The sequence below is a fragment of the Tamandua tetradactyla genome, chromosome 20, assembly GCF_023851605.1.
Source record: "Tamandua tetradactyla isolate mTamTet1 chromosome 20, mTamTet1.pri, whole genome shotgun sequence".
NCBI lineage: Eukaryota > Metazoa > Chordata > Mammalia > Pilosa > Myrmecophagidae > Tamandua > Tamandua tetradactyla.
Window position 1 is genome coordinate 31,085,824 of NC_135346.1, and position 141,688 is coordinate 31,227,511.

The window sequence follows — 141,688 nt, forward strand, 5'->3', positions numbered from 1 at the left end:
TCTCTTCCTTTCCAACTCTCCTTTTTCTTTCTCATCTCTTTGTCCCCTTTCTCTTCCTTTCCTCCATTGCATTCTTCCATCTCAGTTCTCTCTATCTTTCCCTTTCCTTTTCACTTCCATTTTTACTTCCATCCCCCTTCCTTTCTGTCTCCCCATCTCTGCAGCCCATTCCCCCTGGTGGCTGGGATCCTGTACACATTGCTAGGGGATCCTGACAGTGAGAGATGGCAGGAGACGAGGGGGAGGGAAGGAGAGGGAGAAGAGGAAGAGGCCTCTTTGACAGCTCCCCCATCTATACACTTGCACGCCGGTACCCCTCAAATCCTTCGCAGGCACAGCTCAGGGGTGTGGGGCCTTCTGCATGCCGTCACTGCACCCACCCACCCTAGGGGTAACTGCCTCTCTGCCAAAGCTTGACTGCTAATCCCGTGACCCCCAGTGCCCACGGGGTGGGAGCTGTGGCCGGCAGTGGTGGGCAGCGAGGAGTCAGCCGTGTCTCCGTGGCGCTGAGAGAATGAGCAGATGACTGCATCAGGGGGATTGTTCTTGCCAGACTCCCCCCTCCTCAGGGCCACGTGGGCACACAGCCAACACGTGTGTCCCATGTGGAACACGCATGCGGTACTCAAGTGCAAGCCTGCATGCCACAGGCTGGTGGCCAGGGGTGGGAGGCCTGGGGACCACTGAGCATGGTCCTGACATGCAAGGACAGAGATCGGTGCACAGATACACACTAGACTCCATGTAGATGGGATAAAGGGGACCAGGACCGAGTTCTTGGGCCATGGCAGGGGTGGGCCGGTGATCAGAGCCCCCAGGGCTGTTGCAACAGCAGTCTCACACCCACCTTACACAGCCTGAATATTACTCACATGCACAGGCCCAAGTAAGAGTCTTGGGGTCCTCTAGGGTCTGGGCAGACACCCAGAAAATGTGCAATCCAAAGGGTCCCTGCACGGCCTATCCCACTAAGCACAGCAGGCATGACATGGGGGAGGGGGAGAGGGTAGAATTGGTGGAAAATGGGCCAAGAGAGAAATGATCCTACAGAGGGTCTGGGTGGAAAATGACTTGATTAATTAATTCCAGTAAGTAACACCAGGTCTGTACTCCCAAGGGGAATTGGCAGGGGGTGGGGGGGGGGAGTTGGGGGTCGGGAGCAGCACAGTCCTTGGAGACGCCCCACCCAGGAGGGAGAAGCAGGGCCTCAGGACACAGACAATGGCTGCTGGAGGCCAAGGGCTGCAGGGCACGACATGCAATGACAGAACCCAAGTTCAAGTCCTGTCACTGGCCGGGGAGCTTATGGCAGGTCTTTCCTCCTTGGATCCTCTGCTTCCTCCTGAGAAACACGGGGACACAATGTTTGTCCATTGACTCCAACGTCATGAAAACTAGTTATTCCCTCTGCAGGGGCAGAGGCAGGCCCTGTGCTAAGCACCGTACACAGTGCACTACCTAAACCTCACAACAAACATCCATTGAGATAGGCACAATTATTGCCCATTTTGCAGAGATATGACGTGACCAAGGCCATCCAGCCGGGGCTCAGAGCAGGGCTGGGTAATGTCAGCACCTCTGCCCTGTGGTGTTTGGCCTCCAGGAGGGCTGTGAGGGACCTGAGGGCACCCACATCCTTTACCAACTGGGGGAGAGTTGGGAAAGCTGCTCTCCCACAGTCGCCCAAGTCAGGCAGAGTCAGGATGGCTGTCTGGACCTAACTCTCAGAACAGTGTTGCTTCCCTACCATACTCTGCCCTACTTCTAGGGATAGCACTGCCAGGCCCGCTCGCCCCTGTCCCAAGCTAGCCAGCAGCACCAAGCAAAAGTAGAAATCAGTGCCAAGGTCTAGGATGGGGCTCAGAGCCCTGCCCCTCCAAACAAGTCTGGGGGTCTCTCCTGGCTACTGGGGGATTGGCCATCAGAGCCCAGGATTCCATGGGCAGGGTCCAGCCACCTCCCCACTCTCAGGCCTGCCTAGTAGGCAGGCTGGAGACTGCTAAGCTCCGGACTGGGTTCCAAGATAAAGCTTGTGTGGGACTCCTGGGCTATTTGCTGGGTTCTGGGTGAGGAAGGACTCTGAGCTGGGCCAGCTCTGGGCTGGGTTTGAGACTGGACTGAGACCTGGACTAAGCCTCCTTCTCAGGACACCAGGAACAGATGCCAGATCTCATCTCCAGCTGGACTCTTGCTTTGGGGCAAGGTTGGCTGCAGGCAGTAAGCCACAGTGCCTAGAAGTGAGTGAGCAGAAGGGGTCTTCCATGGACCTACCCTTGTGGCCCCAAGGGGGAGTCCCAGCAAAAGCAGCTGGAGGCTGGGCCAGGGTTCTCCGGGCAGAGCAGACTGAGAAGGCACAGAAGAGGCTGCCACACAACTGAGGCAGGCCTGGAGCTGCACGGAAGCCCTGGCCCCATGCCACTCGGGAAGACCCAGCCCTCATGGCAGGGACAAGCATGGAGCAGAGATGGAGTAGCCTGAATAATAGGCAGACTGTGGACAGCCTGTCCGCTGGGGCACACCAGGCACTGGACATCATCTCAATAGGCGACTTCTTCACAGCCTCCCTCATGAGCAAGTGGAAATGCTTGGGGGACATCGGGGAGTCCTCAGCTAATTCTGGTCCCTGCCCCACCGCAGCCTGGGAATCCACATTGGAGGCAGGCAAAAGTTCCAGCGGGGGGCAGTGATAAGAGGTAAAGATCAGGGCCAGGGGGAAAGGACGGTCACTTTCTCCTCAGCCACCTCTGCAGTGGGGGTGCAGCTCAGTCATCAATATGCGCACCCCTCCCCCCCCATTACCGCACCCACCCCACCCCACCATCCCGCTCATCCACAAGCTGACGAGTCCTAACAGGCCTCCTTTGCCAGCGACAAAAATAACTATTTTCAAAATTCACAGCAGGGCTTTCGCCTACACATGCTGCGCCGACTGGAACCTGAAGGGAGATATGCAGAACGCATTGTGCGGAGCGGAGGCACGCGCTGCCGCGAGCAGCCTTCCAGCCCCCTCGGCCCCCTCCCCACACGTAGCATGCCCCCTCGCATGCACACGCACATATGTGCATTTGCACGCATGCACTTGTGTGCAAACACACAGCATTTACACCGGGATGCCCAGAACGGCCTAGAGGGAAAGGCTGTTGAACCATCCATTGTACACAAGGGAAACGCTGAGGTCCAGAGAGGGTCAGGGAGTTGCCTGAAGTCACATAGTGGGTCTGGAGCAGGCCTAGACCACACCTGTGTGTCCTGCCTCCTGGCCAGGCTGACCCACCTCCGCTCCTATTAACACGGCCGAATGGTGAGCTCATAGCTGTCCCCAGGATGCACATGCACACACCCGTGTGCTCGCACACAGACAGCACCCCTTGCTTCCACCTTCCACACTTTAATCAAGTCCACAGGCTCATCCACAACTAGGACCTCAGCCAGTCCTCAACAGCCTCGTGAGGTCGGCAGAGCCAGGGCTAGCCTCCCGTTTGCAGGTGGGGAAATTAAGGCCTAAGGTCAAAGGACAGCCCAGCTGTCGTGATGGTTCTGGGGCTCTTTCCATGGCGGTTTCCACCAGCCTTAGTCCTGCAGTGGCTAATAGCTGATCGATTCCTCTGGGTTCGGGGTGGGGGCAGGGAGGAAGGCTTTCTACCACACTCCCCAGTGCCAGTCTGGCTCCAGGATTGGCCTCGGCCACCTGGGAACCCAGGAAGGTCAACCCTGACCCCTGCATCTGCATCCTCAGTACGCAGGGGATCCCCTCAGAAAGCAGCTAAATGGTCCACTCCTTGACTCACTCAACCCTGTGTCCCCAGCACCCAACTCCCAGGCCTGGGGTTGCTAGCACCAGGGAGATGGTGGGATCAGTTGCACCATGTTCACCACCATAGAGTCCCAGTTATTACAGTTCATTTGGCAGAAGAGGAAACTGAGGTCCAGAGAGCTCCTGCAGGTCACCCAAGGTCCCCGAGCTAGGTTCCCCATCCTGGTCAACAGAGAGGCTCTTAGCCTTCCATTTCCCTGGGCAGATGGGGACTTGACCACAGGTCCCTCCCTAGGGAGGGGCAGGGCCAGGCTTGGGTGGGGAAGTACAGCTTAAGGGGACAGAGACACCCACCCTCTCCCCCCATCAGATCCGGTGGGACATTAGCCTGGTGTTGAGTTTGCGGAAAAAGGATCGCAGCTTGCAAATCTTGCATTTTCTCTTGAGGCGACCCCGGGAGAAGCCCCGAGCCCTGCCTTCGTCCTCCTCCTCTTCCTCTTCTTCCTCATCACTGGCCCAGGGCCCCCAGGCACCCCCATTAAAGTCAGGATGGGCCCGGGGATTCTCCGCCGGGTAGCGCACGGGGATGGCTGTGCGGTTATAGTCTGCCAGGCGGGCCAGCAGGGCGCGGACCACGTCGGGCCGCTGGCCAGCCAGGTCCTCCCGCTCGTAGGGGTCAGCACTGATGTTGAAGAGCCACACGGCCTGGCGGACGCTGGCCATCCGCTCCAGGTTCCACCAGCTGCCGGGGAAGGCCGCCAGCATCTGAGGTGGGATCCAGTCTCCGTAGCCGGGGTCTCCGGTCAGCAGCTTCCACTCGCCCACGCGGATGGCGGCCTGTACGGCCGTGTTCCAGATGCCGAAGCCGCCCTCCAGGGAGCCGTGCTGCGCGTGGTTGTAGAGCGGGTCAATGTTGTGCAGGATCTCGGTGCGCGGCGAGGCCCGGCCCTCGCTGATGGCCGGCCACACGTCATAGCCGTCGAGCCCATCGGCCGCCAAGGCGGTGCCCCCTGCCAGACCCACCAGGGTCGGGTACCAGTCTGTGATGTGCACCAGCGCCCGGCTCGTCCGTCGCTTGCGCTTGAGCAGGGGGCTGTGGACGAAGCCCAGGCCCCGCACACCACCCTCCCAGTAAGTGCCTTTGCGTCCTCGGAGCGGCCAGTTGCTGCCCCCTGAGAAAGTCTGGCCACCGTTATCACTGGAGAAGATGATGACACTGTTGTCATAGAAACCATGGCGCTTGAGGGCCCAGGTGATGTTGCGCACAGCCTCATCCATGCAGGTGACCATGGCTGCATACTTTCGCCGGGCCACGTTGCCCATCGTGCGGTAGCGGTACAGGTACTCACGAGGGGACTGCAGGGGCGTATGCACCGCCTGGAAGGCCACATAGAGAAAGAGGGGCCTCCGGGGGTCGTGGCTGGCCAGGATGTGGCTGGCGCGCTGGGCATAGAGCATCGTGGAGTATTGGCCGCTGAGCCCCCAGGCCACGTTCTCGCCTTCGTGCAGGTCGAAGCCGCACACGCCCGGGCCGTCACAGGTGTCGTAGGTGTAGTAGTCCACATTGCCCGTGAGCGAGCCCAGGAAGGTGTCGAAGCCCCGGCGGGTAGGCAGGCACTCCTTCCGGTAGAAACCCAAGTGCCACTTGCCCACCATGTGGGTGGCATAACCTGCCTCCTGCAGCTTCTGGGGCAGCGTCACCTGGTCCAGGGGGAGGCAGTTGGGCTGCCGTGGGCGGATGATGGAGTGCTGGAGTCCTGTGTGGATCTGGTACCTAGTAGGGCAGAGGTGAAGGCAGAGAAGGCACATGTGAGCTACGGACCGCTGCTCTGGCCACCCCTCCACCTCCCAATACCCACCCTGAGATGGGTTCTGCTCTGTCCTAGTGCTACCAGCAAAAAAGAGCAACAGTAGCTGCCATGTATTATCTAATGTGCTAAGCACTCTGCAAGCACTATCTCACTAGGTCCTCAAAATTAATTGAAGTATATATTTTCATTTTGCAGACAAGGAGAGTGAACCTCAGAATGGTTAAGCCACTTGCCCGGGGTCACACAGCTAGGAAGCTGGGGAGCTAAAAGTTGAACCCAAGTTAACGATAACAACAGCTAACACCAAGCCCTTGCTGTGTGCTAGGCATCATACAACCACCTTGCATGAATTATCTCACTAAACCTTACCACAGCTTGGGAGGTGTAGATCATTATTCCCATTTCCCTGATAAGGAAACAGGCTTGGAAAGTTAAATGACTCACACAGCACATAGCTGGAGTTGGGATTTGTATCCCGACCTGACTTCAGACCTCAAATTCCTCAACACTACACCACTAACTTGTTAGGGGGCCTAGAACAAGTCCTGCTCTCCTAGGCAAACTCCTACTCACTCTTCAAGGCCCATCCCAAAACACCCGCTGTAAATTCTCCCAGAGCTTTCCCAAGGAATGAGTGGCTTTTGTTTCTAGGTTCCCTCAGCATTTAGTATACACCATTGTTGTGCAACATGGCCATAGATTATACACAGTTATTTACACTCTTGGGCCCAGTGATATGTAATGGGGCTGTCCCTCACTCAACCCTGTATTCCCAGCACCCAACTGATGTTCAAAGGGCATTCAATTACTTATAGAATGAATGAATAGTGATATTCAGAGAGTTGTTGAGCCAGAAGGAACCCAAGTCATCTTCTAGTTTACTCTCCTCAACCTACAAAGAAACTGAGGTCAAAGGAAGGGAAGCACCTTGCCCAAGGTCACTCAGTGGTCAGGGGCAGAGCCTGGCTTGGAGCATAAATCCAAGCAAGAGTCTAAGCAAAGACCTTCCCCAGCAAGCACAGACCGTTCTCGTCCCCCGTGGGGGCCTCAGCTGGCTCACCTGTGGAAGTGAATCCATTAGAAAGGGATATCTTCTCACCTTTCCAGTTCCCAAATTTTATGAGACCAGCTCCCAAGTGCCTGCCTGTGAGCTCACCCACCTTGATGGCTCACACAGACCAATAGCCTGAGGCAGTAATAAATGGTGAGCAGAGTCCTGCATCCCTCATTTGTTTTCATTCATACCCCATTGGGCCTCTGTGGTCAAGGCTCCCATATGATCTGCTTGGGGTGTCTTACCTTTCCTCAAGTCTTAAAAGTCTCCGAGTAAATAAGAAGCCTGGAATTTCACACGTGTGTTTAGAATCCCACACCTTTCTTCACACCCCCAGGCATCCAAGTTAAACCTGAATGCCTGACGCCTTTAACTGGGGCACTGGGATGGGTTTCTCTGTTTTGGTTTCCTTATCTTAAATCTATGATTATTATTAGCTATTATTAGTGACTGTTGCCATTTTTATCACTATATGCCATATACACATTATCTTATTTAATCCTCATAAAAATCCTACAAGGGAAGGCTATTATTATCTCATGATAATGAAACTGGGGCTCCCCAAAATGCAGCAACTGACCCCAGGTCAAAATTGTTTCAAGCAATGGAGCTGAGACCGGAATTCAGAGTTACCCAACTCACACTCAAAACCTGTGAATGATACAGCCTCTCCGAGCCTCAGTTAAACTAATAAACACTTGGACTTGACATAAGAAGTAGCCAAGGTTCCCGAGTCCTTGCCGAGCCACTCTGTGCAGGGCCAGGGTACCAGGGAACACTGACTTGTAAAGTGAGGTGGGCCAGCCAAGAGTCACAATGGTCAGTCCGCAGATGAGTAACATGAGAAACTTTGGCTCTCCCCAGCTTCACCAAACACCGCTGGATGTGCTAACAACCCTTATTGGGAAAAGTCAGCATCAGTCAGATGGAGCCAGCTGCAGGGGGCAGAGGGCACAATGCTGGCTGCCCCATCACACTCAGCTAACTTCACAGATCAGGGGGCTGGAGCGCTGCCCTGCTGGCTGCTGCTCATTCCACTGCTTAAACCCAAAGTCACCTCTTGGGAGAGAAACGCTAGCTTATGTACAACTCTCAGGAATGCAGATTCCTCCTCTCTCTTCTGGAAATTAGTCAGTGTCTGGTCTTCAACACCACCGCCTGCCCTCCCCCCCACCCCCATCCCTCTCTCTTGCTCTTTCTTCTGTTCTCTCTCTCTCTTCCTGGATCTAAATGCTGAGTGCCAGATTGAAGAAAGGAACAGCACCATTTGCCCACTCCAGGACTGATGCCAAGCACCTGGCCTCTCAACCCCCTCTCCCAGAGACTCCGAAGTGGGCACATGCCCCACCCAAGCTGGGTACTCCCTGACTCCATGCCTCGGTTTCTCCCGTCCAGAAAGCTGGGAGAATAAGGCTCTGGTTTCTGAGATCATACTAGCTATTAAGTAGAACTTGGCAGAAAGCATGCCTTGGACCCCACCCAAGGAGGATTAATTTCAGTCCTGCCGAAGGATTTACTCCTAAGTGGCCAGAGTTTGCCTTCCACACCCCTACCTCCTGCTTCCCTGCTCTTTTAATCCTGTTATGCTGCCGCCTCGCCTGTGGACAACTCCTTACAAAGAAAGCAGCACGTCTCCTTAGGACTCCCAGCCAACTTGGGAGGACTGCACAGATGAAAAAACAGAGGCTCAGAGCAGTGAGGTAACCAGCCCAAAGCTACACAGGCCGTGACATCCTGGGTGTGTGTGTGTGTTTCTTCATCACCTATCAATTCTCTGGTTTCCTTCCAATGACTCCTCAATTTGGAGACCCTACTCCCTCCAGTGACATAGTGGCCATCATTTATTGACAGCCATGCAGGCTACATGTGACTCATCACATCCTCACCACTCCCTTTCCAGACAAAAAATGTTCTTCACCCCACTTTATAGGTAAGTAAACTGAGGCTTAGAGAAGCTAAATGGCTTGCTCAGGGCCTCAGGGTTTATAAACAGGAGTAGCATTCAAAACCAAGTGCAGGACCTCAGAGGCTGCCATGTTCCTCTAACAAAGCGATGGTCAAATATCTCAGCCACATTGTGTGGCGTGTATGTGTCCTGGAACAGCAGAGTCACAAGTCCTCAAAAATGAGCCAAGCTATTCAGTGTACAGGAGGACAACTGAGGCCCAGAGAGGGCAAAGGACTCACTAATGATCACTCAGCCAGTCAATATGCACTCAGCCCTGATTTCCCAGGTTCCAACAACCAGGTTGAAGGCCCCGGGGAAATGGGTAGGACTGCGTTTACTTGGGCCATGCCTACCTGCCAGTGAGAAGCTGGCTCCGGGAAGGTGTGCAGATGGGCTGGATGTAGTAGTTCTCCAACTTGACACCCTCGGCGGCCAGCCGGTCCAGTGTAGGGGTCTCGATATCTGAGCCGTGGTAGCCCACGTCGTGGTAGCCCTGATCGTCGGTGAGGATGAAGATGATGTGCGGTGGTTGGGATGGAGCCGCGGACGGCTGCTCGCCGGCTACCCCAGGCCCGTCGGCCACCAAGCCCGGCTTGGCCCAGTCCCAGGACAGGTAGCCGAAGCTTAGCAAGCTGACCAGAGAGAAGCCGGTGAGGGCGTGCATCGCCACGCTGGCCCGCGCGTCACGGCGCACGGGGATACCCGGGCCTCACCGCGCGCCCAGGGCGCACCGCACCGCCCGCCTGCCGCCGGCCTGCAAACCTAGCCACGGCAAGGGCGCTCAGCAACCCTGCGGGCGAGCCAGGGGCTGCTCCCGGACTGGCCGTCGGACCGAGGGGGCTGACCCGCGCGGGCGCTGCGGGGCGCTCTGGGGAAGTCAGGCCCGCGCCAAGCTGCCTCCTGCCGCCTGGGCGCCCGTCCTGCGCGGTCCTCGCTCCCGCTCCCCCAGCTCAACCTCGCCAGCCTGAGACGCGGCTTGGCAGTTTCCAAAGAGTGCTCTCCACCATCCTCTGACTCTCGTTTTCCTTTTAGCCCCGATTTCTTCTGCCTCCTAATTTCTCTCGCCTCTGCTTTCCCTATCTCCTCCCCCCGCTCTGCTCCCCCTCCGTCCCCCACCCCGCGACCTTCCAGCCCCCAGCCCGCCCGGCCTCTCGCCCCGCCCGAAGTCCTCAGAACAGTCAGGCTCCCAGCAGGAAGGTGGACAGGATCCCAGCGGGGAAGGGGAGGGAGGCACGGGCTGGGCGGGCCTGGGGGGACACCGCGGGAGAGAATGCAAGAAAGTTGTAACATCTGCCGGGCCGAGGCCCCAGGTGGAGGGCGGGGCGCGGAGTGGCGGCTCCTCCTCCAGGCGGGCGGGAAGCCCAGGCCCCGCGGCTCCAGCCACCCCCCACTTCGCCCCGGCTGGGACTGGGGAAAGGAGGGAGAGGGCTGTGGCAATTCAATGAACAGCTCCTTGAGGGCCCTGTCAGAGATTCCTCGACCTTGGAGTCATCACGTCTCTGAGCGCCAGCCCTGGAAGTGACTCATGTAATTTTCTAGTCCCAACATAGCATTCTACAAACGGAGAAACTGAGGCCCTGAGGTGGGTGGGAACGAGTGCAAGTCACAGAGCGAGTTAGTGGCTGTTTAATATATCTCGTATCCAAAGAGCCAGCCCACAGGAGGCACTCGATTACTATCTGTTACATGAAGAAATGGATGACCCGGTCTCAGAGGTCACCCAGGCCAACTCCCACCCAAGGGAACTCTAGTCCAGAGAAGGCAATCTTAGGGGCCTCCCAGGCCAGGCAGTTATCACAAATGAGTAAAGCGGGGGCCAGTTATATTGCCTTTAGGGGGGCGCAGGGCCTTGTTTCCAACTGACCATTGCCATGCCAGAATATGGACCAGTGTTTCCAGATCTTCTGATTTTTCAAGAATCCCCAAAATCAGGTTATTATGAGAAATAGTCCATTTTTTAACTTTTAGTGAGTAATTTTAAATAAAGTGCAAACATTGTGCAGGCCAAATCAAGCTGATCTGAGAAATGTTTTAGGCTACTGGATGCCAGTGTGCAATCTCTACTCTGCATCGTTGTTCTCCAAAATTTACTAGATTACATTTTTAAACAGGAAAAAATGGGTTTAAGAAAAATCAATTAGGCTTCTTTACAAACTAGGACTTCTTCGTATGTTTGACGTTAACACTGCTGATCTCCAGGAGTGGGGTCAGTAATGCTTTCTCAATTTTCTGTGGCCAAGAACCCCTGTTTCACAGAACTTCTGAAAGAGCCAGTGTTTGGGAAGCTCCATCATGCTGCCAGGTGTGTCTTCTCCCTTAACCTCTTCCTCCTGCCAGTGTTCCATCCTGATCTCTTCCCTCTGGCTTAAAACCACTGTGTGGGGAAATGAACCAGCCCTCCAAAATAGCAGCTCGCATGAAACTGCATTTTGAAATGAGGGCTGCGTGGGGCAGGCCACTCCTGTTTGCTCAAAGTCCCATATTTAGAGTGACCGGATTTATCAGAAGGGAAAACTGAGCCTGTTGTTCTGGCAGAAGAAATGTTGAGGAAGGACAGGAAAAGTGTAGCCTCCTGGGGGGGAGGTTGCGAAAATGGTGCTTCCGGAGGCTTTAGCTTCAGGCTGTCCTGGGGGTCAAAGCGGGGCAAGTCTCCGGATCTGCCGGACTGGGGCTTTGCAGTCTTCGCATTGTCCCAGACCCTGGTCCGGAGGCAATGGGTGGGGCTGCCTTCCCCCAGCTCCAGGTCAGCAAGGGTGGGGGTCAAGAGGCCAAGTCACCGGAGAAATGGCCCGAAGACTGGGGTAGGGATCCAGCATGGAAAGAAAAAAGACCCATGGAGGCAGGACCTTAGGCTGCAGATCTCCATGGGGCTGTCGGAGGGACAAGATAACGCAGTATTTCTGAGTTGTCAAGACTTTGGGCTCTGGTGTCAGACTGCTTGAGTTCAAATCCTGCCACTTATTTGTGATCCAGCCTCAGCAAGGTATTTCACTTCTCTCAGCCTCAATTTCTTCACCGGTAAAGTGGAATGATACCGTAACTGTGATACAATATTGTGCCCAGCATACAGTGAGCACTCATGAATGGGAACTGTTTTTACGCCTATTCTCTGTGGTTCTGAGAGGAAGATCTAATATCTCTGGATGAAAGTTGCTGGAAGACAAATTTTAGGACAATTTAATGGATTACTTTTGTGGGAAGTCTGTCCACTTGCTCGATGAAAGGATGGAGTGACGAAGAGGAGTCGGTGGACCTTTCAGGTCCAGTGTTTGTTCCCCAATATTCACATTTCTTTTAAGAGCCTTTTTAATCCTAAAACCATGCCCACAGTGGTCTCAGGATACCATTCCCCTTCTAACAGTTTCGGGAAATAAACATTAACCCCAGTTCTTCCTTTGATGCCATTGCCCAACTGGGCCAGGCTGAAACATTTAAAGGTTCCAGGATGGCAAAGAGGGAATAAATACAAAAAGAAATGGGAATCCAGGTCATATAGCTTTCAAGGGGTGGCTCACTCATCTTCCCTTGTGGCCTCTACCTTCTTCCCTGCAATGTCCATTGGCCCTATCCCCAGCTGGGTAGACTCTCAACAACTTCGGGATGTCTCAAGTTCAGGCCCAAGCAAGGCTCCGAGAAACAGAGTTTCTGGTTAGGCTAAATGAGCCTTTGCAATTTCTGTCTTGAGACTCACCTATTTTCAAGATGTTGACTTCAGGGATGGCCACCCCTTAAAAGGGAGACCTGTCACCATCCACAGAGGTGTGCTCTTACCCCACAATCCACCAAGGACATCCACATTAAAGCACTAACATTTGCACGTGAAGTCCAGACCAGGTGTGGCAAGTTTTATTACTTCCTAACGGTCAAAGTTTTCCATCGATGAATTTAGATTTCAAAAAGTACTGAGTGTGTGGTGTTTGAATATATCGCACTAAAATTGCATTTTGAAAAAAGGACTGAGCTCCCCATTACTGAAACTATGCAAGAAGGGGATTAAAGTATCCAGCTATCCAGGAGGTAATAGGAAAAAATCTTGAACTGAAAGGGAAGAAGAACTAAAGGACTTTGAAGGTTCCTTCCAACTCAGAAACATCATCATTCTAATTATTTATCCCCAGAAAGCTTTTTAAGACCTGGAGATATAAAAGTAAAAAACTGGGTGAGTGTGTTTTGTGGCTTTGTCTTTCAAACCTATGCTTGTACGTGTATGTGCATATGAGTGAGTAAGTAAGTATGTATGTTTGGCAATCTTTGAACTAAAATTACCTTAGTACACATGTTATTTCCTTCTGACTTATTGCCCTTGGCAAAGAGCATTTGCACAGACCATGCATGCTGCCATCCTCTCTCTGGAGGACAATTTGTCTAACCTGGACCAAATCAAGGACCTAAAAGACATAAGGCCTCTGAACAGTCAAAAAAGTCATAAAGTTCAAGTGAGTGACTCAGAAGAGAGCGCTTCAGGAATTCCTCACTCAAAACCTATTGACTCTTACTTCACGCACAGTTCTTACAAGGCTTGTGGCTTGGTTTCCCAACGCAAGTATATTAGAAGCAGCTCAGAGGAAATTCATAAAAGGTGGCTTGAGACAATCCCTGTTTTATAGTAATACGGTTTCACAGTGAAAACACAAGGGAGAAACAAAAGAATAAACATAAAAATCAGCCTGGTGAATTCCAAAAGCCTGGGATTTCGGGGCCATTTAGTGCAGAAGTGAAGAGTTTTATCCTCCTGAGCAGAGGACCTAAGGGTGTCACCAAATCACAGCCTGACCCGGAAGCGGCTGATGGGTGCGCTCACCTCTAGAGTCTAAATCCTGCCGAGGTTTCTCTTGTTAAGAGAGCAAAGAAAGGCATCCTCTATTGTTAAAGCTTTCCATCCAGTGTTCAACAGGAAAACTCCCCACCACCCACGCCCAGAGAACCTCTTTTGTTACTCAGATGTGTCCTGTCTCTTCAAGCCACCTCGCCAGGTGAACTCACTGCCCTCCCCTCTATGTGGGACCTGACTCCCAGGGGTGTAAATCTCCTTGGCAACATGGGACAGGACTCCAGGGGATGAGTTGGGCCCTGGCATCATGAGGTTGAGAAAGATTTCATGACCCATGGGGGAAGATAATGTTTCAATGACCGAGAACTTTCAGCTAGTGTGAGTTGTCATTCTGGAAGTTACTGTTATATAGTATATAGATATCCCTTTTCAGTTTTTGATTTATTGGAGTAGCTAGTGGGAATGACCTGAAACTGCTAAACTGTTATCCAATAGCCTTGATTCTTGAAGATGATTGAATAACTATAGAGCTTTTAAGGTGTGTCTGTGTAATTGTGAAAACTTCGTGACTGACACTCCAGGGTATGGACAGATGAGTAAGAAAAAAAAAAAAGACAAAAATGAAATAAACAATAGGGAGGAGTGGAGGGTATGGAAGATTTGAGGTGTTCTTTTTTACTTTCGGTTTTATCTTTATTTTCTTTCGAAGTAATGAAAATGTTCAAAAATCAATTGTGAAATGTCCTAACAATGTCTACAGTGATGAATACACATCTATGTGATGATATTCTGAGCCATTGACTATATACGATGTATGAACTATATTGTGTGAAGATTTCTCAATATAAATATGTTTAAAAAGGAATAAAAGAGGGACTATCACTACTAATACTGCACATATCAAAAGTAGAGAATATCATGAATACCTCCATACCAACCATATTCAACCTCTTTGATAAAATATACACATTCTTTGAAAGATAAAAACTACCAAAGCTCATTCAGAATGAAATAACTAACCTCTATGACACCATTATCTATTAAAAAGATCATTGAACCCGTCATTGAAATCCTTCCACCAGGGAAGACTAGACTGTTCTAGATGAAACCTACCAAACACCTCAGGAAGAAGTAGTATTGTATCTATCCAAATTAGAATGTAGTGGAAGAGGTAATATTTTTCGATACATTTTAGGAAGCAAACTTTACCATGCTAAAAAAACAAAAAACAAACAGACAATAAAAAAAAAAAAAAAACAGGAAAAGATAGAACAAGAAAATAAACAAATAAAAAATCCTTCACAAACACAGGTACAAAGTCCTTCAAAAAATGTTCACAAATAGGTATCTGTTTGAGTCCCTGTTTTCGATTTTGGGGGGGATATACCTAGGATGGGTATTGATAGGTCATATAGTAGCTCTGTCAGAAAAAGCTTCCCAGAGAAAGTATTGTTTAAGTTTGACTTTGAGGTTAAGTAGGAGTCAGCTGGGACAAGTAGGGAAGGATGGAGGAAATAAAGTTCCAAGGAAAAGTAGCTTGAAAAGTCTGGAGGTGCAGGACTGGACTATTTGAGGAACTGAAAGTTCACTGTGGCTGGAGCAGAGTGCATAGAAAACCATGAGAAAAGGGAACCCAATTTAACATTTTGAGAATTAAATACAGTGGCTGCTTTCTACAGTGGCTGCACCATTTTACATTCTCAGTACAATGCTTTTGAAATTCATCCATGTTGTTCCTTATATCAGTTGTTCTTTCCTTTATATTGTAGAGTAAAATTGTGTAGGTATACTGCAGTTTGTTTATCCATCTTCCTACTGATAGAGACCTGGACTTTTACCAGTTTTTTAGTCATTATAATAAGGCTAGAATGAACCATCTTCTACAAGTCTTTTTGTCAACATATGTTTTTATTTCTCTAGGGGAGGGGCTGGGGAGGGGAATGGGACTTAATGGGTAAAGTACTTCTGTTTGGGATGGTGAAAGTTCTCGAAATGGAAGGTGGTGATGGCAGCACAACATTGTAAAAGTAATTCATGCAAATTAATTAATCATTTATGCAAATAAATTGTACTCTTAAAATAGTTCAAAAAAAAATGTCCACAAACCACGTCTGACAATATATAAAAAGGATAATAAATGGCCAAGTGGTTAAAAAAAATCAGTTGTGATGATGAATGCACAGCTAGATGTGATGGTACTTTAAGCCACCAATTGTACACTTTGGATGATTACATGGTATGTGAATACATACCTCAATAAAACAAAAACTAAAAAAAAAAAACAAGAAGGGAAGTTCTCGTGGAAGCTTGGCTTCGGTTGTGGGGTATCTTGCCCACAGATGCAGGCTGATGGACACGCTGGCATTTGCAGTGGGTTCCAGGGGTGATGGACCCTGCAACTGCTGTGAGCTGGGGGTCCACTTCACAACCCAAGAAGCGTGCGTTCCCCGGGGGCAGGCCCTGTCGTGTCCACCTCTGCCCTTGTCCAGCCTCCGGGTAGCTGCATTGCGCTGCCTATGCTTCAAGCCCCACCAATCACCTGTGGCTGGAGAGGGCAGGTGGAGAAAGGCTCTGAGCGGGAGCACAGACTTCTAGTTCTGGCACCTTTTCCAATAACCAGGCCTTTATCTTGCTAATGAGCAGGACTTCTACTTGGATCAAATTCTCCACGTGAGAAAATTTCACAGGTTCCCTTGGTCACTTAGCCTAGTGACCATTGGCTCTCACTCTGCCACACTCTCTCCTAATGCACCATTAACTATAATTAGTTAATGGTTAATGGAAAGGTCAGCAGTGTTTAAGAAAGGCAACTGGGTGCGGTCTGGAGAAAGGATCAGAGGGACCCTTATTAAGGGTCTATGTAGGAAATCCAGCTAGAAAGACCAGATAAATTTTTCTTCCCAAAGGGTAGGTTGAGGATGTGGCCCCATTCTTGCTGGATATTATCTGAGAAAAATGGTTCTGGGAAGAAAGGGGTTTCCCCCTGGATGCTGGGGCACCCCCTTAAGCATTTCCGGGGGAGACACAGATCCCCCTATGATCCTTGCTTCCAGCCTCTCGGTGGTCCCACTCTCTGTCCCTTGTCTTGGTTGTCACAATCTCCATATCAGGCATCCCAGCTTAGAGTGGCGAGAGCCTGGACACCGGTACCCCCTTGCCTTTAACCCTTTGTGGGGCCCCAGCCCTGGGCATTTCAATGGCTCCTTTCTCTGGCACTCAATGAAACATTCTTCCGAGCAGATTATTGAAAGCAGAGCTCCCGGTGCACAATGGGCGCTCTGTGCTCACAGCCGCGGCTCAATCTGTTTGCCCAGGCCGACTGCGGCCTCGCCTCCCCGCACACTCCCACCCTCTGCCCAGCCGACCCCGGCACTACCCAGAGGTCAGCTCAAAGGGAGGCCGTATGAAAGGACTTGTTCTCGGGTTCTCAGAAGTTCCCGCCAGCCTGGGGCGGAATCAGCGGAACAGATCCCAGGCCGGCTTCCAGCCCATCCATCTAGGGCTCTGCCGCTGCCTGCTTTGATGTCTGGAGGCTTCCATCCTCACTGGTTGGCTGAGATTTCTGTCTCTTACACACACTCACACATGTGCGTGCAAACACACACCTCCCCACCCCAGATAGGACTTCCAAAGAAAGAGGTAAAGACCCAGGAAATCAGAGAGTGGGGTAGCTGAGAGGTAGACAAATGGAGGGGCACCCAAAAGTAAGGATGGCAAACTGCCCTGCGCACATCCACCCACCAAAAGCCCCAAGTGCCCCCACAGGTCCAGGGAAAGCAAAAGAGTGTTCTGCCCACCAGAATGGCCATTATCAACAAAACAGAAAATGACAAGTGCTGGAGAGGATGTGGAGAAAGAGGCACACTTATCCACTGTTGGTGGGAATGTCAAATGGTGCAACCACTGTGGAAGCAGTTTGGCGGTTCCTCAAAAAGCTGAATATAGAATTGCCATATGACCCAGCAATACCATTGCTAGGTATCTACTCAGAGGACTTAAAGGCAAAGACACAAACGGACATTTGCACACCAATGTTTATAGCAGCATTATTTACAATTGCAAAGAGATGGAAACAGCCAAAATGTCCATCAACAGACGAGTGGCTAAACAAACTGTGGTATATACATACGATGGAATATTATGCAGCTCTAAGACAGAATAAACTTATGAAGCATGTAATAACATGGATGGACCTAGAGAACATTATGCTGAGTGAGACTAGCCAAAAACTAAAGGACAAATACTGTATGGTCTCACTGATATGAACCAACATTAGTGAATAAACTTGGAATATGTCATTGGTAACAGAGACCATCAGGAGATAGAAATAGGGTAAGAGAATGGGTAATTGGAGCTGAAGGGATACAGACTGTGCAACAGGACTGGATACAAAAACTCAGAAATGGACAGCACAATACTACCTAATTGTAATGTAATTATGTTAAAACATTGAATGAAGCTGCATGTGAGGTATAGTTTTTTTTTCTCTATTATTGTTTTATTTCTTTTTCTGCTGTCTTTTTATTTCTTTTTCTAAATCGATGCAAATGTACTAAGAAATGATGAATATGCAACTATGTGATGATATTAAGAATTACTGATTGTATATGTAGAATGCAATGATTTCTAAATGTTTTGTTAGTTAATTTTTTTTAATTAATAATAAAAAAAAAAAAGAGCGTTCTGGCTAAATGTGAGACCTCCGAAGCCAGATTGCCTGGGCTCCAGCCTGACTCCGCCTCTTGCTAGCTGTAGCTATATGACTCAGTGATGTGAGTTCATATCTCTGTGCATCAGTTTTCTCATTTGTAAAACAGGAATAAAAAAGAACCCATCATGAAGTTGTGAGAATTACAAAAGGCAAGACATGCGAAGCTCTTAGCATAGTGCTGGCTACCTGATAAGCTCTCCCATGGAATGACAGCAATTGTCATTTTTACTATACTATTGTCATTATACTTAAATTCTATTCCTACAAGTATATAGGCTCAGGGACGAAAATCTGCATCCCCTTGATTAAGTCATTCTTCTTGTCCAAAACTCTCAATGGCTACCAGCTGCCTGTAGTAACAAGCCCAAGCTCTTTGGCATGGCACTCAAGGACAGAGCTCTACCTTCTTCTTTTCATGTTAACAGTCTCTGGGACTATGCAAAGTAGATGGGTCCCGTCATGCTGTTCTTATCATCATCATTATCTGCTGTGGCTTTTAGCACAAGCAATAAGGAGAGATTGCTTGGGGGAAAACCTGAACCAATACCAAATTGAAATCTGGAGGTAATAATAATAATAATATTATAGCTTGCATTTATTGAGCATCTATTATGTGCCAGTTACCAAACTTGACTATTTATATACATTATCTTACAACCGCATAGTCCTATGAAGTAGGTAAAATTATTATCATCCACATCTTACAGATGGAGAAATCGAGATACATATAAAGGGTCAGATATTTGCCCAAGGTCACGCAGCTAGAAAGTGTCAGAGCCGGAATTTGAACCTGAGTCTCGAATCCAATGCCCACTGTATTAACTGCCCCACCATTGACTGTCCTGTTTGAGATGTCCAACCTTTCCACGGGGTCTTCACTTGCACTTTCCCCTCTCCACCTGAGTGGTTAGAGGCCAACTCTCCCCATGCATTGGAGTGCCTCGGCAGCCCCAGGGGTCCTGCCAGTCCAAGTGGACCAGGGGATGGCATGCATGCACTCTGTGGGGCTCCCCCCATGGCGCCGATGTCCTGGGTGGGGCTGCCTCCTCCCTGTCCTTCACATTCCCTCCCTGACGCCCCACACTGCCTGCTCCAGTAGCTCCTGGGTGTACCAGAGCTCTTCGAGATGGAGGCCTCCCCCTGGCTCTCTGTCTTCTCAGACCCGGTAGTCACCTGCCAGCCCTGCCGAACTGTGAAACAAGAGTCAGTCTCCCAGGGCAGCAATCTTGCTGGCTTTTCTTCTAAGGGACAGCACAACCCAGCCCCCGCTGCCTCTTGGCCTTGGGTAAATGGCCCGAAGCCAGGGATGCTCACTAATGACAGGGATGAGGCGTGCCTCTGTTTCCATAGCAACTGCAGTGCTCCACTTAGTCAATCACTTTTGAAGCTCCTGCTGGTGTGAAAGTTATTTTGCATAGAAGTGTTTAACCCTTATCTAGGAACTCTGCTCTGGATCTTCAGATCCTTCCAAGTGTCTTATGAAGTTGATTTTCTTTCCCTCCTTTTGTAGAAGTCCTTTGATTCTTTAAAGCCCAGCTTAAACCCCACCTCTTCCAAGAGGCCTTCGGAGATTCCCTTTCCCTCCCCCTCCCTACTGGAGTCAATCTGTTACCCCCACCTCCCCCGGACATGTTTATGGTTCTATTAGATCACAGTCTGCCTGTTTCACAGTTATTTATGTGTCTGCTTCTGAGCCCCTAGTGAGTGATCAGCCCATAGTAGGTGCTAAACACACATTTGCTTGAATTTATTTGAATTTCACTTTTAGGGTTTTAAAAAATTACTATTATTAACAGTACAGACCATTACTAATAATCCTTTACCCTTGTAAAATTATTTACAATTTATATATAGCTTCATGCTTGAGGGCACTGCTTTAAACCTCAGCTCCACCCTTCCTAGCTATGTGACAATGTGCGAGCCTTGTAGCCTCTCACAACTTGCTTCTCTTCAGCAAAACGGATTGCTGTAAATATTAAAATAAATGTGGAAAGATTCCTTAGCACAGGGCCAGATGCCTAGTGATGCCTCAATAAATGTTAGCTTGCATTATAACTCACAGTCTCATCTGGACCTCACAAAATCTTTGCAATGGAAAGAAGGACAAGATTTTGTTAGTGTGGTCACTGTCATCCATGATTGACAAAGAGGCTGAGGCTCAGAGAGGGGCAGACTTATCCAAACACTCAGATTTTAGTCAAATTCTGTGGTGGGCACCTGCTGTCCTTGTAGCCATTTGCTCTTTCTGGGTGACTGAGCCTAGATTTTCTTTGCAGAGCTCCCCCTCCCCACATGAGCAGGCTCAGATAACCAGACCATCAGCTGTCCCTGGTCACAGTGATCAGCTCTGGAGTGGGCAGGTCATCCAAGTCTATCCAGCTTGATTTTGAAACGTTTGTTTGAATTTTTGAAAAAATAGGATCTGTCTTTTCTGCTGGACTTAGAGCAAGAAGGTTATAAGCCTGTGCCTGCCTGTGACTAATGCTAAAGGAGAGGAAAGCTCAGTGCAGGGGTGGAGATAGATTCTTAATAGGATCACTGGTGCACCTCAATCCTTTCCAGTCATACCTAGAGCTAGAACCTCCTCTGAACTTTAAATATATAAACCAATGCATTCTTTCTTTCTTATACCAGTCTCTGTTGGTGTCTGTCACTTACGATGCAAAACCACCAAAACTGCAAATGTGCTGACTCCTCCATACAGAAGTGAAGGGTTTCTATTTTTTCATTCCCTTGACAAATACCCCAAGAAGACAAGCTCCGTCTGTCCTCTTGGAGTTTATAGTCCATTGTGGTTCCACTTGAAATAAGAAGAGACGGAGTTTCCGAGAGGAACACTCCCCAGAATGCTTGTCCTTTAAGTGACTAACAGTGTCAAGGACCTGAATGGAGCTGGGCAGGAGCCAAGGCGGGCACCAGCGGTTGTTCGATCCTTGGCAGGCGGGACTGGTCTAGGAACTAGCGAGTTTCTGCTCATCCAGGTGATGGCAGCAGGGTCCTGGATGAGCCCAGAGATTGGGCCTGGAGGTAGAGGCTCTGCCCGTTGGAGCAGACAACTCCAGGCAATGAAGAGTTTCCTTAGAGCATGGCCCTGAGGTCTGGTTGGGGGTGCTTACTCCTGTGTTCCTGGCTTACTGAGGGATGCTCCCTGTGTGCTGGAACTCTGATTGTTAAAGATTATCCTGGAAGGTTTCTTCTCACAAGAGCTTTCAATGAATTTATCCAGGGGAAAGACTTCATTTTCTATTCTAATCTAAGGCTAGCTATTTTCCCTTCCTACGGTGACTCATCCTCAGGAGAGCCCAGCCCCTCTGGACCAAGCCCTTCACGGAGGTTCTGATGGACAGAAGATGGATTTGCTCTCAGCTTCTTTGTCTCTGCGTCAGCAATACTGAGGGTCTGGCACGCAATAGGTGCTGGATAAGTTTTTCATGGATGAACTCTCTGGCAGGTTTTAATACGAGGTGAGGCACCCACCCTGAGGCAGATGTACCATGGAACCAATAAGCTTCAGGAACGCTCGCTTTCACGGGCCTGTCCCTAAGCCTTATGTTTCTGTGAAATTTGCTTGAGTCATTTAAACCACCATCATCAAGATCACTGGCTCGCCACTCTGACTTCCTTACCACCGTGTCTTCCCACCGGCCACTTGGCTTTAGAATGGCAGCGCCATTTCTGGGGTCTGGCTAAGGAGAAGTTGAATGGGGAATTCATTTAGTGTTGGTTTGGTGGACCTGCAGAGTCCATGTATAGTTAACTGTCTCGGGATAGAAATGTCTTTCCAGACTCTCTTGCAGCCCCTTGAGCCGACTTCCCAGGCATAATAACACGAGGACACGGGTCCAGGGCTGCACGGCAATGTGAGTGGGTCCTCTATTACCTGGCAACAGAGCTGGGGAGGGGGGCAGGTGTCGGAGAGAAGAGGCAGTTTGAAATCTAGGGAGCCAGAAGCCACCCATGGAAAATTCTTCCAACTAGCAGATCTGTAAAATTGTAAGCAGAGGATTCCGTGCCCAGAGATGCTTAGACAAAACAGAACACTCTCTATAATAAAGTATGCACAATTATGAATGCACCACAGCTTCTTTTTTCTTTCTGATGGGAACCATGTGAGATAGAATTTATCGGATTGACTGGATCTGTAGACCACAAACCTGGAGCAGAACTACACACAGTGAGTGACCCCTTGTGTGAATTCACATGTTGATGTATCCCTACAATCAAAAATTAAGAAGAAATACTCAATCAACCATGCAAGGGGGAAGACTGGGTTATCGTTCTGTAAATGATCACAAAATCATTCTCCCGTGAAGAAGTGATCAGAGAATATACCTAAGTACCTAAGACAGGAGCTGTGGCCTGCCCTTATCCTCCAAATACTCCCTTGCTCCCACCCTCTCCCACTCCACCCCCACTCCACTGGCCTTTCTTACATTGTCTGCAAGCTACGGCTCCCCTGCGCCCAGCCCCAGGACCCTCATCTCGGCACCTAGGTCAGCTCTTCAGATACTATTTTCAAAAAACAGCCGGCTGGTCTCTGATTCCATGGATGCAGATGTCCAGTTTAAGATTCTGGAGACTGAAGGGATCAGAGTGGCCTGGACCTTACATCCAAAACTACCCTTCCTCATCACTTTCCATTCATCTCCTCTACCCAGAGAATGAAATTAAAGTTATTTCTGCTCCAAACATGCAGGAATGTTGCCTTCATGTTTGGCCATGGACAAGCTGTCTCAATTACCTTCCAAATTTGCCTCTGTGAAAGGCCATCTAAACATTGGCAATTCTGCTGAGTTTTTCTTTCCACCTCTTCCTCCTCCTCCCCCTGGGCCTGGCCTCCAGCCTCCCTTCCATTTCCTGTGCTCCACAGCGTCCTCAGGGGAACCCCAGCCCTCTTCTCCCCCTACCACCAACGTCCTGCCTGCCTTCACCACCACCTTCTGCCTGACTCTCTCTATTCAAATGACCAGCAGAGGGTCAAGTTTTGGTTAAGGTTCTGGGGCTCCTGGCCTCTGGACTTGGGGAGAGCACAGGGAACTAAAGAGTGATTCTACTGCAGAGTGCAGGCTGGGATTTGATGGCTGGCATTGTGGAAGGGTCTATTAGAGCACCTTCAAACCCCAGCTTGAGCCAGAAACATTCTGAGCTCAGCACTGGAAGAGGGTATTAGTTAGGACTCCTTGGGTTGCAAGTGGCAGAAATCCAACTTACCAGCTTAGTCAAGAAGGGGGAAATTCCCCAACTCATGAAACCACAAGGAAAGAGAATGCATAGCACACTGGACTTCAGGGATGACTTGAACTCTTTCCATCTTTTCCCTTTACCTCTCTATGGCTACCATTTTTGTTCTTCCAGGCAAGTAGTGATACCGATCAAAGGCAGTGGGTTCTCTGCCTGTTGCGTTCAATGACCAATTTCTGAGACACCAGAGCTTCAAAGAGGGGAAGAGTTTATTGCTAGGCGCAATGCAGGAGATCAGATGGCCTATCCACCTAAAAATCTTTCTCGGCAAAGTGCAGTAACTCTAATGGTTATAAAGTATCAAAAGATGGCGGGTTTTAGGATAATGAGTACAATGTGATTAGAGGTGATCTGATTATTGAGCATGTGCAGAGTGATTACCAGCTTAGTCACAGAATGTGAGAGAATGGCAGCTTTAATATGATGAGGGTGTGGTTTTCAGTTTTGTAATGAGGTGTAGGTCACTTATAGGTTAAAGTTGAAACTACAGCACATATCAGACATGCCCATTTTGGCTAGATCCAACTTCCTTTATCAAGATGGCCCTTGGAGTTGGGGAGGGTTAGCTCTGGACTGACTCAAGGCCCTTCATTAATCAATATTAGGAGCTGTCTTTAGTGATCAGAAGACTCTAAATTTGAAAAACCAGATAAAATGAGTACTAGTGGGGGTCAATCACACAGTTTTTACAATCATAAGGGCAAAAGATAAAGGCTATACAACCATTATCAGAGATCAAGGCAGCTGGATTAAAATTCAGAGATTGCAGATATCTCCCTCTGTTTACTCTACTGTACAAGAAAGCAAAGAAGGAATATCTCTACAATGCTTCAGTAATCATAATCATCCCCTAAATCCTAACTTCCTGGTTACAACTCCTCTCTCTGATTTGATAATTCTCTCAATCTTGAGACATATCTGGGTTCTAACTTCTTCATGCTTGAAAAGAGGTGTCAACATTACAGGGTAGGGGCGTGAAACTGGTTATTGTTCTTGGAGAGATGGGATTCAAGGTTTATCTGTCACAGGAACAATCTGGAGGGTTTAAGTCTCTGAAAAATAAACTTAAGAAGTAAAACTTTTTTTGTTTTGTTTTTGTTTTCCTTTTTGTTCTTTTTTATTTTCTGTTATTTTAATAAGTAAAACTTTTCATAGAGTCTTAAATAGAGCCCACAGTATTCTTTTTTTTTTTTCAGGAACATGTTGGTTGGGGCACTGTTGGCTGAAACGTGCATTAGAGTAACCTCCAGAATAACCTCTCAACTCTATTCGATATTTCTTAGCCATGGAAACTTTATTTTGTTTTTATCTTTTCCCCCTTTTATTCAACCAATCCCAATTCCAGGGCCAGGCCCAGCCCTGGGAATCATATGCCACTTCGCAGGGAAGATAGTGAATTTATTTGCAGAGTTTGGCTTAAAAGAGAAAGACCATTTCTGAGCAACAAAAGAGGTTTTCTGGAGGTGACTCTTAGGCATTAATTATAAGTAGGCTTAGCTCATCATTACAGAAATAAGTTTCATAAGGGCTGGTCTCAAGATCAAGGGCTTGACTTATTAAATTGGAAACCTCTGTTGCTTAAGAGATGAGCAGGAATTCCCCAGGTAGGGAAGTTTAACAGTTCCATGTTTTTTCTAGGCCCTCAAGGGATTGCAAATGCTTTTTCATATTCTGCCCGAAATACTCTGAAATGCATCAGAGTATTACATTAACCTGTACAGAATATCAAGATTTTATTCTCTAATCTAAATTCCATATCAAATAAACCTGAATTAGGTCATTTTAATAAAATTACCAGACAGGTTAAATCAGATAGGGTGCTACCAAAAATTTAAATCTCTTCCTTTGGCTTCACAGAGATGTAAAGCCTTAAAATACAGACAATTTCATCTCTTACCCTGTATTCTGATTTACCTTAGTCCTAATCAGCTTCATTCACATCCCTAATCAAAGTCTTATCTCTTTTTCAGCTCTATAACAGTTGATGTATGTACAGAATAATTTTGACTTTCAGAGCTGGAAAACTTGAACTCTGAGTCTCAGGTGTCACACAGATACCCGAAGTTCCAGGGAACTACTAGAGTATACACAAAGAGCAAGGCAGCTCAGAATTTAGAAATAGCAGTTAGAGCTCAGGAATAAATGTGACTGCCATGAGACCTTATAATCGAGGCCTGCATTTTTTAACTGAAGCTATTTTCAGAAATGAAAACATTTGACGGTTGACATATATTGAGGATATCAACCACAAACCATAACAAATTTTGTCCTGTTTCACCTTTACATGTTTACCAAGGTTATGTTAATTAACAGGTAAAACATCATTTATATACTTGCCTTGCTTCTCTCCTAAAGTCCCTTTTTGTGGAAGATGGAGTTCTGACTTGCAACTGACCACATATGCTTTTAGAATACCGTTAGAGCAAAGTAGTATAACGGACCAGTAAATTTGGTTCTTTCCATGATCTGTAATCTTTTTCTAAGAATGACTAACAACATCATTCTGTTGTCTAACATCAGGCAGATCAATATCAGGATACAATAGCACATTGTCAAGTCTTTAGGAATTTTATACAATCTCTAAATACATGAATAACATTTCATCCATACAAATTTGACTTAACAGAAGGATAGGAAATCTCTTTTTAATTATTGTAATACTTCCCAAACACTTTCTATGTAATATGCTAAACTCTTTTGGCACCTCACTTTTATGAGGTGAAAGAATAAATTCTTTGTAACAGTTTTCCTTTCAAAGTGAGAAGACTTGTCTTCTGAAATAAAGGATGATAAAGTCAATATAAATATTGACAAGAATATTATTCTGATATGATAAAATCTGGTAGAATTTTTGTCTTCTAGACAGAGTACTCAGATGGTTAATAAAAACTTTCTATAACCTTCCATTAAGAGCAGACCAATAGTGATGATAAATGCACAGTTAAATCATGATATTGTGAACCATTGATTGTACACTTTGGATGATTACATGGTATGTGAACATATAATATATATTAATAAAAATATTTTAAAATAAAAAGCAGACCAGCAATCCACATTATTTTAACAGAGAGAAAAGTAAACTCCTGTTCATACGAATACATGGTTGACACAAAAGCTCTTCTTAAAAAGATTATAAACAGGACTCTAAAATTTTTGGTCAGCATTGACTATGACAGACAGAATTTGCTTTCACAAACCTTCTACAACTTTCCATATTCATTCAAATCTTGTCTTACAATGTTAAAACTAACCATTTTACTTTAGGACAATCCATACTCTTTTAGACAAACTTATGAAATTTCAGTCAGCATTGACTATGATAAACAAAATTCACTTTCACAAACTTTCCACAACAACAAACAAAATTAGCTTTCATCAGAAAATATGATCATCTTATCATGGAGAATAATAAAAACACTATCACTACCCATCCACCTATAGTCTTTATTTATCCAGACTGCATGCAGCTAGAAATAAATTTGATAAGAAATTTGCAAACCCCTTTGAACATGCATACTACCTTCCAATAACAGTATTCATGAAGAGGAGAAGAGACAGAGATACTATAAAATAATGGAAGAAGAAAAAACTTTGTACTTGGGTTTGGAATGCAGCCAGGCATTTATATACTTTTTACTCACAACACACATATGATTACTTCACAGTATTCCTAAGATTCCTCAGTATAATCCATTACTATCTTCAAAGATCAGAAGAGCCCAAGTTTGAAATATAATCACTTCCCCAATAATTAAACATTTATATCCAGAAAAAACCTCAACTTTTTCTCAACATTATTCCCAAGTACTCAATAATACCAGAAATATAGTAGTTCACAAAATTAAATTATGGCTTCTAAAAAAAAAAACAGAAAAATGGGCTCAGCACTACACCTATTCAAATGCTACCTTCTTAATCAAAGGTCTTACAAGTATCATCTCTTCCAGGAGGTCTCCCGTAGGTCACTCTTTATCTATCTGCCTTTTTCTTTTCAGAATTCCTCCAGTGTTTTTACTCCTCAATTAAAAGAATCTGCAGGTACTTTAAATATTACTGTCTTATACTGTGCCCTGGTACAAGTATATTCTGAATAAAATATAAACTCCTTAAAGCCAAGAATTATGTCTTCTCATTCATGAGAGCACTTACTAACCTGATTATGTAACATATCATAAAACATATACTGACTGACATTAACAAAGCCACTACAAATCCAAATTCCTTCACAAACTTGGGTAACAAATGACAATGTAACTAAAAAGCCAAATTCTTTGAAATCCATGTAGTTAGGGCTACAAAAATCTCATTCATGTTTCTCACTTAACTCAACTGACTCCCAAGACAAGATATATTTGAAGCATCAGCATATCCTCATTGTTATTATATTTTATATAAATGTCATCTTGAGCAGGTACACTGCTCAGTTTATGCAACCTGTCTAGTTAGGCTACTTTTTAAGAGGAATTTTAAGAATGTATTTATAAACTAGCTTTTTTAAATCAGTAAGCTTGTATAAATTTAGGGAGAACACACTGAAGTAGAATAAAATTGTGTTTGACTCAAAAACTCATCATAAAAATAGAAAAAGGACTAAACTTTGCCTCTGTAATTTTTGCAGTTGCATTTGCTTTTTCATTCCTTCTATTGGATGCTTAAAAAAATCCCCAAATTGTGAATAACCTCAAGAGTTCATTGACTATCAAGTTCTGGAAAATATAGTACAATTGTTTAATTTGTCCCAAATATAAATCCAGGAAAATATCTCTATAGCTCTCTAGGACATCTCCCTTTACTTATAGAAATTTGGCAATTAGATCTTATTCGATTACTCCTATCCCAAGGTTATTTATATTTTAATAATGATTTGTTTACTAAGGTTACTATTGCAAAGGCATTATTGGAAAAAAATAATTTAAATTGATTCTTTCAGAACAAACATGGCCTATTCCACAGCACTTATTCTATGCCTATCATTTCTAATCTGCAAGCCCAGTAGAAAGAATTCTAAACCAAGCCCACACCTCCCCATTTTTCCACACCCAGCCCTTCCCCCATAGCTGCTTTAGCTGGTTAGGCCCTGAGGGCAAGGGCAGGTTGGAAAGATTGGGGCCTGCTCTACTGAACTTGGTTTTAAAAGTTTTAAATGAGGGCAGCGTGATTTGAGAGTTCCTATGCCACTTGTATTTCCAATTATTAGATCCAGTTCACGTAAAGTTGGGACCTGGACAATTTGAAAAGGACTTTGTCTTTTCCCCAAAGTTGCTCTCTGGCAGCCCTTTGCTGCTTTAGGAAAATTCCAGGGGCAGTTTCTTTCTGATTTCCAGGTTTGTTTACAGTGATTATAAGGCTTTGAACCCTGGTGCCTAGAGGTTTTTTTTTTCCTTTTCTTCTGCTACTCCAAGTATACTAATTCATATGTGTATGTGTGTGTGTGTGTGTGTGTGCTTATTTATCTTTAAGCAATTCTAATAGAGTTCTTTAATAATTTTTTTAAATTTGCTATTACCATTACATTAAGCAAGTAGACACAAATAGAAAGTTAGTCACCACAAAAAAAACCAGAAAGACAGAAATATACTTTTGAGAGGGACAAATAAAGGATTAAATACACATCATCTCATCCTATTTCTGCCCTCTTTTGCAGAATGACTCTAACTGTAATCCTGTGTCCTTTTCTATAGAACCATTTTCAGGCCATTTCTTTCCTGAGTCTAACTCATACTAAGGCTAGACTGTGTTACAGAAATAAACTATTTTTGTTGTTTTTCTTATAGGCTCATAGCTAAAATCTTTGCAAATTTTCAAAATACAGCACAAAGGGCTATACTCAGAAATACTATTAGAATTAGTATTTCCCATTTTAAAGGATTTCCGCAATCAGTAACCAATTGAAAACACCTGAAGAACACAAATGCAGTAACATACCAACTAACAATTTTTAATAGACACTTATCAGTTACTATATATTTAAGTAACACACCAATTAACAGTTAGATCGAACATACTGATTAACAATTAAACAGGCATTAATCACTATACCTAAGTAACATACCAATTTATAAACAGGCATCATACACTTACTTAATTTTATGAAATACCAATTAGTGGTTGGAGTACTGATTTTTTAGGAGCATACTCAATAGACAAATTCCAGTCAGGACCTGGAACCCTGTGTAGAATGGTATCTAAAAAGCAGAAAGGTGCCGAGGTCAAAGCAAAGGGGGATCATTTCTGGAGGCAGGACTGGACCTCAAAGCCAGGTCCAGGGACTCGAACCACCACGCTAACTTCCTGATCACTTCTACCTTGATGACCCGCTTACCCAGTCAGATGCTCACACTTGGTACTGGAAACAGTTTCTCTCTTCGAAACTTTTCAAGGCACCAAGGGTCTGGAGTGCTGACAGAGGAGAGAAAAGCCCAGTTGCCCAGCCTCTAGACTGAAAATAATCCAGCAGCCACAAAAGGCTCGATGACCGCATTTACCTGTCCTGCTGAGGCTCCAGAACTTTGGGCAGTCGGACTCCTTAAGAATCTTTGTCCCCTCTGGGGGTCGCCAAATCGATACTGATTTAAAAACGTGGGTTCTCTGCCTATTGCCTGCTCAAATGACCAATTCCTGAGACACTGGGGTTTCAAAGAGGGAAAGAGTTTGTTGCTAGGCGCAATGCAGGAGATCAGATGGCCTATCGATCTAAAAGTCTGTCTCCCAAACTGCAGTAACTCTGAAGGTTTTAAAGAATCAAAAGATGGGCACATTTTAAGATAATGAGCACAATGGCTCCAGATGATGTGATTAGAGGTGATCTGATTATTGAGCATGTGCAGAGTGATTACAAGCTTAGTCACAGAATGTAAGAGAATGGTGGCCTTAATATGATGGGGGTGTGATTTTCAGTATTATAATGAGGTGTAGGTCACTTATAGATTAAAGTTCAAGCCACAGCACATGTCAGGCATGCCCATTTTGGCTAGATCCAGCTTCCTTTATCAAGATGGCCCTTGGAGTTGGGGAGGGTTAGCTCTGGACTGACTCAAGGCCCTTCATTAATCAATATTAGGAGCTGTCTTTAGTGATCAGAAGACTCTAAATTTGAAAAACCAGATAAAATGAGTACTAGTGGGGGTCAATCACACAGTTTTTACAATCACAGGGACAGAAGATAAAGGCTATACAACATTATCAGAGATCAAGGCAGCTGGATTAAAATTCAGAGATTGCAGATATCTCCCTCTGTTTACTCTACTGTACAAGAAAGCAAAGAAGGAATATCTCTACAATGCTTCAGTAATCATACATGGATGAAAGTGCATTTTATGCATTTATCCTGTCTCCTACTTTTTTTTTCTTTAATATCTTTTGGATATTTTTCAATGTCACTGAATATCATGCTAGCATTTTAATATCTCTGAGAGATTAATTTTGAATGAAAGATTCCAGAAGGCTCCTATGATGAAGTGGCATTTGAGCAGGGCCTTGAAGAATCAGGGGGCAGAGATGTTGGTCAAGGCATTCTCAGCAAAGAGTTCAGTGTGGACAAAAGTCAGGTTGGTGATAGGCTACTCTGCCCATTAGAAACTGGCCATCAATAGATAAGGGAATCGAGGCCTGGAGAGGGCAGGTAATTTTACCAAAGTGACACAGTGAGTTTGGTGTCAGGAGTGGAGGTTGAAACCAGGACTCTAAAACCCCAGTCCAGAGCTTTGGCTGCTGCAAAGCCCAGTCTGGATTACCCTGGGTAGCTGAGGCCCTGCATCACCTGGTTCCCATCCGCTTTCATTACCTTAATCACGGATGCCAGCCATCATGGACCACCCCTACCACCCCCCATCTGCTTCATGCACAGACAGGGAAATTGGGGCCCACTGAGGGGAAGGGCTTTCCAAGGCCACTGAGGTAGATGAATCCCTAGCATGGAGAGAGCCCACACGGCATGTCAGGCCCAGAACTTGGGCCTGGCTTGCATTCCTCCGTGAAACCCTCTCCTCCTCTGCTGAGACCTGTGCCTGTGCGGCCCCTGAATCGCCGCGGCCTGCTTGCCTGCTGTGGGTCAGCAGCTCTCTGCTAGGCTGAGAGCACGCAGCTCAGCCACAAGGCCCTTTCTCACCTTGGTGAGCCTGGCACATCCTCCAACAAGGCTGGACGCAAGAGATTCAACCAGAAGAGCGGCCTTGGGTCACAGCCTGAGAGCCTGGGAGCTGACCCGTGGGGGCCGCAGGGAGTCGGATGACTCAGAGAAGCCCTAACTGCCTCTGTGCTGCCCAGAGGCTGGGCACTGACCCCGCGTGCTCTCCGTGACGGAGCACGGGACAGAAGGCGCTAGCAACAGCCTGGCCTGGGAGCGGGGGCGAGGGGCCGTGAGAAGGTTCTGACACCCTCTCCACCCCTCTGTGGGCAAGTTACTCCAGGCAGCAGAGGGTGGGTGAAGGGTACAGGCTTCGCCATGAGACAAACCCCATGTGTTAGGAGGAATTATGTACTCCAGAAAAAAAAAAAACTGTTCCTGATCTTAACTCCATTTCTGTGCTGTGAACCCCTTGTAAATAGGTATCTCTGAAGATGTGATTTTTAGTTAAGGAATGGCCAACCGTATTGGGATGGGTCTTAATCCTGTCACTAGAGGCCTTATAGAAGAGAAAGCCACCGTGAAGAGCGGGAGCCGGAAGTCAGCAGGAACCCAGAAGAGAAAGGAGAGGACATCGGGCACGGCTGTGTCAGGAGAGTCCTGGAACCTCAGGTCCTGGAGAGCCAAGGAACCTCAAGGATCGTCTGCCTGCCAGAGAGCTACCGACCCCAGGAGGAAGCCAGGCTTCCAGCCTCTGAAACCGTGACACACTGAATTCCCATTGTTTCAGCCAACCCATTGTGTGGGGTTTGTCACAGCAGCGGGGGAACGAGGACACCCAGATTGGAGTTTGAGTCCCAACTGGCCTCTCCTCAGTGTGACTTTGGGCAAATTACTTAGCTCCCTGGGCCTCTGAGGGTGGGAACACCAGCGCCCAGGGCTGCTACAGCACCTAATGAGGTAATAAATGGAATGTACTTAGCACAGCCAGGGCACCGAGGAAGCTCTCAAAAATTGGTAGCTATAATTAAGATAACCATAACTACTATTCAGCGTCTCTTCTGACATTCTCCTTTCATTCATTCAACCATTCACCCATTCACTCATCTTACAAATATTTATTGAGAGCCTACTAGAGGGGGCAGTGCTTGAAACAAGCAGACATGGTCTCTGCCGTGATGGAACTGAAAACCTATTGGGGAAAGTGAGACAAATGGGCAAGCGGATAATAAGTAAGATTTTAGATGTGGTTGAGAGTAAAGGGAGGGGCGCTTTGGATGGAATGGCCAGGGGTGGCCCCTCTTAGGAGGTGATGTTTACACTGAGATATGAACCCTGAGAAGAAGCCAATTTATGAAGGAGGAGAAGGAAGAGGTTTCAGGTGAGGGGAGGAGCAGGTGTGAAGCCCCATGCGGGGGCTTTGCCTGTGGAAGGAGTAGAAAGGAGGTGGGTGGGACTGCAGCTACCTAGTAACCCCAGTTAGACGGGGCGGCACAGGGGATGAGGGCAGGAAGTGGCAGGGCCTTCTAGGCCATACAGAAAGGTGTCCATTTCCTTCTCAGCGCACGTCCATGCCTCTGGAGGCTGGGATCACAGGGCAGCACCTCCGAATGCCCGAAGCAGAACCAAGCTAGGAAGGGCTTGGTGATTTTCCAAGGCGGCAACTTATGCCCCGTCTGGGCTGCTCCAACCCTCAGCCCTCCCTGCGCCAGCAGGGCCCTTGGCAGAGAGCCCCTGCCCAGAGCAGGGAGACCACAGCAAAGCAACCCTGTACCGGGCTATTTCTGGAGGATGGCCTGGCCCTCCAGCTGCATTCCAGGAGCAGATCTGCCTGAATGGTTAGACCTAAGGAATGCAGAGCCCACCTCTACCCCAGGCACAAGAAACCTTTTCTCCCCCAGGCTCCTGTGGGGTTTTCTGGGGCCTGGGGGTCACCCCATCTCTGCTGTTTATGATTAAAGCCTTTGCCAAGAAGAGAAAACACAGCTGCCCACCTTAAGCCCAGCACAACACCTGTCAAGAGGGACAAGACCAGGGGAGGGGAGAGGGTGCCCAGGCCCCCTCTCTCTGCCAGTGAAGTTCAGTCTAGATTCTTCATGTTGTTCATGCTAACATTCAAGGAACTTACCTTTACCTTGATTATCCTAAGCAGGGATGACAGCTTGCCATAGCTGTGTGATCTCGAGCTAATCACTAAACCTCTCTGAGCCTAGTTACCTCATCTCTAAAATGGAGTAGAAATGGGAATAACTCATAGAGTTGTTGGGAGAATTCAATGTGTTAAGATATGTAAAATACTTAGAACAATGCTAGGCACAGATAGATGATAGAGAGATACAGATGTAGATACAGATACAGATATAGATACAGATACAAGCATTAAACTATTAGTATTATCCCTACTTATTGAAATCCTGCCTAATATACCTTGCAGCCTTGCTCATTTATTATCATTTCCATGCAGCCCTCCATGTTTCCCCAAATGGAAGCCCTCTTCCCATGGCAAGTTGGATAGTGCCTCCATGCTCCTTAGATTCTGATCTCCCAGGGCAGAATCTGTCTCTGTTATCAGGATTTCCCCACCCCCCACCACAGCACAAGCACCAGACATGGTGGGACCAACGAAGAGTGGTTGGATTGGACTGACTCAGGCCAGTGTGGGGAGATGCACCTTGGGCAGCTGTGGGGTTCATGTGGGGATGAAAGGACTCAGAGTTACAGCCTTGCCTCTGTTGGGTCTCATCAAACCCTTACTCCCGCTGGTCACCCCAGGAGATAGGGTAGAAGAATTGGATACCAGGAGTCAGGAGATCCAGGCCCTTGACTTCTGTCTTCCCCATTGGGGTCACAGAAGATGGGAGGAGAGGGAAAGTCGGACAGCTCTGGCCTAGGCATCAGGAGACCTGACTCTGCCACCAATGCCAAATAAAGCCTTGGGCACTCCTAGTTTAGTTTTCTAAGCCTCATTCTTCTCCATGATAAGATGAAGAAAAGCATCCACCCACCAGGTGCTTGTGAGTCAAATAAAGCAGTGCATATGAAGGGACTTTGCAGCCTGGAAACCCACGTACGAATGGGAAGGCTTACTCTTAGACCCTCACTGCTCCCTCCTGTCGCTCGCCTGAGTTGGGCAAAGAGTAACCGGAAGGGTAGTTTTTCCACATGACCCTGTCACTTAGACACGCCACATGTCTGTTCCCTCAGCCCTCCCAACTTCTCCTTTCCTCTAGTTCTTTCTGTGAATTCATCCCCTCTGAAAGCCCTTGGTTTGGTGACTTGTCTCCCCAAGTCTCAGTTATCTTCTCTGTAAAATAGTAAGTGTGGTTGTTGTGAGGATGAAATCTAGAGAAAATGCAGTTAAACCACTCAACACCATGACTGATACCTGGGAGACATGAACAGAAAATTAATACTGATTTGATACATAAAGCACTAGGGAAATAGCACCCAGGACACAGAGACAGGCAGCATCCCCTTACCCATGGGCCTTCACTCATGCATTCATCCCGCAGCCTTTCACTCAGCCCCTTCAAAGCCTGGCTCCAGAGCAGGTGGCATGGTTTGCTTGGAGACCCCTCTGGCTTGGCTTGCTCTGTGGCTTGGGGAGTGGCCTCTCCTGGGTCTTTGGTCTTCTCATCTGCACAACCAGGGCTTTGGGCTGGACCATCTCAGAGAGGCCCCACCAGCTTTCTTGCTGCAGATTCTAATCTGGGTGGTCCTTTGGGCACCTCTGACCCTGTCCAGGGACAGATGGAGACCAGGATGGGCACAGTGGCAGGATGGAAGCCAGGATTCCTGCATCTGATTCTTGCTCTGCCATGGAGATGGGCTTGGGCAGTGTCTCCCCTCTTTGGGGCTATTTCCTCCTTCAGTACGGAAGAGGCTGGCCTGGAGGAAATCCTTTCGGTTTCCTTTTCTACATTTCCACAACCAATCCCACCTTGGAGTAGCCCAGCACTATCCTCGCCACTTGCCTTAGTGCCTGCCGCATCCTCCATCTGGAGCGCTGTCCCCACGCCCATGCGGTTTCTTTACTGCATTCCTGTCTTCAACCTTCAGCAAAGCCCTCCCCTTCCACCCCACCTAATGCCCCATGCAGATATGCAGTCTAACAATCCCTTTGTTTTACCCTAAAACATTTATCACTACTTGATATCATATTACACATTTATTTATAACTTAACATTTTGCCAGGCTCCCACTCTGCAATATAAGCCCTGCATGAAGAAGGAAGGAAGGAAGGAGGAAAAGAAGAGAGGAAGGAAGGGAAACCTTATATCTAAGAATTTAGCCTAAGATCACCCAAAACGCCTCTCCTTTCTCACCATTTCTATTGCTACTCTTTTTGGCTTATGTTGGTCTGTTCAGCACTGTGTATCACCAGCCTTGTGCCCAGCCCAGGGGACGTGGAGGTGAACCCGATGACCCAGATCTTACATCTTCTGGAAAAGAGTCATTAAATAAATTAACATTTAACCCAAAGAGTAGATGAGGATGGTAGCTCAGTGAAGGCGAAGGACAGGGTGCTGTATGAGAGTCAGGCAGAAGACAGACTGGCACCGAGAGGAGTTGTGGGAAGTGGAGAGGGGCCTCGAGTGTCTGTCAGGGAACTGGGGAGGTGGCTGGGGTGGTGCTGGTGGAGCTGGCTCCCCCGTGTGGACCTGCTTCCCTGCAAACCATTTGCTCTATTTCCCTGCTTCAGAACCCCCAGCCAAGCCAGTGTCCTCTGTCCACTCTCCTGGACACTGGTCCATGGAACAGCCCCTTCCCCCCCCCCTTGCCCCTTTGATATACTTTGGGGTCAAGCTCTGGGAGACCCCCCCCCCCCCCGAACCCTGCTCTGCTCCACCTTCCAGACTGGCCTCTTTGCTCTCAAGCCTACCTCTGGGATGCGTCTCTGACTCCTTCCGCTCTTTTCTCTCATGACTGATGTGCTTTCCTGAGGCTGGGACACAACCCAGGCTTCTTCCCCGAGTCAGCACTCGCCGATGACATTGGAGGACACCAAGGTGGCATTTACAGGCTCCATTCAGTAGGATGAAAGTGCTCCCCCCGCGCCAGGCCCTATGCACACACATCGCCTCGCTGCATTCTCAGGGCGACCTTGTCTCAGTGCCATGTTACAGGTGAGGGCGTTTAACACCTGCCTTACTCCAGTGGCTGAGTCGGGGCCCCAGCTGGGAGAGCCAAGCCATCACCCTTCTGTGCAACCTCTCCAGGCCAGCCTCACCCGAAAGGACAGAGCCCTCAGCCCACGCGGTCCAAACGCCGATGGCGGGTTGTCCCAGGCCACGGAGGGAAGCCAGGGCCTGTTCCTTTCCAGGGATTCCAGCTGTTTTCCCTACTGAGGAGGTTGGGAGGGGATCAGGAACATAGAACTTTCCAAGCATAGATCAGGATTCTGCTCTCTGGACGTTTTCTTAAAGAATCATAATTACAATAGCGAGCATTGACACAGTCCTTTACTATGCGCCAGGCACCGTTCTCAGCAATTACTCATGCCTTAACTGGCTTAATCCTCACAATAACTGTTATTCCCATTTTACAGATGAGGAAACTGAGGCATGGAATGATTATGTTCACCCAGCCACTAAGAAACTGAGCTGGAAAAGAACCCAGGCAGGTTTCAAAGTCAGGCCCCTGCACACCGATGAAGCATTTCTCAGGCAGGCACAAAAGCGGCCCCTACCCAAAGAATGCCCCCGGCTCACCCCCACCCCAAATTTTGGAGCACACAAGGGCAACGAAACCAATCTTTGCATCCACACACACCCCGCCCTGGTCCCTGACCTTCTGAAGGTCTGTCCTGCAGACAAGGGGCCATTTCCACAGAGATGGATCCGGATTCCTTTTAGAAGAAAAATACCATTTTCTTTTCCACTCAATAAGCCCATGTTTCTCTCCCCTGCCTCCTGCCCCAGTGTTTATTTCGGCAAGGAAACGGCCTTTGAAGGTCCTCACTTCTTGAAAGCCATGAGGGAGTGGGAGGCACTGAAAACATTTAAAAGCATGTCCATGTTTTGGTTGGAGCATGGAATCTTTTCAGGATTAATAACAGTTTTTGGAATCCATGGACCCCACTGCCCTTTCAAGGTGAAAAATAAGCCCTTGAATGTCACAGCTTTTGGGGCGTTGGGCGAGATCCTACCCGAGGGCGGGGCGCACAGCCAAGGTTCTCCCTTGGGCAGAACTAGGCAGGGTCTGAGAGGAGCATCCCAAGTGCTGGCCCAAGGGGAAGTTTTCATAGATCTACAGTGAAATGAGAGTGAGAATAATGTCATATTTCCCCAAGGCTCTGTTCACTCAGGTTAAAGGACCGTCATTCATTTGCATGCGTGTTTAATATCTTTAAGGAAATCATTGCTATATTAAATAATAGCTTTTTAAAAATATCTTTAGCAAGAGAATAGTGTTGGCAATCTTATCTCAGTCTCCCAGTTTGGTTCGTGTTTTTTTTTTTTTTTTTAAGCAGGCAGAAAATTTGTTGAGAACACGTTAGAGGACATGCAGAGAGTCTTGCAAGACAGAGATGAGGGTAGGCGAGAGGCCCCCCCAGCATGGGGACCATCTGCTTTTATTGCTTTGCCTCACTTCCCTCCCCCTTCCTTGCTCAGGGTCTTTCCTCCCACCCTCCCTTCTCTCCAGGGCAGTGCCTGGGGGTAGATAGAGCATTTGAGTGGGAGGGTTGGCTCCCCCCTCCCCAACCCCCCACCCCACCCCACCCCCGATGACTCACTCAACGGGGGGTCATTTGGCTTCAGATGGGGCAGCCACTGCCAGGTATTTCCCATAAGTGGGCAAAGAGTCTGTCCCAAACACGGGCTCTCCTGACCTTGATGAACTATCCTTGCTTAAGGGCTCCTTCATGATTTGGTTTGGTTTTTTTGTCCTTTCCCCTTTCTCCCTGTTCTGCCAGCCCCAAAGTCCTCCTTCAAGCGTTCTTGCCCCTTCACCTTAAGGGGTGCTGAGGAATGAGAGTCTGTCTTCTGTAGCTGCTTCTGGCATGTCAGGGGGTGCAGGCCCTGCCCGATGGGGCACAGAACTTTCTGGCTATCTCATTTAAGCCGAGAGGGGAGGAATCCAGAGGAGCAGTTGGAACCATTGAAAGTCTTCGCATCAGCATGTGTTTGGTGAGAAAGGTTTCCAGTCTGGAAGAAATAAACTTGGTGAGAAGTTTAAAAATGCAGCGGCCACCTGCCATGCCGGAGACCTGGTTCGATTCCCAGTGCCTATCCATGAAAAAAAAAAAAAAAATGCAAGGGCCAATTAATAACAAAGGGAAGATGGAAAAGAGCTGGCCTAGGAGAGATATTAGTCAAGAGAGACCGGGGAAGAGGGAGGGGAATGATTATCCTTCTGGTCTAAGAGTGAATTTGAGCTAGGAGGCTAGTTCCCATTTAACTGCAGAATAAGGGCACATGTGCTGAGTTAAGGGGTGCAAGAATGCGGTTTAGGAAAGGCTTAACTGGTTGAGCTGCAGCTTTGGCTGCTGTGTTGGCCTAGCTATTCCTTCAAGAGATGATAATGTTGTTCTTCTGATGGCCTGGGCAATGAATTCCTGCTATTTTTTTGTTGGTACGAGAGTCTCGGCATCATTTATTTATAGGTTGCTATATGGAGTAATGCCAACTTTCAGAGTTGGCGAACTTAAATTCTGAACTTAAAATTCTACGGAACCACTATGTCATACAAAGAGCATAGCATCTCAGAACTTAGAAATAACAGTTAGAGCTTAGGAGTAAATGTAATTGCTGTAGAATTTACACTTTAAGCTTTAATTTTTATAATCCCAGTTTGGTTTGGGTTCTGGTTTTTAATTTTTTGAAATGTGACTGGTCTGTGAAATCCCAGGTCTGAGATCACAGCTGAGGAAGAAAACAGAAATAGAGCCACGTTATCATGAGTCCAAGGAGTAGCAGGGGCCTCATAAGAGAGCGCCAAAGTCCGAGGAGGGTGGAGGTGAGTGGGGCAGCAACCGGGAAGGATTTCTCAGAGGAGGGGGCACTCCCCCAAACCATGAAGAGTAGGCGCCATCTCACACCCAGGGCCAAGGGAGAGCTCAAGGGAGAAGAAAGGAGATGAGCAAAGTTGCAGAGAGGGCAAAAGAACTGTTCCTAAATGGACACCTACTTGTCCAAGAGCTTCCGTAGAAACTGATCTCATCTACTCTCTGAGCACCCACAAGGAAAGTACTCCAAGTATCCCCTTTTGACAGACAAGGAAACAGAGGCATGCAAGGTTCAAGGGTATGCCCAAGGTCACACTGAGAGCAGAGGCAGAGCTGGGATTCTCACTCAGGTCACCCTCAAGACTGGCTGCATAATCTGTGGGCCCAGGACAAAATGAAAATGTGGGGGTCCTTGTTCATAAATTATTAAGAACTTCCAAAGGGTAGCACTAAACCAAGTATGAGACCCTTTGAAGTGTGGGGTCCTGCCACCTGGCCCTAAAGTCTAGCCCTTTCCTTTATTTATTCACTACTGCTTTCCATTACATAGTAGGGTGAAGCTGAACAGAGAAAGCAGAACTTAAAATGATCTATTTAGTGTAATCTATACTACATGCTTATTCAGTCTAGTATAATGTATAATATACCAAATGTTCATCATCAATTGCTATATTTGGGAAGTGAGGCCATAGGTGAGCCTTTTCTACTTTTCTGTATAACTAATTTTTAATGTAAGTATAAATTGCTTTAAAATGAACATGAAGGGGTGTTTTGGTTTGCTTTGCTTTGCTTTAGTGGTTTTACCTATAGGATAGGGGAGAGTTATGGGGTTTCCTGACCCTTCTCCTGGCTTCTCTTTCAGAGCCACTCGTTTCTTCTTTCTGTGTCATCCCCTCTAACTCTGGACTCTTATGCCCTTCCAGTGGGGCTCAGCTTTGCCCTGGCCTGTGGCTAACTGTCAGGACTAGGACATGCAGTGATAAACCAGAACATGTGGTTCAGGAATGAGATCATTGGCCTGGGACACGGAGAAACCATCTAGTCTCTGCTTTGTCACAAGTGCACTGAGTGGCCTTAGACAAATCCCTTTGCATCTCTGGGCCTAGAAGGTGAATGTTTCTGCTGCGGCAGAGGTCTTTCATGCTGAAAGCTCTGCTGCTAAACTACTGCCATGATCAAGCACTAATTCCACCCTTCCACGATCCTTTCTAGAGTTTCCTTCTGTTCCTCAAAGAGCAGAAAAGTTTCAGCAAAGGAGGACAGCTTTGGGAGAGGCAGTGTATACAGCAGAAAGGCATGGGTCCTGACCTCAGGAATCCTAAATCAGATTCCAGGTAAAGAGTATCTGCCCTCTTGGGACCTCTGTCCTCCCTGCTCTAAACCCTCTATGGATTCCAGCTTCCCCCAGAATAAACCTCACACTTCTTCCCATCACCCTATGTGATCCATCTCGCTGGCCTCATCTGCTCTCATCCCTGCCTCTTGTTGACTCCCCTCTCGCCGAGCTGGACTCCTTCCCTTCCTTCCAAATTCATTCCCCTTTGGCCTTTACACTGTCTCTTCTCTCTGCCTGGACCGCTCCTCTCCCAAAGCATCACATGACTTCCTCCTCCTTGAATTTTGAGCCCCAGCTGCAATGTTACTTCCTCAGAGAGGTTTCCTTACTCCACCCCACTGCCCTCCTCTGACCCATGAGCCCATGTCAGTGCCTTCCCAGCCCTCAGCAGCATCATGTCCCGTGTATTTGCTCACAGGTTGATGGTCTGCATGCCTCCTCCCTTTCCCCACCCCACTACAGTTAGTACCACGCCAGCAGGGGCCTTTCTGTCTAGCTCCCCATTGTGTTCTTAGGACTTAGGCATTCAAAAAAATCTTTGACAAACTAATGAATGAATGAATGAATGAATGGGCCTCCATTTGCCCATCAGTATAAAGAGAGGTAAGTATAGCTCAGTAGTTCTGGTCACAGATGCCTTTTAAAATATGAAATTTAAAGATCTCTTCTCCCCAAGAAAACACAGATACACAACAGTTTCCATCCACTTAGGAGAGGAGGTCCCAACCCTTCCATGCTTACCCCAGAATCCTGGGTCTTGCCCTGAGGGTCATGATCTGGGGACAGAAAACAATGAGGATCAACTAGCTTTTTCGTTGATTGCAAAAGGTGCTCAGGATCTGGGGTCCTGAATTCTTCTTGTGGGGCTTGTTATTTGGAGCTGAAAATGCCCCCTTGGCTCCCCCTCCCTATTCTTGCCCTCAACACAGCAGACCCTTCGGCCACTCGGGGTCTGTGATCCTTGCTCCTGGGCCGGCCTCCCCGTGTTCCTTCTGGCCTTCTCCTCTCCTGTTCCTGCTGCCAGGAACTTAGGACAGCAGATTCGGTCCCCAGGCAAATGGCCTCCCTTCACGCCAGCACGGTCCCCCATCCATAAAACCTTTCAACTTCATAAACTCGTAACTGCAGAAATCTGTCCAAACACTCCGGGGCGGCTGTAACTATTAGTGTTGGCTTGCAGACCTGAGCCGAGCTGCCAGGGCTTTAATGAGGAAATACTTAACAGTCCCAGCCCCGGGAAACCGGCGGGGGGGTGGGGTGGGGGGAGCCCCTGACCGGTGCCCAGGAGCCATGAGCTGGCTCTGTTGGGCATCTGTGGACAAGACAGCCTATGGAGCGTTTTCTCAGAAAGTGAAATGGGCTTAATCCTGTTAACCTTTGGGCCAAGAGGGGTCAGAGACGGTGGGACAGCTGTCAAGAGTGAGAGCTCAGCCGGAGCTTAACTTTTGTGTTGAGACCTACGCAGCCAGACAGACAAAAAAGGCGCTTTCTCCCTCCCCGCCTGTCTTTTCCATGATTAATGAGGATAGAATGGTTTAGATGCTTTTGAGGGCCAGAGAAGAGAAGTGGTCCTTTTTTGCCTTCCTCCCCAGGCGCCTGTCTGGAGGATGGTGGGCAGGGAAGGGTCAGTCATGTGGGAGGGGCTGCTGCTCCGGCACCTAGGACCGGCCCGGGAGCCCACATCACTGAACACCCAGGCTCCTGGCACCGGGAAGCTGAGCTGCGGGAGACCTCAGGAGGAGGGGCTGTCACAGACTCACTCAGGCCAACTGCAGAGAAGCCAGGGACCGAGGTATCGTTGTGGGTGACAGTGCAATGTATTTCCCCTTCTCAGGCCGCATGAAACAGTTCTTGGGGGAGAGGGAGAGAGAATGTATTTTAGAAGTGGGTGTGAAAATTTGGGTTGGCTCATGAGATGTCCTCCATGGGAATGGGGCAGCCCAATGGCTTTGGACCTCCTGGAAACTTAGTCTAAAAGAGATCCTCCTAGGTCTAGTAGTCAAAAAAAAGGACCCATGGCTGTGCAGGTGGAGGAAATTGCTCCCCAACCCACCCCCTGCCATAGGGCCCTCTTTCCCTACAGTCTGATGAGATGCTGGATGGGAGCCACCCTTTGCACCTGTGGCTAGGTGGGCACATCGAAGGGCTGAGACATACAGGCACCAAGTGACAACAGCACATCTGGCCTCCCTGCATGGTCCAGCCCATTGCCAGATCTTTGCACCCCAATTTTTTTTTCCAGAACTTCGTTCTGGAACCAAGGAAAGTTTGTACACTCCAGTAACATGGGGAAATGAAGTCTACTCGCAGAAGCTGGGATATGGGGATGTTCCCAGCGGGATGCTGGATTTCTTTTCCCTTTATCACAGAAATAGCTCTCAGGGTTCTGTCTGGCCCAAAGTTCTGGTCTCTGCTGAGACTCCAAGACCCCCATGGGTGTCCAGAAGGAAATCATTAAGGTAACATCTGAAAAATGACCCCAGGAACTGTGCTTGCAGCCCTGGCGGGAAGGAAAAGAGTGAGTTAGGTGCCTGCCTATGGGAAAGAAGGAGAAATAGACTCGGAAGAGAGCTGAATTAGTATTGTAAAACAGATTTTCCCTTGGAGACCATCTGCAAACATACTGGTTTTGCAGCTGGGAAAACTATGGCTCAGAGAAAGGAGAAGACCAAATGTGCCCAGGCCCCTCCACACAGCACTACACGATTCCCTGTGCTTGGGACCCCTGATCTTGGCCTCCCCTTTCTCTTCTCCCATCTCTGCAGGTGACCCAGCAGGCCTTCCCTCAGCAGAGAGTCTCAGAGCTTCGTCATAGCTAAGTGGAAAGCAGCAGATGCAAGGACAGGAGTCAGGAAAGCTGGTTTCAGTCCCAGCTCTCCACTTGAGCCCTGTGACTCGGGGAGTGGGGGGTCCTTTTATAAATATCCCTAGTATTTGAAGAACCCATTATGTTTGGCAAGGCTCTTTCACATCTGTTATATCATTCTATTCTTAATCTCTTGGGGCCTCAGTTTCCCCACATTAATATGAGGGAATTGAACCAACAGATGGCTTCAATCCTTTCTCCCACACATGCTAATATTTTGTGAGAGTCTATCTTTCCAAGTATCTCACTTATTATGTTGTACAGTTTTAGGATTTATGATGCTAAGATTCTGTGTTCTGGGATTCTAGAATTCTGGGCTTCTAAAATTCAGTGGTCTTTAGTTCTGAGCATACTTTTTTCATGATTGCATAGCCAGTGTTCCCCAAATTTGGGCCATTCTTGTACCACCTTCTCCACGTATGCCATGTCTGCATACCACCTGTATTATTATTCCTTGGGTTTTTCTTTAAATAGACTCTTTAACTCAAATAAATGTCTTTAAAATGGAAACTTTGTATCACTACTCTAAATGGAAAACCAGTCTCACCTGCCATAAATAGGAGCTAAAAGTAAAAATAAATACAATAAAAGCAATGTTATTAAATTCTAACTAGATACTGTTGCCTGCCAAAGGCTCCAAGCCCAAGGCCTACTCTTTAAAAAAATTTTGTTTCTTTTAAATACACACAGACACACACAGGAGCTCAGAGAGGTATTAAAGACATGTTGGCATCAAATTGAAACGTTCACAATGATATAGTAAGAAGGACTGAAAATCCAACTGCATTTCTCGTCTCCTTCTCTGTAAGTGATTCTGCACTGTGCAGGGACAGGCCTTGACATCACCTGCGCTCACTAAAGGAGGCATGTGCAAACACCACCCCCTGCTACGCGGGTCAGAGAACCTGTGGCTCTCACCTCCCAGGCCACACACACACACACACACACACACACACACACACACACACACACACGCTGTCCAGGGAGTCCAATTGGTTTCTTCTTTTCTGAGCTTTGAGCCAGGTCCTCTTTGCATTATTGCAAAAGCAGTCCCTCAGATTTAGCCCTAGGGCTAATCTCTGCTCCCCTCTTTCTAGGTAAGAAGAGGGAGGCTGGGAACCCATCAAAGCCTATCACCTAGAGACCACTGGAGACGTCGGTGGCCCTGCAGCTGTCGGCAGGAACCTGCGGGACGGAAATGTCCTTGCTTCAGTGCAGGCCTGGTGACATCTGGACCTGTGAGTGGTGCCTTTGCCTGAGGGGAAAAGAGAGCAGGCCTGGTCCCGGAGGTTCAAGAACCCCAAAATCTGAGGGGTGAGGGGGCCTACAGAAGGAGCTGCTGCCCCAGCTCACTCCCGGAGGTGCACAGCACAGCTCACCTTCTCTGGGGCTGGCTGCAGGCCCAGCGTGTCATCAGGACAGCCCTGACCTGTGGGTGGGAGGACCCGAGTTCTAATCCCACCCTTGCTTCTCACACACACCGTGACCTTTAGCAAGTCCCTTCTCCTCTGTGGTGCGGCTTCCTCACTGCAAAATCAGGATGAACAATTTGACTCTGTCTCTCTGAGAAGCAATTGTATCTGATTGCCTGCTGGCTCACAACTCTATCTTCAGCACATGCTCACACTCACGTAAATGGCTGCTACCATTATTGTTACAACAATAATAATTATTATTTGATCCTAACAATTCTTTGAGGAAGGGCGGGAACAGCAACAATTACCTCATTGACAGGGTCAATATTTATACATATTCGGGTACACAGAAGTATTCCATGAAATTTGATAACAATGATCTTTTTTCCTGCCTGCCAGGCCCCCTGGGGCCTAAGGGCAGCGCCCAACCCTGACCTGGGCTAATTTCTGGAGGTGGCCGCATGACAACCTCTCTGTGATACTGACCCCCCTTCTCACATCCACCTCTCCTTGTCTGACTCCAGGGCAATATATGAAAATTTGGGCTGTCCTTCTCCCTGCACCCTTCTCCCCAAGCGCCTTCCACCTCTTGGCCTTTTCCGTGGCCCTCTCCTTCACCTGAATTGCCTTCTCCTCTCCCCTGCTTAATCCATCCCTTGAGACCAACCTTAGAGACCCTTCTGCCATAAGGAGAAGGCAGGAGAGTGTGGAGCAGATCCCTAACTTGAATTCTTGAACAAGTGCCCCATATAAGGTACTGGAAGAAGCTAGAAACACTCAGGGTCACTGCCCCAGAGGTGGGCCTCTGGTTTGCAGGTCCAGCTGGGGCCTCCATATGAAGGAGAAGAGAAGGTGAAGTAGACCATGAGCCATCTTCACTAGTCCTTCCTCTGCTAGACAAAGCAATTCTTTAAGCTGTTTTAAATGACCACGTTCATAAGCTTCAAAACATAAACAAGCAGAATCTCCTCAATCATTGGGGAACTATTAGTGAATGTAATTATTGGATTAAATCATCTGTTCATAATAAACAGAGGCCTGGGCTGAGAATCCACAACCTCCATGACTGTAGGTAGGAGACAAGAGAACCAGGGTGGGCCCTTGTCAGGGATGAGGTCCCCTCCACAATTACCCTGGCCGAGGCACAAGGCCAGGAGCTAGAACGCTCTGCCTCCATCCTCACAAGCATGCTCCTCAGAGTGGTAGGAACCTGATAGGCATGCAAGATTTAAAAAGCGAAAATATACTTTTTGATCCTTAAGTGCTAATAATTTTAAAGGTCACAGCTGAAACTGCCAGCGCTGAAATTGCACCAGCAGCCTCGCAGCAAAGGACAAAGGACCCAGTGGCCAAGTGCAGCCTGACTGAAGCTGCTTGGCAGCCAAGGGTGCTGAACCCCTGCGAGGCTGTGGGGTGGGCGGGCTGCGGAGGAGGAAGCAAGCGCCGCCTAAGATGGTGCTCCACACACTTGAATGTTTATCAGAATCACTTGGGCATCTTTTTACACTGCAGATTCGGATGCGATAGATCAGACATGGGGCTGAGCTTCTGCATGTCCGACACGCTCCCCGGTGATGCCAATGATGCTGCCTCTCAGACCACACTCTGATATCAAGGTCCCAGATAATGGCAGTGACAGCATAGCATGGCTAAGCCTGTGGACTTGGGCCTCAGACAGCCCTGGGTTCAAATTCTTATTCCCTACCCCCACCCCCATCATACTAGTTGAATAACATTGTTTACTTAATCTGCTTGACACTCAGTTCCTTATCTGTAAAATAGGGATCACAGGCAGGATTTTTTCATTCATTAGATAAATATTTATTGAGCATCTGCTTTGTGTCAGACTTGTGCTAGGTCCTGGGATGCAGTGGTGAGCCATAGCAGACCTGACTCCTGTTCTTACAGATCTGACAGTCTTTGAGACAATGGACGTGAAGTATTTAGCCTGGTACCTAGTAAGAGCCCAACAGATAATACCTATTATTTTTAGTAGTAGCAGTAATGGTAGTATCATCAATATCAAGCACCCAGGGGAGTTGTATTAAATGTTTGTTGACAGCATGAGAGGATTTGGGATTTATCTGACAACACGGGATATGGGCGTGAAGCAGCTCTGCCCTTGAGGAACTCCTGGTTTAGGAGGGAGGTGCGTATTCAGCCTGAGCTGCCTTCCGAGCTCCTCTGATTTCCCCAGCAGCAGTAGACGTGGAGTTCCCTCTATCCACACACCTGGCTTGCGCCAGGTCTTTCGACTCTCTGCTCAAAGCTGGCCCTGATTCTCTCTTGATTGCCCCACCAGCAACTCCAGTTTTCTTTACCTCACATTTCAATCCTTTTCTCACCCCTTTGATTTGGAAAAAAAAAAAAAGCTGTTCCCCATCAGGACTGACCTGGCCCCATCCTGCCCTGCTGGCCAGACAGCCTGCAGACTTCCCGTCGGGATGGGGTTCTGAGTCAAGGCCGTGGGAAGGAGGAAAGGAGCAGGGAGAAACTTCCAGAGGTAGCTTTCACCTTAGAAGAAACTGTGAGCAAACCGCAGAGGCTGGTTGAGAAGCTGTCACGTGCGGTGCTGCGCCCTGGCAAGGCCACGCTGTGCAGGGGTTAGTCCCCGGCCTCATGGCGCTTAGGGTCTAGCATGGAAAGCCCAGGAGTTAACAGAGCACCTTAGTACCATGGTGGGACATACTGGAGCCTGGGGTGAGCTATTAGCAGAGGCATCCCTGCAAGAGGAGGTCCCTGAGGCCCGAAGGAGAAGAGACAGCCGGAGGAACGGAAAGAGCATTCCAACGTGGACAAACAGCATGCACAAAGACTGCGTCGAGAGAGGGTGGAGAAAGCTAGACCATTCGAAGGGACTTGGACACTCTTTTGAGGGCACTGGGAATCTTTAACGGGTTCCACAGTACAGATCAGCAGTACAGTTACGAGGCCCATTTCACAGATGGGGAAATTGAGGTGTGGGTTGGTAACCAGCCTCAGGTCACATGATCAGAAACCTGGGGCCAGGATTCAGACCCGGACAGTCTGAGGCCAGAACCTGCACTCTCGAGCACATGGTCAAGTACATACTCAGATGCAAATGCATGCGTGTTAAAAAATAATAATAGAAACTACAGAGAAGGTGCAACACACGCAGCCAGAGGCCTTACAGGCAAACTCTATTTAAACCCATTTAACAAGGAGCCTCTTAATGATCTCATTAGCTTGGGCAGGACCCTTAGGAAACCTGAGGAGAGACCCTGCTTTAAATGAGGCCGCTTTGAAGTGGCCACCACCTGAAGCAGCCACCTGAGGAGGCTGGGAACAAAGCGGGCCTGTGAACCCCAGCGCTGCCAGCGCGGCAGTGCTCGGCCTCCGCGCCGCCCAGGGCATCCAGTCGGGCTCGCGTCAACTTGTCCCAGCCACCCTCTCCGCAGACCCATTCAGATGGGCCATGAGGGAGGCTGTCTGTCACGATGGCGGTGGCCAGGAGGAGCCTGTGGACTTCGCTGGACCTCACTATCTCAGATCTGGACTTCCAGCTCCCCTTAGCCCTGGTCTGACTCAGAACCAGCGTTGCTCCTCTGTTCTCCCTGACTCCAGCCTCAACTCCCACCCCCCGCCCCCTCAGTTCCTTTCACCAATTCTCCCATTTCTAGACTGCCCCCCCCCCACTTCTGGCCACCCACCTCTGGTTGCTTTCAGCCCTATAAGAACTATTGCCTGAGCTTCTGTGAGAGCATCTGGGGAAACCCCAACCTGGCATTCCCCCCATCCCCATGGGTGCCTCCTTCTCTGGCCAGCTCTGGGTCTTCTGGCTCGGTCTAGCACCCATGGGGATGGACAGCATTCCAGCGTGGCCATGCCAGGCACCTCCCAAGCTGCCCCAGCAAAGGTGTGGAGGTGGCTGACCTTTTGCGAAATGAGCACCTGGCCAATTGTCCCACCACAGGGTGCACAATCCAGACAGGGAGAAGGAACTGATTCACCTTTCCAGAGCTGCATGCCTGAGGCCCTCCCTGCAGGCTGTGGCTGGGGCCCCTGCCTATTAATAGTCAAGCAGCTGTTTGCCTCCCTGAATGAGACTCTTTATTGCAAGCTGCGTTGACAAAACAGATCCCGCTCCTTCCTGCTCGGACTGCTTGGAATATACGGGGGTGGAGGTGCCACAGTGAGATGTTCCTTCCTTCCAGGGAAGTTGAGAAGGTCAGCACCAGGACAGACCTTAGCGGGGACCCCTCAAAATCTGGGAGGCTGTAGCCAAACCTATTATCAACCCCACCCATCTTGGTCCCCTTCCTCTCTCCTCTTTCTGTGTTCCCGACTTCAGCCATCAGCCCCACCGTGCCCCTGGTAACTTCCTCACCATTCTCATCTCTCCTCTGCCCCAGTCCCAGCCTAGAAGCCTCAGAGTCAAGGACTTGGGTAACTGGCCCCTGCTGACAGCCCAGCCTCACTTCTCTTGCCCACACCCTCTCCATCACCTGTGCTCACGTCTTAGCAAGCTCTCCCTTCACTCCTGGCCTTTGCACGTGCTATCCCTCTGGCTGTGCTCCCTATTCTCTCTTTTTATGTTAACGGCTCAGCTCGTTAATCCTCTAAGTCCTGGCTTGAAAAGAGACCACTCCAGGAAGGCTTGTCTCTGTACCCATCCCAGTGTGCTCCCAGGCTCCCCTGAGATATCTCTTTACATGAAGTCCTAGAAGGCAGGGCAGGTAGGGGGTGTTTTTCTTCCTAGCATTCCTCCACCAGCCGCCAAGACACTGTGTCATAGAGATGAATGAATGAAAGAATGAGTACATCAAGTCTTCCTTCTCCTTCCCTACGCCCCCTGATCTGAACAGTCACCAAGTCCTGTTAACTCAACCTGGTTCAGAGCAGGAGATCTAGAATCTGCCTACCTGGGTTGGAATCATGGCTCTGCCACTTACCCTGAGGAACCTTGGGTAAGTCATTTCACCTTGCAAAGCCTCAGTTTCCTCATCTGTAAAACGGAGCCAGTGTTAGTACCTGCCTCATAAGATTCTTGTGAGACATCAATAAGATAATTCATATAAAATGTTTAGCCCAGTCCCTGGCACATCCAACAAACATCAGCTGCTAAAATGATTTCATTTAATATTCCAATCTGACCCCAGAACCTTCCCTCCTCCCATTAATCACCCTCTGGATTAGTGCTTCACGGCACACACTTTGAGAAATACCGATCTGGGCTGACCCTCCTGCCTTTGTCCAGGTGAGGAACGTGAGGCTGGAAGGAGCCGAGAGAAGCAGCTGCACCAGTGCTGGGCACTATTGCTTGCTGTAGCTCTGTGCTTCGTGGCCTGGGCAGCTGCACCTATAGCCGCCTGCTAGTGCCTGGAGGTGAAAGAAGAAGAGATATTGGGGACTTGGAACTGGGGTCTCTGCTTCCAGGAGGTGGACCAGCTGCCCATGCTCCCCTGGGCTCCAAACCCTTCTTAAATTGTCTTCAAAGAGGAAGCAGTAATCCCTGAGTGGTACAGTACCTCCCAGGCCCAAAGCACATAGACTTTTGTGATCTCATTTGACCCCTATGTGGCCAAGGGTAAAACTGAGGCTCAGATGAGGAAAGTGACTTGCCTCAGGCCCCAGAAGGGTGCATGATTATGCCGAGACAGGAACCCAGCCTCCTGACTCACCGTCCAGTACTCTGTCCACTCAACTTGGCTGCTGTTCGAGAGATGTACTGAAAGGTTCTCTTTGGTGTGAGTGATCCAGCCTTCTATGTATATATCTTTAGGCCCATAAACATATGAAAAGATGCTCAACCTCATTAGGACTCAGGAAAATGCAAATTAAGACCAACATAAGATATCATTTTACACTCACTAGATTGGCAATAAATTAAGGAGCCTGACAATATCAAGTGTTGGCAAGGATGTGGATCAAGAGGATGCTTATACCCTGCTGAAGGGAATGTCTAAGGGAGTAACTAACTTAGAAACAATTTGGCATTATCTCATTAATGTGATCATTCACTTCCTCTATTATCTAGCAATTCCACTCCTAGGTGTATATGCTCCCAGACATACACACAGCAGTGTGTGCCATGTTGACCATACTGGTTGCTAAAATTTTGAACTATTTCCATGCCAACTGGTAAATAGCCACTATATCCCCCTTATAATGCCTCCTCTGCTATGGCTGCCCTAGCCCCTCCATTAGTGACCCTCCCAACCTCCCCATGATCCGACATAATAGGTTGACACCTCACCCCTCAGCAACCCCGTGGACCAAGTTCCCTTCAATCTGATGGATCCGAGCCCTTACCTTTGAGTTGTTTATTATTATTGCAAACACCCTAGACAAACTCTTGCTCACATGTGCCAAGAGAAATGCACGAGTTTATTCATAGCATCAGTGTTCTTAATAGAAACACAACAACCACAATGACAAAACAACCATAAATAACCTGATGTCTGTGGACAGGAGATGCCCAACTGAGCTGCCTCCTTCTGTCAGGTCAGAGAAGCAATGCCCGGGTCCAGGGCAGATGAAGAGGTAGAGTTCATCTTCTAGGGGTGCCCCCAGGCCAGAGCCAGACCATCAAAGTGAGAACAGTCCCTGAACCCTCACTCTGTGCCAGCAGAGTGCTACGTGCCATATGGTGCCATCATATTTACCAGCCTAGGAGGCAGGTACTAGACTTAGTCCCATTTTACAGATATGGAGACTGAACTGTAAAGAAGTGAAGTGACTTGCCCAAGGTCACACACTGTGGAAATGAGATTTAAGTTCACCTCTGTCTGATTCCAAAGCCCAAACTCTTCTTTACCAGTGTGGGCATATTATCACAGCATAGGAGATCTTGGGGGGCAGGACGTGTCCTTTCAGTATCCCCAGCATCTAGTACAGTGCTTGAGATGTGGAAGATACTCAGTAAACAGAGAGTTTGATAAAATAATGCAATCAATCTACAGTGAGTCTCACTCTCTGTTCATCTCCTTCCTGATCCGCAAAATCCAAGTCAGGAGGTCACTTCTGCCCTGGATTGGCTTGCTTCCTGGCCTCCTGGCTTTGAACTTGGATTTGTGAGACATATCTTTTCGGACAGGACCCTCTGAATCTTCAACCACAGAGAACGTGCCTCTAATCATTCATTCATTCATTTTTCAGATGCTGGTTGAGTATCTGCTGACTGCAAGGCACTGAACTGAACTTGGGAGAAACAGTGGGGACCTGACATGCCCCCTGCTCTCCAGAGCTCACAGTGTGCCCTGGAAGACCCCAACTGTAAAACCAAGTTCCCCCCGAGCAGGCAGGTGCTGAAATAAAGTTCATGTACCTGAGTTGGTGGTAATCAAGGTGTCTGGCATTGCAGCCACCTGTTTGGGTGTTTTGTCCCCATATGCCTCCATCACCTTTTGCTCAAGGAAGAATTGGGTTTTGCTCCAGGAAAAAAGGTATAACTAAGGGGAATTCAGCGTGGTCATTTATTTATTTGGTTTCTTTAATTTAACCCCTTCAACAAATAAAAATAAAAATAAAGGTAGTATGTTTGCCCAAATAGTGATGGGCACCACCTGAATGGTTATTATTATACTTTCCAGAATTAGTCTCCCACCACTACTGCTCAGTGGCCTCGGTGCTGGGGCAGGGGGGAAGCACTACCTAGGTTAGGAGCCCGAGTTCCCAGCCCAGCTCCAACTGTGACCATCTGGAAAAGTCATTTCACCTCTTCAGGCTTCATCATTCTCCTTTACAAAATGAGAGAGTTAAACTCTTATAAAGACAGAACTTTCACTTTCAGCATCTCATTTTGCCTTCATAATGCTCTGGGAGGATGACATTTTGATTCCTATTTTACAGATTGGAAAATGAAGGTAGAAAGGGAAAAGAATCCAGATGACCCAACCAATAAGAGGCAGAGGCAGGACCTGAACCCAGGCTCTTCAGTGCTTGTCTGGGGTCCTACCGCCTTCCTCAGAGTTTCTCACATGGGACTACTGTACAGACACCTTAAAAAAAATTCTCATTAACCCTAAGAATATGTTCAGGAATCTTAGAGGTCTACAGACCCAAACTGACGAACCTGTTCAGTTTTATCTACAGCAAAGTTGTGGTTCATGCAGGGTGCCAAGAAGTCAGGGAGTCTGCTCAGGGTTAACGTGATCATAAATACAAACGCCAGCACGGGCCCAGGAGTCACGTGGCCAGATGTGGGGTAAGGCAGACATCCGGATGATGCCAAAATGTAACCTTAATTTTTGGGGGGTTTGGATTATCTCTGAAATGAAAATTAGAAATCAAAGTCTCCAAAAACTTACGGGAACTCCCCCCTCCCCCCAGTTTGAGATTCCGTTATGCTGCCTCCACATTGCCCGAAAGCCCCTCCCGGTTCTAACATTCTTTGAGTTTCCCTGGTAACCATCTGCTGGTGGAAATGACAATGAAGCTGTTCAGCTGCCTGGTTCACTTAGTTCTCCCATTATGGCTCGGTGCCAGGGTCAAGAAGGCCTGGATTCACCCCCTCCACGGCGACATGCTGGGGGAAGAAGGAGCCTGCCATGGGCAGGGATGTCTCAAAATGCAGAGGAGAAAAAGCACCATTCATCCATCTTCCATTCACTGATCCATTCTTCAAACCTTCACCCGTAGTCCAGGTCCCGAATTTGGGAGAGAGAAGACGGGGTGGGAGAAAAAAGCAAGGTTTACGATAGTGTGTGTATGACATGCACCAACGTTCTCTACATAGCAGAAATAATCTTGCTTCCTCCTGGGGAGACAACCGGAAAGCAGGGGAATCGGGGGTGGGGGGGTGGCGCAGAGAGACTTGGTTTCCCTCTACCCTCTTCACACCTTTACAATCGTGTATCATGTGTGTATTTATCACCTGCTCCAAAAACAAGTTTCAATTTTAACCACCGTCCCTGATCGCCACCCAGCACTCTGACCTCATGGAGCAGGTGGGCCCCTCAGTGGTGGGGGGAGGTGGGTGATCTGGGGGCAGGAAGTGGGTGAAGGAGGAGGCATCTTTCAGCCCTACCGACCAGGAGCTCTGGGGCCCAGTCCAAGGGGCTACCGAGCCCTCCCTTCTAGCTCATTCCTGCCAACAGGAGGCTGGGGCCAGGATGACCCACTTGGAGGGGATGGGGTACCACCCTGCCATGGCCTCAAGATCCCTGCTTGAGTGGGCTGGCGTGTGGTCACGTGGTTGTGAAAGCAAGCAGGCACATGTGCCCTTTTCTGTCTCCAGACTAATATTTCTCCTGGAGCCATCAGCTGCTGCCCCGAGCCTGCTGCCGTGGGCAGCTGTGGCGAACCAAGGGCATAGGGGGCACCTCATCCTCTCCCCGCTCTCTCGTGAGCTCACGCGTGCCACTCTGCACACAGCCTTGCCTCTGGAGTCACCAGCCATGGAGTCAGTAGCAGCTCAGGACCAGGCTGTGGCTGGGAATCTGGATGGCTCCCTTTTCCTCTAGAAACCCAGACCCATGCTGAGACGCCAGAGGCTGTGTTGAGCCCTTCAGACAGGTCTCTATCAGGGCATCCACACTGGGGGGTCTCGGCCATAGCATCTCCAGACGTTCGTCAGTGAGTCCCCTCGGCCCACGTTGACCTTCTCCTGCCAGCATCCCTGAGAGCATGGGACTGTTCTTCACCTCACAGGTGGAGAAGCGGAAGCTGGTCAGCCCCCTCACAAGGTCCCCCAGCCTGTAAATGACCCAGCCAAGGGCCGGCGCTGGCCAATCCCCATGGTTTGCGAGGACTGCAGCAGCACAACCGTGGGTGCTGACGCTGATATTAAAATGCATCAAAAGACTCCATAAATAAAGTGAAAAGACAAGGCCACCACCAGGCAAAAGACAATAGCGACCAAGGATTAGATCTCCTACATATCAGTAAGGAAGACACAGGCAACCCGATGGAAATATGGGCAGTGATATCAAAGGTAATTCTCAGGAGAGGAAAGCCGAATAACCAGTAAAAGGATGAGAAGTTTCAAGCCCACGCATTAGAAAAATAGAAAATGAAAATCAAGAAGGAGAGACTCTTGGTGCCCATCAAAGTGGCAAAAACTCTGAATTCTGATGGTTCCCAGTGTGACTGGGGATGGGGGCCGTGGGGACTGGCCACCCCTTCACAGGCAGTGGGACGGTGGCGGGCAGCTGGGAGACGCGCCCCTGCTCCCAGCAGCTGCTCCCCAGACGCCCACGGAGATGTGTACAAGGATGTTCACAGCAGTGTGGTTTTTATTGCGGAAAAGTGGAAATAACTCAAATGGCCTTCAACAGGAGACTAAGTTAATAAACTCTGGCACATTCTCATAATGAAATAGATTGGAGCGTTGGCGCTAAATGCATCAACATGGGTACATTGCAAACGTAATGGTGAATGAAAAAAGGCATGTTGCAGAAGGTTATATACGATATGATGTTATTTATAAACATTTTAAGAACCTGCAAAGCAATACTTTATGTATTTTATGAAAAATACAAGTGCAGTATCAATATAAAAATAATGTGCGGGAATGATTCTCGCAGACCATAGAGAATGTGGCGACTGTCTCTGGGCAGGAGGGAGGGAATAGGATAAAAAGCTCTTATTTATTTGTAAACAGTTCACAATATGGGTCACGGCAATATGGGAGATGTACGTTCTTGTCCCTACATTTTTTCATATGGCTGAAAAAAAATTAATTAAAAAAAATCAGAGAGCTCAACAATTGCCCTGAGGTCACTGATCTCTCAGGTCACTGATCACTGTTAGCAGTTTTCATCTGGAATTTGCCTCCCAGTCACTGCTCCTAATTCTGTTCCTTTAGAATCTGGAGTGAATGCCCAACGCTTGGTAGCATCCATCCAGGTCAGCTCCTGCCCTCAACATGCTGAGGGTGCAAACTGGAAACCGCAGCCAACCCCTCTGTTGCCAGCTCCCTCCACCTTCCCCCACTACCCTTCTGGCCTTCTCAACAGATGGCTGCTCACACAGCCGGCTCTCTTCAGTAGAAAGTCCCTGACAACCCCAGAGGCAAAGGAGACTCAAAGAACCCCCACCATGCATGTAAATGGGGCTCTCTTGGCCATGGACCAGGCTCAACAAGGGATGCTTGGTGGGGAGAACTGAGACGGGAGTCAGGACACCTGCTGTTGATTTGCTGGGTGACTTCAAGTAAGTGAAATGACCTCTCTGTGTATCGGCATCCCCACAGGTACCCTAAGGGAGGTGTGTGGTCTAACATGATAGTTCCCAAACCCGGAAGCATTAGAATTGACTGGAGAGCTTTAAAAACATGGATGGGGCGGGCCGCGGTGGCTCAGCGGGCAAGAGTGCTTGCCTGCCATGCCGGAGGACCCCGGTTCGATTCCCGGCCCCAGCCCATGTAAAAAACAAACAAACAAACAAAATATAATAAAATAAGAAAATGTTTAAAGATGTTTCCCTTTCTTCCTCCCTTCCTTCCTTCCATCCTTCCTTCCTTCTCTGTCTTTCTTTCTTTAAAAAAAAAAAAAAAAACATGGATGCAGGAGTCCCCCCCCCATCAGAATTGCCTGAGGTGGGGCCCGGGAATCTGTATTTCTATTGAAACCCCAGGTGATCCCGATGCAGGTGAGCCAGGTTTGGGACTCATTAGACGGTCATTCCAGGCGAGAAAACTCTATCCATCCCGCCTTATTTCTCCCCCCATGCCCAGTGCCTTCCTGCATCCTGGTTAATCATCACCCTAAATAGTTGATGCCAAGCAGGGTGCTGAGTGAGAATGAGGGAGCAGATGAGCTTCCAGAATGCGGCCCCTCTCAGCCACCCACTCCTTGGTAACCACAGGGAAGCTGAGAAAGAAGGCGGGGAGGCGGGCGCAAGCACTCGTACCCCTCCAAATGTGGAGGAGGGTCTGGGGTGGGGGGGACGCAGCCAATCTCCTGACTCCCTGCCTCCACCCCTAGCAAAGGCAGCATCACCTCAAATCACTGAATTCTAGAACATTAAAGGCAGACTGATGGTTTCCCCACAGCAGCCATTCACGGCTGTCTTACCACCTGTACTTTTATTTAATTGGTGCTTTCTTTTACTTGACTCGCTGTTTTTTACTTGAAAGCCTTCTGTAGCCCCATCCTAAGCAATAATATCTGTGAAATAACAGGTTTGATGTGCTAGCTATTTTTTGTCTAATATACACTAAAATAAATACACAATGATTTCAGTCTTAAAATGTCCATCTATTCATCTCCTGAAATCACTTCGTGCATCACCAGAAAGAATGCCCCACACTTTCAGAAACAGTGAACTACTCCAGCCCTCCCATTTTACAGAAAAACTGAGGCCCAGGAAAGGGCAAGACTTGTCAGAAGTCAGACTGCTGGGGTTAAAGCCCATATTCTCATAGGCACCTGTACGGGAGAAGGAGGGGTGCACACCCAAGGACCTCTGGCAGGTCCAGGCCCCTTGGAGTCCTTGACCTTTTGAGAGCCCTTCCATTGGTCGTGCGCTGCCCTCTCCTGGCAGGTCCTTCTGTGATGCATGTCCACCTGGAAGGAGTTGCCGGAAGAGGGGGCCCTTATTGCAGATCAGAGATGACTCAGCTGGAGGCAATCAGGGAAGGCAGCCTTGAAGAGGCGGCATTTTCACTTGGCTTTGAAAGATGAATAGAAAACAATCAAACTTCAAAGAGGAAAAATGCAGTTCTGTTCAAATGGCACGAAAGGGAGTGAGATGTTCCCAGGACAGCGAGTACTCACATTTGGTTGCCAGTCCAGGAAACAGACTGGCTGCCCCAGGCCTTGAGGCTGATAACCATTTCACAGGCCTCCTAGGGTAGGGTGCGAGTTAAACTGGTGAGTGTTTTTTAGAGCCACTCATTTAAGCCTTCTGTAAATGTGAGTTGCTACTATTACTCAAAAGGGTGTCTAAAGAAATGTTCTGATACGTAATAAAACATAAAAAAGTGACTTGCAGAGTTGTATGTTTTGGATGAACTCTCTTTTGTTAAAAAAAAAAAGAAGGGAGAGAGAGAAGAAGAAATGAAAAGGGTAAGGGCAGGGAAGGACTAAACCCTTGTGGGGGCAGAGGGCCAAGGATGTGGGGAGTCTAACAGCAGGCAGCTGAAATAGGATGAGGAGGGGCCCAGGTGGGGTTGGGAGGACTGGGAATGGACAAGAGGGAGGGAAAGATGACCGGCTTTGTCTATGAATCTCTGCATTGTTTAATTTGTTATTTCAGGTGCGTATACTTGTGTACACTTTTAAAAATTCCGGTGAGATTGAGGAATGAAAAAAGAGAGATACTATCATCCCATGAGAGGAAAGAAAGCCGTGGGAAGCCTATTGACCAAAGTGACTCAGCCAAGAGAAAACAGGCTCTTACACCAGATACAGTGGACTATCTTTGAGTCCTGGGGGCAAGGGCAGTCTTCCCACACGAGACCCTCTCTTGAGTGTCCCAATGCTGGAGGGGTCCTTGACTGACCCCTTCCTTTGACAGTAGGAAATGCTAAGATGAGCAAGAGCCAGAGACTGACCCAAGGCCACCCAGCAGAACCAGGCCCAATGCACTTTCCCAGATCCCGGCCTAGTGGTCTCTCCCCCATGGAACACCATCTCCTACTTCCGGGCAGGATACATCCCTGCTGGAAGGAGAAGAGGACAATGCCCCACTTGTTTAGCTCCCTTTCCCTTCTGCCAGCCTTCCTGCACTAACGTTTCCCTCACTGGGCCCTGCACGGGAATGCAGGATGACTGAGGCACGCTGCTTGCCCGTGAGGTGCTCACAGTCAAGTGGTCTGGAAGTTTCTGGCTTGTATGGCTAACAAAGACTTCTTTTCCTAAATGCAAGAGAAATGCTCTGAGGCTTTTTTTTTTTTAATGTACTGTTTTGTTTGCTGTTGTCTTAATTGTTGCCATGTTATATTTTATCAGTTTAATGTTTTAATTTTGTGCTTGGGCCCCGAGGCAATTCAGTGAAGGGTATGATTTGGAAAATCAAGGAGATAAAGAAATTGTCCGCATAAGATGCAGCCTCCCAGGAGCCGGGGACAAAGCGTAAGTGCTGAGAACGAATTTTATTAGGAAGAAAACAAAAGCAAACAACCTGTTACCAGACAGAAGGTAATAGACCATCCCGTTTTTCATTTTTTTTTGCTTTTGCTTTTGCTTTTAAATTAATACCAGTTCTCCATTTCTACCAAGGTCAGCCAAGGACACATGACCCAGTTCCTTCTCCTTTTCCAGAGGCCTTCCATGGTCCTGCTTCCAGGGCTATGCTCACAGTGAGTGCCCTGCCTGTTCTGTCCCCCTCTCTTCTGTCTATCACAGTCCAGTCATTCATGCAGCCAATATTTACTGAGCAATTTCTGCGTGCAGGCACTGTGCTAGGGGCTGGAGATAATGCAGCCAACAAGACAGCCATGAGTCTGCCTTCAGGGAGCTTACATTCTACTAAGGCAGGCATTCTCAACGGGGAGGTAAAAACTGGTTCTTGGGGGGGTGTGTGAAAAAAAACCTTAGCTATTACAATAGTTTGTATGCTCTATGACCCCCTTTACCATCTCTGTGAGTAGCTCGTCCAGCCACCCAAGCAGAAAGCTGGGTGTCATCACTAATTCAAGCTACAAGCTGTCTCTGTTCTCCTGAACCAGATTTCCGGTTCTGTACCTCCTAGGGGTTCCTCGGAGGCCTTCATGGTGTCCCTGAAAATTGACCCATCTGCCTTCATTTCACTTCCTACCCAGACTAGATTCCAGAACCCAGCGATTTGGCATTTCTTTTAGTATCTCTCTAGAGCCCTATGTCTCTCTCCCCACCCATCAGGGCCTGGATAAACCCCACTGAGTTCCTTCCACCTGCCTGTGTCTGGGCAGCTGCGCCCTGCTGGAGAAAATGGCTCAGCAGGACAGGACAAGCACACATAAATTAATGACCACCACTCTCAACTGGGTTGTCAACACTCTCAGGGACTTTTGTGTGCAAGCTTCTCCTCAACTATCTGAATGATCATTCTTCTTCCTTCAAACTCCTCACCACCTCTTCTTCATTCTCAGCAGAAGACCTTGCCTCCCACTTTGCAGAAAAAAATAGATGCTCAAGATGAAATCTCCCTTAGCATCCCACCACAAACCTACATCTACATCTGCACCCATCCTCTCTTTGTTCCCTCTTTTGGTTCTAGAGAATACATCCCTCCTCCTCTCCGATCCAGCCCCTCCACCTACACGCCTGATTCCATCCCCTGTTACTTGCTCATGAACATTATATTTGATGATTATTTCCTCTATTCCTTACAGTCCTAATTAATCCCTCCCCCCTTGATCTTCTATCAGCCTTTAAACAAACTCGTCTTAAAGCACAATGTCCCCTCCCCCAACACACACATTGACCATAACACCTTGCTCTCACTTCTATTCACACAAAACTTCCCAAAAGACCCGCTGTCTCTCTCACCTCTCCTTCACCCATCAGACTGGCCACTGCCATGTGACTCTATCCAATCACTCTAGAAATCTCATTCCCTGATGTCACCAACAATCTCCATGCTCGACATTAAAATGAGACCCTTTTTCATGCTTATCCTGTTTGCCCTCTCTGAGCAGTCTCACTGTTGTCTCGTCCCACTTTTCTGAAACTCTTTCCTCCTCTTCCTTCTATAAGCCCACTCTCCTGGGTTTTCTCCCACTTCTCTAGCTGCTCCTTTTCTATCTTTGCAGGCATAACTTCCTTTTCACTGCCCTGCACGTTGCCTCAAAGCTCCATCCTGGACCACCTTCTCTCCTCTCTCTATGTTCTTCAACTTGGGCCATCTTGTCCTCATCCACAGACTCAATTATCATCTCTCTGTTGACAATTTCTCATATTCATATCTAGTCCAGATCTCTATGCTGAGTCCAAACTCATGTTTCCAAGTGCCTAATCAACATCTGCACTTGGTATCTCAAAGGCATTTCAAGCTCAACATGTCTAAAGTAGAACTTAACTTCTCACCTCCATCTCTACTACCTCCCCTCCTCATTCAACCCTCCCACTACAAGCCCCTTCCATTTTTCCTATATTAGTGAAAGTTACAGTCCACGTATTTGCACAGACAACACAGAGTCCATCCTAACATCACCTTTCCCTCACTCTCCCATTCCAGCCCATCTCTATGATTATTTTATTTCTTGAATAACTCCAGGAATCTTCTATCATCCTCTAACTCCACTACCACTCCCCTACTGCAGCCACTATTATACACTCCCCCTGGATGCCTGACTGTAACCCTAACCCCAACAGGTCTCACATCTACTCACACACCCACTACTCCCCTCTCCATGGACATTCACACTGGTCACATTAAAACTCAAATTCCATCCTAACCTTCTTTGGCTTATACCATCAATGGCCTCCAATAGCTGTTTGGATGAAGAGAAACATCCTTGATGTGGAATCTGTCCTCTGCCACCTTCTGCATTCCGCAAGCCCTGTGCTTTCCCTCTGGGTCCTTTTCCAAAGGCTTACCTTTCATTCTCTCTCAGCAGTACTTTTTGCCTCAGGCCCTTTGCACAGGTTCTTCCCTCTGTCCGAGATTCTTCTCCCACTTCCCCTATCCTCTAGACATAGTACAGATTTCTTCACTAATATCATGTCCTCAGGGTATGCTTCTCTAACCCCCAAGCATTCTTGTTGAATGCTTTCACAATAATAACACATACATACACAGCACTTTTTTTGTTGTTGTTAGGAACTCTTCTAAGCATTTCTGCTTAGAACTCATTTACTCCTCACAAGTCAACAGCGTATCTGACTGATTATTTGTTTAGTGTGTGTCTCCCCCATTAACCTGTAAGCTCTATAGGCATAGAGAACTTTTTTATCCACAATAGTAGGGGGTCCACAAAAATTTGCTAACTGATTGACTGTAGATTAGTTTCCTCCCTATTCCTTACATACCACATCCAATCAACCATCTTGTCCTGTCCGTGTTTCTTCCTGAAGCAGAGGTTCCTAATCCTAGAAGACATAGGTATGTGCCTATTTGAGTGCTGAAATAGGTGGAAAATGTCATGTATCTGTACAGATTCAAAATTTTCTAGAGCAAGGGCTGGGTAGTTCACGCTTCCATAGAATTCTCAACGGGACCCATGAGATTAAGAACAAATGACTTAACCCCAGGCTAGCTCATCCTTCCCCTGCCAAACTCCCTTGAACTATAGCAGTGTCACATGTTGTTTTATACCTCACAAATCCATCCTCCATGCTTTGTTCAGAGCGATATTTTTTAAAAAACAAACCATGTCACTCTCCTGCATAAAACTAGCCAAACAAGGGTCCATTGTCCTTGGAGCAGCGTTCTGCCTCTACATGGGGACCTTACGGACCTTTCTCGAGCCTTACGTGTCCTCACTCTGTCCTTCTTCCCCCCAGTACAGGCCAGCAGCATAACAATGTTTCCCCAGTCTACACCAGGATTGTAGGCACTCATGTGATGCCTTCAGTGTGGGGTGTCAGATCTCTCCTCTGCATTTATAAATCTGTGTTCTATCTTTAATCTGTGTCTCTTTAGGGTTAAGCGCCCCTCCTCCCTACTCCCATACGCTGCATACAAAAGGAATTTAACTATAGTTGTTTGGATATCGACTGCTTGTCTCTCCCTTGTGAGCGTTCAGGGCAGCCGCTACTTCTTACTCGTCATTTTATCCCCCCTGCTGAACCCGGTGCTAACCCAAGTTACCTTGTTCAATTTGTTCAATCAGTGAATGAATGAACTAATGACAAGTAGTGCTTAGTTCAAAAGTCCTGAAAAATGCGTAAAATGAATAAAGGCATGGACAACAGGAAGTTCGGCTCTAGGAGGAAATGCCTACTAGTCGAACTCAGAGATGACTAAACCTCGATCACAGCGTTCGGAAAACAGAAGACAAGTTCTTTCAAGTAGCGACTCAAAGGGATTCCGCGGCGGGAGACACTCATAGGATGGCCGTGCAGGAGGCGGGGCTAGTTCAATCCCCGCCCTCCCCTCCTATGGGAGGTCTTATTGCCCTCTGAGTCTCCGCCCCCTTCACCCGCTGGGGTGGGGACAGCCACGCAAAGTTAAAAAGACTACATTTCCCGGCGCGCCAAGGGACCCGGACGAAGGAGGGGCCGGAAGTGGGACGCGCGAGGTCTAAGGGCACGAGGGAAGTGGCGGGCGGGGACTTGGGGGGGGCGTGCAGGTGAGCCGACTGGCCGGGGGTCGTGGGCATGGCCGAAGCCAGAAAGCGGCGGGAGCTGCTTCCCTTGATCTACCAGCATCTGCTGCACGCGGGCTATGTGCGCGCGGCGCGGGAAGTGAAGGAGCAGAGTGGGCAGGTGAGCGTGCGAGGGCCGCGTGCTAGATCCGGAGAGCAGCGGCCCACACCCCCTCCCCGGACTGCCGGGCGGGCCCCAGGAGCTGGATTCCGCCGGGCTCGAGGTGGTGGGCCGGGGCGCCGAAGGAGCCGCAGCCTCTGCCTATCCTGTGGTTCCCAATCCCTCTGGGCCTTAGTTTCCCCATCATTGTAGTGGGCGGGCCAAGACATGTGATAGGATTCCCTGGGCTTTTGTAATTCCCGCGCCCCTCACCTCCACCCCCTTCCTGGGAGCGGCAGTTTAAAGTTTCTTTAGTCTGCCCCTCACCTCCACCCCCTTCCTGGGAGCGGCAGTTTAAAGTTTCTTTAGTCTCTGGCCACGTGGTTCGGCGCTTCCCACCCCCACCCCACCCCACCCCACCCCCGCCCCGGGCCGAGTAGGTTGTGATGGGTCTGAGGGGCGACCAGCCTCCGGAGGAGCCAAGAAGGAGCCCTCGGCCTTTTACTGAATTGAAACTCAAGCCCCTAGCGATTCTTCTTTACTGAATTGGACAGCTTTGAGGTTAGAACTCGTGGGGGAGTCATTTCTTACATCATTCATTCATTTAATAACTGTTAATCTGGCTTCATGTTGCTGATGATAGAATGGTGAGGACGGCTCCCAGCCCACCTGGAGCTTGCAGTCTAGTAGGGAATACATAAACCAAAGTATTAAAAGTCTCTATAAATGTACTACATTAAGTGCTAAGAAGGAGAGCCATAGGGTGCTAAGATATGGTATGGCAAATTGTCCAAGTCACAAGGACTATCTGAAATTTGCTTCCATGAGGAAGTGACTGTCAAGATCCGAAGGAAGGGATGTGGATATTCTAGGAAGAGATGCAAATGCCCTGTGGTAGGAGGGAGCTTGTTTTGTAAGCACTGGTCTCCAGAAAATCCTCTGTGGCTGGGGATGAGGGCAATAGAGGTCCCTGTAGGGACAGGAAAGGGAGCAACGAGTTGGCATGAGTGGGTCCTGTGGTTACTTTCGTCCTTACCTAAGAGTAGTGGGAGGCAGTTGGAGGATTTTAAACTGGTGAGTGGTGGGAGTTAGGCAGGTTCCCTTTTGCTGAGGTGTAGAACTGATCCTAATGCTTGCTCTCAGGTCCTCCCGAACTGTCAAAGAGTGATGGGTCCTGGGGATGTTATTGATGTTTTTTCCAACCTTCCCTGAGCCATGGCTATGCCTCTGACTCCTGTTAGATCACTTAATAGCTAGGATGCAAGTCACCAGTGTCTATCTTCATTGGGGTATATACCCAGGCAAAAGTGTCCTGCCCTCATAGAAGGTACGTTCTATTAGATTGCACATGGTGTGTCAGGTGATGGTACATGCTAGCTATAAAAATAAAGCAGGCAAGGGAGATAAAGAATGTCAGGGGTACGACTGCAAATAAAGTAATCAGGGAAGCCAAACTGAGAAGGTGACCTTTGGGCAGAGACCTAAAGGAAATGAGGATGTACGTGACGCAGCTAGCAGTGACGAGAGCATGCTAGACAGAAGCAACAGCAAGATGCCAGTGGGAATGGGAGGTGGGGAAATTGGGGCAATGAGGAGGCCAGTGTGCCTGGGACAGAACAGAGTGAGGCTGACACTTGGTGTTCCCTGTGTTATGGAAGGAACCTGAAGTTTGAGGTGTAGAGATTAGCCCAGGGATACTCAGGGATTCCACCTCAAACCCAGCTCTGCCTGACTCCAGATGCTGACTCCAGATGCTGACTCCAGCTCTGCCTGACTCCCTTTTGGGGCCATTCTGCCCAGGTCTGTGAACCTCTGTCCTCCTCCCACATTGTTCACTCAGACTCCTTGGGGCTGAAACCCCAGGTTCTTGATATTAGCAGAGAGCATAGGGCCACTGGCCTTGGCACTGAAGGCTTGGATTCCACCCGGTTTCTTCCCCTACCACCAAGGCACTGACAACATTTGGGCACAGCTTCTTCCCAGCAGACAAGTGGACTGTGGTTGTGCCTCCTAGATACCTTGGGTGTCTGGATTATGGTTCATACTGCCTGAGAGAGATTGACCTGCCAGGCCTTTGAAGGCCCTTTGAAAGGTCAAAGTAGAAAAAGCCTCATCTCCTGGCCTCTGAGATGGAGAGTGTCTGGGAGTTGGGTGAATGCTAACCTGGAACATTGCAAAATTCAAAGGTATCTCTTACCAACATTTGTCTTAGAAGGTTTTAGCTGAAATTGCTTGTCCTGTTTGTCTCTGGAAGGTTTTGAATGGTGCTGACAGGGCTAACCAGGTATGTTTCCCAAAGCAAAAAGACCCCCTTTTTAACCAGCTATCCTTGCCGGTCATGAGGTTGGGGAGAGTTGGGCCCAGAGCAGGAGCTTCCTGTGCTGGGGGGTTAATTGCTGCTCTCTTTTTCTCTGCAGAAAATTTTCCTGGCTCAGCCTGTTACCCTTCTGGACATCTATACACACTGGCAACAGTGAGTCTGATGGTGCTAAAAGGGTGGAGCAGGGACATCCCAAGAAATTGGCTTAGAATAAGCCAAGAAATTTATCTGGTCTAAGATGTGTCCCCATTTCCCACTGGAACACCGTAGCTACCTCCAGGAAGCCAGGTCACATGTCTGGATATTTCTAGGTATAGGAAGGGACATTGAAAGCTGTGATCTTGTAAAGACAAAAACTCAGCAGTTTGTCATTTGTTCAGTCAACATACATTTATTGAGCGCTTACTGAATGCCAGGTCCTCCTGTTCTAATTATAAAGATATTGTGCTGAATGTAACAGACCTGAATGGCATTGTAATCAGGGAGGTGAGCATGAGTCAGAAAATGAAACAAATAAATGTTAAATTACAGTGGTAGTAAGGGTTACAAAAGAGAAGTACCCGGTGCCCAAACTACATAAACAGGTTAGCCTGCCCTCGTTTGGGAGTCCAGGGGCAACTTCCCTGAGGTGACATGTGACTTGAGAGCTGAAAGAAGTAGAGTGAACTAGGCAATCGGTGTAAACAGGCAGGAGTGTGTGCTTAGAACTTCCAATCCCCGTGCCTGGGGGACATACAGATGAGGTTGAGGGGTTGACAGGGCCCGCCCCTGCAAAGCCTGGTCTTCATGTGAAAAGAAGTAAGCAGCAAGAACCCTGGAAGGGTGAAGCAGGTGATGAGATCAGCTCATCACTCTGCTGCAGTTTGGAGAGCCCAGTCGGGGGCTGTGGAGATCATCTCAGCAAGACCTGACAGGACTTGAGGCAGGGATGACAGGAGGTGGAGAGGGTGGACAGTAGATTCCAGGAATATTGGGAGTTGAAACCAAGATCTCTGGATAGATTGGGGAAGACTAGTTTTAGAAAGATAGGTTTCAACTTTTAAATATAAACATTTGATCATCATTGCTGTCCAAAAATGAGTTATGCTGCAGTAGGAGTGGTAAGCTCCCCTATCATCGGAGGTGTGTAAGCAATGGCATGAATGGTGTGGAGGGAATTTGGGCCTCCAGTGGGCATCAAAAAACCTGCCAGCCCTCAGGTTCTTGGCTCTCCTCTGCTGCTAAGTCAAGCTCAGAGCCCAGGGCATGTACTTCCTCTTCCTCAGCCTTTCAACTTTCTCAGGTGTTTGGGTGTTATTCATAGCACTTCCTTCCCCAGAGCACAGCTTCAGTGAGCTATACCATACACCTTTCTGTGCCACTAACCCTTTCTATGGGGGAGAAGTACTGAGTAGGCCCAGAATCGCGTACCCACCAGAGGCAGCCTAGCCTAGTGGTTCCTGACAAAGTTCAAACCCAGCAGCTAGCAGGATGGCCTTAGGCAAGTTTCATGGCCTCTCTGAGTCTGTGTCTTCAGCTGCAGAATGAAGGCAGTGTCCATCCCAGCCAGAAATCACCAGGCATAGACAGCGGCTCCCTTGGCTGCAGGGGGTAGGGGTGGGTATTCAAAGGAGATAATATTTGAAGGTTTAGAGGACTGAGTGATCTGGAGCCTTATCCCTCCGATGTCCCAAACTTATTCTTAACCCTGAGCAAGTCACTGAGTCATTCATTCTCTGAGACTTGTGCTAGGCACTGAGGATAGTATGGTGAGCCGGCAAAGTTTCCTGCCAACCCTCCTCCCTCCATCGCAGCCCAGCCTTTACTGTGGGAAGTCAGGCAGGAAGTAAATAAAAAAACCTGAGAGAGAGAAGTGCTCTGCAGAAAATGAAGCCAGGAGACAGGAGAGAACGACTTGGTAGAGAGTGAGTTCGCTGGGGAGCACCTTGCTGAGGCAGCGGCACTGGAGTTGAGATTTCCAGGAGAGAAGGGCCTGGGTCTTCCAGGAAGGGAGCCCACCCTGAGGAGCAAGTCCTGGAGGAGACAGGAGCCTATTGGTGTTGTAAAGTGTCCACATGGGCCCAGCACACGTGGCTCGGTGGCTGCTGGCTGCTGCTGCTGTTATATAACATTATCAACCATTCATGATTCTCTCGAAGACTAATAGAGGATTTCAAACCCACTTTATGAAATGAGTGAAAATACAGAATACAAAATTGTATCTACAGTGTTTTCATCACTGCTTAAACTCTCTGTGCTTGTTTCCTTTGAGGGTGGGAGGATGTGGGAAGGTCTTCCTTTTCAAATCCCCTGGAGTTATCATTTCACCCAGTTGGTACAATCAATCACCCTTGCCCTGCAGAACCTCAGAGATTGGCCGGAAGCGGAAGGCAGAAGATGATGCGGCACTGCAGGCCAAGAAGGCGCGTGTTTCGGACCCCATTAGCAGCTCGGAGAGCTCGGAAGAGGAGGAGGAGGAGGAGGCAGAAGCTGAAACCTCCAAAGCCAGGATAAGTAAGAGCCCTGTGTGCTGGGCACTGCTGGGACCTGGGCCTCCTGGTCAGGCCCCCTCACGTTGGGATTAGTGGGGGCTCAGCCCAAGGCCCTGCACCTTTTTTAGGAACAGGCTCTGGGGTGGGGTTGGCTTGTTCCAAAAGAGAGGCCACCTCCAGCTTCTTTAGTGAACACTAAAAGGATATGGCCTTTTAGGGAAATCCCGCATTGTGTCTATTCTGGTATTTATTTGAACTCTTCCTAACTCCTGGCCTGGTATTAGGTGCTGGGGATCTAGTGGACCCTTACAAGCCATCTGTGTATGGTGTACATACAGCCACCCCTCTGACAGGGTCTAGCAGCTACCTTTCTACAGGCTCCCTGTGTTTCTGATAAAGATGGAAAGAAGACCTCATTTCCAGAAGTACTGCTAGAGAAATTTCAGAGAGGGCAGCTGGAGGACCCCTCTTCTGTGTGGCCTTGGGCTACTTTAAGAGTTGCTGACCTTCCTGTTATTTTGGAAGTATACGTGTTAGCTGTGGGGCACTGTGATGGGCACTCAGGTATCAGAGAAAGGGCAGGGGTACCTCAGTGGACGTCTTCTCAGCTCCTCCTCCTGAGTTCCCAGGGCTCCTTGTGCTTCGCCCAATAGCAGTCATAACTCTATAGAAGAGTTGTCATATCTTCTGTGTATTATGTTATTATTTTTGTTTACATAGAAAACAATTTCTTAATTTTTAAATATACCTTCTGGTTATGAATGAGATATCACATTCATTATATAATAGTCATTATAGAATATTTGAAAAGTACTTAGGAAAAAGGCAGTAAAAAAAATTACCCATATTTTTACCACCTACTATTTGGCAGATTATTCTTCCAGTTATTTTCCAGAGCATGTTTTTAAAGATTTTTAAGACCAACTGGATATAAGTTTTGTATCTTGCTTAATGTTTTAAAATTATAAATGCAAAACAAACCCGCCATAAAATATTTGAAGAGTACAAAAACATACAGAATAAAGGTTTCCTGTTCTACCCTGCTCCTTTTTTCACTCTCTGAATGCATCTACCAGTGGGTAGCCTTGAAAGCTTTCTCTTTACATCTACAGACATCCATGTATATATTCATACATATGTGCTTTTTTTAAAACCAAAATTGTAAAGCTTCATCCTGACTGGCTATTTGATTTTTTTTTTTTTTGCAAGGACAGAAGCTGAATTAACTTTATTGTGATTCAGTCAACTCTGGATATAACCATAATACATTTACAAACGCCCCTAACTTTATTGCCCTGTAAAGCAACAAGTTGGTGATTAAATCCAACTATAGTAAATGGTTACAAGCAACATTTTGGATACTATTAGAGGAATTTGAAAGCCTCATCCCTGAACTATTTAGATTGGCCATCATCAATTTTTAGCCATGTTCTCCAGAATGAAGTGTCTGTCAGCTATAATGTCAGATGTTTTAGGCAATGATTACCCTCATATACTCAAACTAATAAAAAAAAAAAAGTTAAATAATTTTTTATACTTCGTGAATACAATAAGTGGCAATAGAGTCTCCTTATTAATTATACCACCCTTTCAAGATGAGTATCACTTTTAAGTATAAGACTCAGAAAAAGATAAACCAAATGATATTAACACATACCCCAATTCCATGGTTATGAGTGATACATAATTGCTTTTTGAGTTCCTTTTTTTAAGCATGGGCAGGCACTGGGAATTGAACCCAGGTTTCTGGCATGGCAGGCGAGAACTCTGCCTGCTAAGCCACCGTGGCCCGCCCTGAGTTCCTTTTTTAATCCAATTTTATTGAGATATATTCATATATCATATAATCATCCAAAAATCAGTGGTTCATTGTATCATCAAAAATTGTGCATTTATCACCACAATCAATTTTTGAACATTTTCATTACTCCAAAAAAATATATATATAAGAATATAAATATAAAAATGAAAAAGAAACCCAAAACATCCCATATCCCTGACCCCCCCATGTTATTTATTTATTTATTTGTCTTTATTCTTTTACTCATCTGTCCATACACTGGATAAAAGGAGTATCAGCACAAGGTTTTCACAGTCATCGGTCACACTGTAAAAGCTATATAGTTACACAGTTGTCTTCAAGAATCAGGACTACTGGAATATAGTATAACAGTTTAAGGTATCTCCTTCTAGCTATTCTAATCCACTAAAAACTAAAGAGGAATATCTATATAATGCATAAGAATCACCTCCAGAATGCCCTCAGGGCTCAATTTGAAATCTCTGCCACTGAAACTTCATTTTGTCTCATTTTTCTCTCCCCTTTTTTGGTCAAGAAGCCTTTCTCAGTCCCACGATGCCAGGTCTAGGTGTATCCCATGAGTCATGACACGTTGCCAAGGAGATTTAAACCCCTGGGAGACATGTCCCACGTACTGGGACAGGCACTAAGTTTACCTGCCAAGTTGGCTTAGAGAAGCCACATCTGAGCAGCAAAAGAGGTTCTCTGGGGGCGATTCTTAGGCATTATTATAAGTAGGCTTTGCTTTTCCTTTGTAGGAATACATTTCATAAGGGCAAGCCCTAAGATTGAGGGCTTGGCGTATTAAATTAATAGTCCCCAATGCTTGCAAGAATTTCTGTAATTCTGCAAATGGGGAAATTTAATATTCCTACATTTTCCCCCAGTCCTTTGAGGGAGCTTTGCAGATACTTTTTTATTCTCTGCCCAAATTACTCTGGGATATATTGGGGCATCACATTAACTTGTACAAACCAACAAGATCTTACTCCCTACTCAAGGTTCCATGTAATTACGGTGTTCAAATAAATTGGCCATACAAGATAAATTAGTGTACCACAGAAATGATAAATTTTGCACCAGATAAATATCTCTTCCTTTGGTCTCACATAGAAGTTGAGGTTTTAAAACACAGTCAATATTGTCCCTTACTCTTTTTTTTTTTAAGTTTTTTTTTTTTACATGGGCAGGCACCAGGAAGCAAACCCGGGTCCTCTGGCATCACAGGCAAGCATTCCTGCCTGCTGAGCCACCGTGGCACTGTCCCTTACTCTTTAATCTGATTTACCTTAGTCCTAACCAGATCTGCTTCCTTTATATCTCTAATTGAAGTCTCATCTCTTTCTTAACTTCTTTAATAGTTGCTGTATGGTGTAATGCTGACTTTCAGAGCTGCAGAACTTTAACTCTGAGTCTCAGGTGTCACATAGATACCCAAAGTTCCAGGAACCAACCAGTTTATACCCAAAGAGCTCAGCATCTCAGAATTTAGAAATAACCATTAGAACTCAAGAATAGATGTGACTGTTGTAAGAGCTTAAAATCTAGAAACTTTTGTAATAGGTCTTCCCCTGATAACCTGTGCTCTCTGATTCAATTCTCCAAGTTTACATATTATAGTTAGTCCTTATTAGTGAGGCATTGTAGTATTTGTCTTTTCATTTCTGGCTTATTTCACTCAACATACTGTCCTCAAGATCCATTCACCTATTTGCATGCCTCATGACCTCATTCCTTCTTGCAGCCGCTCAAAATTCCATTGCTTGTGTAAACCACAGTTCCTCCTTCCATTCATCAGTCGTTATACCCTTAGGCCACCTCCATCCATTGCAAATTGTGAATACTGCTGTCAGTAAACACCAGTGTGCAAATGTTCGTTCATGTCCCTGTTTTCAGTTCTTCTAATTATATACCTAATAACGGGTTGCAGAATCATATAGCAGCCGTATACTTAGCCTTCTGTGGAACTACCACACTGCCTTCCAGATGGACTGGACCATTCTACTTCTCTAAATAGTGTGGCTGTTTGATATTAATAATTTTTTTAAAAGCTGTGATAATAGTGTTTTAGTTACCTTCTTTGGAAGAGCCCTCATTGAGAGAAGCATGCTGAAATATTTGTGGTCAGCAACATATTCTTCAAAGTAATGCATGATGGGGAAAGATGGGTGTGAGGCTAGGTGACATAAGAATGGCCACAAGTTGATAATGGCTGAAGATGGGTGGTATATTGTGCTTTCTACTTACTAATGTTTTCAATTATTTCTCATTATTTAAAAATAAAGAGGATGGAGTTAAATACCATGAAAGGAATTGTATCATGTCATATATCTCAGCAGCATTCTCTTGTTTAAAAATATACCTTAGAAATCTTCTATTTGAGAGTTAAGGAGATAATATCCTGGAACCAAAAACACCATGAATCTGTAAAACTCAACTGGGCCCAGGTTTCATGGTTCATCTCCCTCTCTGTTATGAAACTATTTAAATTCTGAACCACTCTCTGGACCCAGGGCTGGCTGCCACTACCTCTGGCTTTCAGGGCTACAGTGCAGTAGCCCATGGAAAGGGTGCCCCCTGGAGTTGTGCATTGCCTTCATGATGGCATGAGGCAGGAGCCTGAGCCAATTCTTTTCTTCTCAGAACCTCAATGTCTAGTGCTATAAGGGAGTTGGGAACGCAACAGGGAAGCAGACAGGTGGCATTCATCTTGCCACTCTCTCTCGCTCCTGGTAGACATGGCTAATACATCACAGAATTCTTTCCCACCAGTCCGTGCTTGGCCTCAGAACCTTACCCCAGCACCAAGCAGCCAATACCAATCAAATGCGTTTACCTTATATGCCAAAAGTTCATCAGGCTCACCCACTGGATATTTGTGTCTTGCAGCCCCAAGACCAGTGTCTGCCATCTCCTCAGTTGTGAGGACAGGTGTGCCGTCAAGCGTGAAAGAAAAAGCTCAGGTGAGTGGGGCTGCCTCTGAAGCCCATGGAAATTGGAGTACCCAGAAGGCAACAATCCCCAAGGTCAGAAAGGGATAGGTTGAATTAATTCACAACCTGAATTCAAATCTCATCCTCTCCTGTCACCAGCTTTGTGATTTGGGGCGAGTCCTTTCAGCTCTCTAGGCCTCAGTGTCCTTACCTGTAAGATGAGGATGGTATGCACTACTCTGAGCCACTGGGCATATCTGGCATCTCGAATGGGCAGTTTGTTCCATCCTTTATCTCTGCTTCTGCCTGTTCATTCATCACATCTGTGCTGATACCACGGGGAAAAAGGCACCTGTGCCTCTGAAAGCTCTAAAAGCATTTTCTACATCGGAACCTGCTTGGAAAGTAAAATATATTTATTAAACAAAATTTTCTGGTAATCCATAAATCACTGTTACAGACACATCAAGGATTGTGTTCCTGAAATTGCCTGGAGCATTAGTAACAATGTGTACAGGTTAATAAGGAATAATGATAATATGTGCAACAGACTGCTCCTTGCCACTTACCACTTAACAAGCAAATACTGTGACCCAAGAACTACAGTTCCATTCTCTCTGCACTGTGAGGGCAGTTACCATTTTGATCTCAACTTTAAAGATGAGGAAATTGATGGGTAGGTTGAGTTACATGCTCAAACTTGCAGGGCTAGGAAGGAGTAAAACTGTATTCAGACCTGGGCAGCCTGTGTCCTCAGGTCATACCCAGGTGTGTTTATCCCTCTTGTCCTCCGAAGGCACAGCCAAAGAAAGCCAGCAACCCCGTGAACTCTGTACCACACCCTGCCTCTGGGAAGGCGGTAGTCCGCCTTCTCTCTGGGAAGTCACCTAAGAAGTCAGCAGGGCTCTTGGCAAATACCACCTTAGTCTCAGAAACTGAAGAGGAGAGCAGCGTCCCAGCCCTCGGCACCCCTGCCAAGCCTGGTAAGAAGCCCCTTCCACTTAAGAGCCAAGGTCCTAGGATTTGGGCTGGGCGGCAGGCCTAGACACTGCTTTATCAGGCTCTGGGACATTCTGGAATTCAAAGGTTTGTCTCCGTGACAGTGAGAGTCCCCCTGCACCTGTACCTCAGGCCATCTTCCCCTCCCCCTGTGTTTGGAGCATTTTCTGATTTCCTCCCACACGTGGGCACAGGGACTACCGTGGAGACTTGAGAGTCTAAGAGCCCGGGGTTTGCCTCCATTTCTTATATAAAATAGGCATCTGCCCTGCAGATGGGATTTTGTAAGGCATCTGGTGCTGGTGAATGTGCACTGGGACCTGTTAGATTACAGCCCATGCCAGGACCTGAGAGGTGTGGAAGAAAATAGGGATAATAATGGCACCCATGAGGGGCAAATGCTCTGTACCTGCCCTTTTTTTTTTTTTTTTTTTTTTTAATATTTTTGTTGAGATATCTGCAGCACACAGTATTATCACATAGTTGTGTGTTCATCACTGTGATCATTTTTAGAACCTCTGCATCATTCCAAAAAAAGAAATAAAAAGCAAAAAACTCATACATCCTATACACCTTACCCCTCTCTCTCATTGACCACTAGTATTTCAATCTACCCAATTTTTTTTTGCCCCTTAACCACCCCCATTATCTATTTTTTAATCTTTATTTTTTTAACTCATTTGCCCATACCCTGGATGAGTATCAGACACAAGGTTTTCACAGTCACACATCTGCACCTTCCCTGGATTAGCAGCTGGCTTGGGATTTGGGGCAGGTGGGCCTGCAAAGGGTGACCTTCAGCCCCCTTCCTGTCCATTTGTCAGGGATAGCGTCAGCAGACCAAGTCACCAGCTCCAGCAATGACACCTCCAGCTCGAGTGATGAGACAGATCTGGAGGTAAGTTGCCATCTCCAACCTTCAGACCTTCCTAGGAGCCTGGCTAGGACTTCAGAGTCCCATGGAAACCAGATGAATTCAGCATCTGTATCAGAGCAACTGGGACCTGGAATTGATGTTATCCGGGGAAGAAAGGCGTGGATCTAGGTGCTGCTCATTGTGCTGAGTGTGAGAAGGGTCTAGGGTTATGGCAGAGAGATACCATTCTGCCTGAAAGGCTGGGGGAGGCTTTCCGGGAGAGCTGGCACTGGAGCAAGACTTTGAAGCACAGTAGAGCTTACCAAGCAGAGATGTGGGGGAAGGGCATTTCAAGCAGAAAGAGCTGCATAAGCAAAAGCCCAGAGACCAGTGTGTGGCTGTCATGTAGTGTAGGTGGATGAGTGGGTGAGGCTGCTAGGATGGTTCTGGCACAACCTGTGAATGTCAGTCAGGCCTAGGCACTTGGCCACTTTAGGGCAGGACTTTTAGGATCTGTGGCCTTGCCTCTTCCTTCAGCTATGACCTGGGAGAAGCAACCACGAGCCACTCTTTGTTATGCACATACCAGGTGTCAAGCCAGAAGAATATAGTAGTGAGCAAGATGGGCGGGGCTCCTGCAGCTCTGGGAAAGTGTGTGTGTTGGGGGGAGGTGTGCCTCAGATATTTAACTACAGTTGTTATGGGTATAATGAAGGGAAAATGTAGAGATTGCATGGCAGTAGTGGGACTCAGATGTTGATGAAAGGATGTAGTCAGGATAAGGGGTTGCAATCCAAAAGGAGTGCTCTAGGCAAAAGGGATAGCATGTGCAGAGACAGAGGCAAAAGGAAGTTTGGAGTTTTAAGAAACATTGATGTGCAATTTCATGGATAAGAGGGAACATGAGATAAGGTGAGGTCGAGTCAGAGGGGTCAGATCTGCTGCCTGACCTTGGGGACCACCAGAAGGAGTTTGGGTTTTAACCTGTGGGCTTTGAGAAGCAATTGAAGGATTTCAGGCACAGGCCTAATTTATGTTTCAAAAAGAACCCTGATTGCAGCCTGGTTTGTGGTATGGTATAGAGTAAAAGCAGTGAGACTGTTTAGGGGTTTATTGGAGTGGTGCAGGCAGGAGGTGCTGGGGGTTAACTTTAGGGCACCCCAACTGAAAAGGATATTTTGGGAAGAACCAGCAGGATTCTGGGATAAATCTGGTTCCCAAAGTACTTCCCATCTTATCCAGAAACCCTGTGAAGGTTGAAATGTTTCCCTCATCTGCCCCAGGCCTGGCATGGATTGCTCCCCACATTCCATCCTCACCTTTGGGTCCTAGAGGCAGCCAACCATAAAGACACCCCTGGCTCCCATCATCCCAGGCACTTCCCAGAGAAAAAAGGCCACTCTTGCCACCAGGAAACCAATAGCCGGTCATACAACCTTAGCGGGCCAGAGGCCTGCACAGGTCTCCAAGAGCAGCAAGGAGGAGTGTGAGGCTGAGGAGATGGGCGCCTCCAAAACCCAGGGTCATGTGAGGTCTAACGAATGACAGAGTTGAGAGTAGGGCACTGACTACCTTGGAAATGTCAGAATTTTAGAAGTCTTAAAAGGAGCACAGACATTTATCTAGAAACCAAAGCTCAGATCAGGTAGGAATTTGCCCATGGTAACTCAGCAAGCCCTGGCAGATCTGGCATTCACTGCTTGGACTCCTGGCCCTCAGTCTTGCACCCCACACCTGCCTGTGTCACCCACCATGGTCTGATACCTTAAATTAAGGGGTGAGCAAGGATGAACTATTCTGAGAGACTGCCCCTCTGTGGAGTACCTTGTGTCAGCTGGTGGAAGAGGAGCAGAGTGGTTGAAATTCTGCTCCCGCAGCCAGGCAGATATGGGTTCAAATCATGGCTCTGCCCCTTAGTTTTGATCTTGAGTGATTTAACCTCTCTGAGCCTCTTGTCTTTTTCTGGCAAACAAGTATAAAGATAATATCTGTCTCCGAGTTGCTTGAGAACTAAATGACATTGGGACAGTAATTTATAAACTGTGAGCACCTTATATACCTGAAGGGTAAAGGTAATTTTTCATTCCCTAATCCCATCTTGTTCCAGGTGAAACCCTCAGTGAAAATCGCCCAGGTCAAAGTCTCGACAGCCCCTGCCAAGGAGCCTCCAGGGAGAAATGCTGCTCCAGCCCCTGGGAAGTCAGGGACAGTGACACCCAAGGTGAGAGAAGGTGCCCCAACCTCAACTGACAGGGCTAAGAAGCCAGAAGAGGAGTCAGAGAGCAGCGAGGAGGAGTCCGAGAGTGAGGAGGAGGCCCCTGCAGGGACCCTGAGCCAGGTGATGCCCAGGGGAAGGCTGTGCCTCAGACTCTTCTCTGGTCCCCCACCAGCATCCCCCAGATGCTGGCAGAGTATCTGTAAAAAGGACTGGTATACTCGCCCCAGCTAGTCCTACTGTGGGTGGGCTTCAGAGGTTACTCTAATTGCCTGGTTCTCTGGCTTCTCGGGCCAAACCAGACTTGGAATCAGCAAACACCATGTTGACTACAAGGAGTCTGGTTACCTTCCGTCCGCTGGGACGTGCTTCACCCAGGCGAGTTGCCTTGGCTGCAACCTGCAAGGCTCTGGGGCCATCCCAAGGGAAGGCCAGAGGGGCTGGGAAGTAGTTGGAACCAGAAAGGAGAGGGGAGGTAGAGTCAGCCAGTGCTGAGTCAGAGGGTCCCATCAGCCCGGAGCCAGCCCAGGCTGGTGTAGGACATACAGAGAAGACATGCTGTAAATACAGAGGTAAATAAGAAACACTTTGTCAGGGGCCAACAAATTAACATTAGAGGATAAGGCAGGAAAGGGACATAGAACTAGCCATTTAAAATAGGGTGATCAGGGAAGGCCTTACTGAGGAGACATATGAGTAAAGACCTGAGGAAGAAGAGGAAGGGACCCATGTGGACATATCCAGGTAAGGAGGACAGCGCATGCAAAGGCCCTGAAGTGGGAGTAGGAGTGAAAAGGAGGTAGGACAGATTGAATGAGCAGGCCCTATCTACAGGGGGCAGCTGCTCCTCCACTCAAGTTGGTTTTGCTCTACTCAGGGATTACCCAGTGTTGTGAGGTCTTCCATTTTTCTGAAGAAACCAAAATGTGAACTTTTACATGAATTCTTTCTCCAAAGTGGCTCAAAAAAGAAATTTTAAAAGGTGCAAGCCAAACAAAGCATACCTAGAGTAGTCTGTACTCTGCACAAGAAGAGTCTAAGAAAGGAAAGGATCAGAGCTGCTGGTTTTCTGAGGTAAAACCCACTGGAAGATCAGCCCTGTTGCGACCGTTCTGGGAAAGGCAGGGCCTGTAACCTCCTTGCCAAAAAGCCCCAAGGCTAGTGGCCCAGCAGCACACTTTCTCCTGCAGAAGGGCCCACCCAGCTGGCGCTGCAGAGGAGAAACCTGTCTGTGAGAAGGTGATTTATTTCAAGTGCACTGGCAAGGAGCTGAGGGATTCTTCCCAAAACCATCTCAAAGTGGGGTTGTGAGTTAGGGTTTTCATAGGTAGAGGAAGGGGTCTCTTGTTAAAATTAAACTGAGACATAGTCCTGTAAACATTTTTATGATTGTTTGATCTCAGTTTTTTTGTGTTATTTCTTGTTTTCTTGTGATTCTTTGGTCACATTTTACTATTTTCAGGGTTACTTCTTACATGCAGAACTTCATGATCTTAAGTAATCAGCTGTGGGGATCTGGACTTTTTCTTTCACTTGGAGTCCTATAATCTGGGCAATAGGTTATTTGCATCTCGTAGAAACTTAAAACAAGATTTCAGTTAAGGTTTGCAAAGGAATATCATGTACTAAGGAGAAAATACTTTTTAACAATATAAAACCATTGCTGTTGCTATGATTTTTAGCTACTTGTTTTTCTATAAACTTCTTGTTTCTATTGTGAAATACAACATATATACAAAAAAGCAACAAATTTCCAAGTATACTCCAACAAGTAGTTATAGAACAAATTCCAAAGTTTGGCATGGGTTACAGTTCCACGACTCCCAGCTCTCTCCTCCAGCTGCTCTAAGACACTGGAGACCAACAGAAATCTATAAGCTTTTTAAACTAACACTAGGAACAGAGCCTGAGAGCTGCAAGGAGGCAGTGCAGGTGTGTCACTGAGGAGGACACCTGGGCCATCCATAGGGACCCTGGCCTGGCAAAGCTGCAGAAAGCCCTAAGGGGCCTCATTCAGTGCGCTCTGCATTTGCCACATCCACACTCTCCAGTTCCTCCCTCTGGGCCTTTGCAGCTCCCCACCCTTCCTCCCCTAATCCCATACACACTGGGGGCTGACCCCAGACATCCAGCCGTGGGTTGGCCAGACACAGCTCCTGTGCTTATAGAGCTCTCTGAATGCTGGGGGAGCCCGGCAGGGACAGGCCATACTATTGTGTGCCCAGAAAGCCGAGGGGTTGGTCAGGGGCCTCAGGGGAACTGACTCGAGGAGACGGTGAGATGGTGTCTGTACTGAGACCCAGAGGCTGAGGCAGTGTTGGTTAGTGAAATTGGGGTGGGGGCAGGAAACATAAAGACCCCAGGAACGAGAGACTGGAGCTGATCGATTTTGAGAAACCCGAAGGAGGCCAGTGTGGCTGGAGCATAGATGGTGAAGACAGGCATTGGGATGGGGAAGGTGGGGCCAGAGACGATGGCAGGGGGATCTTGTGGGGCCTCTAAGCATTATCAGAGGGCTTCCAGAAGGGGGTGGGAGGACAAACTGCGCTCCTATTTTACTAGGTAAAAGCCACGGGGAAAGCTTTGCAGATCAAAGTTGCCTCAGCTCCTGCCAAGGGGACCCCTGGGAAGAGAGCCACCCCAGCCCCTCCTGAAAAGACGGGGCCTCTAGCCACCCAGGCCAAAGCAGCGGGGCCAGAGAATGACTCAGCCAGCAGCAGTGAGGATGAATCGGACAGTGAGGGGGAGACACCGGCTGCTGTGACCCCACTTCAGGTGAGGCCTGGGTAAGGAGACCCCATGGAACCCGGGCCCCTCCCCAGAGGACCCTCTGAGGACTTGTTCCCCCACTCTTCAAGAGCCCTGGGCATGTCTCAGCTCCTGTTCTTCACCCCCCCCCCCCTTTTTTTTTTGACATGGGCAGGCGAGCATTCTTGCCTGCTGAGCCACCGTGGCCCACCCTGTGCCTCACCCCCTTACCCCGGGGCCCCACTGGCCCTGTCTGGGCTCTGTGTCTCTGCACACATCCACCCTTTGGACTTCCTTCCCTGATTCACTCCAGGCGAAACCCTCAGGGAAAGCCCCCCAGGTCAAAGGTGCCTCAGCCCCTGCCAAGGAGCCTCCTGGGAAAGGGGCCACCCCAGCACCCCCTGGGAAGGCAAGGCCTGCAGCTGCCCAGACCCAGGTGGGGAAGCCGGAGGAAGACTCGGAGAGCAGCAGCGAGGAGGAGTCGGACAGTGAGGAGGAGGCAGCAGCCACGACCCGAACCGTGAGTCCGGCTCAGGGGAGTCCTAGGGGACCCCTGCCCTGAAACTGCCTGGGAAGGCCCCACATGGGCCTGTCCTTCCCCATTTCTGGGTGGGGCAGCTCCATTTGCCCCCATCTCCTGTGTCTCCACACTCATTCCTCCCTCTGGGCCTTCTCCCCTGAATCCTGTCCTTTGTCATTCCCAGGCAAAGCCTTCGGACAAAAACTCCCAGGTCAAACTCACCTCAGCCATGGGCATGGGGCCCCCGGGGAAAGGGGCCATCCCAGTGTCTCCAGGGAAAACAGGGTCTGCAGCCCCCCAGGCGCAGGTGGGGAAGCCGGAGGAAAACTCAGAGAGCAGCAGTGAGGAGGATTCAGAGAGCGAGGGAGAGGTGCGGCCTGCTGTGTCCCCAGCCCAGGTGAGGCCCCTGCCTGGAAGGCTTCCTCTAGACAGTCCCCCTCAGCTCTGGCAGCCCTGCATTCTGCCTCTGGCATCATTTCACACTGTGACTCATTTGTCTTCTCCATCTCTTGTGTCTCTGCACCCATCCACCCTTTGGACTCCTTGCCCTGATCCTGCGTCTCTCACTTCAGGCAAAGTCCTTGGGGAAAGCCCTCCAGATCAAACCTGCCTCGGGTTCTGCTAAGGGGCCTGTGGGAAGAGGGGCTGCCCCAGCTGTCCCTCAGAAGGCAGGGCCTGCAGCCACCCAGGTCAAGGCTGAAAGGTCCAAGGAGGACTCAGAGAGCAGCGAGGAGGAGTCTGACAGTGAAGAGGAGGCGCCAGCAGCCAGAACTCCTCCAGCTCAGGTGAGACCAGGGAGAGGAAGCAGCGCCGCAGCCTGAGGCAGCCATGCTACTCTGCATCAGAACCTGGGTTTCAGTGGGAAAGGACGGCAATAGGACTCCATCAGAGAGGAGATGGAGGCTCCGAATCCAGGATTCTTCCCCAGCCTGTGTGTCTTGTGTGCCCTCAGGCAAAACCAGCCAAGAAAACTCTTCAGACCAAGGCCTCCCCAAGGAAAGGCACCCCCGTTACCCCCACATCTGCCAAAGCCCCCCAAGTGCGAATGGGCACGCCAGCCCCCTGGAAAGCAGGAATGGTAACTCCTCTAGCGGGCACACCATCCCCATCTGTGGCCAGGGATGCCCAGAGGCCAGAGGAGAACTCTTCAAGCAGTGAGGATTCGGAGAGTGAGGAAGAAACAGCTCCTACAGCAGCTGTGGGGCAGGTGAGGCTTTGTTTTCTGGCTAAACTTGGGACTGACCCTAAGCCCTCTGACCACCTTGGACACCCTTTTTTCTACTTAACATTCCAGGCAAAGTCTGTGGGGAAAAACTTCCAAGTGAAACCTGCCTCAACCCCTGCCAAGGGGGCCTCAGGGCAAGGGAGCACCCCAGCACTCCCTGGGAAGGCCATGCCTTTAGCCACCCAAGTCAAAGTAGAGTCAAAGGAGGACTCAGAGAGCAGTGAGGAGGAGTCAGACAGTGAGGAGGCACCAGCAGCCAAGACGTCAGAACAGGTGACGCCTAGGAGGAAATATCTTATCCTTCCATCCCACCCCCATATACGCCTGGGACAGGACTGAGAATGGGCTGGTCTGGGCTGCTCTGGCCTCCCCATGTGCAGAAGCTTCGGCCTCGTTCCCTGTTTCACACTCTGTATCTCTTCTGCCCATCAGGGCTCCAGGGTTTCCCACTTAGCCTTTTAAGCTCCTAATGAGACTCCTTTGTCTTTCATAGCCTATATTGAGTACTCTGCCAGCTCGTGTCCTGGTTTAGGGTTCCTGTCACCATAGCCCTCAGAGAACTCCCAGCCTAGATGGCAGGTGGGGACATGCACCCATGATGTGAGGTTGAGATAGAGGATGTGTACCTGGGCTAGCAGAGCATGGCAGGGAAAGTCATCTAGGGGATGTTCTTGGAGGACGTGGCATGTAAACTGTGGATAAAAAAAGTTGGCCCAGTGAAGGGTGGTGCAACAGTGGCTCAGTAGCAGAATTCTCAGCTGCCATGCCAGAGACCCAGGTTCGATTCCCAGAGTGTGCCCGTGCCAAAAAAAAATTGGCACAGTGAAATTTTAGGGTAGAGAAACCAGCCTGTGCTAAGGCCAGGATGTGGAAGAGTGCCCGGTGCAGGTGAGTTGCCACGATCGCACATTATGGTGAGATCATTGAAGGAGATGGCTTGGTGGGGCAAACATCAGGGGATTTGAAGCCAGACTACATGAGTTCGGGTGCCAGCTCCATGTCCCATTTGACCCCCGGCAGGTGATGTAATCCATCAGAGCTTCCATTTACTCTTCTGGAAACTGGAAATCGACCCTCACAGTGTTGAGTAAGAATCTGACTAGATCTCTCCTGTCACTCCCTGCAAGGGGCCAGCACACAGCAAGCTTTCATAAATCTCCCTGAGGTGAGCCAGGCTAGAGTGGACCAAAATTAAGTGTCATGTTTCCCATCCTAGAAGAGCTAGAAGATGTGAAGGCAGCTCATGCCCTGCAGTCACCCACCCAGAGTTTATTACTTTTTAACTGTTGTTCTTTTTTAATAACTACTCAGAAATCAGTCATTTCTCTTTTCCGTCTACCAGAGCACTTTTTTTTTTGCCTTTTCCACCTTTACTTTTATTTTTTTAATTAATTTTTAAATTTTTTTTAAATACCAAAAAGCACCGAACAAACACAAACATTCTTAATTTTTGATCATTCCATTCTACATATATAATCTGTAGTCCATAACATCATCACAAAGTTGCATATTCATCGTCGTAATCATTTCTTGGAACAATTTGCATCTATTCAGAAAGAGAAATAAAAAGAAAACAGATAAAGAATCATACATACCATACTCCTTACCCCTCCCTTTCATTGATAACTATCATTTCAAACTAAATTTATTTTAACATTTGTTCCCCCTATTATTTATTTTTATTCCATATGTTTTACTTGTCTGTTGATAAGGTAGATAAAAGGAGCATCAGACACAAGGTTTTCACAATCACGCAGTCACATTGCAAAAGCTATATCATTATATAATCATCTTCAAGAAACATGGCTACTGGAACACAGCTCTACATTTTCAGGCAGTTCCTTCTCAGCCTCTCCATTACATCTTGACTAACAAGGTGATACCTATTTAATGCATAAGAACCTCCAGAATAACCTCTTGACTCTGTTTGGAATCTCAGCCACTGACACTTTATTTTGTCTCATTTCACTCTTCCCCCTTTTGGTCGAGAAGATTTTCTCAATACCTTGATGCTGAGTCTCAGCTCACTCTAGGGGTTTCCTCAATCCCTTTATGCTGAGTCTCAGCTCATTCTAGGATTTCTGTCCCACGTTGCCAGGAAGGTCCACACCCCTGGGAGTCATGTCACACATAGACGGGAAGGGTGGTGAGTTTGCTTGTTGTGTTGGCCGGAGAGAGAGGTTTTCTGAGCAACAAAAGAGGTTTTCTTGGGGGTCACTCTTAGGCCTAATTTTAAGTAGGCTTGACCTATCCTTTGTGGGGTTAAGTTTCATATGAACAAACCCCAAGATTGGGGGGCTCAGCCTATAGCTTTGGTTGTCTACACTGCTTGTGAGAATATCAAGAATTCAACTTGGGGAAGTTGAATTTTCCCTCTTTCTCATCATTTCCCGAAGGGGTCTTTGCAAATACTTTTTTATTCACTGTTCAAATCACTCTGGGATTTATCAGGGCATCACAGACCACATTTTTGTATGATTTTTTTTTTTTTGTTACCTCTTGCTGTTGACTTTTGTGACCCAAAATCCTACGATTTCTTTACTGAGAGTTTAACCTATGCTTGGGTCCCTTCGTAAGACCCAGCCCAATAGGCTTCTTTCCCCTTTCTTCAGACCCAGTTCCTAGTAAAGTCTCATTGTGCACAGCACTTAAATATTTGACTTCCCATCTGAGCCTCCCACCTGTACCATAAGGTACACTTTGGTTTCTGGAAGAGGAAATTAGAGTTTAGAGGGGTTGTTTGGTGACTTACTCTGGCTGAGCCAGTCAGTGAGGGTCAGAGCTGGGCCTGTGCCCAGAGCTCCTTCCTGGAAAACCTTTGCCTTTCCCAGTTCCTTCTGCCATTCTTGGGCAATATACTTCTTCCAACCACAGAGATGATTGTGCCTATAGACCTTATTTTCTCTCTGGGTGAAAAATAGAGCTGCTAATCCTTCTCTGGGAGCACCTAGCCTTTTAGCCTAGTGTCCTTGTCAGAAGATGGTGCCATTCCTAACTTAAGGAGGTCAGAAGAGCCTTTGCTACTGAGCCACTGTTGCACCACCCTTCACTGGGCCAGTTTTTTTTACCCACAGTTCATATGCCACGTCCTCCAAGAACATCCCCTAGATGACTTCCCCTGCCATGCTGTGCTAGCCCAGGTACACACCCTCTATCTCAACCTCACATCATGAGTGCATGTCCCCACCTGCCATCTAGGCTGGGAGTTCTCTGAGGGCTGTGGTGACAGGAACCCTAGACCAGGACACGAGCTGGCAGAGTACTCAATATAGGCTATGAAAGACAAAGGAATCTCTTTTCAGGTTCATACGTGTTTGGTTTGTTACATCTCCTTAGTGACATCATTGTTTGTAATGTCCCTATTTTTCCCTGGTAATATTTCTTTTCTGAAATCTGCTTTGATATTAATTTAAATTCCAGCTCTTTTGTTTATTGTTTGCATGAGATATCTTTTTCAGTCCTTATACCTTTGAATCTAAAGTTGCATAGATAGCATATAGTTGGATCTCATTTTTTAATAGTCTAATAATCTCCATCTTTTGATTGTAGTATTTAATCCAGGGTCAGCAGACTTTTTCTGTAAAGAGCTAAATAGTAAATCTTTTAGGCTCTGTGTGTCATGCAATCTCTCCTGCAAGTTGCAAAAGCAGCCATAGACAATATGTAAAAGAATGGCTGTGTTGTGCTAAACTGTATTTATGGATATTGAAATTTGAATCTCACAGAATTTTCACATAACAAATTCCTTTTTTTATTTTTTTCTCAACTATTTAAAGATATGAAAACCATTCTTAGCCCGCAGTCCATACAGAAACAGCCCGTAGTCCGTAGTTGGCAGACTCCTGATTCTGTCTGCACATTTGTGTAATTATTTGATATGATTGGATTTATGTCTGCCAGTTTGCTGTTCTTTTATATTTATCATGTCTTTTTTTCTTCTGTTTCTCTTTAACTGTCTTATATTTTGTGTTAAATACTTTAATGTATCGTTTTTAATTCCTCTCAGTTTTTTTCAGTATAACCTTTTTGTTATTTTCTTATTGTTTGTTCTAGAGATTACAATGTATATCTTTAATTTATTATACTCTGTTTCAGGTTAATACTTTTATCTTGTCACATATAGCAACTTTGCTCCAATTTAATTTAACTTCCTCCCCCACCTCCTTTATGCTATTATTTTCACACCTTTTGCATCTATATGTTATAAACCCAACAACAAAGTATTATGGTTATTGCTTTAAACAACCTTTTTTACATTTATCTTTCCATTTCTGGTGCCCTTCATGTTGTTCTGTGGAGTTGAGTTACTTTTTGGTATCATTTCCTATTAGCCTGAAGGACTTCCTTTAGTATTTCTTTTAAGGTGAATATATTAGCAGAGATCCTGATTTAATATGCTATATCTTTATTTCACCTTCATTTTTGAAGGATGGTTTTGCTGGTTATGGAATTCGTGGTTGTCATTTTTTTATTTCAGCATGTTGAATGTGTCATTCCATGCTGTTCTAGTTTGCTAGCTGCCGGAATGCAACATACCAGAGACGGATTGGCTTTTAATAAAAGGGGATTTATTTTGTTGGTTCTTCAGAGGAAAGGCAGCTAACTTTCCACTGAGGTTCTTTCTTACGTGGAAGGCACAGGATGGTTTCTGCTGGTCTTCTCTCCAGGCCCCTGGGTTCCAACAACTTTCCCCGGGGTGACTTCTTTCTGCATCTCCAAAGGCCTGGGCTGAGCTGCGAGTGCTGAGATGAGGAATGCCGAGCTGCTAGGGCTGTGCTACATTGCATTCTCCCATTTAAGCACCAGCCGAATAAGTCAAATGTCACTCATTGCAGCAGACACGCCTCCTAGCCGACTGCAGATGTAATTAGCAACAGATGAGGTTCATGTACCATTGGCTTGTGTCCGCAGCAACAGAACTAGGTATGCTCACCTGGCCAAGTTGACAACTGAATCTAACTAACACAAGCCTTTTGGCCTCCATTGTTTTTGGCAAAAAGTTAGCCATTAGTTGTATTGCCATTCCTTTATATGTGTTGAAATACATTTATTCTTACTGCATTCAAGATTTTCTCTGTTTAAGTTTTCAGTAGCGTGACTTTGATGTGTCTAGATGTAGCTCTTTTGTTTTTATCCTAAATGTGATTCATGGAGCTTCTTGGATCTATAGGGGTTTGTGTTTTGTTTTGTTTGTTTGTCAAATTTGGGAAGGTTTTGACCATTATTTATTTAATTTTTTTCCTATCCCTTTCTCTCTTTTGGGGGTTCCTGTTACACATATGTTGTGAAAAAAAAGTTTTTTTCTCTTCTGTCTTCTTTGTATTGGATCATTTCTCTTGAGCTAGCAAGTTCACGGAATTTTTGCTATCTTAAATTTGCTATTGTGCCAATCTAATGAATTTCTCATTTTGTTTAATGTATTTTTCAATTTACAGTTTCTATTTGCTCTTTTTTTATCACTTCTGTTTCTCCATTGATATTCCCTGTTTGCTGAGTTATTGTAATCATGTTTTTATTTCATTCATTTAATGTACTTATAATAGCTGTTTCATAGTCTGCTAAATCCATCATCTGTGCCATGTTAAACAGTTTCTGTTTAACGCTTCCTAAGGGTCACCCCAGTAACTATATAGCTTAGTGGTCAGCTGTTGATTTGGGCAGTTTGTGCTCAAGCATCTTGAGCCCATAAGTTTTCCATCTTCTGCTGATTGATACATGTGTGGGTTGAGAAGTGCATTCAAAGTTGCAGCCAGTTCTCTGTATCCGTTGGCTTTCACTGCTAGGCTTTCTTGGGTCTTCCCTATACATGCACTTAGTTTCCCAGTGAACCCAAGATGTGTGGAGACCTTTGATCAGCCCTTCTGTGGCTCTCACATTTCCAGAATCTCCCCCCATTAAATTTCTGGCTGATTTACTGCTCTCAGGCTTATAAACCAGCATTTTCTCCATCTGTTCACTACCAAGTTTGCTACTTTAGCTGGCAAAGTTGAGGATTTTCATCCCTCTTCTGTGGCAAAGCTACTGGTTTTCATAGCCGTCCTGTACTGGTAAAACTACACTCACCATCTAAGCAATGGTAGACTAGAGAATAGGAGGAGCCTAGGTAAGAAGTTCACAGAGTTTCCCTGTTTTTATCCACAGTTCTAACAGGTTTCCAAGAATAAATGCTCTTTTTTTTAGAGCAATTGTGAGCTTTACAGAAAAATCATGCGCAAAGTAGAGTTCCTATATACCCAACATACGTTTTTCCCTATTAACGTTTTGCATTAATATGGTACCTTTGTTAAAATTGCTATTGTTTAATATTGTTAAAATTAACTGTATATAATTAACTGTAATCCATAATTTACATTAGAGTTCGCTCTTATTTTTTTGCAGTTCTATGGTGGTTGTTTTGTTTTTTAATTCTGGCAACATATATATATATATAACCTAGAATTAATCATTTAGCTACTTTCAATTTTACAAATCAGTTGTGTTCATTACATTCACAGTGTTGTGCTACCATCACTACCATCCATTACCAAAACTTTTCCACTACCACAAATAGAAACTCCATACCAATTAACCATCAATTCCCCAATCCCCAGGGCCCTTCCCTTGCCTCTTGTAACATGTATTCTAATTTCTGACTGAATTTGCATATTCTAAACATTTCACATAAGCAAGATCATACGATATGTATCCTTTGTATCTGACTTATTTCACTCAACATGTCTTCGGTGTTCATCCATGTTGTCGCATGTATCAGAACTTCATTCTTCTCATGACTGAATAATCCATGTATGAACATATCATATTCTGTTTATCCATGCTTCCATTGATGGACACTTAGGTTGTTTCCGCCTTTTGGCAATTGTGAATAATGCCGCTGTGAACAGCAGTGTGCAAATACCTGTTCGAATGCCTGCTTTACATTCTTTTGGATATACACTTAGAAGTGAAATTGCCAGGGCATATGGTAAATCTATATTTAGCTTTCTGAGGAGCCTCCAAACTGAAGAATAAACTTTTCTTGGTTTGTTGTTTGCCTTTGGTTGATTTCCAGTGCCTTCTAAATGGTTGGTTTTAACCATTTTGTCCAATTTTATACTTGGTGTATTGGGTGAAGAAGACTCTTGGCCCTGAAAGTTGAATCTGGAGGTTCTAAGCTATTTTTTTTAAAAACGTGCTCATTCTGACGTTTTCTATATATGTGAATAAGTTCAAATTTGTCTTATTGGTTTGGTTTGGTTTTCTTAAGTCTATGTAAAAAGCATTACTCAATTCTGGATGACTTGAGTTCTGTGTGCCCTTAGTCATATGCAATGTATAATTTAGGAAATTTTCTTTACTAAAGTTTTGGCTCTTCATTTTATTTGGTCTCGTCTAGATTAAGGATGGGGTGGGTGGGTGGTTCTGATGCTGACCAGGTGACATCTCTAAATGAGGCAAAGGCCTTGAGATCCTGCCAAATTCATCTTTCAAGTTAGTAGGACTTATTCTCACACTCCCATCAAGTATCTCATTCCAGGAATTTGTTGCTCTGCATCTGCTAGAGACCCTTCCAGGCATTTTAGGGATTCATTGGTTATCAGCTGAAGATTAGATTAAGCTGCAGAAAACCTCAAACAACAATGGTTTTCTGTCCTGTTCTTCTAGTCTCAGTACCTGGCTCCACCTCATAGACTAATGTGGCTGTTTGAGCTCCAGCTGTTAACTCAGCATTCCAGCCAAAGAACATATTCTCTACCTTTAATGATGTGTGACTTATATTCCATTAACCAGTTTTAAATCACATAACCACCTAGTTGGAAGGGAGCCTGAAAACATCTTTGTTGTGGGTAATGTGCTTAGCTGACAATAAGAAATGTACTCAGCAAAATTTATATTTTGACGTGCATTTCCTAATATAACTTACGTTGGACAGCTTAATTGAACACCATAGTACATGGAACCTTGCTTAGGGCATCACATTTTGTAGGTTTGTCCAGAGTGATGCCGATAAATCCCAGAGTGATTTGAACAGTAAATAAAGAAGTATTTGCAAAGTCCCCTTGGGGGAATGGTGAGGAAGGGAAAATTCAACTTCCCCAAGTAGAAAATTCTTGATATTCTCACAAGCGGTGGGGACAATCAAAGCAATAGGCTGAGCCTCCAGTCTTGGGGTTTGTTCATACTAAACTTAACCCTGCAAAGGATAGGCTAAGCCTACTTAAAATTAGGCCAAAGAGTCACCCCCAAGAGAACTTCTTTTGTTGCTCAGATTGGGCCTCTCTCTCTCAGCCAACACGACAAGCAAACTCACTGCCTTCCCCCTTTCTACATGGAACATGATTCCCAGGGGTGTGGACCTTCCTGGCAACGTGGGACAGAAAGCCTAGAGAGCTGGGACTCAGCATCAAGGGATTGAGAAAACTTTCTACACCAAAAGGGGGAAGAGCGAAATGAGACAAAATAAAGTATTAATGGCTGAGAGATTCCAGAGTCGAGAAGTTATCCTGGAGGTTATTCTCATGCATAATATAGATATCACCTTTCTAGTTAAGATGTAATAGAGAGGCTGTAGGAAACTGTCTGAAAATGTAGAGCTGTGTTCCAGTAGCCATGTTTCTTGAAGATGATTGTATAATGATACAGCTTTCACAATGGGACTGTGTGATTGTGAAAACCTTGTGTCTGATGCTCCTTTTATCTACCTTATTGAAAGATGAGTAAAACATATGGATTAAAAATAAATAAATAATAGGGGGACAAATGTTAAAATAAATTTAGTAGATTGAAATGCTAGTGATCAATGAAAGGGTGCAATAAGTATATGGTATGTATGAATTTTTTTCTGTTTTATTTCTTTTTCTGAATTGATGCAAATATTCCAAGAAATTATCATGATGGAATAGTTGATTAAAAAAATGTAAGAGGCAGCAAATGAAAGAATAAAGTACTTTTCTATCAAAAAAAAAAACAGAAATGTACTCAGAATAATGAGTTTGAGTGTTTATTATGTGCTAGGCAGTATGTTAAATACTGTGAAGCTCTCACTTAATCCTCACAATAACCCTGAAGGTGGGCCTTGTTATTTTCTCCATTTTACAGAGGAGGAAAATGAGGTCCAGTGATACGATGAAACGGAGGAGGCAGAATTCAAACTCAGACATTCTGACTCCTGAATTAGCAATCTCGGTTTATACCTCCTGCTTCTCACATTCCTTCCTTTTCCGTTAACAGGTGAAGGCCTCAGTGAAAACCCCCCAGACCAAAGCCAACCCAGCTTCCACCAGAGCATCTTCAGCCAAAGGGGCAGTGTCAGCTCCTGGAAAAGTGGTCACTCCAGCAGCTCAAGCTAAACAGGAGTCCCCGGCCAAGGCAAGAGGGGTCAAAAGCCACAAGAAGGGTTTGGGTTGGATTGGAGAAGAGCTCCAAGCAGTGACCCCAGTCCCAAAGTAGGGTCTTGCACAGGCGAAAGCGATCTTCCCATAGCCATGACATGGGTGGGAACTTAACCTAAAAGGAGCAGTTCTCCCTACTTCCTTCTCCAGTGCTGTTATCTCCTCACAATTCAGGGAAAGCCACCAGTGAGAACCCTCCAGAGCAGTGCTGCCTTGGTGAAGGGCCAGGTGTCTGTGCCCACTGTGGGGAAGGCAGTGGCTGCCATTGCCCAGCCAGGAGCAGTCAGGAAACCGGAGGAAGAAGACTCGGAGAGCAGCGAGGAGGAATCAGACAGTGAGGAAGAGGCACCAGCTCAGGTGAGGCCCAGGGGACAGCAGAGGGCTTCCGTGTGCTTCTCCCTCTGCCAGGAGTACCAGATGTGCCTCGGGCTCCAGCCCCCTGCCCACAGGACAGTAGCGTTTTTGGTCTCCTGTGTGTCTGCATACTCTGGACTCTCTTCTCTCATTCTGTCTCTCTCAATCCAGGCAAAGACCTCAGGGAAACCCCCCCAGGTCAGAACTGCCTCAGCCTCCATCAAGGGAACCCCAAGGAAAGTAGCTACCCTGGCACCTCCAGGGAAGACAGGATCTGCAGCCACCCAGGCGGGGAAGCCAGAGGAGGACTCGGAGAGCAGCAGCAAGGAGGAGTCAGACAGTGAGGAGGGGGCCCCAGCAGCTGTGGCCCCAGCCCAGGTGAGGCGTAAGGAGGAGCAGCTACACATGCCAGACCTCCAGGGCACCTCCCTCTGCTCCTTCTCAGTCCTAACTTAGATTCAGGGCCAGGTGGGGAGGGAAGAACACACAAGTCAGGTCTCTGTCTCTAGGATTCCTGCCCCTAGCCGCTGTCCTCTGTGTCTCTTTAGATGAAACCCACTGTGAAAACCCCACAAACCAAGGCCTCCCCAACGAAAGGCCTACCAGGCACTCCTGTGTCTTCCAAGACCTCCATAGCACGAGTGGATACACCAGCCCCCTGGAAGGTGAGGCCAGCAACTCCTGCCAGGGAAAATAAGGCCAAGCATCCAAAGGTGTCACAGTCAGAGAGTGACAGTGAGGCTTGGGCTGTGGTATAGATGCCATGAGGCCCTGGGGTGGGGGCAGGAAGTCACATCCCTCACTTGGGCCCAGTCATCTCACCTGGGCAAGGAGCATCTCCCCAGGGAGGGCTCGGCTAGCCTAATGTGAAGTTTGGGAAGTGGGGGAGAGAAGGAATGAAAAAACCTTTTTACCTTGGTGATTTCCCTCGGTTTGCTTGCTGAAGGTAGCAGGAGGGGTGCTTATGTCCTGCAGAAGTTCAGGGTGACAGACTCCACTCCCTACAGGGCTCGGGCTTGGGCAGGTAATGAGAATGATTAAGATAGGCCAGGTAAGGTGATGGGTGGTCATTGATGTTCAGTCTTGGTGTCAGTAAAGACAGTAGTGAGTTGTGGCAGCAACAGCGACTGGGGACCCCACGCTCACACTTGGGGAACATCATTGCCAGCTGTGGAAATGCACACTTAGTGTGGCCAGATCTGCTATTTTTTTTACATGGGCAGGCACCGGGAATCGAACCCGGGTCCTCGGTCATGGCAGGCAAGCACTCTTACCTGCTGAGCCACCGTGCCCCGCCCCAGATCTGCTATTTCTTAAGAGAACTTGGAAATCCTGATGCCAGGGCAAGCTTCACTCTTAGATTTGTTTTCTCCTTGAGTAAACCAAGCACCAAGAACTCTGAGCTGAGACTCCTCTTAGTGCTAACTCCTGCCTTTGGTTCACCAGAAACTAACTATTGAATACCAGATCAGTAACTGTTAGACGCTTTATCTTGTTGATGGGGATAAAGGACTGAAACTATGCCCTCAAGGAGCTTTATAGTCTATAGGATGAGATGAGATGGCTGGGTTATTGTAGGAAATTTTAATCTCACAGTGCAGTAAGACTCAGGGTAGGGAAGTTGTGGAGGTGGTTGATTCAGCAGCTCAGCATCAGTGGTCACCCAGATTTCTTCCACCAAACTTACTGTGACAGGAAGGCTGCAGTGTTTCCTAAAGAACTAAGAAATCCCCCATTAGGAAGTACTGGGCTTCCTCTCCTTGGCTCTACCTCAGACATACACTTCCCACCCACTCACCCCCATCAAAGCCAGTCCCTGCTGGGAGAGGTTCCCAGAACTGTCTGGGAGAAGGGGCCATCTTACTAAAGCAGGTGGCAGGGGTCACCAGAACAGAGTCAGGATTCAGTTAGCAAGGAAGATTGGGGCATGGCTGTCAGAGAGGTGACCAACTCTGTAGTTGCCCGTTTGAAAATGGGGAAATGACACATGTAAATCAGGATTTTCTAGATCCTCTTGAGAAATTGGAAGCTTAGACAACCTGGGACTCCCTTTTCTGTCTGGAAGTACGTAGTGAAAGGTGGGGCCTTTACCCCCATAGGCAAGAAAGTACAAGGTGGCCTTATGCTCCTCCCCAGGCCTCACCTGTCTTGGCCCCTGACTATAGATCCCACCAGCTGGGTGCCCTCATTTATGTCTGGCCCGGCAGGAGGGGATGCCAGCCAGTGAAAAACTTTTAGCTGGAGACGTCCCAGCCAGATGCGAGCTCTGCTGCCACCTTGTCCCAGGCTGCCGTCGCCTCTCACTCATACCCCCAGCCAGCAGTGCCTCAGCCCTCAGATTTTAGCTAGGTCTAAACCATTCCTCACTTTCAAGTTGAGAGTTACCTCTGGAAGGAGGAAAAGTGGGGTAGAGGCATCTGTTTCCGGTGGCTGTGGGATAGGCTAGGCCACCAGCTGCCTCCACTGTGCCTGCAGGAATGGGCCCTGCCACCTTCCTGGGAGAGTGAGAACAGCAGAGGGTCATTGCTTGCCAGTGGGGTTCCCTGGCCCCTGGTCCCCAGCAGGAAACCAAGTTTCTAGTCCCTCAGTTGTGCTCCCCCCTCAGCTAATGTCTCCTGCTGCCACCATGTGTTTGCTCAGGTCTTGACCAGTCAGAAGGAAGGTAACTCCAAAACAGCCAAAAGCAAGACCCTGGCCCTGGCCCCCCAGGAGAAGAGTACAGAAGGCTCCTGGAAGAGTGAGGAGGAGCTGCCGTCAAGCCAGGTAGGCTGTGCCGCTCGGGGCCTCGGCCTTCTCTGAACACACTGTGGGCTTGGCTGGCGGGCATCCGGGAGTGTGCGCAAATTTTTCCCACAGTGAACATCTTACCTCCCCTCTTCACATTTGAACAGCACTTCACAGTTTCCAGAGCTCTGTCCTAGATTTGACATATTCATCTTCCCGGTAACCCCAAGAGGCAGCAGAGCGTAGTTGAGCATGCAGGCTTCAGAGCCAGACAGCGTAAGGTCGATTTCTGACTCCCACCCACCACTCTTCTCTGATCCTGGCAATGCTTTAACCATTCCAAGGTGCGGGGATTTCTGCTATGAAGCAGGCAACAATAGCATCTCCTTCTTGCCTTTGTGTGTGGAGGGAGGTACATGAAATACCCGTCAGGGTCCCCAGCCCAATAGAAAGTGCCTTCTGTGAACAAGAAGGGTGGATCAGGTTGCCCCATTTGATAGATCAGGAATCAAGGCCCTGAGAATTGAAGTGACTTTCCCAGGTTCTTTTGACCTCATGAGGCCAGGAAATTATGCGCACACTGGTCCTGGTCTCCTGTATTTGCCCATTTCCTTGGGATCGGAGCCTTCTCTGCAGGGCTTCAGAGCACGTGGGGCCCACCTTCCCAGTGCAATGCTCCTCTGAGGTGGTGACCAAGGCAGCCTCATGTCACCCTGAGTGCAGAGGCCCAAGGTAGCCAGGCTCTGTGGTCCACACTGCCCAACAAGCAACGCTGCCCTTTGCCCTCCTCTAACCCAAGCTCCTCAGAGCACACATTCCCTTCCCAGAGCTTAATCAGAGAAGCAGGAGTCCTCCAACCCCTAGGCTGGTGGGGTCTCCTTAACCATCTCCCCTTGCATAGCATGTTTCATTCCCTTACAGGTCCGTCCTCCAGGGGCACCCAGGCACTGCTCGCGTACCTCCAGTGATGGGGGGTTCACTGCCTTTCCCTTCTTAACCTCACAGATTACAGAAAGAGTAATGAACTACAACTAACATTACTGGCCACTTACTGTTGGTATTATTCTGTTTAATCCCCACAACAACCAAGATAGGTCCTTTCATTATTTCTGTTTCAAGGAAGAGAGAATGTGGCTCAGGGAAGTTGAGTGGACTTTCCCCAGTGTCAGTTGCTAACAAATGGCAGACTCTGATGCTTGATCACAGGCCCTCCATGCTCTGACCCACTGCCCAGCATCCCCCACCACTTCCCTCTCCAGGCAGGTAAGAAAGCAAGAGCTTTGGCATCACCTTCCAGCTCTTTGGGGACTTAAGGGAGCCTTGAAGAAGCTGCCTCCCCCTCTGAACAAGATCTAAACAGCTGGGAGGGAGGGGCCTTTCCCTGTGGGGGCGGACTAACACAATTAAAATGAACATCATGCTTAAACTGAACCATTTAATTGGTACGTTAGTCCTGAAGATTCAGGAGTCCCTATTTAAAAAGAAGGAAGAAAAAAGTCAGCAGTTTGAGCATTCCCCCAGGAAGATTCAGGGAAGACAGGCAGAGCCTGGGGGAGCTGCAGCCCCCACTTGACTGGGGATTTTAGCTCCTTAATTCCCAGCTCACTAATTATGATTATTACCGTTATTATGCATTTATCAAGCACTTCTCTATTGACAAGTTTCACTCTCTGTTTATTATTAGCCCATCGGTAGGGGGGAGGGGATTGAAACCAGGGTGGTGGGCAGAGCCCCAGGCAGGGAGGCAGTGAAGAGGGTTGCAGCTCTATTCCCAGCCCCCTCACTGTACCTTAGTCTCCCCATCTGGAAGGGTGGGGCCCCACCTGACTCTGAGAGACACCTGTTGGAGGTGGTCTAGGGTTCAGCTCTGTTCGTGCTGAGCATTAATCTCAGGCTAGGATCTGTGTCGGGCCCTGGTATGGACACCAAATTCAGAGGACAAGCCCTGCCCTCAAAGTTTTGGGTGAAGTCAGAGAGAAAGAGGGAACCTGTAAGAAACAAAACTGGGGCATTAAATCAGGGCCCTAGCATAGTTAGTCATGGAAGGAGCTCCTGTCTGGTGCCTGGAGGAACTGACCAGGAGTCAGGCAAGGCCACTGGCCTTCAGAACCCCGAGGCAGGAGTGGGAGGAGGAGGGTGCCCATAGAATCCCTGGGCACTTGCAGACATGGAGGCTCTGGGCTGCATCCTAGATAGCTGCATTTCTCAGCCCTCCGGGGTGGGGCTGGCCCAGGATCTGTTCCCCAGCCCCCCAGGCAGTTCCGAGAACGGCTGCTGCCCTCTGGAGCTCTGCCACCTTTGGTGCCTTCATGACCATGTCCCTTGCCCAGGATCAGCACCCTGGGCTGGTCAGCCCCACCCCCTACTCTGACCCAGACTTGCTGGGATGAGTGCGTGGGTGGGAGGAGCTCAGCTGCAGCAGTGGGTGGTGGGCCCTACAGGGAGGAAGGGAGATCCTGAGTGCCTTGGGTCCTTGCAGCCCAGCACCTACAGGAAGGCTGGCCACATGTTGTCCAGGCAGTTGACAGTTTTGCTGCTTCAACTTCAAATCCGTTTTCACTAACCCACTCCAGAAGGAAAGCTCCTGTCACTTCTGCTTTGACATTTACAAAGTATAGCAGCACCACCCTTCTAGTGAGTGAGGCCAGACAGGGATTGTTGATATCTCCATTCAGCAGGTGGGAAAGCTGTGGCTCAAGAAACCCCAGAGCTTGACCACAGTGAAGTCTGGGCAGAGGCAGGATCAGAGCAGGTCTTCCCCACTCCCTTAGCAATCCCGCCCGCCTTCATGAACTCTGCAGGCTTTCTTCTCACTCCCACTGTGAGCAGTGCTCGGTGTGGTCCCCTTGTGCCCCGCCCCCACACCGCTGCCCCCCCACCACCACCAGGCCCCTTGCACCACCCCCCTCCCACAGCCCAGAGGCCACCGTGGGGTGGCGTGGGCAGGTGGAACTGGGAGGAGGCAGCTTTTGCTGCTGAGCTGCTTTTAACATCCTGAGATGCTATTGTTTGCCTCGGTGGGTTCGTTGCCGCTCTTCGTCCCCGACAATCTGTTCCTCTGTCTTCTCACATATATATAGATCCCCCCCTCCCTCAACTGTAAGCCTTCTCCCACTTTCCATCCTTCTCTCTTTCATCATGTGGGAAGGAAGACTCTGGAAGTGGCAGATCAGAGCAGCCGCGGGGGAGGCAGTTTGGCAGGGGTAGGAAGGGCCTAAGCCCAGCAGAGCTCCCACCCTCGGGCGGGCCCTTTTTCTGCTTTACTTTTTTACTTCACTTCTCTCTCCACAGCACCCAGGCATGGGAGGGCAGTGCCGAGTCAGAACAGGGGAGGTGTGCAGGTTGGTGTCATGGGCAGAGCCCTGGGTTTCAGACCTGGCTGCCCTTCCCTCGACCTCAGGCAGTGCCCTTCTCCTCTGGCCCGCACTTCCCCCAGGCCAGAGCAGAGTAGAGATCAGACCCAGGTTGGACATTGGGGGGTGGAAAGTAGACTCACCCAGCTCCCCGGCTTACGGCTCCATGTGCTCTCTCTAGCTGGGGGCTTATTTTGGAAGGGGTGGTGCTGGGTATGAAGGAGACAGGCCCGTGGTGCCCTGACAGGCAGCGAGCACATTCCCGGGGGCTATGGTGCCCGGCTGGACTGGTCTGCACAGTGCCTGGGAGCTACTACTTTGAGTGCCTGGGCAGCAGTTTCTCCCCACCCCTCTTTAAATATTTTATAAGAAAATGTGAAACTTACCCAACGCTAGAGAGACTAATATAAAGAACTCCTACGTGCCATACCTCCTTGCCTCAACAGTTAACTCGTGGCCAGGCTCATTTCATCCCCATGCCCCACTGTGGTCCTCAGTACCCCTGTCTCAGACGTGTTACCTCATCTGTTTCTACAGTGCTCAGTAATCAGGACTCTTTTTTTTTTAAGCATACCCACAATACAGTATCACACCTAAAAAGACTGACATTAACTTAACTTTACCTTCCTAAACAGCCTCCCCAATTCCCTGATTGTCTCATGAGTGATACTTTTTGTAGTCAATATTCAAATAATAAGAGTCCAAACAAGGGCTGCTAGACCCTTCAGTCTGTGCATGTATTCCTCTTCTTCCCGCATAGTTTATTCATTGAAGAAGGTGGGTCAGTGTAGCCAGGAGCTGCCTCCCGGGCCACCTCCCAGGAGTGCTGCATCAGAGTCTCTGGACTTTTCATTTTCTCATCTGTACAGTGGAGCTGGAGTTCATTATAAGGGGTAGATGGGCTCCTGGAGCTAGGAGACTCTGCTGGGGCTTGGCAGGTGGGTGGGGTGGGAGCAGGAGGGAGTACCCTGGGCAGCTGGGGTGGCCTGTAACTTTGTTCGGCTACCCCAAGCCCATTGGCCCCTCATAAAACCCTCCCTACCCCATCTTTCCTTTCCCCTGGCCAAACTTTTAATCACGGGGGGGTGTGTTTTGTTTTTGTTTTTCAAGGTGATTAAAACCCCTCTGATTTTTGTCGACCCTAATCGTAGTCCAGCTGGCCCAGCTGCTACCCCCGCGCAAGCCCAGGCTGCAAGCGCTCCGAGGAAGGCCTGGGCCTCAGAGAGCACAGCAAGGAGCTCCTCCTCCGAGAGTGAGGATGAGGACGTGATCCCTGCCACGCAGTGCCTGACTCCTCCTGGTGAGCATGGCCCCACCACGCAGGGCTCAGCTCCCCTGCGACTGCTGCTGGGCACAGCAGGAAGGGCCGCCAGTCCCCTCACCACAGCCCAGAGGGGAAAGGGCGCTGGCTCAGATCTACTGTTCTGGAAGAATAATTATTTACCAGGGCTTCTGTGTGAGGTTTCCAGGCTTGGAACCCAGACTGGTGGCTGGAAACTACAGAACCAGCTTTCTACATGGCCTAAAAGAGCTTTCTGTGAGAAATGACTGAACCCTGTCGGGGTGATAGTGAGCTTTCCATCGCTGGTGGCATGTAAAGGGGGTTAGGCCCTCCCTAGGAAGAGATACTGTGGGAGAGGATTTATATGTATGACCAGGGGACAGGACCAGATGTGGGATTTCTTTGATTCTGAGAATCTGGGATTTCATCAGTGATGGCAGGAAAACATTTAATATTATTCTTATTGTTAATTATAACCTTTTTTGTGAGAAAATAATACCTGATCTTGGTAATATAATTAAGAAATACATATTAACCCAGAAAAAATGTCACCAGTAATCCCACTACCTAAAATAATTGCTATTAACCTTTTATAACTGAGCTTTATAAAAACCTTAAAACGTACATGTATGTTTTTAAAGTGAGATCATGCTGAGTAATGTATAAACATTACTGTACATAATGTTCAGTAATCTTTACGTGACATACCATGAACATTGTTTTTTTGTCGTCATATATTTATAACCTGATTCCTCCTGGCCACAAAGTAGACCTGAGGGTGGACACACCACAGTTAATTCACCAGTACCATATTGGAGGAAGCCAAGGGGTCTTTTACTGTTAAATAGTGCTGCAGCGAACGCCGCGTTCCTGTGCCAGGAGAGCCCCGCTGAGCCCCAGTGCTCCAGCCCTTGCTCACAGGCAGCAGGCTGGCTAGCTGTGAGGACATGCAGAGGGTGATCGGAGCATGGGCAGGGGTGAGGAGAAAGCCTGCAGTTGCTGCCACAGCAGCTGTTTGAGCTCCCTAAGCCTCAGTTTCCTCATCTCTAAAATGGATGTTGTGACAGATTCTGCCTAAAAGCCTTGGGGATGGATTAAATATGCTTTCCTCTGCCTGAGCTCGGAACACAGAGACAGGCCCCCAGGAATGGTTGGTGAAGTGTTTCCTCCCCACCCCCCTCCCATTCCATTTCAGTCATTAGAACCAGCATGGTGACTGTACCCACTGACCACCAAAGGACAGCCCCCAGAGCCAGTGTTGCTAGTGCCAGCAGCAGCGAGGAGTCCAGTGGGGCATCAGAAGTCAGGAAGAAGGACGTACCAGCCACCCAGGTATGTGGTGGGCAAGGGCAAGGCTGTGCGGGTGATTGTGGGGCAGAGGGGGTGTTCTCTGCTCTGCCCAGCACCACCCACACAAGCTGTTTGGGTACATTGTAATTACTCTCATCCACCCACCCAGAGGCGCCAATCCCATAGCCAGAGACCTTCCTGGCCTGGCTGCAACCTCCATGCGATGTTACCAAATTACTTCGGAGGTGTCAGGAAGAAGAAGCTGCAAACATGGCATCCAGTCTGCAGCTAGCTCTGCTTTTTGACTCCCTCATCAGCTTTTTCAACATGGTTAAGCTTTTGATTTGTTTTTGACTTCTTTGGTTTTGAAATGATGGAATAAAATATGAACAAAAGTTACTTTTTTTTTTTTTTTACCTTTTTTTATTTAAAAAAAAATTAACAAACAAAAATTTAGATATCATTCCATTCTACATATACAATCAGTAATTCTTAATATCATCACATAGTTGCATATTCATCATTTCTTAGTACATTTGCATCGATTTAGAAAAAGAAATAAAAAGACAACAGAAAAAGAAATAAAATGATAATAGAGAAAAAAAAAGACTATACATACCATACCCCTTACCCCTTGCTTTCATTTACCATTAGCATTTCAAACTGAATTTATTTTAACATTTGAACAAAAGTTACTTTTAAAAAAAATATTCCTAGTAATGACTAGCAGCATTCTCCCCTGGCCTTCACCGTGTCTAATGCATGTTTATTTGGCTCTTATCTGAATCTAGACGCTGGCATGATAGGATTAATGACCCATTGTTCAGTGATAAAACTGAGCTCCCCAGAGAGTCTTGTGACTTAACCCAAATTAGGTAAGACCAGAACAGGTCACCTGATCCCAAGACCAGAGCTCTTGATTTGGCCACATCCTGCCCCATCAAGAGAGAGAGGGTCTTTTGTCCCATCTGAGAGGGCAAGAGACAGCCAGGGTTGGCTGGAGGGGAGTTGGGTCTCCCCTGCTCAGAGGGCCTGGTATGCCACCCACTTGCCGGGTGCTCAGCACAAGCTGTAGCCCAGGAAGAGCTTCCTAGCAGCATAGTGCTGGGGGCAGCTGGGCCATGGTCACTGTCCAGAAACCTGCCTCCGTCCGGCCATTCAACCAGCAGGTGGCGCCGAGTATCTGCTCTGCTCCCAGCCCTTGGGGTATAGTGTGAATGAGGCAGGCTGGGTCTCTGCCCTCATGGAGCTCCCAGGAGACCGGGAGGCAGCCATTAAACAAGAAACCCAAAAATAAAGTACTCACCAACTGTGGTAGAGTTTTGAAGGTAACAGAATATAAAATAGAAAGCAATAGGGAGCTGCAGACCAGGCTCCCATCTACCTGAGCAGTCTCAGGGTCTGGGCCCTTTTTTCCCAGGGGCACTGGGCTGGGTTCCTGCTGGGCACAGTCTTGTCTGCAAGGTCCCGAGTGGGGCTGGGAGGATGCTTTAGAAAAGGTGAGAAGGGAAGCCTCCTAAAGACGTACAGGATAAGCTGGGGATACCCTCCAGGCGTGGGAGAAAGCAGGTGCAAAGGCCCTGTGGGAAAATCACTTGAGGGTAGAGGAACCAGAAGAAGGCGGTTAACTGGAGTGAAGTAGCCAGGGGGAGAGGTGCCAGACCATGCAGCCCTGACCAAGGGGAGGGACTGGCATTGTGTCTGAAGGGCACAGGCTTAAAGGCTCTGGCAAGGAGTCACATCCAATTTCATTTTTAAGTTCTCTCTCTGGCTGCTGGTGGGTGTAGGAAACAGGAATGAAATGCGATTAACTCAACCTGTCGCCTGGCACCCACTTCCTGCCTATGGCTATATTGCCCTTTTGCCTACCCCATAGGTCCCCATTCCAGCCCCCTGGCTCTTCTTGCCAGGGTCCCTTCCCATACCAGCCAGGCGGGGTCTTACCAAGGTATGGCAGAGATGCCACCCCACAGGCCTCCGAGCTGCCTCTCACTATCCACAGGTGACGAAGAAGAACCCAGCTTCCCTCCCGCTGACCCAGGCCACGCTGAAGGTCCTCGCCCAGAAAGCCGGTGAGGCCCAGCCTTCCACTAGCAGGACCCAGTCTTCAAGTGGGGTGAGTTCGGGGGACAGGGAATTACAAACAAGACAAATCAGGCCCACTGTCTGTGTGAACAGATCAGAAAAGAGCGGTTGAGAGCAGGGGAACCAGAGCCACCCAACTCTGCTCCCAGCAGTGGGGCTGTGTTCACTTAGCTGAGGCCATGCAGATGAAGCACCCAGCAGTGCCTGGCCCTGATTGAAGCGTTCAGTAAGCACCTCACATCCTCTAATTTCTTGTTCCACTTTTTCTTCTCTCACCAAATTAGGTTGACAGTGCTCTAGGAAAGCCTCCTCTGCCGAGTCCCCAGAGTACCACTTTCCAGACCAGACTGACCAGCAAACCCAGAAAACCCAAGCTTCCTGAGGCCCCGCAGGCCACAGCCACTCCCTCAGGATGCCCCAGAGCCAAGGCCTCTGGGACCTCAGATGACAGTGAGGACAGCAGTGACAGCTCCTCAGAGAGTGAGGAGGATACTAAGGGGCTCCAGACAGCCAAGCTGGTACCCAGGCAGGGTGAGTGTGGTGGAAGGGAAAGGTTGGTGTGGGCCTGGGAGGAGATGAGGGGCGGCCTGGTGGTCTTCAGCTCTGGGCCTTGACTTGTTCTGAGACCTTAACCACGTCATCCCACACTGGACCTCAGTTTTCCCACCTGTATGCACCTCCATGAGGAAGTCAGATAACTTAAAGACCCTTCTGACTCTCCTGATTGACTACTCCCAGGTTTTAGTGTCAGGTCCCTGTGACTGACAACCCAAAATTCCAGGGTTGTGCTTCCCCCTAGGGGAAAGTAGGGAACTCTGTGTGGGTCCTGAAAAACTATAAAGGAAGGTTTTGACATGCTGGTGTCTCATCTGTTACGCTGTGAATAGCAGCTGGATTTGAAGGGGAACAGTCAAAACAGATGAAGCCTTGGGTAAAGGGCAAGGGGCATACAGAGGAACAGGGAATCCCAGGGACCCTCAGGAAGAGGGCAGGAAGCACCCAGGGCTCCCAACAGGATACTTGTTTCTCCAGTAGGTCCAGCCCCCTCCAGGAAGGACACCTTGGTGGAGGAGACCACAGCAGAGTCCAGTGAGGATGAGGTGGTGGAGCCTTCCCAGGTAATGCCAGGAGAGGGCTGGCAGCCTCAGGGGTGTTGGGTCTGGAGCCCCAGGCCAGACTCCCACCCACCTGATGCAGTCTCAGGCTGAGGCCTCTTCCAAGGGCCCCCAAGGTGTGGCTCAGCCACCGGAGGAGAGCCAGGCTGTCTCCTCTTCCAAGGCCTCATTTCAGCCTTAAAGTTACGAGTAGTTAACCCATGGGGTCTGTAGAAAAGACTGGTTTGAATTTTAGGTGATGCCTGATGAAAAACTTCCTTTCTATTTAACAGATAGGATTTCTTTTAAGGTTACCATTGTGGTAAGTGCTAGTGATTGCCTGTTTGCATTAGTGATAGGAAATTTCCTTTTTAAGTTGTCCGTCTAAAGTACGTATTACTTGAAATAGTGCAGGCAGCTGCATAGAAAGGGATGATGTTCTGGAAGGTAGGGCCTGCCCCCTCTGGGCCTCTTTACCACCTGCTGTGCCCCAGCAGGTCTGATCCTGGTGCTCCCTGGGCCAGTTTCCGCAGCAGGCCCTGTGCTCGGGGGCTGGGAGTCGGGGTGGGGCTTCTGGGCCTTGTTCACGCTGGGCCTCTGCAGTCTCTCCTCTCAGATCACGTGACCCCTGGGTCTACCCCAGCCAGTTCCCAGGCGTCAAAGGCCACTCCCAAGCCAGATGCCAATCCCTCAGTTTCCTCTACTCCGGCCGCCAAAGATGCCCCAGATGGCAAGCTGGAGGTGGAGCACCAACAAGCAGCAACCACCATGCCCCCTAAAACGGGTGAGTCAGGGGCTGCAGGAGGAACAAGGCAGCAGTTACAGGGGGACACGCTAGGGTCCCCCCTTCCCTCTCTCAGGAACAGTCCCGTCAGCATGGTCCTATCTGCCTGCAGAGCCTCTCCAAGTGGAGCCTTGTACCCCTGCATCAGACTTGGAGGTGACACCAAAAGTCTGCCATGTCCTGGAAGCAGGATTTATCCAGCCCTGGCAGATACTGATGCTCCCTGGTAGAATAACCATTGCCTTAGAGAAAGCAGCACCTTTTGGCTTGGGTGCCAAAAGCCTTGGCTCTCTCTGGTGTCCCAGCTGATTTTACTTCCCAGCAAATGGTTGATCTGGGCTCAGTGTTGGGTGCAGGGACTTAGAGGGTAATTCAGACAAAAGGCTGGGAGCCACATTGGGAGGAGTCTCCAACACATGGAGAAGATTCCAGAGCCATGGGCTGGCCCCAGTGGTACTTGGACTTACTCTACAGTCTTGGCCAAGCTCCTGGCCACTCCTGGTCTCTGCCTCTTAAGCATACAAGGCAGGGGTTAATGCGTCCAGTCTGTGTCGAGGCATGGCACACTTAGAAAATAGGAACATGGTGTTTAGAGGTCACAGAAGTCTGTTCAAGGGCATGGGATGACATAGGATGATATCCTGGGATGTCGTGAGCAAGGACAGGTATCATAGATGGGCTCACCCGGACAGCATAAAGGGTTCCCTAGCCTTGATGCTCTAGGGTGTTTGCAGGCACAAGCACAGAAGTGGGCTGTAGGGAACAGGTTTCTGGGGTGGGTAGTGTCCTCCTCATCTTCCCCCTCCAGCCAGCTCTTGCTCTTCTAAGAATCACTGAAGGATTGGGGCTCCATCATAGGAGCATGCTCCCAAGCTCTCTGCTCGGCCTGCCCTGCCCACGTTCCCTGACCTACCATGGCTCTGGAGCCAGAAGCTGCTTCCGTCCCGACCTGGGCCCGGGGGCACTTTCGGGGGCTGTCGCCCAGTGCAATAGTCCAGCCTCCTGGGCTCCTCATGGTGAATCGGCCAAACCACAGGCCCGTCTTGCCGAGCCCAGCAGGTAGAATCTCCTGGACTGGGAGGCACAGAACGGAGCAGAGACCATCCCAGGGCACTAGAACTAGGTGAGAGGCAGCGCGGGGCACAGGCTGAAACCCCAGGCACCCCAGTCCCGGGCCCTGAGCCGGACAGCAGAGAAGGCACTGTGCACTTTCTTCCCCAGTTTTCTTCTCTCTGTGAGAGGCGGGTGCGACGGGGAGACGCTTTAGAGGGGGCTGTGGAAGGTTTTTTTTACACATGTAGTCAGCACACAATTATCAAAGGAGAGCAGAGGCGTGGAAAATTCTAAACAAAGGCTGCACCAGAAGTCACTCTGGCAGGCAGCAAACCTGCTTAGTCAGCCGCTGCCTGCGTGCGTGCTGAGGCTGCACCAACAGCCGCCTGGACCCCCGGGCCAGCAGGGCCGTGTGGAGAGGAACACGGGGCACGTCTACGGGGCCTCACTTTTACCCCCAGGACTAACAGTTGGGCACCTCGCTATTGGTCCAACCCCTCATTTTGCAAACAGGGAAACTGACGCCCTGAGGAGCAGGGCCCTGGCCAGGCCACATACAAGCCACTTCTGCCTGCCGGCCCAGGACTCCTACCACACAGTGCCAGCTCCCTCCTCTCCCACCTTTCTATAACGGATTTCAGACTATTTTATGAACATTCCAGAGGTGTTTTCCATTCCCAAACCCAGTTCAAGTGGAGCTTGTAGATGAGACAAAGAGAAGAGCTAGTAAGAAGTGAAATTGGGATGTGACGCTGGTAGGAAGGGATGAGTTTGGAGACCGCTGGACCTCCCTTTCCCCGTCTGTACCGGTGTGAGGAAGAAGAGGTGGGTCCTGGACCCCACCACCACCCCTCCCCCAGGTCTCACACCATGAGATCGGCCTCCCATTTCCCTCAAATACGTGACCCCAAAATCCTCTCTCCACAGGCAGGAAAGAGGCCGCCTCAGGCATCAAACCTCAGAAGCCCCGGAAGCCCAAGAAGGGGGCTGTGAACCCCCCCGGCTCAACACTGGCACTGCAGAGCAGCATCACCCAGCGCCTCCTGAGCGAGCCCTGGCCCCTGAGCGAGGCCCAAGTGCAGGCCTCGGTGGCAAAGGTCCTGGCTGAGCTGCTGGAGCAGGAAAGGAAGACGGCCACGGAAGCCGACGAGAGCAGCAGGAAGGCCCAGGTGGACCGCAAGCGGAAGTTGTCAGGAGACCACCCAGCTGCCAAGGCTCCTAAGAACAAAAAGAAGAAGAAACTGGAAGCTGGGGAAGGCAAGGAGGGTGCTGTTTCCCCAGAAAAGGCCCCCAGGACTCCCAAGGAGAAATCAAAGAGAGAAAAAGCAAGTGACACTGTCCAGGAGAAGAAGGGGAAGGGGTCTCCTAGCTCCCAAGGGGCCAAGGACAAACCAGGAGGGGAACTGGGACTGGAGAAAGTTGAGGGTGGAGACCAAGGCAACCCAAAGAACAAGAAGGAGATGAAGAGATCCGACAAGAGTAAGTGACCAGCTGCAGCCCAAGCCCAGAGCATGCGTCCCTGCCTAGGTGCCAGGTGGTGTTGTGTCCATGCTGGGCAGGAGGTCCTGAGCCAGCATGTGGGCTGATCCTCCCATGTAGAAAGCAGAGCCTGAGATTTGGTTTGCCTGGGGTCCTGGGGTAGGAAGTAGCAAAGCCAAAACCAGATTCCAGAGCAGCTGGGCCAGCAGTGTCAGGGAGGCCCTCCAGGGTGGTAGTCTATTCTCCAAGCACAGGATCCATACCTAGGATGCCCAGAAACATGCTTGTGGTTTCAGGCTGGTGGAGAATCCCACCAGCCTGAGCAAGGTCAATGAACCAAGGCCACTTCCCCTCCAATCTGAGTCAGATACTTTGGAGGAACTCTCTTTCTCCAACCAGCTACCTAGGTGCAGAATGGACAGCGATTCCTGAGCCCCATCCTCTCTCTGGACATCAGTTTCCCCACAGTAATAGCAGCTGCCCTTTATTGAGCTCTGTGCTAGACTGCACATGCACTAGAACCACATTTAATCCTCACACCAGCAGCCCTGAGCAGATGCCATTTTGTTCCCATTTTACAGGTGGAAACCGAGGGTCAGAGAGGGAGAGGAGCTGCTCAGGGTCACAGTCCAGCCCAGGTGGTTCTCTGAAGCAGAACTCTGGGTGTTGTTACAGAGGGGCCTGAGACCTGGAAAATGCCTCAAGAGCCGGCTCCTTCTAGGGCAAGAGCAGGGCCTCCCACATGTACACGGCAGAATGTGCCTGGTTTTAGCACATTGCCTTGAATGCTGAGATGTAAAGTATCCTTTATAAATGTGTGGATGCTTTAAAAAGTGAATTAATTTAAAGAACGGAAGTAATAGTCCAGGTGTTCCATGGGCGGGTCAGAAACCAGGAGGCCGGCTCCCAGGGGGGTGCGGAGGCCCTACTTTCAGCGTGGGAGGAAGGCCTTGGCCAGCTGGCTCCCCACGGTGGGGGCATCGGGAGGGTGAGCTATAGGGTGCCCAGAGCCCTGCTCCATGTGTCTCCCGACAGTGACTCTGCCACTCCAGGTAGCAGAAGTATACTTTCTTTCTTCCCTCAGAAAAAAAGGACAAAGAGAAAAAGGAAAAGAAGAAGAAAGCAAAAAAGGCCTCAACCAAAGATACTGACTTGCTATCCCAGAAGAAAAAGAAGAAAAAGGTAGCGTGAGTTCCTGAGGGTTCTCAGGCCTGACAGGAGACCCAAACCCAGTCCCCAGGGTGCATGTTGTCAGCTATATCCCCCACAGTCAGGCTGGTCCTGTCCCCCGTCTGTTCTTGAGGGGAACTGTGAAGTAGCTATGACACACTAGGGGACAGCGGGGAGGGCATGGCCCCCCCCAAAGGAGGCACAAGGTCTCCATGTGGTAAGCTAAGCGGTGGCCCTATCTTCTCTGTGAGATAGAAGAATATTGGTGTGAGGGGTATTACAAGATGTGTCTCTCCTAGTCAGAGGGTGTCCCCACCAAAGAGATACTCACATGTGTCTGTTTAACAAGTGTCCAAGGCCACCCACTTGGACTGGGTTGTCTTTATGAGCTGGTCTAGGACCCCAGCATGTCCCCACAGATGGCACAGTGGCCTCTGTGACCAGCAGAGGCCTTAGCTGGGTTTGGAAAACCTGCACATCTGTGCTGGAAGCTCTGGCTGCTTCCTTCGGGGCATGTGGGGCACAGTCTCTGCCCTGAGGGACTCCTGCAGACCCAGGATCTGTTCTGAGGGAGCCACAAATTCTCAGGATGGGGATCACATTGGGCAGGGAGCACCGTTAGGTCAAAATCCTCTCCCACTTCTCTCCTCACAGAAGAAGACAGCAGAGCAAACAGCCTGAAGGGCACAAAGCAGCACGTATGTTTCCCGGCCTGGGAACTCCTCCCCAATCATCTACTCCCCCAGGGGGTGGGTGGGCAGCTCCGGCATCTACTGTGGTCTCAGAGAGCCAGGCAAGGCCTGGTAGGTTGGCCTCGAGGGGAAGGTGGGCTGGAGAAAGAGGTATCCTTTGCTCAAGGTCAGTGGGGCCAGTTCAGTGAAGGATCCAGTAGTGGTGATGGCTGAGCTGAGCTAGCCCCCAGCACAGGTGCTGTATGTGCCTTAGAAGGTGGGCGCCGGGATAGTGCGTTTCAGTAGGTGAAGATAAGGCTTGAGTCTCTCACTACCTGATCAGCTCTTATAATGTTGGGGCAGCTACTCTTGGGAAGGAAGATGGTTTGCACAAAGCAAGTGTTCCCATGAGGGGAAAGGCCCTGCAGGATGGCGGTAAAGAGGTTAACCACCCATGCTCACACCCCAGCTCCACCTGGTCATGCTGGCTGGAGCATGTCACCCACATCACCCACCCTCTGGGCCTCGGTTTGCTCCTCTGCAAACAGAGGATAATGCAGAACCCGTCTCCTTGGGGTGGTAAGGACCAAATGAAGTAAGCACTGAAGCACTCAGCTCAGCTTCCAGGCCATTGCTGGCAAAGGCCAGCTCTGGTGCATCAGTGCCTTCCCTCCATGTGATACACCACCCACCACCTTTTGATTTTGTTTGGTTCATGATGGAGAAACAGGCTGGGATATCTTATCTCTGGATGTGTTTCCTTCCCTCAGGAGTTTCTTAGCCAAGTGGTGACCATCCATCCCTGTGCCTCTGACCTCTGCCCACCATGGATTGGAACTGAATTTTTAACTTCCCCTCCCTCTCCAGAAGAAAACAGCCAGCTGCAGTGTCCATTGTGCTGGCCAAGCCAGTGAGCCCAGCAGAACAGTTGGTTTAAAAAGTGCATCCAGCACTATGACCTTCTGCTCATTCTCTACAACATAGAAGACAGCTTTGCAGACACAGGCCGCTTCATATAGATGTGTACAGTATATATATATTTTTTTAAGTGACCTGTCTCTCCCCTCCTAGTCCACCATGCCCAAAGGCCTCGGGACCCTTCCCACTTGGCTCTGCAGATCCAGGGAGGCCCTGCCTGTGGCTCACCACACGCCACTTGGTCTCTGGCAGATGCTGAGGTTTCGTCCTCCTTTTTTGTCACTTTCTTCCTTTTTTTTAAGAACTGACACAATAAAAGGTTTGAAGGAAAGGTGCAAGTTGCCAATGCATGTTGGGCACACATTTTGCAGCTGATTTATTCTAGGAAGGTAGAGTCTGGCTGACACATTGAGGTGAAACACTCAAGATTCATTCTGGACTATGTATCAAGGCTCTGGGCTACCATGGTTAGTGTGACAGTTTGCTAGAGAAAGCAGAGTGCAGGTAAGACTCAGTGAAGTATTTCAGTGTTGGGGAGCACAGAATTTGGCTGAGGAGGGCTTACTGGAGGAGTTGACATCTAAGCTGGTGAATCAACTCAAGGAAGGTTGTGGTTGGTTTCCAGAGGCTGGAGTAAGTGTGCAGATACCCAGGGGCAAGAGATGGAAGGGACAGTGGGGGTCTAATAAGCCAGCTTTGGGGTTAGGGAGCAGGACATGACCTGGGGGCAGAGAGAGTGACACCATGGTGTGTGTGAGGTACGTGGTAGAGAGCAGCTGTGGGTAGGCCCAGCAGGAGCAGGAAACCAGTTGGGAGTGGGTTGCCCTCACGTCTGTGCTAGTGACAGACAGAGGTGGTGGTAGCCACAGGCCATGCAGCCCCAGAAGTGGATGGAGGCATGAGGGTAGAAAAGTAAAAGATGTGTCCCACTGTGCCAATCTAAAATCAAAGGTCCACTTCTCTGGGCCCAAAGCCGTGTGGAACACAGGAAGTCATGGAGGCTTCTCTCCAAGACTGTAGCTTTCTGGGGTCAGCAAGAGGCAGCAGAGGAAGGGAGCACTGGGCTGGAAGTCTTGGAGGTCCAGTTGGCCTCCGGCTGTACCCTTAACTCCTTGGGGTGGTAAGGGACCTTGGGCAAAGCCTGTTCCCTTTAGCCTCTCTCTCTCCTCTGACTAGACTAGTGTTCCAATGGGGCTTTGTTGACTTAGAGCAAGTCTTTCAGTTTAAAAATGGAGAGATTTCACTGAAGAGTCTCCATTTCTGGCTTCTTGAAAAGCCAAGAAATCCATCATCAGTGGCCTCCACTCCCTTGCGGCAGCAACCAGCTGGAACTGAGCAGTCTCTGAGTCAAGCGGGCGCTCCAAGGTCTCCCCAGGCCCCTACTACCCATCCCTCCCTCACCCTGAGGACCTGTGTCTGCTGCCATCTGTCACCACATTTGTACTGTTCTTTTTGGTACAGAAATAAATGCAAATAGGAACATGAAAAAATGAAAGCTGAACCAAGAGGACCTTTGTTTAAAGAACAGTGGGCAAGCTCCTGTTTCTTTTTGGAAGCAAAGTGGATTCCTGTGTGTTAAACATGCAAACCCAAGTGTGTCTGTGTCCATAGACCACAACCCACTTGGCTCCACCAGCGTTGGTGTGTTCTCCCACCCAAACAACTGGATTTAAGGTCTTTAGTTAACCTCTTGGGGTACACAGGCTGGAGCCTAACAGACAGCTGAGAGCCAGAAGTTCTACACACTACCTTTTATTCTGATGTGAACCATGGCTCTGAGGGCTACTGGCAAGCTCCGGATAGGCTGAGCAGAGGGAACTGGGGGATTGGCACAAAGTGGGGCGGGCTTATGGGTAGAGAGCTGGGTTCTTCCTGGGTGCGTGATGCTCTTGCCCCCGGTGAATAGCTGGAGATTCAGAGGCCAGAAGGGGAGAGGACAGCAGATGTGCCCAACATTTGGGGGTTTGGGTTTGGGGTGGGGTGGTCCTTCCTCCCTGCCCGTGGGCCTGGATCTTGGAAGTCACTGTGGTGTCGGAAAGGGTGTCTATCTTTTGGTCCATCTCAGCCTTCTTGCACCGATGGTCTGGGCTGTTCTGACATGATTAGTTGTGTCCAAAGATGGTGGCGAGCCAGGTACCAGGTCTCTGATGGAGTGAGGTGCAGGGCTTGGGGAAGGGTTGGAGGGAAGGGGAAATGGGCTGGGTTAGGGGCTGGAGGGGAGCAAGAAAGCTGGCCGTACAGGCGTGGCTTGGTGGTGGCGATTGTCTGCTGTGTTCATATGATAGCTACGGAAAGAGAAACAGGAGGGTGAAGTTGGGATCACCCATTGCCACTGCCCCTTGCAGCATCCTGGGGCCCCAGAGCAGCTGAGGAATCTCCACCCTCCACTACCCTATGCTTGGGTACAAGTACTGACATAGATTCATGTATCATCCCCTCGCTCCCATGCCACCCCTCCAACCCTATTCCTCAACTGTAAGATGGTCATCCCAGGAAGGCTAGATGATGCTGTGCTAGGCATCTACCCACAAGGAAACTGGCCAGGGTGGGGCTGATCCTCTGGGGACCAGATTCCCTCTAGAGGGGCCCTTACTTTGGCTGAGATCCTGCTTCATCAAACCCAACCCAGAAGATGGGTCCTCCATTTCCGGCAGCTCTGCAAAGGAACAGTAAATCTGTTTGTTACTTACAGCCCAACTAAGACCTTGCCTCACTACTGGCAAGGTGCCTGAGGGCAATTCCCAAACTAAGCACCAGGCCTAATGCCTGGCAAAGCAGGAGCCAAAGGGAAGGATGCATGTTGAATGACTAAAAGTGTCGGAGATGTGCGGTTGGGGCTTGAGTGAGCAAGGCCAAGAAAGGAAAGGCTAATGAACTTAGGTGACTGGCTCAGTAGGCTTTCTGGATATGTAAGTGGATAGTGCCTGGATGGATGAAGATATCAGGCAAAAAAAAAAAAAAAAGGATTGGAGGTGGAAGGGAGAAAGAATAAATGAATTAAAACGTAGATGTGTGTGGATGTAAGAGGAGAGAAATAATAGATGAATTGAGGAAGGCACAGGTAAGTGGACAGATAAAGGAGTGGACCCATAACTGAGTGGCTGCCCCAGGACCTGCCATCCTGAGGGTCTTGGCTCTGAACATGCCAGGGGGGGTTCTCACCCTTCAACTGTACCAGGCTTCCTAGTTCTGTGACACTCCCTGGCACGGTGGCCCCTGCTTACCACTGCAGTTATGGTGCCCACGGCTCCTGGTGTGGGGGACCTCGGTGCCGTTGGGGAAGACGCACCAGCAGTAGCCGATGCTCCCATAGCACTGAAGTGGCAAATAGTTGCCGTTCTCGTCGCACTTGGGACTGAACATGCCCGGGTGGACGGCAGGGATGCGGCTGACCTCTTCCTGGCACTTGGTCAGTACTGAAGCGACAGGCATGGTGAAGACAGTGAGTAAGTGGGCCCAGTGCCTTCTGCCCAAGTGGCTGTGCTCACTCCACCATTGCACAAATGGGAAAACTGAGGTTTAGACTAACAAGGTCCAAGATTAAAAAGGAAGTGACTGGCTGTGTGGCTAATTTCTCCCAGAACTTGATTTCTTTTGAGACTCTCAGTACCCATTAAAGTTTGGAATAGCACCTATGATTCTGATTTTTAAGAAAAGCTTGGACACCTTGGTAAGTTTGAGCTTCTTGTTACTGGGGCATCTCCAAGTAGAAATGGCGGTTACTGCTTGTTGGGAATGTAGAGGAGATTCAAGCATCAGATGGTTGAGATGACATCTAAGATGTCTTCTAAGCTTATGAATTTATGATGCTCTGCTATGTGTATGTATGCTGTGATGCTATATGGCTATAATGGAGAAATCTGAAACCCCAAGCAGAGTAGGCCATCCATCCTCCATGGCTGGGACTGAAGTACAGAGAAGAGACTTGCCCAAATTTGCAGAGCCAATTAGAGACAGCACCAAGATGAAAATCCAGCACTCTTAAGGGTTTTGGTGATTTAAAAAAAAATCCTCGTGCAGTGTCCATGAAATGGAAAACCCAAGGCCCTCTTGTCTGGCACCTACTGGCCATGTGCCTTCAGAAGACCTCTGCAGTATGGGACCATGAGCCCTTCCCTGCTCCCTCACCAAAATGTGCAGACTGCAGGGCTGGGGAAGGTCATTATGCTTCCCTACATGTTTTGGTTTGTTTTTGCTCCAGGCCCCCTTGGTGTCCTCCTCTAAAATAGAATCATCTCCTGAAGGGAAGTCTCTACCCCATGGATCCCATGGTGTGAAACAGACTCAAAGACAGGATGGGGACTGGGGGCAGCCAGGCCCAGAGAGAACAGGCAGGAGAGATGGAAAGTGAGAATTGAGAGAGACTGGGGGAGACTGTGGTCCTTGGATCAGGGAGTGCTCAAGGTCTTAAACTCCATAGCTCCAGGAGAGTCCTAAGAAGGGTGCCAGGATCTCTGGGAGCTCCTCCCATTCACTGTACGTTCCCATTCACTGTACCTTTTGGTGGAGCCTCAGTGGGCTTCTCCTTCAGAGAGTTCTGGCTCATTTCAAACAGAAGCCAATTATGCATCCAGTTCTCAAAGACCTAAGGGGGATAGAGAGAGAGGGTCAGGCTCACTAGGCATCTCTGCCTTCTTTGCCCCTGGAATAGAAACATGGGGAGCCAGCAGGGGTCCAATGCCTGCGCAAGAGTCCAGCCACAGCCTGGTTCCTCCTGGGCTTGGTTGGTCTAGGTGCTCCCTCAACTCGAACCACTTTGCAGGGTATGGGTCTTTGTAGATGGTGGTAATTTTCTTTGCAGCTTCCGTCACCCCAACTACCCTTCACCCCGCCTCTTTCCAGCCCTGCCTGAGCCACCAGAAGTGAGGGGCAATGAAGGGAAACCTGCTAACCTTCCAGTCCAAGCCTTGCATGGTGCCTTTAAGGTGCTTCAGGTTCTCTGGGAAGCTGCCCTTCAGCTGTGGGTACACCTTCAGAGGGTCAGCCTTCTGCAGGGGGGAAGGGCATGAAGGAAGGTTAAAAAGAGCTCCCTGGCGGGCAAGATGAAACATGCAGCATATACTCCCCTGGCTTTCCATTCTGAGGAATGGATCCAAGCTGTGCCAAACCTGGACCCTGAACTTCAGCCATGATGGGAACAAGGAAAGGGGGAGAGAAAGGGTAAAGACAGTCAAGCTGTGCAGGTCCAAAATCCCAGGGCTGAGAACTGGGAGCCCAGGTTCCAGACCCTACTCGGCAAAAAAATCCTCAAGTCATTACTCCCTGCAGGCTCCTACTCCTCTTTCAGCATTCACCTCCTCCAGGAAGACTTCCTTGATCACATCCATGACCACACTCAGCTAGGTCTCCTGCCTCTCTCTTCACAAAGCCCACTGCACTTCCTTCATCTCCCGGCCCTTTGTCTGTCTCTCCCATTAGACGGGGACCAATTGCTCCCTATTATAGACCCAGATCCTTGCACAGTGCCTGGCACAGAGCAAACATGCAGTAAAAGTTTGGGAAGGAAAAAATAATGTCAAGAGTAAGTCACTTCCAGGCTTTGGGTTTCAGTTTCCCCAAACTGACCCAGAGCCTGGTCTACATGTAGACCCAGAGCCTGGTCTACATGTAACATCTAAGGGCCACGCCTGTGTTCATTTGCTAATCCGGTGAGCGCATATTGGATATCTACTGTGAACTGAGCGTGCCACAGGCCTTTGGCACTCAGCTTCACTGGCTCATGTGGCAGGCAGGAGCACTGGCTGGCTCCCACTCACCAGGAGCAGATGCATGACGTGGTCCTGGGTCATGTTGCCATATATGGTGGCATTCTGCACGGGCTGTGGAAAAAGGAACAGAAGGTTACCAGTGCTGACCCCAGAGGAGGGGGCCAAGGGCCTCAGTGGCATGGAGCAGGAGTCCCAGGTACTCAGCAGACCCATCTCTGCCACCTCCAAATGTGAGATCTTGAGCAACTCATTTATGTCCTCATTGGTCAGACTGGCATAAGCGTTCCTGCTCAGGGCTTTGGCCACATGAATTTTGTGAACAGAAACATTACTGATATATGATACCAGGTGCTTTGAGAACAGGAGGAGACTGTAAGACGCTATGGGAAATGAGAAGCACTTCGCAAACTGTCAAAGCTGGACCCTGCTCCTCTCCAAGCAGCCAGATCCCCCTCCCCAGCTGGGCTTCCCCTGAGTCAGCTGCTCTCCCTCCAGGCTGGCAAGCATTCTCCCTTCCACCACCCAGGGGCTAATGTCCTTACCCCCTGGGGCAGGCCTTCCATGGGCAGCGCCTGCATTAGCAGAGGGGTGGCCATCCGCATCTTGCTCATGGGTTTGGGAGCTGTGGGGACAGAGAGTGCAGCATGAGTGTGGGCCCAGGGTCCACGGAGGGCACTCAGCTCCAAGACTGAAATCCCAGGCCCAGATAAGAAGGGGCTGAACTTCCCCTGGACCAGAGGGAGGAGGGGCAAGGGTCTTGTGGTGGGAGACCCAGGAGTGGGGAGGGGGACAGGACAGAGGTGGGGCACGCACGCTTGGAAAGCTTCATGCGCATGTTCTCCAGCTGCAGGTTCTGTGTGGTGACCGTCAGCTTGTCCAGCCGGCCCTGTTGCTGGTACAGGAAGTAGGCGGTGGTGGCCTGGCCCACTAGGAGCAGAGCCACCAGGACGGAGAAGCCTGTGTACAGGGCTCCTCGGCTGCACTTGCTGTTGGGAGAGTGAGAGGAGAGGAGAGAGGGTCAGAGGAGAGGCCTGGGAAGCGGCTGCACCAAGGGCTGGCTGGGAGTGGGGGAATGGACCCCCATCTCCATCAGCCCTAAGCTACCCTAACAAACACGTGCTCTGAGCACAGACAAAAAGCTGGCTACAGAAAAGCAGCTTGAAGACATTCCCCCAGCCCAACTTCCAGCCACTGCTGCCCCTCCAGTCCTCCCTGGAATAGAAATCCCAGGGCTGCCCCTGGACCAAGAAGAGCCAAGAGACCCTGTATGACCTTGACAAGTTCCTGCCATCTCTGGTCCTTGGTGTCCCACCTCTGCAACAAGGGATGGAGATGGGAGTTCCCCCAGGTTCCCTCTGTCATGGGGATCTCCTGAGGATCAGGGTGGCCCTCAAGGGGAAGGCGGTGTTCATGCCCCTGTCCCCACAGTGAGATCAGACAGAAGAAGAGAAGGAAGTGGGATGGGGAGGGGTGGGGACAGCAGAGAGTGTGGTCCACCTGAAAAACGGAAGTAGGGCCTTGACATTTTAGGAGCGGGGTGGGAGGCACTGGACAGTGTCAGGCTGGAGCAAGGCCAGACCCCCCCTCCCAGGGGGATTTTGACAGGAGAATAGGTACCTGAGCCTGTGTGACCTGTGAGAATTCCTCACGCCCTCTGGACTGGCTGGCTGCACACCAGAGTAGACAGACCCAGGCCTGGGAAACCCTTGTTCTGAGGGCCTTAGATCTGTTTTGGGAGCACCCACACAGTAACATACAGTAAAGGGATGAAAGGATCCTGCTCCTGGTCCCTGAGGGCTTCTTCCCTACTCTCCCCTCACCCACCGCAGAGGAGGTGCTACTAGAACCCCACTGGAAATTGGCAGGCTGTAACTGCATCCTAATTACTCCAGCAACCGGCAAGGATGGCTTAGGCAACTCCTGGAGACACTTCTGCCTAGTAACTCATGACATCACAGATACAGTTCAAACTCATTGGTTCTCCTCTTGCCAGCCTGGGCTTTCTGGGTCAAGGCTCAGGCCAAGGGAGAGTTATTCCGGAAGGAGACAGAAAATAGAAACCCTGTGTGGAAAAAGAGGGGGGACCGGACCTTGAAAGGAAACAAATTCCATTTCTTGGCCTTCCAAGACAGTGAAAGCCCACTGAAGTCTTCAGTTCATGCCGGGGTTCGCTGGGAAGCCCCCTGCAGCCCCACTCCCAGTTCTAGTCCCAGCTCCAAACCTTCCAGCATGAGTGGGGGCAAGTCCCTCCCTTTCTGGATCTCAGTTTCTCCGAAGGCCTAAGAACCTAGAGATTCGTGGTGAAGATGAGACTTTGTAGCCTAGACTGGAATCCTGGCTCTGCCCCTTCCCTCGCGGGGGAACCATGGCTGGGTTTTGTCCCTGCGCTGAGCCAGTAAGATCATCGGAGTAAGGACACCTACACATGGGGTTGTTACATTACATAAGATAAGGGTAAAATGCCTGGCCCTGTACCTAGCACATACCTAGCACCCCACAAATAACTCCTACTACTTCTCTCAGGGGAGTTTGTGGTTAACTGTAGCATTTGGCTTCCTTCCTCTTTATGTATCTTGGATGCCTGGCCCTGGCTCTGGAAGGCTGCCAACCTTTGCCCCCCTTTTCCACTGCTTCCTTCTCAAATAAAAAAAGTAATTGACCAAAGTCAGGAGGAGCCAATCAGAACTAGCAGGAGTCACAACACGACTGTTGCCAGGCAGAAGTGTTCAGGAAAGGGTCCAGAAGAGGTTCAAGTCTGGAATGGCCTGAGCACATAGGCCAGACAGCTTTTAGAAGCAGTCACTGAACTAAAGGGAAAACCAGACAAAAACTGTTAAAATGGTACATTTCAGGTTATATCTATTTTACCACAATAAAAAATTAATTTAAAGAAACAGACAAGGATTTGGTGGGGGGTCAGGCCTTTTTGAACAGCAAGCCCCCCTGGGTCTGCAACAACCAGCATGGCCAAGCAGAGGCATCTCCCCTCCCCTCCCCTCCCCACACACTGTGCCTTGAGAGGGGGCTGTTCAACCTTCCAACGTGTAAAGGTGAGAATGGCGGAGGTCCAACACACCCATGTGATGCTATTGTGAGCCACTGATTGTATACCACGTATGGAATGTTTGTGTGTTAAGAATGCTTGTGTTTGTGTGTTGTTTATCAATAAAAATCTATTTTTTTAAATGGCAGTACCCCAAATACCCCTAAAGAGAGGGAGAGAAAGATCAAAAGTGATGGTGGAGTTATACAGACAAGGCAGGGTTTAACAAATGAATATGAATGCTAAATCATTATACTAATATTTCTTTCAGTCTCCAGTATCTTGGAGCAGCTAGAAGTAAAAACCTAAAATCGTGGAATTGTAACCCATGTCAAAGTCTGAAATCTATTCTACAACTAATTGTTGTGCTGTGCTTTGAAATTTATTGCTTTTTTTGCATACATGTTATTTTTCACACACAAAAAAAAGTTTTTAAAGTCAGTTATGATGATAAAAAAAAATCTTTATTCCTTCTAGCCTCCTATACTCTGGAGCAGCTAGAAGGAAAAATCTGAGAGGATGGTATGGTAGCCCGTGACAAACTCTGGGATCTGTCCTGTAACTGCTTGTCGAAGAGTGCTTTGAAAACTTGTTTTTTTCTTTCTTTGCTTTTCATATATGTTATATTATACAATTTTTTAAAAGTTAAAAATAAATAAATAAATAAGAAGAAGAGGCTGTTTAGTGAGAGACCAGATGATGGAGGAGCTCAAACCTTAGGATCAGGCTAGTCCTAGGTTCAGATCCCAACTCTGATACTCACTAGTTGTGATAACCTGGTAAGTAAGCCAAGTGAGCCTCAATTCCTCTTCTGTAAAAAAGGGCCTAATAAAAGTACCCTACTCACAGAGCGACCGCAAGGACCAGGCTCGTGCTTCCCATTTTCATCATGGTGATAGCTAACAGCGACTGAGGACTTGCGGTGTGTCAGGTACATGACCGGTAGCTCTGGCCATTGTTATTATTGTCACGACTATGATGCAGAGAGTGGCACGATTTATCCAAGGTCACACGTGGCAGTAGCAGGGCCTGGGCGGGAGTCGGCCCTGCTAGCCACAGGAGTCCCCAGGATTTTCAGAGGCCGCTCTTCTAGTGTCCTTGTCTTGCGCCCCAGAACCCAGATCTTTGTGACATCCTCTGAGCACCTCTTCCAAATCCCTTTCTGCCTAGCAACAACTGATGTCACATTTAGCTGGAAGTCCCCATAAACAACAGATCTTTTTTTTAGAAATTAGGGGAAGTTAGGGGTGGCTGCACTCTGCCCCCCACCACTTTTTTTCTGAGAAACGCATGAGTGAGTCTGTCTTGGGGCTGGGAGAGGGGGTCCAGGGTCCTGCAGATGGCTGTGCTGTCCCACAACAACTCCAGGCCCTTTCAGAAAATTAGCCAGAGACCCACCCCACCCCCCGCTTCTTCTTCACCCCCTCTGAGCACCTCTCAATCACCCTGTGACTGAAGTTGGCTCCTTCCCGTGTTACAAACATGTATCCCCCTAACTAGGAGAAAACTCCCGATGAACTGCTTCTACAATTCTCTTCTAGAAACTCACTCTAAGAACCATAACATTTTCAAAATCTGATCCAAGGTTTCTAATGTCTGTGAAGCCCTGATAGTGTCTGCAACATTGTGTGAATGTGCTTTTCTCTAGAGCGAGTCCAGGGCTCTCTTCTGAGTTTCAGAAGGGAGGTGCATGATAAAAAGTTTACAACCCCCTAGAGGAAATCCCTCAGTTTACAGGGGAAACCAAGGCCTCCCAGGCAGGCTAGAGACTTGCTAATGTCACCAAAATAGTGCTAAAGCCAGAGCCCGAACCCGCCCCTCCTATGACTCCCAGCCCAGTGCTCCTTCCGGGGCACATGCCCGTCTGTGCAGTACGGGACGTGAGTGCTCCCTCCCAGTGCTCACACGTACCTCTCCAGGGCGCGGGGGCGCTGGCCCAGGATAGGCAGCTGCTCATGGTTGGAGATGAGGTCGCGCTGCTCGTCCATGGCTCTGGTTTCTGGTCTTCCCCACAGAATCTGCTGCTGCTGCTGCTGCTGCTGCTGCTGTCGTTGCAGCTGCCTGTGTGTCTGGGACCCTGGGGTGCTGGCTCACCTCTTGAATCTGGTGCTGAGGAGGAATCTGATTCGTCCCCAGTGTCCTCTCCGCCCACCTGGGAGAAGTGGAAGTGAAAGCCACCAAGCTGGAAATACCCCACGTGGGCAAAGTTGCCTTTCAAGGGGCAGCACGGGGAGGGGGGCTCCTCAGGCAGGTGGAAAGGCCAGCGCACTGCTATTGGCTGCCCCAGCCCTCGTCACTTGTTTCTGAGCAGACCTTTGGATTCATGAGGCTCTTCGGGTGGTTTGAAAAACAGGCAAATGGTGACTCCCTAGAGAGGAAAACACTGTGAAGCAGTGTTCGTTTCCCCTTCTCACCCACAGGTGAGTGGGTACAGAAAGGAGCTGCTTGCCACTGTATGAGCTCGGACGGGTCACTTGTCTCTGGCCTTAGTTATGTCACTCAAAGAGCAGCGGAGACTGATGCATGCCACAACCTGGATGAACCTTGAAAACACGATGCTGAGGACAACAGAATAGATACGTATCACATATATAATTATATCTCATGTATAAATGACTCCACTTACATGCAACACCTGGAACATGCAAAGTCAGAGAAACGCAAAGCAGATTAGAGGTTGTCAAGGTCTGGGGGTTAGGGAAGGGGGAGTTACTGCTCAGTGGGTGCAGGGCTTCTGTTTGGGGTGATGACAAAGTTTGGGTAATGGATGGTGGAGGTGGTAACACAACACTGTAAATGTAATATATGCCTCTGACTTGTACACTTAAAAATGGTTAAAATGGGAAAGTTTTAACAATCAGACATGAGACCAAGACAAGGAAAAAGAATGGGGGAGGAAGGTTGGATACAATGCGCCCCTTGCCCTCTCCTAACAGGAACATTTTATCAGCCTTAGAGTCCACATTTGTACAGTCTAAGGTCCTGGTACCTTAGATAGTCGCTGCCACTTGGTAAGCTCTCCTTTGTGCCAGGGACTCTGCTAATTGGTTTGCGTGCTTTGTTCCATTTAGAATTTGCAGCGCTGCTTCGGGGAGTGTTTTATTTTATCTCCATTTATAGTTAAGGACAATGTGGCTTTACGACACTACGTGCATGCCCAGGATCTTACAGCTAGGAAATGGTGGAGCCTGTGTTTGTACCCACTCTACTCTTCTGTCCCCTGATGCTTGCTTGGTACGGCTCAGATTCCGAACAGTGGGGCCTCTGCAAGGGGGGCCGTGGGAGGGGTCAGTGAAGGCTACCCAGGGGAGATTTAGCTATGCTGGTAAGATAATATCTTAATATCTGTGGCTTGCACATCATAATTGTTTTGCTAATTTTTCTGTCTATTTGTGTTTTTAAAATTGCATTAATACATTTTTTTTTTTTTTAACATGGGCAGGCACCGAGAATCGAACCCGGGTCCTCTGGCATGGCAGGCAAGCATTCTTGCCTGCTGAGCCACCGTGGCCCGCCCTGCATTAATACATTTTTAAAATATTTGAAGACTGTAGTTCTAAGATCCAAAGTCTTAAATTTCAACAGTCAAGGAAGATAGTTTATGTATTTTTCAGGGAAGGAAAAGGCAGGTATGGCCTTTGATGCAGCCAGACCTGAGTTCAAATCTAAGTCAAGAACATACTAACTGTGGGCCCAGAGCCAGTCCCTCGACCGTTCTGAGTCTGTTTTCTCCTCTGTAAGGTGAAGATGATAATACTAACCTTGCAGGGTTATTAGATCAAATAAGCACTTAGTACAGAGGCTGGCACATAGAGATGCTCAAGAAAGGAAACTATCATTATTCAATATTTCCCGCTATGATATTTTCTGGATAATCAAGACAAATGAAATCATATATTCACACAAAAATTTGCACACTAATGTCCATAAAAGCTTCATTTGTAATTGCCAAAAACTAAAACAACCCAAATGTTTATCAACAGGTCAATGGATTAAAAAAAGTGGCTCATCCACACAAGGGAAAACTGCTCAGCCTGATGAATCTCAAAATGTGTTGTGTGAATGGAGCCAGAGAAAAGGGTGTATATGCATGATTCCATTTATATACAATTCTAGGAATTGCAAACTAAGACCCAATAACAGAAAACAGATGAGTGGTTGCCTGGGAGTGCAGGGATGGCAGGAGGAGCAAAAGAGAGAGTTACAAAGGGGCACAAGGGAAGTTTTTAGGTGATGGTTATGCTCATTAACCTGATGTGGTAATGGTTTCATGGAAATGTGCATATGTTAAAATGTATCAGCCCTCACATCTAGACCAACTGATTTTTTTTTTATTAATTAAAGAAAAAAAAGAAATTAACACAACATTTAGAAATCATTCCATTCTACATATGCAATCAGTAATTCTTAACATCATCACATAGATGCATGATCATCATTTCTTAGTACATTTGCATCGATTTAGGAAAAGAACTAGCAAAACAGCAGAAAAAGATATAGAATGTTAATATAGAGAAAAAATAAAAGTAATAATAATAATAAAAAAGAAAAAAGACACAAGCAAACCAACAAAAAACACTATAGCTCAGATGCAGCTTCATTCAGTGTTTTAACATAATTACATTACAATTAGGTATTATTGTGCTGTCCATTTTTGAGTTTTTGTATCTAGTCCTGTTGCACAGTCTGTATCCCTTCAGCTCCAATTACCCATTATCTTACCCTGTTTCTATCTCCTGCTGGTCTCTGTTACCAATGACATATTCCAAGTTTATTCTCGAATGTCGGTTCACATCAGTGGGACCATACAGTATTTGTCCTTTAGTTTTTGACTAGACTCACTCAGCATAATGTTCTCTAGGTCCATCCATGTTATTACATGCTTCATAAGTTTATTCTGTCTTAAAGCTGCATAATATTCCATCGTATGTATATACCACAGTTTGTTTAGCCACTCGTCTGTTGATGGACATTTTGGCTATTTCCATCTCTTTGCAATTGTAAATAATGCTGCTATAAACATTGGTGTGCAAATGTCCGTTTGTGTCTTTGCCCTTAAGTCTTTTAAGTAGATACCTAGCAATGGTATTGCTGGGTCGTATGGCAATTCTATATTCAGTTTTTTGAGGAACCGCCAAACTGCCTTCCACAGTGGTTGCACCATTTGACATTCCCACCAACAGTGGATAAGTGTGCCTCTTTCACCGCATCCTCTCCAGCACTTGTCATTTTCTGTTTTGTTGATAATGGCCATTCTGGTGGGTGTGAGATGATATCTCATTGTGGTTTTGATTTGCATTTCTCTAATGGCCAGGGACATTGAGCATCTCTTCATGTGCCTTTTGGCCGTTTGTATTTCCTCTTCTGAGAGGTGTCTGTTCAAGTCTTTTTCTCATTTTGTAACTGGGTTGGCTGTCTTTTTGTTGTTGAGTTGAACAATCTCTTTATAAATTCTGGATACTAGACCTTTATCTGATATGTCGTTTCCAAATATTGTCTCCCATTGTGTAGGCTGTCTTTCTACTTTCTTGATGAAGTTCTTTGATGCACAAAAGTGTTTAATTTGGAGGAGGTCCCATTTATTTCTTTCTTTCTTCAGTGCTCTTGCTTTAGGTTTAAGGTCCATAAAACTGCCTCCAATTGTAAGTTTCATAAGATATCTCCCTACATTTTCCTCTAACTGTTTTATGGTCTTAGACCTAATGTTTAGATCTTTGATCCATTTTGAGTTAACTTTTGTATAGGGTGTGAGATATGGGTCCTCTTTCATTCTTTTGCATATGGATATCCAGTTCTCTAGGCACCATTTATTGAAGAGACTGCTCTGTCCCAGGTGAGTTGGCTTGACTGCCTTATCAAAGATCAAATGTCCATAGATGAGAGGGTCTATATCTGAACACTCTATTCGATTCCATTGGTCGATATATCTATCTTTATGCCAATACCATGCTGTTTTGACCACTGTGGCTTCATAATATGCCTTAAAGTCCGGCAGCGTGAGACCTCCAGCTTATTTGCTTTTTTTCCTCAAGATACTTTTAGCAATTCAGGGCACCCTGCCCTTCCAGATAAATTTGCTTATTTGTTTTTCTATTTCTGAAAAATAAGTTGTTGGGATTTTGATTGGTATTGCATTGAATCTGTAAATCAATTTAGGTAGGATTGACATCTTAACTATATTTAGTCTTCCAATCCATGAACACGGTATGCCCTTCCATCTATTTAGGTCTTCTGTGATTTCTTTTAACAGTTTTTTGTAGTTTTCTTTGTATAGGTTTTTTGTCTCTTTAGTTAAATTTATTCCTAGCTATTTTATTCTTTTAGTTGCAATTGCAAATGGGATTCGTTTCTTGATTTCCCCCTCAGCTTGTTCATTGCTAGTGTATAGAAATGCTACAGATTTTTGAATGTTGATCTTGTAATCTGCTACTTTGCTGTACTCATTTATTAGCTCTAGTAGTTTTGTTGTGGATTTTTCCAGGTTTTTGATGTATAATATCATATCGTCTGCAAACAGTGATAGTTTTACTTCTTCCTTTCCAATTTTGATGCCTTGTATTTCTTTTTCTTGTCTAATTGCTCTGGCTAGAACCTCCAACACAATGTTGAATAATAGAGATGATAACAGACCAACTGATTTTTGACAAGGGTTCCAAGTCCATTCAATTGGGAAGGTATCAACAAATGGTGTTGGAAAAACTGGATGTTCATTTGCAAATGAATGAAGGTGAACCCCTACCTCACAACATATACAAAAATCAATTCAACATGGAACAAAGACCTAACATAGGACCTATCATTATAAAACTCCTAGAAGAAAACATAGAGAAGCATCTTCAGAACCTTGTATTAGACAATGTTTCTTAAAATTTTTACACCATCTCTTTATCTCACTCTCTCTGTCTGTCTCTCTTTCTGTCTTCCTCTCTCTCTTTCTCTCGTCTTTATCTCTCTATCTCTTTCTCTCTCCATCACTCTCTCCCTCTCTGCCTCTCTCTCAGTCTCTCTTTCTGTGTTGCCTCTCTCTCTCTCTCTCTTTATCCCTTTCTCTCTCTCTCTGTCTCTCTGTGTCTTTCTCTCTGTCTCTCTATCTCTCTCACTCTCTGTCTCTTTCTGTCTTCCTTCCTCTCTCTCTCTTTCTCTCTTTGTCTCTGTCTATCTCTCTCCATCGCTCTGTCTCTCTCAGTCTCTCTTTCTGTGTGTCTCTCTCTCATCTCTTTCTCTCTCCCTCTCTGTCTCTCTCTTTTTCTGCCTCTCTCTCTCTCTTTCTCCCTCCCTCCCTGCCTGCCTCTCTCCCTCTCTCTCTCTCCCTTTTGCTCTTTCCCCCTCATCAGTTTGACCAAGTGGGTTAATTACTTTAATGTGTTAAAACTTTAAAGTAAAATAAATAAATTAATGAATTAATAACAAAAAAAATTTACACCAAAAGCACAAGCCACAAAAGCAAAAAAAAGGACCTCATCAAAATTAAAAACTTTTGTACATCGAAGAACTTTATTATGAAAGTAAAAAAGACAAGGGGAGACAATATTTGCAAACCACATATCTGCAAAGGGTTTAATATCTGAATAAAGAACTCCTACAACTCAACAACAAAAAGGTAAACAACCCAATTTAAAAGTGGGCAAAAGACTTGAATAGACATTTCTCAAATGAAGACATACAAATGGTCAAAAAGCACATGAAAAGATGTTCAGTATCATTAGCCATTAGGATGCAAATCAAAATTACAATGAGATACTATTTCACATCCACTAGAATGGCTACTATTTAAAAAAATGGAAAATTGCAAGTGTTGGAGAAGATGTGGCAAAATCTCAGTGTTGGTGAGAATGTAAAAGGGTGAGCCGCTATGTAAGACAGTTTGGTGGTTCCTTGGAAAGTTAAATATAGAATTATATATGACCTAGCAATCCCACATGTAGGTATATACCCAAAAGAACTGAAAGCAAGGGTTCAAACAGATATTTACACACCAATGTTCCAGACATCATTATTCACAATTACCCAAAGATGGAAACAACACAAGTATCCATCAGCCAACAAATAGATAAACAATATGTGGTGTATGCAAGCAGTGGAATATTATTCAGCCATGAAAAGGAATGAAGGTCTGATACATGTGAAACATGGATGAATCCTGAGGACATCATGCTGAGTGAAATAAGCCCAGACACAAAAAGACAGTATTATACAATCTCAGTGATATGAAATAATTAGAAGAAGCAAATCCATTGAGTCAGAAACTAGAAAACAGTTTACAAGGGGTCAGGAGGGGGAGAGGGAACAGGGAGTTAATACTGAAATGGTACACAGTTTCTATTTGGAGTGAGGGGAAAGTTTTGGTAATGACAACATTGTACCATAATTAACAGCACTGAATTTTGTATTTGAATGTGGTTTAAAGGGGAAATTTTAGGTTATATATATGGTTCTAGATTTGTATCTTTTGAGGGTGATTAGAATTAGTGGTGGTGGTGATGGTTGCACAACTTAGTGAATATATTAAAACTACTCAATTGGGCAATGTTAAAAGGGAGATCATTATGGTATGTGAATTACATCTCAATTTCAAAAAGAGTTCTTGGCAATGATGGATAGAAGATACACATTTACTTTTGCTTCATCTCCAAACCCCACTAAAATTACAATAATGGGATTTTATTTTAAAATATAAATCTATATAGATAAAGAAAGTGGGAGAAGAGAAAATAGGAACACAATTTTGAAAGCTGGAAAGCAGGCAGACTCCTGATGACTCCATTAGGGGACCCAAGAAACTAGAATCCTAGACTCACAGCCAGAAAAATGGAGAAGCCACCCATTTATCAAGTGACAAAGCAGTCTTAGGAATGGGCATGTCAGGCATCTGGGTGGTGAGTGAAAAGGGAGATTAGGCTGGAAGTCTGTTATGAAGATTCCCACCTCCATACCCTCTCCCTCCAGTCTTCAGAAGAGGGCAAGTGTCCCTTCCCAACCTGAGAGCAACTGGAAGTTCATCCCTCCAGGCGCAGCTGCTGGCCTGGTACCTGGACTGAGCAAAGGGGATGCTGATGTCGGAAGGTTAGAGTTCCAGTCTTCTCCCCAGCCCAGTTCCCCAAAGGCCAGAAACCAGCCCTTCCCCATCCAGGTGACAGTCGGAGGACCCTTCTCTGGGGAGCGTGGCCACCCCAGGAGGAAAGACTTGAAGATTCTGACCTCGTGCGTTTCCCAATGAAACGACTCAGCTAGACCACCCTGCAAGGGAGCCCTCCCTGGATAAGCCCTGCTCGTGTGCCAGAGCTCCCACACAATTTCGTAGACAGCCAAGGGTTACGGGAGACCTGAAGAAAACCTCTAACGTGAAGCAAACCACCAAACCCAAAAAGCACCACGGAGGAAACAATCATCATTAACAGCCTTGAAGACATAAAGGACAATATTAATCCCATGAAATGGTAACAGGATGCTATAAAGATAAAAGCAATATTAAAGAGAAGAGATTAAAGACCAATCCAGGAAGTGCAAGAACCAAAAAAATCAGAGTTCCAGAACAGAGAACAGAGAAAATGTAGGGGAAGAAATCATCAGTGAAATAATTCAAGAACATTTCCAGAAGTCAAAAACATAAATTCCCAAACGCCTCGTATATGAAAATAATTCCACCCATTATTACCTCATTGTGACGTTTCAGAAAACTGAAGAAAAAGAGAAAATTCCACAAGTTTCCAGAGAGGAGAAAACAAGACATGTAAAAGGATCAGGAATCGCTATGGCTTTGGACTTCTTAACAGTAATGCTGGAAACCAGAGGAGGACAAAACATCTTAAAATTCAATTGGTTTATGAAACTTGTTGTGCAAACACAGGTTTTACAATGACTATTTGGATACTTTGTTTAAATATGCCTAAGGTTAAGCTAACTTAAGATATCCATTTTTTGGTGGTTCTAAGTGTATTGTTTGCTCTCTTAAAAACATATTTTTAAAAATTCTAGGGGAAAAATATTTCCACCTAGAATCTTTACCTAGCCTAATTATCAACTATGCGTGAGGGGGTAGTTAAGAGATTCTCAGACACCTAGTATCTCAAAAAAATAAAGTCCTTCTTCACAACCTTTCTCAGAAATCTTCAGGAGGGCATGCTCTGCCCAAATGAAGGCGTTTACTAAGGGAAAAAAAGGAAGACATAGGACGCAGGAAACTGACATTCAGCTCCTGAGAGGGGAAGGGATCCCCAGGATGAGGCTGAAAAGAAGTCCCAGGAGTGAAGTAAAGGTCCAGACCGGAGCAGACCCAAAGGTTCTAAAAGATACTTCCTCGAAAAAACAAAATTGACAGGGGGCGGCTGGAAACCGGCTGGGCGCTGACTCCCCTGAGCCCGCGGCGGGGGCGCTCTCCGGCCTTCCCCAGAGGTGCACCCCCGTGGGGTGGGGTGGGGGCGCCGCCTCAGGCACTTCCTCCCCGTGGTCTGCGGAGACGTGGATTCCGAAGGAGCTCCTAATGCTTCAGAAGGGCACAGGTCTACTGATGGAAGCTGCCGCGGCCTCCTGCTGAGAGGGTGCGTGCTGCCTCCTCGCGGAGGTGGAGTGCAATTGCAAGCCCAGGCCGGTCCCGGACAAGCGGCAGCAGAACCCTTCCTAGTGCATCTCTCTGAGGCCCGCCTCCCCTCCCCACACGCTGGTCCCCAAGGCCGTGCAGCTGCTGAGCAAGTGTGTTTTGGGGGAAAATCACGGAGCTTCTCATGGCTGAGCTGGGTTTCTCTGAAGGAGTTTCCCTTCTCCATCCTAAGCCCCTTATTGTCTTGCCCTCCCTTTGCTCTTTAGAAAAGGCCGGACCTGTTTTAACTTTATGAGTGGGTCACGATGTCTAAGGCCCGTTTTACAATGCTCAGCAAAAATATTTTTCTATGAAGTAAAATTGACCAGACGACCTGAATCTCTGACAGAGTTAAGCTTCTCCATAGCATAAGGACCAGATGATCTCATTTTGATTAAGAGGAATTTTTCTCACTTGTGAAAATGCCTTGTTAGTAAATATGTTAGTAAAATTTCGAAGATGATAACAGAGACTCTCCCTCAAGCGGTGAAAGCAGCCTAGAGTTAGCTGCTCCTGGGCAGTACGTCATGCTGCCATGCTGCTTTGCTTTTTTTTTATGAAGAAGTTTGAAGGTTGCATGGCTTTCCTCTGCAACAGAGGTAATATACGAAACAATCAAAACAATTCGAAAGGAGTTCCGGGCCAAGATGGCGGCTTAGCAATGTGCGCGTATTAGTTCATCCTCTAGAAAAACTAGTAAATAACCAGAAACAATACAGAACAGCTCCTGGGGCCACGTCAGTGACCGGACACGCAGCGGAACCCAGTCTGGACCAGCTGGACCGACTGCGAGCCCCCCCAGAACCGTGAGTTCCCCCAAGCCACGGCGGCTGGTGCCCCTCCCCCATGGCTGCTTCCCAGAGGGGAAAGGAAAGAGACTTTACCAGCTGTGGTAAAGTTGGGCAGAGGCTGAGCCCAACCAAACGCCAATTGTGGAATTAATTAACAAATTCTGACTACTAAAACTAGGTCCCCAGCTCAGGTGAACCTGGTCAAAGCGGAGGTCGCTCATTTTTGCCCTGGCACCAAGGGGGCAGGGCTGACGGAAAAAGGAAAAAAACAGAAGAAAATAGAGGTTTTTGTGGCTGTGTTTCTACAAAGGCTTGACTGCCTCTGGATACAGTGGCAGGGCTCCTCAGGCTGCAACTGCCCCAGGCATAGGCAGAAACAAACTCATTTTGAGGGCTTGTCTGGAACCTGTGCCTTCCCCAGGGGAGGGTTGAAGCCCAACTCAGGTGGAATCCCTCTCTCAAGGAATTCAGACACCAGGGTTTGGTAATTTGAAGCCATTAAAACAAGCCTACAACCTCTCCTCTGTCTCCACCACACCCCTAGCCAAAGTTAAAGGTACCACATCATCTTATGCTGGTGGGACTTGCAATCAGACAAGCACCACATACTGGGCAGCATAAGAAAAACAGAGCCCAGAGACTTCACAGGAAAGTCTTTCAACCTGCTGGATTTCATCATCAGGGAAAACCAATGCAGGTGACTCCTTCCTCCTCATAGGAGGCCAGTTTGGTCTGGGAAAATCCAGTTGGGGCCTATAATACCTATGCAGACCCTCCTCAGGGTGGGGGGAGAAAGGCACCATACAAGCAGGGCAAGAAACAAGAAAACAAGAATTGAAAAATTCTCCTCTGTTAAACAAAACCTAAGCTAGAGGTCTAGAAAAAGCTGAACTGAATGTCAAAGAACAGAGAGGCAACAAGTTCATCCAGCAAGAAAACCCTAGGTAAAAGAACTGAAAGCAATCTCCAGAATAAACTAATTAAGGTAATTAAATGCCTAGACACCAGCAAAAATTAACAAATCACATTAGGAAAATTGAAGATATGGCCCAGTCAAAGGAACAAACCAACAATTCAAATGAGATACAGGCACTGAAACATTTAATTCAGAATATATGAACAAACATGGAAAACCTCATCAAAAACCAAATCAATGAATTGAGGGAGGATATAAAGAAGGCAAGGAATGAACAAAAAGAAGAAATCAAAGTCTGAAAAAACAAATCACAGAATTTACGGGAATGAAAGCCACAGTAGAAGAGATGAAAAAAACAATGGAAACCTACAATGGTAGATTTCAAGAGGCAGAACATAGGATTAGTGAACTGGAGGATGGAACATCTGAAATCCATCAGGCAAAAGAAAATATAGGGGAAAAAATGGAAGGATATGAGCAGGGACTCGGGGAATTGAAGGACAATATGAAGCGCACAAATATACATGTTGTGGGTGTCCCAGAAGGAGAAGAGAAGGGAAAAGGAGGAGAAAAACTAATGGAGGAAATTATCACTGAAAATTTCCCAACTCTTATGAAGGACTTAAAATTACAGATCCAAGAAGTGCAGCATACCCCAAAGAGAAAAGATCCAAATAGACAAACTCCAAGACATTTACTAATCAGAATGTCAGAGGTCAAAGAGAAAGAGAGAATCTTGAGAGCAGCAAGAGAAAAGCAATCCATCACATACAAGGGAAGCCCAATAAGACTATGCGTAGATTTCTCAACAGAAACCATGGAGTCAAGAAGACAGTGAGATGATATATTTAAATTATTAAAAGAGAAAAACTGCCAACCAAGAATTCTATATTCAGCAAAATTGTCTTTCAAAAATGAGGGAGAAATTAAAACATTTTCAGACAAAAAATCACTGAGAGTATTCGTGACCAAGAGACCAGTTCTGCAAGAAATACTAAAGAAAGCACTAGAGACAGATACGAAGGCAGAAGAGAGAGGTGTGGAGAAGAGTATAGAAAGGAAGACCATGAGTAAAGATAAAAAGAAGGAAAATTAGAAGGAAATATAAAAGCCAAAAGGCAAAATGGTAGAGTTGGGTACTGCCCAGGCAGTAATAACACTGATGTTGATGAATTAAGCTTCCCAATCAGGGGACATGGACTGGCAGAATAGATTAGGGAACGGGACCCATCTATATGCTGTCTCTACTCAAAGGACATGAAGGCAAGGACACGGACAGATATTTGCACACCAATGTTTGTGGCAGCATTGTTTACAGTTTCCAGGAGATGTAGGCAGCCAAAATGTCCATCAGCAGATGGGTGGCTGGGCAAACTGTGGTATATGTATATGATGGAGTATTGGGCAACTGTGGGACAGAGTAGGGTTATGGAGTGTGTGACGACATGGATGGACCTTATGGACATTGTGCTGAGTGGGATTGGCCAGAAACATGGGGACGGGTACTGTATGGTCTCGCTGCTATGAACTGACATTGGTGAATGAACTTGGAGAATTTCATTGGTAATGGAGACCATCAGGAGATAGAAATAGGGTAAGATGTTGGGTGGTTAGAGCTGGGGGGATGCAGATTGTGCAGCAGGACTGAATGTAAAAACTTGAAAATGGACAGCACGGTACTACCTAACTGTAATACAATTATGTTAAAACACTGAGTGAGGCTGGGTGTGGGAATGGTGGAGGGGGGAGGGCTAGGGGCACAGGTGAAATCAGAGGGAAGGATAGACGATGGAGATTGAGATGGTGTAGTCTGGGATTGCCTGGAGTGTATAGTGACGGTGACTAAATGTACATATTTTGGGAATGTTTTTGCATGGGGAGGAACTGGGGAGTGTCATTGCTACAGGGTGCTGAAAATGGATGGTAATTAACATTTTAAAATTTCAACTTATGTGTGAGACTAAAGCAAAAAGTGTTTATTTGGTACAAGATTTGTATTTTGCCTAGTGCATTTCCTAATATAACTTACGTAGATAGCTTGGTTGAACCACATAAGTGCATGGAGCCCTGGGTAGGACATGGGATTTTGTTGGTTTGTCCGGAGTGGTGCCCCGGTGAATCCCAGAGTGATTTGATAAGTGAGCGGAATAGTATTTGCAGAGTCCCCTTTGGGGAGTGGTGAGAACGGGGGAAAATTCAACATCCCCAAGTTGAATTCTTGATATTCTCACAAGCAGTGTGGACAGCCAAAGCTATAGGCTGAGCCCCCAGTCTTGGGGTTTGTTCAGATGAAACTTAACCCCACAAAGGATGGTCAAGCCTGTTTGGGGTTGGGCCTGAGAGTCACCCCCAAGAGGACCTCTTTTGTTGCTCGGATGTGGCCTCTCTCTCCAGCCAACACAACAGGCGGGCTCACCGCCCTCCCCCTGTCTACATGGGACATGACTCCCGGGGTGTGGACCTTCCTGGCAACGTGGGACAGAAATCTGAGAATAAGCTGGGACTCAGCATCAGGGGTTGAGAAAAACTCTAGAATGAGCTAAGAACCAGCATCAAGGGATTGAGAAAATCCTCTCGACCAAAAGGGGGAAGAGTGAAGTGAGACAGGGTGTCAGTGGCTGGGAGATTCCGGGCGGAGTCGGAGGGTTGTCCTGGAGGTTATTCTTGCGCATTGAGTAGATATCACCTTGTTATCCAAGAGGAAATGGAGAGGCTGGAGGGAACTGCCTGGGGGTGTGGAGCTGTGTTCCAGTGGCCATGTTTCTTGATGATGATTGAATAATGATATAGCTTTCACAATGTGACTGTGTGATTGTGAAAACCTTGTGTCTGATGCTCCTTTTATCTACCTTGTCAACAGATGAGTAGAACATATGGAATAAAAATAAATAATAGGGGGAACAAATGTTAAAATAAATTTAGTTTGAAATGCTGGTGATCAATGAGGGGGAGGAGTGAGGGGTATGGTGTGTATGGTTTTTTTTCTGTTTTTGTTTTATTTTCCTGTTGTCTTTTTATTTCTTTTTCTGAATTCATACAAATGTTCTGGGAGATGATCATGATAATGAATATGCAACTATGTGATGATATTGTGAATTACTGATTATATATGTAGACTGGAGTGATCACATATTAAGAATGTTTGTGTTTCTTTCCTGTAATTTTTTTTTAAAAATTAATTTTTAAATTAAAAAAAAAAAGAGTCAAACATAAAAAAAAAAAACCAATTTGAAAGACCTCTGAGTTATTTTCAGGTAAAGAGGCTCCAAGGTTCTGCTGGTTTGAAAGTATTATGTACTCTAGAAAAGCCACGTTTTAATCCTGATCCAAACTTGTGGGAGCAACTGCTTCTTTTAATCCCTATTCAGTATTACAGGTTGGAAACTTGATTAAGTTTATCTCCGTGGAGATGGGACTCACCCAGCTGTGGGTATTAACCTGTCATTAGAGGGAGATGTGACTCCACCTATTCCAGGTGATTAGTTTACTGGAATCCTTTAAAAGAGAAAACACTTTAGAGAGAGTCCCTTTTTTGAGACTTGAGAGGGAGCATGAGATAGCCACGAGAACCACTGAGAGCCCACACAGCCAGAGACCTTTGGAGATGGAGAAGGAAAACGTCCCTGGGGGAGCTTCATGAAACAAGAAGCCTGGAGAGAAAGCTAGCAGACATCGCCATGTTCACCATGTGTCTTTCCAGTTGAGAGAGAAACCCTGAACTTCATCGGCCTTTCTTGAGTGAAGGTAACCTCTTGATGGTGCCTTAATTTGGATATTTTTATAGATTTGCTTTCATTGGGACATTTTCATGGCCTTACAACTATAAACTTGTAATTTATTGAATTCCCCTTTTTAAAAGCCATTCCATGTCTGGTATATCACATTCCAACAGCTAGCAAACTAGAACAAAGGTTGACATAAGTTCACAAATTATTTGTTCGACTATTTTAATGATTTTGAAAACATCAAATTTGCTGGTCAATGGAGAAAAGGACATTTACTTGTTCTTATAGAGTTTTCTGTACCACTTACAATTTTTACCATATATGTATTTAATTTTATTTAAAACATAGGGCAAAAAAATAAGAGCCAGCCACTTCACTCAGTTGCTCGGAAGGGTCTGGCGTGTCTAATATGCAAATCTCCATCTCCAGATTAAGCTCATCTTTATGGTGACATCAAATTATTAAGTGGACTGTGCCTGTCAACAAATTTATACCTTTTCAAAAACTTAATTGGGGTTGAAATATAAAATATTTAAGGTTTGATAATTGATTTCCTTCTGATAAATGCCAATTAATGTTATTCAGAAATTCTAGCCTGTAGAATTTAAGATTTTATTCTAACTTGAAAATCAAAATGTATAACAATTTATACTTTGTAGTTTTTTAAAAATAATTCCTTGTGGAGAGATAACAGAAATAATTTTTAATAAAAAAATTAAAACAAGTTATTAGAGCATACAAAGATTATACTTTTTTTAGTATATGCTAACATTAAGTTTTATATTTGTATATTACCTCTGCAAATTTAAATGAGACAATTGAGGGATGTTTGTGCCTCCAATAGAGTGAATATGAGCAGATAAAAAACCTTGCCTACCATGGAACTATTAAAACTTACCATCAGGGAATTCCCTGGTACTGTTTCAAACTTTAGGGACACTCAAATCAATAGGCCATGCCCTCGATCATGAGGCTTACTCTTGTGAAGCTTATGCAGGTACAATAGAAGCTTAGCCTACCTATAGGCATGCCTAAAAGTTAGTTCTGGAGGACCTCTATTGTTGTTCAGATGTGGCCTCAGTCTCTCTAAGCCCAACTCTGCAAGTGAAATCATTGCCCTCCCTTCTACATGGGACATGACAACCAGGGGTGAAAGTCTACCCAGCGAAGTAAAAAAGGATTCCCAGGGATGAATCCAGACCTGGCACTGTGGGATCAACAATTACATCCTGACCAAAAGGGGAAAAAGAAGTATAATTAATAAAGTCTCAGTGGCAGAGAGAGCTCAAATAGAGTCAAGAGGCTACTCTGGAGGTTGCTCTTACACAAGCTTCAGGTTGACCTTGCTACCTGTCATAACCTGCCAACCCACAACCAGGACCATTCCAGCCAATCCTAAAGAACACCTATGGCAATTTATAAGATTCCACAAGGGTTCCAGGCAGTAGAGCAATTTGCCAGAAACCTAAACCTCCAGGTGGGACCGTGGTCCAGATAAGTCCTGAAACCTAGCCCAGCCTCTCCAGAACGTCATATAGTTCCAGTGTCCTATCCCATATTAGTGACAGACCCACTATCAAAAATTTAGAATGGCCGTAACCCAAACAACCCCAATAAGAGCTATGGAAATATCAAAGGTGATAGTGGAACTTTACATAGAAGATAGGACTTAACAAATGAATATGAATGCTGAATCATTAAATTTATATCTCTTTTAGTTTCCAGTATTTTAGAGGAAGGAAAAACCTAAGTTGTGAAATTGTAACCCATGTTAAAGTCTGAAATACGTTCTACAACTAATTGTGGTGCTGTGCTTGCAAATTTATAGCTTTTTTATATATATGCTATTGTTCACAAAAAAAGAAGGGAAAAAAAGTCAGTTGTGATGATAAAAAAAGCATTTAAGCCCTCTAGCCTCCTATATTCTGGAGCAACTAGAAGGAAAAATATGAGAGGATTGTATGGTAGCCCATGACAAATTCTGAGATCTGTCCTGTAACCACTTTTTGAAGAGTGCTTTGAAAACTATTGCTTTTTATTTCTTTGCTTTGTATATATGTTATATTATACAATAAAAAAAGTAAAAAAAAAACCTTGCCGTATTGCAACTGGAAGTAGTTTAAAAGATTCCCAAAGAAATGAGAAATGCCACCCAAAGAATTTTTTTTTTGTATGCTGTATTGCAGGGAGTCACATTTCATTCTTTTTCCATGTAAGTATCTCGTTATTGCAGCACCATTTGAATTTTTGTTGTTGTTGTTTGTTTTTGTTGGTTTCTTTGTTGGTTTGGGAAATGCATGGGCTGGGAATCGAACCCCAGTCTCCAGCATGGCAGGTGAGAATTCTACCACTGAACTACCCCTGCACCCCCCACCCAAAGATTTTAGATTTTATGCATGGTAAAAATGAGTGCTGATAAGGAACTACTACTTAAAATGTGTCAGTCAACTGAATTCAGAGACAAGTTCTATTGTTGTATAAACAAATTTTAACCCTTTACAGAAACCTATTATTGTTCCACATTAGCTCATATTTGTGCAGATATTGAAATAAAGCAATTATGTTCATGGAATATATCTTTAAAAAATTGATGGAATACATGATGTGTCTAAATAAGTTGAGAAGCCATTTAGATCATTTTGGGGGAGTATGATATTGAATTGTGATAATTTCACAGAAAACTAAGCAGATGAGAAACCAAGACAACTGTCAGCTCTATAGGAAGTCAAAAGTAATAGTGCAGCACGGAGCTCAGCCATGAGTAGCAATTACATGGTCAGGATATGGCAGACACTGAAGGGTGACCTGACCAAACATACAACAGAAGCACAGATGCGAGGGAAGTACGGGTCAGGGCAGGAGGAAAGAAAACTAAATCTGCATCTTCCCTAGCAAAAAGCCACCCGGATAATGTCTCAAACGTAAAAAGTGGGAAGAAACAATACCAGAAAGTTACTCAGACATATGGAGGTAAATCCCGAAAAGATCAGCTAAAAAAGTTTGAAATTGGCATAAAAAGGAGGGTGAGAACTGCTATTTTTCACAAGCCTTGTAGAAGCATTTGATAAAATTAGGTGAATTTGTAACTTGGATACAAAGTAAAACTCAATTTAAAATAAAGGAAAAAAATGGACCAGAGTCAATAGGTTTTAAGCCGACCGCGATGACAAAATGGGGATCCAAAGCCTTTTCCCTGGGAAGCAACCTTAGGCCAAGGCCAAGGATGTCCCCAAACCTCCTCCTGTCCTCGCCCGCAGGCAGCTGGAGATTGATCCCACCGGGATGGTGGCCCCAAGACTCAGCTTCCTGGGGTGGGCTGCACTGTGGCACTCCCCATCTCTTAGAAGTCCCAGCTGTCACAAGGCCCGGTGGAGGAGGCCTGTCCCACCTGCCTCTCCATGCACTGGGAGGGGTATAGATGGACAGGAAATAGGGAGGTTTAGTGTCATACCACACCCTTAGGGGAAAAGGAGTGTGTGATAGGTTGAATTGCGTCCTTCAAAAAGGTATGTTGAATTCCTATCCCTAGTACTTCAGAACGTGACCATATTTGGAAATAGGGCCACTACACACAGAATTAGGCAAGTTAAAATGAAGTCATAGTAGGAGTAGGGTAGGCCCTTAATCCAATGTGACTGGGGTCTTTAAAAGAAGAGAAGATGAGATATATACAGACAGACAAAGGATGGCCATGTAGACAGAAATTGAGTTATGCCACAAGTCAAGGAATGCCAAAGTTGCTGGCTGCCTCCAGAAGCCAGGAAAGTGGCGTGGAAAAGATTCTCCCCCAAATTTCAGAGGGAGCATGGCCCTTTCGAGTTCTCGTTTTCAGACTTCTAACTTCCAGAACTGTAAAACAACAGATTTCTGTTGTTTTAAGCCTCCCAGTTGTTGGTGCATTGTTATGGCAGACATAGAAAACTAACATAAGAAGTAAGGTGGAACCCAGCTCCACCATTGTTCAGATGGAGAGAGACTGGCTCAGAGAGGGTAAAGAACTGGCCCATAGTCACACAGCAAATTGGAAGTAAAGCTGGAACTGGCCCCTGCAGTATGACTTAAATGTTAAACAAGACAGTTCTGGGGTAGACTGCCTGGATTCACATTCCAGCTCCCAAATGACTGATTGTAGAGCTGGGGCAAGGAAAATACAAGGTGAGAACTGAGGCATCTTTTGCGAAAAACAAAAGCAAAGAATGTATCAAAGGCTACTAGGGTTTGTCAAAAGGACATATAAGGGGGTGGAAGGGTAGTTCAGTGGTGAATCCTCACCTCCATGCGGGAGACCCAGGTTCAATTCCCGGCCCATGCATTTACCTCTTCCCCCCACTCCCTGCCAAAAACTTCATTAAAATGGTGCTGCAATAATGGGATAGTCACATGGAGAAAGAATGAATGTGACCCCACCATACAGCATACAAAAAGGGAAAAAAAAAAGGACACACAAGTCAAATGAGGGACAATTTCAGCATCAAATAAAACGATTTAGCCTGCCTCTTTAGAAGGAGCTGTAGGTCAATTCTAATTAATGAGGGGAAGCTCTCCTTTACAGACCAATGCAAGGTAATAAATGTAGAGGAAAAGACAGGGTTAGAAAATCACCTTTTTATAATCGCCAGGGTAATAATTGGTTCGGACAAGGAACATCAATGGCTGTCAAAACCACGAGATGAAAGGTTGAGGGAGAACAGACTATTCGCATGCCAAAGCATCACCCCAAAGATCCTTGTTGGCTGCAAGGAGGAAAGGGTACTTTGCAATGGGGCAGGCTGGCTGCCACAACCTTGGACGAGTGTTCATACAGCATCAGCAGCGGCGCCTGGGACAGCCTGTGGGTCCGTGCGTCCTGATGGCACACAGTGATACAGACTCAGCATCACCTGGGCAGTGTCTTTGCTACAAATATGATTGACTTAATCTTCTTCTAGACCTAAGCTCCAGTTCACAGTATACAGAGGGGTTAGAAGAGCAAGTTAAGTCACACGGTGAGGAAGCCATCAGACAAATCCAAGAGGCAGGATGGTTTATAAGACAGCGCCTGTACCCTGCAGGAAGTCCATGTCATGAAAACAGTGTGGAGGTGATGATGGGGGGTGGGGGTTAGTTCTGCATTTAAAAAGATTAAAGAATTTAAAAAGATTTTTGAGAGGCCCGGAAAATTTGACTATGGGCTAAATATTAGATGATATTTGGGAATTATTGTTTTCCTTAGGCATGCTAATGGAAAACCTTTTTTTTTTTTGTACATGGGCAGGGTCCAAGAATTGAACCCGTGTCTCTGGCATGTCAGGCGAGAGTTCTGCCACTGAGTCACTGTTGCATCACCTATGCTAATGAAATTTTAATCTGGTAGAGGAACTTTCTTTTTAGGAGACGAAGGCTGAAGTACTTAGAGGTGATGTGACGTGGTGTTTGCAGCTTATTTTCAAATATTTCAGAAAGAAGATAAAAGGGAGACAGGCAGGCAAGATGACAGATTAGATAGATGCATACATACGTATCATACATAAATAGACCCTAGGCAGGCAGGCAGGCAGATCTAACAATAATCCATCCAGGGGTTGGGTATACGAATGATCAATTTTTTTAATGTTGGAAATTTTCATAACAAATGATTGGAAAAAAGTTTTAAAAGCAATTGCCTGCAAGTCTAGTTTCCTCCATTAGGAAATGTGTCAGCTGCTGAGAAGAGACGATGTCTCCATTTCTGCTGTGTTTAAACTTGTGCAGCCTGTGGGCTCTTTCATAGCACATGCCATGATTTTTTATTTTTTTCGGTGTGCTGTATGGTGGGGTCACATTTCATTTTCTTTCCATGTAAGTATCCTGCTATTGCAGCACCATTTGTTAATTTGGGGTGGGGGGGGCAGTACATGGCCCACATGATGTGTTTTAATCCTCATTGAAATTTCTCAGTAACTACCAAAATTCTGTTTTGATAGGAAAACAGTTCCAGTTGCACCACTTACAAGGTGTGTGATTTTAAGCAAGTTAGTAATTCCTCTGTGTCTGTTTCCTCTTCTGTGAAATGGGCACAAAGTAGAATCTAGCTCATCGGCTTGTTGGGGAAACGGAATGAACTGATGGACACATTCCTGCTAGAGAAAATGTGCAGTAAATTTTGGATAGTTTCATAATAATTTTTTTTTCTGCTAACTTGCTAAATCTGAAGCAGGAACCCTGCTTGTATGCAGAGATCTGGAACTGCTCAAGAGAGCCAGAGGGGCCTCATTCCCCCCCAAACCCTCTTCCAGACCGCCCTGGGAGTCTCATCCAGTGGGGTCCCTGCTGAGCTACTCAGGAGACCGCCCTCCCTTTCCAGCCCCAGATGTGTGAGTTCCTGCCAGTGCAGCCCAGGGTGAGCCAGGCAGGTGAGAGTCTCTCAGAACCCCTCCTCCTCCCCATTCTCGTCCTGGGTCCCTTGATCCTGAGTCCCTGAGACAGATGACCCACCCCAGGCAGGAGTCAGAGATCAGGCCCAGCCCTGTCCACCACCCTACACAGCCCAGCCTGGCCTTTCTTTGTGCACCTTGGTCACACTTTGGGGGCTGGAGGAGAGGCTCTTTGTGGGGAGTAAGCAGGCCTGGCTGCTGCTCTACCTGCCCCGGGTAAGTCACTTGTTTCACTTCTCTCATTCATTCATGCAACAAGTATTTATTGAGCATCTATTTTGTGCCAGGCACTGTTCTAGGTGCTTGGAGACATCAATGAACAAAGCAGCAAGTATCCCTACCCTTATGGAGTTTACATACTAGCGACAGGAGATAAGCAAATAAATTACATTGCTTGTTAGCAGGTGATGAGTGCTATGGGAGGAAGGAAAGGCAGGACTGGGGAAGCAGTATGGGGCCAGATTTCACTATTTCATGGAGTTTCTGGATGGGTCTCATTGATAATGTGATATTTGAGCAAAGGCTTCGAGGAGGTGAGGTGGTTAACCAAGCTCATGTCTCAGGTAAGACTGTTGCAGGCAGAAGGAATAGCCAGAGCAAAGATCCTGCAGTGGGGACATGCCTGGCGTGACTGAGGAGTGGCAAGGAGGCCAGCGAGTGGGAGTGGAGGGAGAGAGAGGGAAACGGGGGAACACGAGGTCAGCCAGGTATGGGCCAGACCCTGAGCCATTGGAAGACTTTGGCTCTTCCATCCACGTGAAAATGGGAGCCATGGGAGGACTTGAAGCCGAGAGTCCTATTATCTGACTTATGTTTTAAAAGGGCGGCTCGGGGGGAAGAGTGAAATGAGACAAAGGGTCAATGGCTGAGAGATTCCAAACAGAGTCGAGAGGTTATCCTGGAGGTTATTCTTACGCATTAAGTAGATATCACCTTGTTATTCAAGAGGTAATGGAGAGGCTGGAGGGAACTGCCTGAAAATGTAGAGCTGTGTTCCAGTAGCCATGTTTCTTGATGATGATTGTATAATGATATAGCTTTCACAATGTGACTGTGTGATTGTGAAAACCTTGTGTCTGATGCTCCTTTTATCTACCTTGTCAACAGATGAGTAGAACGTATGGAATAAAAATAAATATTAGGGGGAACAAATGTTAAAGTAAATTTAGTTTGAAATGCTAGTGATCAATGAAAGGGAGGGGTAAGGGGTATGGTATGTAAAATTTTTTTTTCTGTTTGTTTTATTTTTCTGTTGTCTTTTTATTTCTTTTTCTGAATTGATGCTAATGTTCTGGGAAATGATCATGATGATGAATATGCAACTATGTGATGATATTGTGAATTGCTGAGTGTATGTGTTGGGAATGTTTGTATTTCTTGTAATTTTTTTTTAATTAATAAAAAATTTTTTTAAAGAAGGGTGGCTTGGCTATGTTGAGATTCTGTAAAATGGGGACAGAGAATCCCCACAGCCTCATGGGACTGCTGTAAAGGTTAACAGAAACATTTTGTATCAAAAGGCCCTGAATATAGTTGTATTTCTGGGAGAACTAAACCAACTGCTCTGCTCATTCCTGTCCTATGGAAGGGGCAATTGGTCCCAGGATAGGTAGATACGATGTGGTCAAGGACATATGCACAACCCACTTAGGATCTGGGGCTCTC

General features: G+C 47.5%; 3 protein-coding genes and 1 long non-coding RNA gene across 9 annotated transcripts; 1 reads left to right on the forward strand and 3 right to left on the reverse strand.

Annotated features, from left to right (window-relative positions):
- Positions 1-3,112: 3,112 nt before the first annotated feature.
- Positions 3,113-9,231, reverse strand: ARSI (arylsulfatase family member I). The gene is made up of 2 exons (XM_077138076.1): positions 8,921-9,231; positions 3,113-5,528 (listed from the first exon to the last, which is right to left on the reverse strand). The coding sequence occupies exons 1-2, from the start codon at positions 9,229-9,231 to the stop codon at positions 4,121-4,123; spliced, it is 1,719 nt and encodes a 572-aa protein (XP_076994191.1). The 3' UTR covers positions 3,113-4,120.
- A 28,863-nt stretch (positions 9,232-38,094) lies between these two features.
- LOC143664529 (uncharacterized) lies at positions 38,095-62,677 on the reverse strand. Of its 3 annotated transcripts, none has more exons than XR_013166462.1 (4): positions 62,564-62,677; positions 42,403-42,492; positions 41,384-41,418; positions 38,095-38,506 (listed from the first exon to the last, which is right to left on the reverse strand). It is a non-coding gene; the product is annotated as an uncharacterized LOC143664529 (long non-coding RNA). The 3 variants fall into 3 exon arrangements; XR_013166461.1 differs by lacking the exon at positions 62,564-62,677 and adding an exon at positions 52,959-53,240; XR_013166460.1 differs by lacking the exon at positions 62,564-62,677 and adding an exon at positions 52,538-52,615.
- A 338-nt stretch (positions 62,678-63,015) lies between these two features.
- TCOF1 (treacle ribosome biogenesis factor 1) lies at positions 63,016-110,816 on the forward strand. 4 transcript variants are annotated; one of them, XM_077137403.1, is made up of 28 exons: positions 63,016-63,180; positions 65,577-65,632; positions 67,821-67,972; positions 72,641-72,714; positions 73,481-73,667; positions 74,508-74,581; positions 76,647-76,877; positions 79,317-79,529; positions 79,816-80,022; positions 80,207-80,419; positions 80,595-80,807; positions 80,975-81,229; positions 81,317-81,520; positions 90,455-90,592; positions 90,790-90,972; positions 91,141-91,347; positions 91,518-91,634; positions 93,610-93,732; positions 98,157-98,346; positions 99,524-99,660; positions 101,621-101,734; positions 101,988-102,234; positions 102,736-102,821; positions 103,401-103,581; positions 105,562-106,113; positions 107,198-107,295; positions 107,938-107,981; positions 108,725-110,816. In XM_077137403.1, exons 1-27 carry the CDS (start codon positions 63,073-63,075, stop codon positions 107,962-107,964), a joined length of 4,587 nt encoding a protein of 1,528 aa, XP_076993518.1. In that variant the 5' UTR covers positions 63,016-63,072; the 3' UTR covers positions 107,965-107,981; positions 108,725-110,816. The 4 variants fall into 4 exon arrangements, with proteins under 4 accessions (XP_076993518.1, XP_076993521.1, XP_076993519.1 ...); XM_077137406.1 differs by having other exon boundaries at positions 102,739-102,821; XM_077137404.1 differs by having other exon boundaries at positions 76,647-76,760.
- Positions 110,609-119,822, reverse strand: CD74 (CD74 molecule). Its single transcript, XM_077137407.1, has 9 exons — positions 119,535-119,822; positions 115,394-115,566; positions 115,123-115,202; positions 114,629-114,691; positions 113,765-113,860; positions 113,370-113,457; positions 112,097-112,288; positions 111,466-111,528; positions 110,609-111,157 (listed from the first exon to the last, which is right to left on the reverse strand). Exons 1-9 carry the CDS (start codon positions 119,609-119,611, stop codon positions 111,147-111,149), a joined length of 843 nt encoding a protein of 280 aa, XP_076993522.1. The 5' UTR covers positions 119,612-119,822; the 3' UTR covers positions 110,609-111,146.
- Between the last annotated feature and the right edge of the window lie 21,866 nt (positions 119,823-141,688).

Excerpts from the sequence above, each read along its gene's own strand:
- CD74 (XM_077137407.1), bottom strand. The coding sequence starts at position 119,611 with ATGGACGAGCAGCGCGACCTCATCTCCAACCATGAGCAGCTGCCTATC. Across the intron at positions 115,567-119,534 it reads CGCCCCCGCGCCCTGGAGAG|CAAGTGCAGCCGAGGAGCCC; the intron begins GTACGTGTGAGC and ends CTCTCCCAACAG. Across the intron at positions 115,203-115,393 it reads GCGCATGAAGCTTTCCAAGC|CTCCCAAACCCATGAGCAAG; the intron begins GTGCGTGCCCCA and ends CTGTCCCCACAG.
- ARSI (XM_077138076.1), bottom strand. The coding sequence starts at position 9,231 with ATGCACGCCCTCACCGGCTTCTCTCTGGTCAGCTTGCTAAGCTTCGGC. Across the intron at positions 5,529-8,920 it reads AGCCAGCTTCTCACTGGCAG|GTACCAGATCCACACAGGAC; the intron begins GTAGGCATGGCC and ends CTGCCCTACTAG.
- TCOF1 (XM_077137403.1), top strand. The coding sequence starts at position 63,073 with ATGGCCGAAGCCAGAAAGCGGCGGGAGCTGCTTCCCTTGATCTACCAG. Across the intron at positions 91,348-91,517 it reads CAGCTGTGGCCCCAGCCCAG|ATGAAACCCACTGTGAAAAC; the intron begins GTGAGGCGTAAG and ends GTGTCTCTTTAG. Across the intron at positions 99,661-101,620 it reads AGGACGTACCAGCCACCCAG|GTGACGAAGAAGAACCCAGC; the intron begins GTATGTGGTGGG and ends CACTATCCACAG.